The 144,179-nt window shown below is 45.1% G+C and overlaps 4 protein-coding genes across 5 annotated transcripts in view; all 4 read left to right on the top strand.

Moving 5' to 3' along the window:
- The window catches only part of LOC133346480 (semaphorin-4A-like), a 74,595-nt gene extending 51,780 nt beyond the window's left edge, over positions 1–22,815 (top strand). Inside the window, 14 exon segments of the mRNA XM_061558091.1 lie at positions 5,990–6,150; positions 8,352–8,411; positions 10,329–10,427; positions 11,022–11,133; positions 12,402–12,518; positions 12,942–13,087; positions 14,013–14,185; positions 14,504–14,648; positions 15,318–15,519; positions 16,503–16,618; positions 17,574–17,737; positions 18,611–18,669; positions 19,389–19,675; positions 19,677–22,815. Of these exon segments, the coding sequence (XP_061414075.1) occupies positions 5,990–6,150; positions 8,352–8,411; positions 10,329–10,427; positions 11,022–11,133; positions 12,402–12,518; positions 12,942–13,087; positions 14,013–14,185; positions 14,504–14,648; positions 15,318–15,519; positions 16,503–16,618; positions 17,574–17,737; positions 18,611–18,669; positions 19,389–19,675; positions 19,677–20,249 (2,414 nt within the window). The 3' untranslated portion in view covers positions 20,250–22,815.
- A 251-nt stretch (positions 22,816–23,066) lies between these two features.
- Positions 23,067–30,423, top strand: LOC133346301 (uncharacterized). The gene is made up of 4 exons (XM_061557796.1): positions 23,067–23,536; positions 26,605–26,814; positions 28,065–28,168; positions 29,840–30,423. The coding sequence occupies exons 1-4, from the start codon at positions 23,116–23,118 to the stop codon at positions 29,873–29,875; spliced, it is 771 nt and encodes a 256-aa protein (XP_061413780.1). The 5' UTR covers positions 23,067–23,115; the 3' UTR covers positions 29,876–30,423.
- Positions 30,424–48,692: 18,269 nt separating this feature from the next.
- Positions 48,693–77,942, top strand: CTDSPL2 (CTD small phosphatase like 2). Of its 2 annotated transcripts, XM_061558089.1 has the most exons (14): positions 48,693–48,823; positions 59,852–59,993; positions 61,172–61,383; positions 63,670–63,799; positions 65,994–66,134; positions 67,193–67,444; positions 69,624–69,750; positions 70,364–70,475; positions 71,091–71,177; positions 71,746–71,808; positions 71,917–71,996; positions 73,161–73,287; positions 73,880–73,975; positions 74,679–77,942. In XM_061558089.1, the coding sequence occupies exons 2-14, from the start codon at positions 59,963–59,965 to the stop codon at positions 74,742–74,744; spliced, it is 1,524 nt and encodes a 507-aa protein (XP_061414073.1). In that variant the 5' UTR covers positions 48,693–48,823; positions 59,852–59,962; the 3' UTR covers positions 74,745–77,942. The 2 variants fall into 2 exon arrangements, with proteins under 2 accessions (XP_061414073.1, XP_061414074.1); XM_061558090.1 differs by lacking the exon at positions 59,852–59,993.
- A 5,023-nt stretch (positions 77,943–82,965) lies between these two features.
- LOC133346477 (ceramide synthase 1-like) lies at positions 82,966–142,284 on the top strand. The gene is made up of 7 exons (XM_061558088.1): positions 82,966–83,572; positions 121,656–121,815; positions 127,211–127,391; positions 128,438–128,599; positions 133,060–133,207; positions 136,792–136,934; positions 139,606–142,284. Exons 1-7 carry the CDS (start codon positions 83,285–83,287, stop codon positions 139,649–139,651), a joined length of 1,128 nt encoding a protein of 375 aa, XP_061414072.1. The 5' UTR covers positions 82,966–83,284; the 3' UTR covers positions 139,652–142,284.
- The last annotated feature ends 1,895 nt before the right edge of the window (positions 142,285–144,179 follow it).

Genomic DNA, 144,179 nt, shown 5'->3' with positions numbered 1-144,179 from the left:
AATTACAGCCAGCTTCATTTGCAATGCCTATGCTGACGAACGCCACTATCCAGTATAATTAGACTTCTTAAGAGATAAATGTGATTCCGTGATTCCAGTGCCCCCAAACAAAATTCCACACCAAGAATCGCAGAGCTAAAAGTGCAATAAAGCCGTGGCACTGCATTCACAGAGACTGAGTTCACGATACAGGCCTTCACATTTCACTGTTTAGTAAAATAATGACACTCCATAATTATATTCGTCGAGTTGGTGAAAGACTAATTTAATTCTGAAACTACAGCCATGATAGCAATTTCTGTATTGAAAAAAATAATTATGTAATGCCAGGCACGTGTTCATAAACTTGAATGGAAAATGTGTTTGTTAATTTATTTCACAAAATATGTTCTGAAAGGCAACAATCGGTGTTCCCATCACCTCACGGGTGGTGTGTTCTTTGGTGCCGCGATAATTAGTTTTTGGTATTTTTTTGCTTCTATCGCTCTTTATATTTTATTTTTAAGCAACAAATTGTCGTGTTGCCAGCGGTAGCTGGACGCGTACGGAATAAACAACCGTCCATCTCGGCCAAATAACGTCTCCTCCCCCCGCCCTGCCCCCACCTCGTGTACTTCGTGTTCACGGTGAGGCGGGGGCATCTGAAACCCCCATTGATGGGAACGCACACTACGACAGTCCCTCACCACCACCACCACCACGTTACGACGCTTGGGAAGCGCGCGCGCGTGCGGCCGCCCCACAAAGCCATGAATGGTCTCCCAGACGATAATGACCCTGGAACAAAAATGGAATTAAATGCATTTTACTTTGCCTCAGGACACGTAAAGAAACGCCAAATAAACTGCTTATGCACGGAGCGCTAAACTGGACCGCGCGCATGCATTAACGCACGCGTTGACAGGGGCGTTCGACGAGTGGCTTGTGTGAGCGTTTGCGATGTTATGGCCTCGTGAGTGACGTTTCTGCCGCTGTTATCACAAGGCTTCACAACACGAAGAATTGTTCCTCGGGTTTTCAGCAAGTCTCCCACCGTGTCTGAATTAAATAGTTTTTGTTCGCGGAGGTTTCTGCTCGAGAAATGGATAGGTCCTCACTGGGTGCTTTGGCGTTTGTAAGGTGACTGTAAATGTGAGGACAAAAAACCACGCGCACTTGGGGATAACGCTCGGAATGCAGCCTCCTGCGTTGTCATTTGCCGGTCGTAGTGAATGACTTCTTCTGAAGTGCGTTGTCTCAAGCACACTGATCTGTGTGAGATCGACCCGAGCCTAACTAACCCTCCAATAGACGTGTGCCCAACACACCCAGATTCACGCGCTGACGTAGACTCGGAGTGGTTTGATGGACACTTGACACGTCGTGACTAACACGGGGTTCGTGATGTTGTGCTTTATTACAAAAGCGGCCGATGGATAATTCTCAGTGAGGACTTTTGCCTTGCGCGCAGCAGAAGGGAAATTTGGACGATTGCTTTTGGTGTGACCCTCAGTCTGAGTAGTTCTTCCACCGCTTTGTTTAATTAATTATTATTCTTTTGCCGAGCTTGCAGGAGGGCTGGAGCGGCTTGTACTTTGACAATAAGTAGCACTTGCATCACGCCTTCAAGTGATGGGAATTTGCATACAAATCGATACGAGCGTGTTGCGACATGCCAAATGAAGAGCCCGCCGTGTCAATGGAGCGAGATATTGTCCCCAGAGTTAGCACAGTGGCAAGGAGACGGCAGGCAGCGGGGCTTCACAAATGCTTGCGATGCGCTTCCCTGCGCGCGGTGTTTGTTCAGAGTTGCTGCAATGTTCGACGGTACGTGTCCATCGGCGAGCCAGTCTGTCAGTCGCAGCACTTTACCTGGGTTTCGATGTAAAGCTTTCGTGACTGCAGGGATTCATCTTCTTGGTTCTTTCGGTAAAGTCGCGTAGAAGGGAAATAATAAAATAATAAAAATAAAACATTATAAAAGAATAAAATAATTATTTTATTGTTATTTCCATTATTTTATTATTTCCCTTCTACGTGACTTTACCGAAAGAACCAAGAAGATTTATCTGGGTTGTTTTTGTTGTACGGAGTCGAGTCGGGGCTCGTTTTGACCAGACTAAACCGATGACCTTTGACCGAGGTAAAAAAAAATGTTGGTAAACATTTTTCCCCATGTGAACCTGCAGTCTAGGTGGAGGACTTAGTTCAGGTCACTCATGCCATGCGTTTTTATGATGCGTAGTTAGAAGAGGATTCATCTCATTAATAGGACTGCCTGGTTAACAGGCTCGTTTTTGAAGCCATCAAGTTTAAGGTAGATGTCAAAAATATCAGTGTCCCCTTGCTCAAATGAGCAATGGGTCAGCACTCCTCTCTGTGGGAAGCGCTAAGGCAGTGGCAGGAATTCCACATCCCCATGGTGGCGGCCTTTCTCTCCATAGAATGACAACTTTCGACTTGCCATTGGAATGGTACTGACTCTATCGACCCTTGGCAGCACGATTGGCTGAATCAACCCATGACCGTAATTTGTAGTCGCAACTTTCCTATTGTGAGTCAAGCCACCCTCACTGCTGCACCGCCAGCCATCCAGGTGTGTAACTCACGTGAAACTAAATCTCAAACCCACAGTACTGGGAAGTCTAAATAATGGGTTTTAGATTTCAATGCAGTTCTGTTGTGTAACCCTGAACCCTGTTTACGTTTGATTTATTTACATTTGTTTTGCAGTGTTGTTGAGCAGGAGTGCCAGAGCTTGCATTGTCACGTGTTACACCAGTCCACCGCCACGCTTTATCTAAATAAAGCCTTGCCGATGGTATGCATGACAAATCTCGTGGTGGGAACCTTTGTCAGGTGTAATCAGGGTGTTGGTTGATTCTTTGGGGGGTAATAATAGATTGCATTTCCATTTTAGCATCTTTTACGATGGCCTGTTGGCCGGCGCTGTCCTTCCGTGAAGAGGCTGCGCTCCGTATCTGGTGCGTTGACCTCCACGATGCCTTCACTCGGGGCCCACCGGAGCAAGAATAATTTCTGCCGGTAAAAAGAACATTTCCTCGATGGACCACACACTTCCCTTTGCTTGGTCGCAGAAAGGGCTTGTGATTATTAACAGCGCGCGACTCGAAGGTGCCCCTCGTCACGCAGCGGTCGATAAAATGTAGAACGTCAACAACAGTGGTTGTCCGATGTCAAATAAAAAAAAACTTGACTTACGTAAGTTGAACTTTCTTTCGCAGCGCAGGTAGCCAAGCGTGCTAATCGGAGGTGCGGGGGAAAGACAACAAACTAAACACAAAAAACTGTTCTCAAGAAATTAGTTTTAATCTCGATTTTAAAGTGCATAGCTCCCAGTGACTTCCTAATATCGGAAGGAAGAGTGTTCCAGATGGCCACAGAAGTGCATCTGACTTCCCACCACCCAACACAACATAGGAACGTGGAATTTCCACCACTGGTTTTTTTGGCTACCAATTCAGATGGCCACTGCCACTATTTATTCTGAGTTCGTGCGACTCTTAGAATTGTGGCTGTAATTATAAAAGCTCATCACATTGTTAAACGTGTTAGAGCCGGGGATGGGATGTTTCCCCGTGAGGGCTGTGGATTTGCAAGCCCAGGCAGAAACGATCACGAGACTTTCAGCTACGTGCAGTGGGGGGAAGTCCCCTTGTTATTCCTCCGTAATGCTTCTCTGACTCTCGCACCTTCTGTGAGTGAACGAAAAATAAAACCTACAACTCACTTCATGATGAATTACTACCGCGCACACACAAGTGAACACAGAGCGGAACACGATTGTCTGCCTTGCTTAATGCGACACGGGCACATCGTGTGTGTTGGTGATGTTGTACCGGTTGCTTGGGCACAGTGTGTGCCGTATGGACGTCGTTTTCAAAAGCAACAAAAGGGGGGAGAGGACGAGTCGTTTTGGAGAGTGAAAGAGCCATTCAGATCGTCCTCGGTGATCGTTGACAAAAGCGGGGACTTCCCTTCTCGGTGTCCCCTTCAAAGGCAGTGGCACAACACAAGTGGATTTATCCTATTTTTTCCAGGAAGGCCAAGTGGGCTCTGGTTTATGTGACGATCAACAAACTCCTCCAGGTATCAGGAAACCTGATCACGTCTTGGGAAGCTTAACTTGTTTTTTTGTTACCATACATTTTCCGGTCGCGTTGACTGTTAAGACAAGTTGAGTGGATTTGGGAAAGACACGTCACTAAAGTGGATGATCTCTTGGTAGGCGAGATTGGTGACGGAATGAAATCCAAAGGGAAAGAAGGGAATGCGCCCAATCGCACGACCGCAGCAGAGATGGAGCGATAGTTTTGTTTCTGTTCATGCGCCGGAGTGAGATGGATTGTGGCACCGTGGGACTGTGAGGTGATGGTGACGGACCTGGCAAGGGCTGAATCCACCAGCAGACCGATCGCGGTTGATGATTGCGATGCTGCGAGCAGTTACATGGCAGTGTTGGTTAATGACAAGGGTGACAGGTTAAGAAGATGCGGCCTTCTTTGTCCGCCTTCACAGCCATCGAGACACCCACAGCCTCCTCCGCTGAGGACTTCTCGGATTGCTCTTAGTCTGGAACATCCCCTTTGACCTTGACGCCCATGGGTGGCCGACGCCGTCGCTCTCGGGATCGTTGGAACACGCAAACTTCACCACCACTATACGGCGGCGGATCCTCGGGAGAGGGATAGGAGAATTGCCACCGAGTCTGGATTGGGTGCCACCGCCAAGGAAGTGCTTTGCACAATGTCGAGCTGGTGGCATTAGTCTGCCACCTTGTGGATTCTTTTTTTGATGCGGTCACACCAGCAACGTAAAATCTACCTTTCCTTATTTTCTGTGCCGGAGCAGTAGGATCAGTCGTGTGCTTGAACGCGTGTTGTGATGTTGACGGCTTGTTATGTGCAGTCTTAAATCCTGCGAGAATTAATTAATGATGTTGCTATCGCTCGTCACTTGCTCTGCAAAGAAGCACATTATATGACGCTCCACGGGATTTCATTAGCAATACATCCATTTATCGTAAATGTAGTGAATTTACTTGAACTACTTTCTAAGCAACGATAAAGGAAATGTCACAAACCTGCTTTTAATTTACAATTTAGTTTATTCGTACAGCGGTAACTGACACGCTCCGAACATTGACATGAGAACACCATTACATTGCCCAGCACTCGGAACTCGGCCAATGCATTTTTTTGCATTTGCATTCATTTAATATATAGTTACACATTGCAGGTGTGTGGGGCCTTCAATCCCCCTCGCCCCCTCCCCCACAGGGAGGGTACCGGGGATCGAGCACCCACCCACGTGACCTTCCCCGAGGGATAAAGGAAATGTCACAAAGCGGCGTTTTAATTTACAATTCATTTTATTTCGTACCACTGGCTGATTCAGGCTGAGTGAACTTTGCGGACACGTTGCACAGCTCGGTTATACCTGTGGTTAAATCAACCTTATGCTCATTTGGAATAAATAATCACGAACGTGATCGAGCAATAAGATTACACTACTTTGAAAATGCCAAATTCATGAGTTCTAAGACCTCGAGTAGCGCAATACCCTTCTTATCCGTGGCTGTGTAGGGGCTGCCATGGGGTGAAATCTACTCTCCGTGGAAATTACCACTATCGCTTGCGCAGCTTTTCTTAGATGAACACGAACAAGAGGAATAATTGGGTGTCATTTCCATCCTGCTGTCTCTTGAAGAGTCACGAATCCGGTGCTCCCGAGAAACCGCCAGTGGCGACGGATAAACGCGGATAATCAGTAAAAATATTTCCAGCACTGTCGAGTGACTGCTATTATCCTGGGATAATTATCAGAAGAGCCGATGGATGGATGGATAGGCGGAGTTGTCAGCATAATCGATGGCAAGAAACGGGTGTTGTCTCAACATTGCCCCTCCGAAACGCTGCCTCCCGTGCCGACCCGCTTCTCATCTCTCCGCCTCAACCCCTGTCCCCCTCGCCCCTATTTCCCGTGGCAGCCATGGAGAGCCGAGGGCGGCTGCGAGCGTTCTCGCGGCCCAGCGTCGGCAACTACTCGACGCTGCTGCTGTCGGAGCAGGGGGACGTGTTGTACGTCGGGGCACGCGACGCCATCTTCTCGCTCAACCCCAGCAACATCTCCGAGGAGATGCACAGTCGGGTGAGCTTCTTGTCTTCCATGGCGTCTAAAATGCAACCGCATCTCCAGACGCGCTGTTCAAGAACAGTGGGCAGCTCCGGTTAGCACGGTCGGCTATGCACGGTGCGAAAGAAGTTGAACAAACGTGCATGTTTGTTGACTTCATAGAGAGAATAGAAGAGGCAGTCGCTCATAAGCAGAGAGGAGCTTTGACTTGGATCAGCGACAGGGAGTCGACAGCAAGGGCGGCTGGGCAAAGCCTCCCTGTACCATCAACTGCAGCCGATTGAAAGTGTGCAGTTATGGCCCTGGCACCCTTGTGTGTCTCCAACGAGAAAAGAGAGAAACACTTGAATTGTTAGAATCAAAATGTCTACTATTCGTTGAGCAACTTATTGTTTCCAAATGTAATTGTTTCTTGACCAGCCACCGTTGCTTTCGTGTGTTGTGATTTACACGTTGTTTTCTGTTTACAGTAGCAGCTTGATTTCAATTGAACATAAATAATTGCGCGTAGCTTATTTCGACGTAATACGAATTCACAAACGCATGCGTTCCTGGCGATGTTGTCCAACATCAGTAGCAGTTGGCACCACGGCCTGGCCTGGTGCCTCCTTGAGGCCACTTCAACTTCAAGTGAGTGCATAGGCCTGTGTGGTCAACATCGTCACGAGGGAAATTAAGGTGGCACGAGGCTTATTAGGTGCTCGCCAACAGCAGGACCCGTCACAACAAATGTTATGACTAAAGGTGTATTAGGCATTCGGTGATTCACCCCTCAAACAATGTGATGAATTGTGAATATTCCGCCTCGTGATGTGATTAAAAAAGCATCGTTTGTCGTCTCGTTTTTTCTCATCTCGTTTGTATTGTTCGTAAGGTGGTTTTGGTCTCGCTACAATGTGTTTTGTTCCATTAGACTAAATCTTAATGGAAGTGTATCATTTTTATTCAATTTCCGTAAATGTTAAATACAGCAATCGATGAATAAACGCAAGATGCATGGTGAGCAAAGGAGTCGATTTTATTCAATGAATCGATGAATTTCTACATGCGTAATTCGTACAGACGCAGTCTACTCGGTTCAGTTTTGACATCTCGAATTGAGTGCGTAGCTGACGATGTGCGTGCATGGGGCAAAGACAGCCGGGGCCACGTTTCCCAATGTGCACCTCGCACACACAATCATGACATCAGCTATTTCGCAACAGAGTTTTCATTTGAAGTCAATATTTTCGCGCTAGATATAACTTGCACATTGTTTTTCCACCCTTTTTCAGTCGCTGGCATTTTTGCACTTGGTACGATTCAAACACGACGAAGCTGCTCCAGCTCAGTGTGTTCAGTGATTTCATTCAAAACAATTAGGCCCTAGTTAGGGCGCCATGGCAAATATTTACCCATGTCACATTAATCATCACATGTTCTTGCAGTTGCTTAAAGTTTGACAGAATTCCTTTAAAGAATAAATGTTTGAAAAAGGTTTTGTTTATTGGCTCTTAACTTGCGTAAATGTTAATGCACAATAGTGGAAATGCAGCAGGTGTGGAAGCAATTATTTAGAATTTTATTTATTTAGTAAAATTGTGGTACGGTTTTATGACATACCAGTCTGTGTAGTTTAATTATGGATTAATATTGTGTAACCTCATAAGTATGCATGCACTGCATGTTCTCTATGCTCACGTGAGCATAACTTATATTAATATTATTATAATAACACATTTAATATTTACTGTGCGGTGTGTACATATGCATTCCTACGTGTATACACATACACACCGCACAATGTGCATACCAGGATGATACTGCAGTGTATTGGTTACACTTTAATAAATACAATAGACTGTACAAATTTTGATGATGAGCTATTTATAAAAGGCACACCAATGTAACAATGCAAGTCCCAATTGCATTGTATACACTATCATAGACCACTTGGATTGCCTTTGGGAATACATGTTGTACGTCAAAAATTAAGAACTGTAGCTTCTCAAATACCAAAAAATCTCTATATTGAATCAGATTCTTTATTTATCTTGGAGGAATCTGATGAGCTATGAAGCTCTCACAGATGTCGAGTACTGAAACCTTCTTACAGTCTCACGTGAGCAGAAAGATCGTGCAGCGCGTGCACAATTATGAGGTCACACTTTGTGTGTGCGGCAATGTTATAGCTGCGAGAGACGTGAATGAGTGACCGTTGCTTTGTCGTTGGCCAGGTCGACTGGGATGCGTCATCCAAGCAGCAAGAGTGTGTGATGAAGGGCAGAAGTGAAACGGTGAGATCGCATGATGCAACCCTCATAGCCACACACGTGACTAAAGGGGAAACACACTTTGGATTGTTGCGGCCACTGAAAAGCAAACCAGCTCAGTTCATGAACTGGGCTACCCCGGGCCCAGCTGCCTGTCTTCCCACAGCAGCCTAATCGTGTCCACCCGGCACGAGGTGGCCTCAGTAGGTTATGGGCCATGTGGGCTGGCCCCCTTTCATAATTTCATGCAGGCTGACTTCCGAACCGGTCGTTGCATTGGCCAGCTCACTGTGGAAATGAGACACACGGTCAACGGCGTCACTCACATTTCAGGGTCTCGTTTGTTTAAACACACGTGTTGGGAAATGTAAACAATAATAGGTGTTTCCTTGGTATAGAATTGGCTGAAGGCCTTTTTTATTTTATGATCTCTCAATAAGGCCACGGGGGGCCGGGGGTACTGAACAGAATGGGCCAAGTACTCAGAGCCGCAGTTCACAAAGTTTTGGACAAGATCCAGTTCGTGCCAGCACAGCCCATGGCCATTCCTGGGACACCAAACTTGCTCGGCTGTGGTCTCAAAAATGTAGTTACGATCTAGCCCCATCACACTGACAGTGCGTTCTACTGTGGCAGTCGTCATAAGTTCAAATTCTTAAAAAGGGGTTACATCCGGCCTAATCATCCATTCAGGTGCGATAAAATGAGTACATCATTAGATCTCCTTTGCCAGTACCAAGATATGATAATAGGGTTTCTCCCCTTTTTTCTGGCAACAAAACTGAAACCTTTTTTTAACCACAATACTTGCAGTCAAATGCAAACAAAAAACACACTGATAATATATGCATTGTCCTTGATTGAAGGCCGTTGGTGTGGACCAATCAGTTTCAAGGACAATGCAAATATCATCAGTGTTTTTTGTTTGCATTTGGCTGCAAGTATTGTGGTTAATGCAGACATGAATCCTTGTAAAAAGGGTTTAGTTTTGTTGCCAGAAAAAACGGGACAACCCCTATTGTCAAAATGAGTACAATTTGTGAGTCAAAGTGTTTGTCCTTTAGAGAGACTGGCCTCAGCGGTCAGAATATGGAATTTCCATCACTGGCTTAAGGGCTGCCAATAAAGGAAAAAAATGGTCATTGCCCATTGGAGTGGGGGAGGGATTTTGACCAAAGTATTGATTAATTTGGTTAACAATATTATTCCATTCTCACTGCACATACCAACTTATTTGTGTGTGTGTTCACACATTTTTAAACCAGGTGAATAGATGTAATGACTTCTGCTGGTGATGAATGATGTTGACGCACGTGGAGTTGCTGATGAGCCTCACGAATATTTTGCTGAAATAAAGATATTTTCTGCCTCGACTAATTCCTATAATTAGTACATAAAATGAGGGGCGTTTAAATCTGTGAGGTGAAAGAAAGCTCAATCCTGTGGTGTATTATGGGCTTGGTAGATTAATGTTTTACAGCGACATTGGCTTTAAATGCCGTGCAACGATTATTTTCTAGCCTTGCCATCATTGGTTTGGCTGCAGGCGACCCTCCACCCAATTTGGCACTGGGTTAACAGGCGAAAATATTGCGGTAAAAAAATATACAAATTGGAAAAATGAAGTCTGTAAGACCAGTAGGCCATAAATTTAACATTTATTTTCCTGAATGCATTTTACACAAATCAGATTTCCACTCACGGTCACCAACACCAGTGACGATTATCAGAATCGGTTCTGGTCTGGCCCTAGGTCGACTTGGCCTCAAATGAGTACCTATTATGGTGTTCTGAGATAATGGCGGTGATCGGTCGTGGTGCTGGCCACCACCCCGTGCGCCATGCTGGCCTTAATAGGTGCTCGCGAACAGCACTTGCCCTAACAGTTTGTTAATAGGCTATACGGGGGATCTTTGTCTTTGTGTGTGTGTGCGTCTACAGATGGAGTGCTTCAACTTCATCCGGGTGCTTGTCGAGCTTAACGAGACGCACCTCTTTGTTTGTGGGACGTACGCCTTCCATCCAATGTGTGCCTACATTGTAAGGCTTCTGCACACGCATAGCATTCACAATTACATCAGAATCTTTATTTAGACTGCAGGAGGAATCTGATGAGTTATGAAGCTCTTTTTTCACCGATGTCCAGTAGGGGGCGGATCAGAAAGTTAAATAAACTTCAATCTAGATCTTAAGTTTTCGTGAGTGCAATGATCCATACTCTTTAGTTCGTTCGGTAAAGTCACGTAGGTATAAAATGAAAATAAATTTAAAATAAATAAATTAAAATTAAAAACAGAATCAAAATAAATCCAATCACGACGTTTCGGAAGCAACACAAGCTTCCGTCATCAGGTGGGACAGCCATTAAATAAACTTGTTTTTTATTATCAGGTAAAGGGCACTGAGCTATTTAGCTTCTTGATCAGACGTGACCTAGTGTCGGTCACGTGGGCGTTGTTTGACCATACTTCACCACGCTGGTCGGCACGGGTTGAATGAAGTGGTCAAAAGGTCCGTGACCGCTTCAGATATTGCTCACCGCTTGGCACGCTCACACCTGCACGATGCCATCCATCGCAAACCAGAAATGGCATTTAAATTCGAGACGATAACCAGAAGCCTCTTCACTCGCAGGAGAAGGAGAACTTCACCCTGGTGACGACGACTCAAGGCGAGGTCCTGACGGAGGATGGGCGGGGACGCTCCCCGTACAACCCCACGCAGGCATACACGGCCACGCTCGCTGGTACCAGCCGCCCCCCCACCTCCTCAACCCTCTCCACCCGCCCCCCCACCCTCCACCTCCCACCCCACCAGCCTCCCGCCCCCCCACCCCCCACCCTTCCCCTCTCCACCCGCCCCCCCACCCTCCACCTACCACCCCACCAGCCCCCCCACCCTCCCCCTCTCCACCCCCCTCACCTCCTCCCCCTCTCCACCCGCCCCCCCACCCTCCACCTATCAGCCCCCCGCCCCCCCGCCCCCTACCCTCCCCCTCTCCACCCGCCCCCCCACCCTCCACCCTCCCCCTCTCCACCCGCCCCGACACCCTCCACCTCCCACCCCACCAGCCCCCCGCCCCCCGCGCTGCTACCCCGCAGCCACAACCACGGCAGCCACTCCGTCGTGTCGCGGTCCTGCCCTGAACCTCATCGGCTTGGTTCGCTGAGCCGTCGCACACTCTAATGCCACTGAGAGTGCTTGCCAAAGACAACTGATGTGTTTTTAACGACTTTTTATTAACTCTGTTATTTATTGTGGTCGGATGGATTAACACCTTCAGGGATCGGCATGTTTGCTGCCGAGGCAGCTTGAGTGGCAGCTGCAGAAAAGTCGATATTTCGACTTTTGATTCTGGCTGCTTACCAGTTTGAGTAGAGGATTAGCAAAGCGTAGCTTCTGCTGTAAAGTTGAATTTAATGGCCAGGTGCCCTGTGATTTCATTCATAGGACACAAAGTGTTTGTGTTTCAGTGTAAATCCACATCCAGAATTTTAAAATCACCGATAAATAAATAGTAATATTTTCAAAGATGCCTTATTCTCTATCACCAGAACGCTTCTGAGAAAGCAAGTTCACCTTTCTTCTCATAATCCAGTAACAATGCTGTTTAATAATAATTTACATCCATTTTCAATCCACTTCTGGATGAAGTCCTCACTACAATATATCATTCATCAGGTTCTTGAAAGTAGGGCGCCAAGGATTGGTTTACATATCACGTGCTGTTGATATTAGCCATAGCCAGGATTCGAACTCAGGCATTTTGGTTCATAGCACAGCGTGCAAACCACTGCGCCGCTACTCTATATAATTCACGTAATTAATACGAATATAATGTAACATAAAATTAATTGAAATGAGTCTATATTGTGCTCCACACCAAATATGAAGAATGACAGGAAATTACAAAGCGCGCCCTGTATTACTAGAATGAACGAAGGAGCGAACAAACGGCGCCCTCCTGTATGCTGTGCGGCACCGTGACCTCATTTTCTCTTCTCGTTGCATCAGATGGGGAGCTGTACTCGGCCATGATGAAGAACTTCCTGGGCACGGAGCCTGTGATTCAGCGCAGCCTGGGCAGCCGGCCCGCCATGAAGTCCGACCTACTGGTGTCCTGGCTCTACGGTGGGACAGCGCTCGCACTGCCACTCTCGCCAGGGCCTCTGAAATGTTTGTGGAGGCCCGAACAAAAAACGCCAGACGAAGCCCTCCTCCCTCCTTGCGGAACCCTCAGCCCTTTCCTGAGACACCCTTGGATCTGTGGCCCAGGGCAAACTGGACCCACCTGCCTGCTTCCCCCACCCCCTCTCTGTGGCCCTGACTCTTAGCTTAAAGCCACGGCGCCAAGAGTTTCTCGCAAAGACTTCTGGAATCTTCTACGATTTTATCCGCGTAACATTATATTACGTGGGTGGAATTGCACGGCGAGACCTCGCTGCTTATGGGGACTCGGAGGGTAGTTTTGGTCTCAGGATGGAGCGGATAATCCTCAGATGTGCCCTTGCTGACGCGTCGACATGAGCCGTTTTGTTTTTTGTGCGCCTGCAGAGCCGAGATTCGTGGGGTCGGAGTTCGTGCAGGAGGATCCCGAGGGCGACGAGGACGACAAGGTGTACCTCTTCTTCACGGAGACGGCGCGCGAGTTTGAGTTCTACAGCAAGGTGGTGGTGTCGCGCATCGCCCGCGTCTGCAAGGTACCTTGCTCCTCGTCGCCGTGCTCGGCGCTCGCACCTCAGAATCTGAATCCGAATCTTTAATGAGACTGCAGAAGGAATCCGATGAGCTATGGAGCTTTCTTTCACAGATGTCCAGTAGGGGTGGGTAAGAAAGTTACAATGGCAATACAAACAACGATGGGAGTGCAAAGTATAGGAAAGGTAAGCAAGTCATGAGAAAATAAACAATAAAGTATATAAGTAATATATATATATAAGTACCTCACCGCTGTATATGGGACTCCAGCCGCTAACCATTATGAGTACCAGGCTGTGCATCACCGGTGATCGAGCCTTGTATTGTGCGTGTAAATCCAGAGACTTGGTAACAATTCCCGACACGATGGGAGTAAGTGGCAATGGGGCGGGGGGGTGGTGTCAATGTTAAGCAGTCAATGAGGTTCCTGTTAATGGAGGGCAGAGCGTATTGCTTGGTGCGTGGGCCGTGGTCGTGATTAATGACAGAGTGGCAGCCAAAGGACGGAGAGCATTGCTCAACTGCACGTTGACAGAGAGAACTATAAACTATTTTTTTACTTTACCAGGTTAGGCCCGCTGAGCTATTATCTCTTTTTCAGAAGCGACCTGGCTACAAATGATAGCTCGATGAAGTGGTTTATCACGTGGATATTAATAGCTGCCAAATACTCTAGACAGCATGTTGATTTTAAATGTCGAGGGAAAAACCGGAGCACCCGAACGAAAATCCACGTGACCACGGGAAGAACATGAAAACTCCAAATAAACAGGCGTCAGGGTCGGGATCGAACCCATAACCTTCTGCATACAAGGGGAGGGAGTTAATGTCTCTCCACCACGGCACCCCAGAGAGTTGCATCGTGAGTTACCCGTGATTCGGGGGGGGGGGGGCGATGAGACGCTCACCGGCTTGCCGTATTTGCAGGGAGACGTGGGAGGCACGCGCATGCTACAGCGCATGTGGACATCGTTCCAGAAGGCGCAGCTCGAGTGCTCGCTCCCCGAGCGCAACATCCACTTCAACCTCATCCAGGACGTGTTCACGCTGCGCACGGCGCCCGGCCAGACGACCTTCTACGCCGTCTTCACCGTCGAAGTGTACGACCCTCACGTTCCCTGCTGGTTCACACTCTCACACTGAGCACGGCAGGGGTGTCCGTGTGGCTCGGGGGAGGGGAAGTGGGGAGGGGGTCGGAGGAGATTATTACGAGCGAGATGGATCATTGCGTTGCAAGACTGTGAGTGATAGGCGACAGCTGGGGGAGGCTTTCAGTGGATAATATGCGACTTTAGAATAAATGTGTTTCATCGATTGATTGAAATACTGCCACTGCAAGTCAACACCACTGACAGTAACCCGGAACTGTGTGTGTGCGCGCGTGTGTACACGGCGGCGTCGCCTGTTCTCTTCCTCAGTGGGGGCACGAACGTGTCGGCCGTGTGCGCCTACAGCATGGCCGACGTGCAGCAGACCTTCCAGGGCCGCTTCAAGGAGCAGAAGGGACCCGACCAGAGATGGGCCACATTCACGGGGGACATCCCGGAGCCTCGGCCTGGCAGCGTAGGTGCAGCACCACCACCACCCGCCGCCAATGACCAAATCCACCACCACCACCCGCCGCCAATGACCAGATCCACGCGGCAGTGTGGAGGAGTAGATGCTCATCTAGGCCAACCTGTGTTGTTGGTGAAATGTACGGACGGTAAATCATTAACGTCGTCCTTCATGAGGTGTTGAATTGTCAGGCTTCAGGGTCATGATTATATTCAGCACTGGCTTTGTTTTGCCCCATGGCGTATGTCGAACTAAGAGTTGTACAAATCGAGAGAGTGTAGCATGGAAGAGTAGGCAAAATACTCTGGAGCTCCCTCGAGTGGAGGTCCTTCTTCGGTCAGCAAGAAGTTGCAGGACTGCACTTTACCTTGCTAGAGTTTATTTACCACCCCCACCAAAACCATGTCGATAGATTTCCATGAATCATGCTGGTGATTTGAACCGGGAAATTATTATGTTCTGGCTGAATATGTCTGACTTGTCTGTACGGTCTCCAATAACTAATATATTGCATCAGCATGCCATTCATTTCTCTCCCGATTCTAGTAACATTTTGATTCTTACGCCAAACTCTATTACGGGGTTTCCTTATATACTTACCTCCTCTGTAACGACGACGTCACCCATATTTCCCCCACCCCACCGCCCCGCACCGCCCGCCCTTCCCACCCGCAGTGCCTCAGGGGCCAGTCGTCCCTGGACTTGCCGGACCGCACGGTCAGCTTCGCCAGGGACCACCCTCTCGTGGACCAAACGGTGGAGCCCGTGGGCCAGCGGCCCCTCCTGGTGGCGGCGAACGCGCGCTACACACAGCTCGCCGTGCAGACCGTGCGCTCGCTCGGCGGCGCTGACCACCGCGTCATGTACATGGCCACAGGTGAGCCGCCGCCACTGCCGGGGGTGAGGGGGTGAGGGTGGGGGGTGGGGGGTGGGGGTGGGGGGTGGGGGGTGGGGGCCACGGTGCTGTTGGCGCCTGCCGGTAGCCAGCGGGGGCCGATCGGACCTCCGTGGTCAAAGCGCCGGGCTACGTTGTAGAGGTTTGGTCAGGTGAGGTGCTGGCACCGGCGGTTGGGTGTAGGGGCCCTGGCAGTGGCGGGCTTTTAATACAAAAAATACGATGATATTGTCACGGTGAAATAGTTGCGAGCGTGCGTTTATGCCGTTGTCTCTTAAAAAAAAAGGTAAGATAATAAACGGCAGCGCAATTCAAAAGTAACGAGGGAATAAGTGAATATTAACAAGACTGAACTGTGAGATCTTGTTAATGCAATGCTATATTGTGAAATATAAATAGATATACGTCATTACGTATTTATATTTAACAAGGTCTATCTTTATTTTAATTGGACTTGTTACATACTCTTATAAAGTGTGTGATTATGCATCATACCCATACACACGTGTAATACAGTATATGTCTTGCTGGAGTTCTTCCCATGCAAATGGCTGTTAAGAAGAGTTAGCATATTCACCGTGATAGATGATAAATGTCACATTAAAGGTAGTCGTGACACAGAGTGTTGGGAGTCTGGTATTCTCTGGTGATGTTCACGATGAACAGTAGGCATATATCAATGATACGATTCTCCCATTAGCATCGATTCTTACTCTCACGATCTGTGCATTGAACGCATTTAATAACCAATTGTCAGAAAATGTCTCACAAATGCATTGTTAATATTGTGTTTGAGCTAATGGGACAAACACATTGGAACAGAAAATGCCAATGAGATTGGTAAATAAAACAGTCGATTCTTAAATTGAATCCTAACCCCGGAATCGGAGACAATTCATGGGATTTCCTGGGAGAATTGAATCATTATGTGTTCAATGATTAGGATGTTCTTGCTGTAATTTCAGATGCTGGGACTCTACACAAAGCCATAAATGTCAACGGAGACATGCATCTGATTGAGGAGATGCAGCTTTTCTCAGATCCCCAATCAATAAACAGCCTACTTCTTCTGGAAAAAAAGGTATACTGCACATGCACCTTTATCTGTGTGTGTGTGTATGTGTGTGTTTTGGGGGGAGCGGGAGTGTAGCGGTTAGCCCACTGCTCTACAAACCCGGCGACCCGAGTTCGATTCCCGCTCATGTCCAACACCGGTGACGATCATCTGAAACGATCCTGGGCCTCCCCTAGGTCAACTCGGCCTCAAAGGAGTACTTGGTTCATTGTGTAAACATCACCACTGGGGAGACAAAGGCGGCTGGGCATCGTGCGGACCACCCACCTCCTCGTGTGCTGCGCCGACCTTCATAGGTGCTCGCCTACAGAACTTCCTCCAAGAGTCCATTATGGCTACATGAGGGGGGTTGTGTGTGTGTGCGTTATTCTGTGTGTGTGTGTGTGTTATTGAGGCAAGTCCCATCAGTGTACTCATCTGTGGAGCAAAGCTGCATTTGCTTTGTCGTGTAGTCCCGCATGCCCAGCTACTTCCAAGGTGTGTGAGCTTTTGTTCAGCTGGATAGATGAGACAATACGGATGGGGGACAGGTTAGAGAATACACTGGCTGTTGTGGTTTAAGAGGAAGCGATGATGAATGAGTGGCCTTGCCTAAAGCTGGTTGCAGCTTTGTCAGCACAGACTTCTGTCGAGGAGTCTTGTGAAAAGGGTCACCAACAGCCACCCGCCAGCAATTCAGCAACAAAAAGATGTCGAGCAATGCTCATAACAATGTGCATAACATTGAGCAGCAAACACTGAATTTGACACAGTGGAGAGTGTCGGTGGGGCATCTGAGCGGGCTACACGGCCCGCTCAGCTTGCGCCGATAAGGCTTGCTGCTGTGATCATTCTGGCCGATTACCCCAACCCATTTTGCCCGGTCTAGCCAACCAATAAAACTTGCTTCCCAGTAGTTGTGGGAACGTGGTCTAACACTGCTCTGCCCCCTCTGCATCTATTGCTGCTGCTGCTGGCGCAGGGCCTGCTGTACGTCGGCTCGTCGTCGTCGGTGCTGCAGGTGCCCGTGGCGGACTGCGGCGCCTACGCCACGTGTGGTGACTGCGTGCTGGCGCGGGACCCGCACTGCGCGTGGGACGCGCAGTCGGAGCGCTGCCGCGACACGCAGGAGGCCGAGCCCGCATCGTGAGTGACAGGCCAAACGCGCTCGGCACATACTCTTAGTTTTTTCGGTAAAGTCACGTAGGTAAAAAAATGAAATTAAAATTAATAAAAAGTAAAATAATAAAAAATCACGACGTTTCGGAGGCAACATAAGTCTCCGTCGTCAGGTGGGACCGTCACAGCCAGATTTGCCGTATCAAGTGAGGCTCCGCACAGTCGCTCGCACGATCGGAGGCGGCGCATCGGAAAATATAACAACTGGTGAAGTTCAACCTCGTCGTTGATGCAAAACCCTGTGACCAAATCGGCCGGAATGGAACCCGCTCACGTCATATCTTGATAGGATTGATCCTGAATAGCGCTTGTATGGGTGACCGCCGTCATGCATGAAACAGATGTTATAGGCTGCTGTGTGTTTACATTGTCAGCAGGGGAGCAGTGATTAGCTCACTGCTTCATACCGCAGTGTGCTGGTGCGCCGCAGTGGTGAGATGTTAACTACCTCGCCTGGTATACAGGAGGTCATGGGTTCGATCCCAACCCTATTGCCTGCATATTTGGAGTTTGCATGTTCTCCCCGTGGATACATTTGCACATGAGTCATTTCTTTGGGCTTTCACTTATGGCCAGGTTGCTTCTGAAAAAGAGCTTTAGAGCTCAGTGGACCTTATTACCTGGTAAAATAAATTAAGTAATGTTGTGCTAATCACTGCGCCACCGCTCTCTCCTCGTTGAGATATCCGAACGTCACTGTGATTAGGCCTCTTGCACAAACTATTCGGGGAGACGAAGGCAAACGTTTGGAGAACGGTCTCTTCACTGGAGCGACGCGTCCCCCCCTCCCCCCTCACATGACTGCACGTGACTTATTGCTGCCTGTCGTGTGCCTCGCAGCGCGTGGATTCAGGACATTGAACGTGCGAACGCAAGCAGCCTTTGTCCCGCTGACCCAGGTGAGTCGAAAGCGCATGAGGTACGGGAGTCTTCGTGGTTTGGAAAGAGACATCTGGGAGCGTTGACACTTTAGCCACAACCACACAAGCGATGCAATGTTCGATGCTACAGATGTCTTGTTATTCCGACGTTTAATTGGTAATTTAAGCAGGCTATTGATCATCAATGCAGGTAGAATGTCTCGCAAGAAAGCCCTGGTTTTCATTTTAACCTTATTTATAACGGAACTATTCATTAGTACCGATGACCAAATCACCTGGAAAATGCACCCAATCTAATCACTAGACTTGTACTGAACTAAACCGTTACTGCGGATACATGTGAATTTAGTTCTAGTGATGATCATTACAGGAATTATATTTTGGAGGAACAACATCGCTTAATTCAACTGCTCTGTTTTCTTTGTCACCAAGCTGTGGTTGGGGCACTTGACTTACAACTTGAAAGTTCACAATTTTAAAATACGGTCATTTGGTTCAAAGTTAACTGAGCATTTGTCCAGGGTTGTTAAAGTAATACTGCTTCGTTAGAACTCACCGGTGGGTCCCTGTGGATAGACTAATCCATGCCATCAGAATGCAGAATTGCCACCACGAGCTCTGGGGCATTCAATGGAAATTGGCGCCATTACATCGCTCATTTGAGCAGCGAGACAAACTTCTTGACTTGAATTCTGCTTCAAATAGTGCTGCTCTATTTCCCCTGTGCTTGGCCGCAGTGGAGGAAAAGGAGGTGAGGATCCAGGCGGGCTTGCCGCTGCTCCTGCGCTGCACGCCACCCTCTAACCTCGCGACAGAGCAGTGGGAACGCGACAGCAGGCAGCTGACCTCGCAGGAGGTGGCCTACACTGTCTATCCCCGCGTTGGGCTGCTGCTGTCCTCGCCCGGGCCCCAATCCGTCGGCTCCTACATCTGCTACACGCTCGAGGGCGGCTTCAGGCGCGCTATGGCGAGCTTCAACGTTCGCATGCCGCCGACCACGACGACTACCACCACCACCACCACCAGTGCCCACCACAACCGTGCCTACCACCACCACCACCACCACCACCACGCCCGTCACCGAGATCACCCCCGCGGTGCACAAGAATTCCGACTTAGACGGTTCGGGGTTGGAGGAGATGACCAGGAACAACGCCTCCATCACGCCCACCGCTACGGCGCCCAGCACCACCGCGGGCTACGGCGACGAGAACGCAGGTAATGGCAAAAGATCAAAGTCGTTGTCACGTACTCGGGAGGAGACGCCGGAGGTTGTAATCAGACCGCAGACGCAAATGCAGGCGCAGTCGGGCAGCGAGGGCGTGGGCATGGTGGTGGCCCTGGCTGTCTCGTTGGCCGTCAACGTGCTGCTGCTGCTGTTCGTGGTGCACCGCGCGCGCGAGTGCAAGAAGCGCGTGGCACGGCTGGTGCACTGCGAGATGCCCGAGCGGCCTTGCACGCCGCACGGCACCAAGGCCGGGCAGAACCGGGCAGATGCGGTCACGCCGGTGCGGTCGCCCACCCACTGCATAAACATGGACCCCGACACGAAGTCGCCACTCATTGGAACGCCGGCTTTAAACGAATCGCAGGCGTAGCGGCGGCAGTGAGACGAAGAAACGCGCGGAGTCGCGGAACGGAACTGTGTGCTTGGTCGCATTTCAGGCAACTGCCAAGAAACTGACTAATCCTGTGTTGAACTTCGGCTGGGCTCACGTTGTGGGTCTTGTCGGCAATGAGGAGATGGATTAGAATTCTGGATTTGCAAAGGTTGATTAATACACTTTTCAACCGGCAGCTTTAAAACTTTCATTGTGCTACGCGAATGAGACTTTTATCCTTTTTTTAACAAAAGAAGCAAGAAGGGCACGAAGACGGACACACCTTGCAACTGATTTTCAAATCATTATTATTGAGAATCGCAAGCCATAAGGCTGTATGTACAACAATTACTCTGTGATGACCTTAAAGTGAAATCCTGTATTTTGAGGTTATTCGGAACTGAAAATTAAAGCAGCACAGAATCTATTTCATTTCAACAGATAGGTGATAACAAACAACGATTAATGAAACTTATTGAGTTGATCTTTTTTTTAGCAACTGCTCATTCATTTTGACACTTTGCCGAAACATAACTTTTTCCTTCTTAACTGTCATTGGTTTTCATAGGATGAGAATCGCTGTCTTCTGCACTCATTGTCAATCACGGAGCTCGCTTGGGTTGCATTTCGGCAAGTCGCCTTTCATTGAAGTGTACATTTTCACATTTAGGGCAGCTATGTGTGTGTTTTTTTAGGGCAAGCAAAGTGGTAAGTGTATAATTTAATTTTTATGACAAGATAAAAAAAAGATAAATCTTTTGGCCGAAAGCGTGTGTGTGCATTTTTTTGTAAGAGCCTCCTCCTGGCTTTGTTAAAGGCGTTCCATTGCGTGAACGTCTGTACAAGTAACACATCTGTGCACCTTAGTTTGGTTTTCTGAAGGACTTGCCATCTCTTTCGCCTGCGCCTTCACTTTTGAATTTTGCCACCATATGTATAAGAATGCTGCCCCCTAGTGCCTGTGTGTTTGCGTGTTTTTTTGGAGCTTCCAGAATTGAAGTATTGTTTTTGTGTCGTGGGCAATGTGGATAGGTGTTGGGGGGGGGGGGGGGACTGGAGATTTGATTGGCCAACTCCTAACACACATTGTGTTGTGGAGCTCGTGGCAAAATTAATAAATGTGGGTTCCTGCCAAGCAGGAAGCTGCCCCTCTCCTACAGTGGCACATACTTGCATAGCTCAGCATTGAGCAATGCCCATCAAGAACCAGGGACTCGCCAGCCAATGTGATGTTCACCACTGCTGCATGCCACACAGAGTCCTTGAACCATCCTTTAATCAACCGTCCAGGCATTACGGGGTTGTGTACATGTGCACGTGCTTTTTGACAGACGCTTAGTTGCACAATGCTTTTGGTGTCCGCTTGCCCACGCCGCAGTGTTGAACGCGGCCCATTCCCTTTGTTGTGTTTCACGTGCATGGTCACGCCGAGAGCGGTGTTCATGCACCGCGACGGGTGGGAAGGTGGCGCGATCTGAATTGCGCCGCCTCGCAGGAGCACTGCAATGGGCGTCGCGTCGCTGGGAACCTGCACCTTTGTTCACCTCGCTTGTTTTTCCACGTCAAATTATTTTTTTGCGCGCTTCATCGCAAAGGTTTAAAGCATGTGGGTTTGTCCGTCGTGTCGCTAATTCACGGGAAAAAAAACGTCGCGTGTTCAATCGAGTGAATATTTTAAGCGAATCGCCGTTTTTGTCAGTCGGTTGTGTTATCTTGGGACGGTACTCATCTCCGATGGTGGTCCTTGGCCAATGGTGAAAATTCCACGTTTCTATGGCAGGGGCCTGTCTCAACACAGGATGGCTGCTGTTGACTTCTCGCAAAGTGGCAGTCATTTTAATTACCACAGAGAGCTGTTGGCCTGGGTCGTCCACCCCAGCAAGGAATTTTACTTTCAACCTTCTGACTGCGAGTCGAGCACTCTTGCTGCAGTGTTAACTGGACTATAAGTAAAACATTTTTTTCGTGTTTTGATAGTTTTTAAACTTTAAACATGTTCAATAAAAAATGTGCACAGTTCCGAGTAAATCAAAAATTTGCGCAGGGTATAGTCCTGCATACACACGGGCTCGTGAAACACTGGGTACATCATGGTTGAAAGGGCCATTGTTTTTATGCCTTTATTTTGTTAAATTAATCAATCGTGGGAAAATAAAATTACCGTAACTGTACTTTACAAATTGGGACCGGGTGCTTTTTGCCAATATGTCTGAAAGTATTTTTTGTCGACCTTGTGGGTCTGTAAAACAGCAAGAATTAAGGGGAAGAGCAACATACGTTTTCGTAGTTATAATTAGCACTTAACAGGCTTGGAACAAACAAACAAAAAAAACTGCAAACTGTCATCACACAATTCTGCAATGGGAAAACATTTTTTGAGGAAAATTATTGGGTGGGTCTGAGGCAGGGGTTGGAGAAGGAGGTGGGGGTGCAGGTCATAATACAATTGCTATGTATCGTATTAAAATCAAATGGTAAGTGAGATGTGAATTGTGAGCGAGTTAAAGCTTGTCTGTACAGTTCCTTATTTTTAATTTTTAAAATAAAACCTTTTTTTCCAGAACTCTCCCATGTAATTTTTGTTTTGGGCTTATTTGTTCATATACTGAGGAATGTAAAACCACCGTCTTTTTTCAATTCAAAAACGGTCGCTACCCTTTTTTGGTTTTTTTTATAAAATAACTTTTTTTTAAAGCTGTAAACCAAAAGCGTCGTTATTTTCTGTTGCTCGAGTAACTCACCGTATGACCTCACCTCGAATATAACACGACGCTTTCTCAAGAGCACAAAGCACGCTGAGAATTCCTGTTATGTTTTCCTGTTTAAGACATCTTTTTGCCTGTTTATTATCACTTTACTTTGCATGCAACCAGTGGAACGCTGCATCGTTTTTCTGAGTGCCGTTCCCTGTTTCAGATTCTCACTGCGCACTTTTGTGTCTCTCCCTCTCTGTTTGCCATCCCCCTGTCCTCTTGCCTGCGGCCTTTTTCCAGCTCGCTCCTCCTCTTCTTCTTCATCCTCATCATCTTCTGTCTCCTTCGCACTCCCTCATGCCACCCTCGGCTCTAACGCGGCTCGACTGCGCCTCTCCTCCTCCGCCGCTCCGTCCGTGGACCCGGCGGCGGTGGCGGCGGCCGCCGTCATCTTCGCGTCTTCCGAAGGGCCCCTCGGGGCGGAGCGCCCGGCGCTGCCGCCGCCGGTGACGCTGCTGCCGCCGCTCCTCTCTGAGCAGAACCAGAGTTGGTGCGGCGTGCAGCCTGTGCACCTGTTCTGCCGCGCCAGCGGTAAGCGCCGCTTCACCTTGCCGCCTCGCCGTGCCGCCCCCTCCCTCCCCTGCTCTCGTGCCGCGTCTCGTGTAGTGGCGAGGCGTCGGGGGTGGGGGGGAGATGGGGTAAAGATTTGCTCACGAAATTGAAGTGCTTTCTCTAGCCCCCCCTTCTTGTGTGGTGGACATGGGGGGGAACAAAAGGACATTTTGCTCTGGACATCAATGCAAACTCCTTCCCCGTTGCCAACTGGGAAGCAGTGAATGTGTTTTCGAAAAACAACTGTTTATTTCTATTAAATATCACAACCACTTTCTACACGCCAGACAAATTGACAGTAATTTTTAGTGGCTTTCCATTAGAAATGAAATTAAAGATTCGACATCCCAGAAATGTGATGAATTGTCGCAATTCAGTTAAAGAGGCTTTTTTTTTACAGCATTCCCCCAAGTCGGTGCTGGCACTGCAACAGAGGGAGCTCGTGAGACGAGTCTCCAGCAACATGTGACCCAATTCCGCCACTCATGGTAGCATCTTCAGTAATTCAACCGCCAAAAAAAAATGCTTGCAGGCCAGAAACAAATGTCAAAATGTCATGCTGTGACATGCAAAGCATGCTGGGATTCCCGTTCTCCTTTTGCTGTTCAAGACACATTTTGGCTTGTATATGGTTACTCATGGCTTGGCTTGAAATACTAGATCGCTTCTTCGATTCAAATTGATTGTTATGCTCATGATACGTGCGTCAAACTGTGCGTGTGAGAATTGATTGTTCGTTTATTGTAGATTATATACAAATAATATGGTCATGTCACGTTTGGGCTGACTGAGAAAAGACATTTGTTAAAAAAAATGGAAAGAATATGCCACAAATAGAGACGGTAAAACAAGGAGCCAAAACAGGAGCTTAAATTATGATAACGAAGCTGAGCGATGACAATTCATCAAATTGTTGAGGGGTTGCGCCTTGTTTGGCGCCGTCCATAAATGACGCCACGCACCTAAGGTGGGGGGGTTAGACATTTGTGACGATGTGTGACGAAGGGGGGGGGGGTTTGAGAAATGTGACGTCACAAAATGTGCAACTTTAAATAAAAATAGACAACACGTTCTACTTACTCCTTGTTTTTTTTTCTGTAAAGTCGCATAGGTTAAAAAAAGAAAAAGAAAATAAATTAAATCACGACGTTTAGGAGGCAACACAAGCTTCCGTCTTCAGGTGGAACCGTCACAGCAAAACTACTGTATCAGCTTGTGTTGCCTCCGAAACGTCGTGATTTATTTCCTTTTTTAACCTACGTGACTTTACCGAAAATACCAAAGAGTATGGATCCTTGCAGTCACGAAAACTTCAAATCTGGAACGTTCTACTTAATTAAATAGACATTTTAACACATTCCTGCGGAGGGAACTGGTAGGAACGTTGGGTTGCTCGGTCAATGGCCAGGGTCAACGGCGGCGTGGTGTATTCCGCAAATATGGCCGACTGAGAGCGGGCACAAGCCGGCGTGAGTAGGTTAAACGTTGAGTTTTATAGGGGCTGGCACCACGGGGTCACCAGCCCCTCACCACCCAGCCCCACCCTCCCCACCCAGCCCCTCCCCTCCCTACCCTCCCCACCCAGCCCCTCCCCTCCCTACCCAGCCCCTCCCTCTCCACCCAGCCCCTCCCTGCACGATGGACGAACGGACACAATAATCCCCTGTGGGCTGGTGTAACCAGGAGGTTCCTACCAGTAATAAATGTTTTCTCCTACAACATCAGAGTGCAGCGCCACATTAAATACGCACTACAATGACAATAGTTTAAAGCGATTTGAAACATGTTTTATTTGGGGGGGGGGGGGGCAGAGCTTTGTGACGTCATATTTGAGGGGGGGGGGGTCTGACTTTTTGTGACGCCGTGTGACTAGGGGGGGGGGGGTCATAAATCGTCCAAAATCGCGTGACGTCATTTATGGACGGCCCCTTACATGTCGACTGTTTACCCAAACATTCAACCCTACGCTTGGCCCTCGCTATAGAACAATGGGACGCCCACCCCTGGGCCACGGTTCTATACAGGACATGAGCTCCCTCACTCATTTTAACTGGAAACCACTTTCACATTTGCAATATGTAACGCAGAGATCCACCGCCGTGGCGAATCAAAACATTTACACAGCTACACTCGGCAGATCAGCCCCCCCCCCCCAACCCCTTGGGCACTACAACAAGCGGTGCTCATGAGACGCGCGTCTGAAGGAACACGTGACCCGATTCCGTCTCTCCTTGCCGCATGAGCCGCACGTGGGAGTGCGGTGATGTCATCACTGGAGTGCTGGCATCATTGTTTTTGTTATTTAACCCACGTGCGGCAATCTCGCCACTATACACCCCACCTCGCTTTGCGTTTCTCTCCGCTCATTGATTCGTGTTTCCAGCTTGTCATACCGACAAACTGAAAGTGCGAACATTATTGCTTGCATCACCACATCAGCTCTGAGTTGTTTATTTTGGCCTGCGCATGACAGATTTAAAGAAAATTTGGTTCAAAAGTGCTCAAAGTGTGGGTTTAGTGTTGCGATGACTAAGTATTTCTGAATTCCCAATTAAGAAAATATTACGCTGCACTAATGTTATTCCCAGTTGTTAATCCGTAGACGTTAAATGGGCTGTGTCGAGTGGTGGCGGGTTTAACGACGCTTATGTTTATGCAATTTAACCCCCCAAAAACGTTTGCTATAGACGTTTCTTCATCAAACTTTGCCTCTGGCAACCCAGCAAAAAATGGGAACAAAAAATGGAAAGAATACTAAGCCAATTCAGTATTCAGCGGAGCCAGTGATACTGGGAAAAGAAAAAGAACCACGGCGTAAATTTGTTCAGTCCCATCATCACCACTGAGCTAACAGAAGGGACAGGTAATGATGATAACGATGTTGATTATCCTCCCCCCTCTCCTTCACTCCACCCCAACACTATGGGGGCATCCGAAAGCTCCGTTACTCTTCGTAGTCGCAGCTTAAGATGCACAACGGCCCAACACCGCCGCTCGCAGCGTGGAGTCCTCACGGGCCGCTCGGCCCTGCACACGCGTGCACACAGGTCCTCCGGAGCTCTCCGTCACGTGGGCGCGCGACGGCCAGCTGCTCAGCAGAGTGGACTACCACGTGGACGTTGTCCCCTCGCACGGAGGCTCCCTCGCCGTCGCCACGTCCTGGTTGAGGGACGCGGCGCCGGGGGACGTGACGTACACCTGCTCCGCTCGTTGGCGGGGGCAGGCCAAGTCCTCGAGTGCGCTCGTACGACGGGCAGGTGAGCCAGGCGCCCAGCAGGTGTCCTCCCGTGAACGTGCGCGCTCTGCAATTAGCCCGTGAGCCCCAAGTGGTTTGGTTGGTTGGCACCATCTGGGGTGGAAAATTATACCATTGTCCACCATGGGCAGTGTCCACACTGAGCAGAAAGTGTAGCCAACACGCTGTTTTTTTTATACACCTAATATTTATTGTCGTATTCCATAGATGATTCATATCACATGCGGGTTTTCCCCAAAATTATTTTCTCTATTAATATACTTTAGTACCCTCGTCTCATGATATTATTGCCATAAAAAGGCTATAATAGTGACCTTGCTATCATACATAGGTGTATTTTACAGATAAAATATGTCAAGAAAATCATTGGTAGCATTTGCCACCCTTAGTTATACCAAACAAGCCATTTTGGGGCAAGGACCAGGTGACAGCGTTTGCCATGAGCCAACCAAGCAAAAGTATTCGGGCCCCATGTAGTTCGATTCATGAAAAAAATGGGTAAATCAAATATCTCAAGTTCAATTGCGAATAAACATAAGTAAATGCATCTTGTGTTTCCTAACTCTGAAAAATACGTTTTGATCCCATAGCTGCTGAAGTGCTTTATCATAAAATTTGTGTAGGTTTGGATACTAAAGATAATATATAACACACCTTCTCTACCTGGAAATCAAATGCATTTTCACAATTTAACGTCACTATTCATGCAAGATTCAATTAAAGTATTTCCATTGTAATATATTTTATAATTATGTGGCTCTTAAATACTTCGCTAATTCAAAGCGCCTTACATCACATCTGAAATATTTCATGGGAACCCCGATTGGCAGCTGTCCCTGTGTGGCACAAGACGACTCAGCACTGGCCTGCAAGTGGGCGTTTGTCTGCCAGTAGGGGGTGACAATTGATATGTGTAATTGCAAATGAGTAATTTGCAGGTATTTTTTTGGAAGTTGGAAAGTGTGCACCATGACACCGACACACAAACGCCTATTCATTTTGAATTATGTCAAGATAACTTTAACGTCAGCTATTTTATGGTTACAACACCCGATTAATGTTAGTGGCTCCTAGTGGCTGGTGGGGTTACCTGAACCCATTACATACAACATTGATTTTTACACACGCAATTCTATAGAGGTATCATGGTCTTAAGAGTCAATTTTAAACTATGAACCAGTGCAGCATTACACCCCTATCGAATGCTGTACATTCACTAACTATGCCACTGCACTCTCCACTCTGGATCAGGCTCTGACGCAGATTATCAGGATGCATGGAATATGGAGTTTGTACGATGGAAAAGTGCAGCTCGTGACCACGCCAAGATGATGCACCTTTGGAAAAAAGCCTTGGTGAGGCTGCACGGGAAAGCCATGATGAATACTGAACTGTATTGCTGTCCTACCAGTGTAAGGGAGGGGAGAAAAAATGATACTCTGGCAAAGCATCAGCATGCTTACTTATATATTTATTTTACAATACTGTATATTTTTCCATTATTTCAGCCTAAATGCATTGTCTTGCTCGCAATTTGATTTTCATTTTAAAATTAATCAGATAACAAAATACAGATTTATATATGGAATATTGAATGTCTCTATTGGGAAGCAAATGCTGCCTTGAAAGTAAATGCACGTCCAAAATGCACTGCTCATATTCCCATTGTGGGATAGTTCAGTGCATAACGATGATTAAGTATTACACATGCAGGACATGATTACGTGTTTATTAAGGCACATGTGTTTCTAAAAACATGTTTTTATTTTTCTCGTATCATGTATGAGGTATATTGGAGTCACAGACCTCCCGCAGATATTTTTTTTTAAAACTCTCACCGTTCAGTACAATTCATACCTTTATGCGAGACAAATGCATGAATTAACATCGAACTTACTATTTGGTAATGCTGCTGCGTTGGCAGTGGTGCACGAGCACAGAATACTCAACACATTTATCAATATCACTGCCTTAAAAGGAAAAGTTTTTACTGTAATAGGTGATGTAGTTAAAACAATCCGGCTTATATAATTGAAAAACATGAATATATATAATACTCAAAGCATTACGTTTATATCATCAAGGTGCAACAAGGCTTATCTGGAAAAAGATTCGTCCTCGCACAAATGGCTACTAAACACTAAATTAGTGCTCAGTGTTTAAATCTATGAAAACAGCATTCCAACGCTATTCAGATTAATATACGTAAAGGATTGTCGCGGCTTTTCGTACAAATCAACAAAACATTTTGGAGGGGTTCATAAAAAGGATCTCTAAGCGTACTGAATGTTGTTGGCTTTAAGTAGATTGTGGGCTGATCTGAGAGCATCAGGTTTCTGTGAATTTTTGTATGGATGTGCCTCTTAAATGTTATCAATCTAAGTCAATATCTTTTTAGTTTTTACATTCACAAGTCATTTTTTTTGTATGACAGAGCACCAACTGTGTTAAAAAAATAATCGTATGTCAGAATGTTGTGGAACCGGGCTGAGGGTGATAACAGATTCAGTTCTGGGTGGATCGCTGCTGATTCAAAATCAAGCTCAAACCTTTTCATTAGCCAAACCAGTAATCGGCGGAATGACCCCACTCTGAGTGGTTATCTCAGAGCTTATCTTCACACACCCACCACGTCGCTCACCACCGAAAGGAAGATGTGAAACAAGTAAAGTAATTCCAGAAACAGACACTGTGTTCATCACATTCCATTGGAACCTTTCTGCATTAGGACTGCTACCTGTCCTGGTTTAACCAGGATCATCCGTTGTTGTGCTAACCCACCTAGGGAAATCTGTAAGTCTTCCCGGGACATTAAAAGTCCAGTTTTTTTTTGTATCCGTTGTGTGGCAATAATAAGAACACACTTCTCAAGACAATGAATTTAAATACCGTTTTCCCCTCTTCCAGGATTGTGACATTCTTCCCGTGCTATGTCCCAGTTCTTTTGTTTTGTACCTCAAGAGGTGGCGATCTTAGTTCCCGTAAGAAATTGCCTTCTTTCGATTTTTATTTTATTTTGCACGCAGACGGAGAGCTGCCTCGTGGATCGCGATGGAAACTAGCCCCATTATTCCGGGAGCTGCTGCGCTGGGCGGCTGCACACAAAACCTCCTCCTCCTCCTCTTCCTCCAGCCCGGCACCATGGCAACGCGGCTCCTCTCTCTCTCTCTACAGAGGAGCCAAACGTAGGAGCCGTCCCTTTAACTCAGGGCTGCGTGCTCCCACTCTCATTAACTGCTGCATTGGAGCGGCTGCAACGGTATATGTGAAACTATACACTGAGTAGTGTACGCTGCACACACGTTTACACACTCGCGCACATTCACATCTTGTACGTGTATATAAAAAGAAGTGTTGCTTATTGGGTTTTGTGTGTTTTTCAGCTGTGAGATATATTTGAAAATAATTTGGCAAAAAGATGGTTTTTTTCTTTATTTGTACATGACTGGGGGATGAAGTAATCTTTAAAGATGACGGTTGCTTATCTAGTTAGTCTCCAGCAAAGGCGCATTCACAAAATATGTTAACTTTATCTTCCATTTTATAAAAAAAAATTTATACTTACCAATTTCTATTTACACACACATATACCGTACGTGTACATGCAGACACACACACTCATGCTGCACCTACTAATGAAAAAACAATTGGTGGAAAGGAAGGGGGTGCATGATGTGGGGGGTGGGGGGGCACTATTGTTGGATCGCTGCAATCCTTTTAAAGGCGCCAAAAAACTAAACGCAGCACGTTTGGCATGGGCATTGTGAGCAGCCGGCCTGTGCTGCATTTAGATTGGGAAAAACCATCTGGCAAGGAGTATGGGGGGGGGGGATTGTGTAGCACAGCCGCATTTTTCTCCCCCCCCCTCCACCCCCGCAGCTCAAAGCTCGTTGATATCTTCTGAACGATCATCGGAGAGTTTTAGCCGTGCAAATGTTAGCAGAGAACGGTGCCTTCTTCAGGATGAACAACAACAAAAAAACCCGCTGTGAAGTTTACAATTGTATAGGGGCGCAAAATCGAGTTAATGTAGATGATGTGTAAATGTAGAGAGAGAGAGTCGCATGACGAAGTCGGACCGCGCGCGCGCGCGCGCACGTGGGAAGCATTTGGAGAGCGAACGCGTGCTCCTCCTCTAGACGCGAGACGATGTGTCACGCTATTCCGCAATACGCGCGTGGTAGCATCGCTGTGCAGTGCAACCATCCTTATGTAATCGTGCTATTATTGGCCACGCACCAACGCCATCGGTATTCTCTGCCACGGTTTTGTCTAATGCCATAAATACACTGCACCGACAACAAAACGCAAAAACACGAAAACAATGCTGTGAGTTTGTGCACCATCGAGGTTCCTTTATTTCTGAAGAGGTGGAAACGAAATCATCTCGAGTCAACAAAACGCCCATTTCAACGTCGGCCCAGTAGCACAGTTGAATAATTTTGGTATTTTTCCAGAGAATCAAGTCCACCGGGCAGCAAGCTGACGTCAGCTCTGCAAACCCCAGACTGGCTCATTTTACATCACACCACGGGGTTCAAACATGAACGCTGACCTCGTATTCATATCGTCGTAGCAGCTGCTTATAAGCACACCCGTTGGGAGCATGGCCAGGTGTGCTTCTATCTGAAGTTGTGTGCTTGTATAAGACAATTTCATTTGCCCTTCCCCTACGAAGTTCAACATACATACGAGTGCTTTGTAGGTATGTGTTGATTACATCAGACAGAACTGTGGTCATGTTTGATGTGCTTATATACAGTTTCCACTAGTGCTGGGTACAGTCGGGCATACACAATGTAGGTGCTGTGTACACTGTGCTCAGAGTGTGGAGTGGTGGCTCAGAGGTCACCGCACTGCACTATGAACCTGCCAGCCTGGAAGTGCAGCCATTGGCTCACATCAATGGAGGCTGATCGCTGAACCGGCCCTAGACTCGTCCGTCACCTATTCGCACTGATCAGCGTGGTAAAGAATAGTTAAATATCCCCCTTAAACTGTTAATATGCAAAGTCAAAATATATAGGCGTCAGGGTCGGGGTCCAACCCACGACATCCTGTATACCGGGCGAGGAGTTAACATCTCGTCACCGTGGCACCCCCTGATGCATGGGGAGGACTCCGTTCAGCAATGGATTGATCAAAGGCTGAAATATGTATTATGTTAACTCTGCTTGTTTATGACACACACATATATATATAGATATTCATATGATAGATGAAGAGACTGCCCCCGCCATGGAAATGCATCATTTCCATCACTGACGTCACGCTGCCAAAATGTGACTTTTTATAATATACAGCAGAATAAAATTATATAAAAATCTGAAATCTAAGCCCACTGTAATATACAATCTTGGTAAGTTATAGAATTTTTTTTAAATTAAAATTACACTATTCACTCATTAATCGCGAGGGACAGGTTATGTAGACCCTTTTGAATAGCAAATTTCGTAAATAATATTGGCCTACGAAAATCCTTAAATAAATACATCACTTTATCTCTCATCACTTTTTCTCGTCATTTTATCGTATCACTTTATCGCATAATATTCTCTCTCATCACTTTCTTTCTCTCTTTCTCGATGCAGTCGTGTAGTTTCAGATGCAATACGCAGATGGCCAAAATCGCGGATAGCAAGTTCGTGAATAACGAGGGAATACTATCGTTGTGTGGAATTATCTATCACATTAATCCATACACCTTTGTGTAGTTCTGAGTATAACATTACCTAACCCTCTGACAATGGTGGCTCGGTGGCTTTAGCCTTGGGGAGAGACAAACTCAGCCTCGGATTTTCCAGTTCCAGGAACATGTGCAGGTGGTTAATTAAGTGATTGGAATGTGATGCCAGAGCTAAAACACCAGCGCACAGGTGCATGAAAATGAGGATGCTTCGCAAACGAACCAGGCAGGTGCAGTGCCGGATTATCCGAGTAGCAAAAGGAGCACATGCTATGGGCCCCGCGTTTTCAAGGGCCCCGCGCTAAATGCTTTCAAGCTATCAATTCCGGTTCAGTGATTCTGCACTTGCACTATCACTAGAGTACTATACTGCCTTCAACTTCTATGAACGACTGGGTGTTTAACGTTAGCTATTTGTGGTATTATCTGGCTGTATAGCAAATAAAAAAAACACAATTACTTTACTGTGCAAATTAAACATTTATGTGTTTTAATGTTTTTTTTTTTATATGGCCCCTTTATAATACAGTATATGCTCCAGGCCCCGCACTAGCTTAATCCGGCACTGGGCATGTGTCTACCCAGAATTGGAACGCCATCATTATTATTACTACAACTCGACGACGTGATGCCTGTGCATTACATCCGGCCACGTGGTGTTAAGACAACAGTGCTTTACTGACAATAGGAATGGGTGCAAGTTCAAATGGTCGTTGCAGCCCATCAATCTTGTACTTCTTTCTCACTGTTGCCTGCATGCACTGTTCGTAGACAACCGTGCTCGTTGCAGTTAGTCACTATTATTTAAACTTGCGGCCGTCTGGAACGCTCGTCCTTCTGCTATTAGGAAGCCACCAGCGTTATGCACTTTTAAATTTAGATTGAAAACTAATTTCTTTAGAACAGTTTTTTTGTGTTTTAGTTCATTGTCCTCCCCCCGCACCTCCGATTAGCACAGTTGGCTATTGTACGGTGCGAAAGAAGTTCAACATACATGCATGCAAGTTAGGGGTGTGTGGGGTGTGTCAGGTAGGGGTGGCACCTCTAAAAGGGGAACAATCATACCTCTCTGAGTAGCGGTTGGCCATTGTTAGTCCCCACCAGCTCTCACCTGTGGCTCCTCGCAGTTACCTGCACGCGGCGGCAGCGGCCACATGCCGGAAAACCGCCTCGACTGGCGGACAAAACCAGGCGAGGGTAGCCAACGGGTTTGAAGCCCTTGGTGAGACGAGCCCATTACACTCCCCCCTCCCCGCATGCGAAGACTTTTCCCGCTGGAGGGAGCTGAACAGATAAATCTAGCGTCTTGACGGCCACGAAGGGCTCAGAGCAATGGCGAGGCACTGAGAAACCCATTGGTCATCCATTGCATCCGGTCTCATCTCCAGTTGTCTTGAAGGGCCTGGACAAGAGAGTATTAGGCAGACGTTGTGCAACTCTCCCTCGCTTTAATCTAATTCAGCTGCAAGTCGTGACATCACCCACCATCGATACCAAGTCCTGTGGCGATGGACGAGCGATGAAGCAGCCGGGAGCTGTAGCCGCAGACCCGCACACAGGTGGCTCGGGCCAGAAGGTCATCTTTCGCTGGATAGAAGCGGCGGTGGAACTCCCTGAGCGACCAAGCAATCCTCTTTCATGATCACACTGCTCACCTCCGGGGCATGAGGAAGGGGCTGGAAAAGGTGCCCTTAACGATGTCTGCTTCATCCACCCGAGCCAGCATATCATGGCTGGCGGGGATTCGACTTCTCTGTTCTCGTCAACAAACGTTTGAGTCTGCCAAAATGAGTGAACGATCGACTCATGACTTTTAAACTTCCCTTGAAGGAAAAACGGCATACCGCTATTGTCCTTGCGTATGCACCCACAATGACAAACCACCTCGGGTTGAAAGACATTTTATGAAGAGCTGAACACATGCATATCAAACACCATTATACTAAGCTTTTGTAGATTGAGAAGACATTTGATTCAGTGGAAAGTGATGCAGGGTCTTAATCATATTTAAATTATCTAAACATTGATAAAGATGGACCAAACATGCTGCAATTATATGAAGTAGAAAATCAGATAAACTATTCAACCCTAAACGGGAGCCAGGACCTCAGCGTTACAGCTACTCGAGACACAGGGATTGTGTGTCTGGGGTTCTTAAAGTGCTCATGTAAATGATTATGGCATTAGTTGTTTGAGGAAGATTGTGCAAAACTCTAAGCTTCTGGAAAAATGTACAATGTGGGTAAGAATATAACCCTTATGAAAATAAAACAAACACAATTTGGATTTAAATAACGTTTGAATTTAAGTACACCTCAATATAGTCATAGGAAGACCTGCCTGTAATCATGATGAAAGGTGACAATTGTAATTTAAATGGTGACAGTCTAAAACGTGTCTAGTTACTTGTAATTAAAAATGTGCTCCAAGTCTAAAAAAGTTGTGGTAATAAATGGGAAAGTACATCTAAAATAAGCTTCTTACATGTGTTAAAGTACAGCGTGTATATATGCACAGCGTCTTTGTTGTGACTCAATTTCATTGGTGAATGGCTGTTATTATTACGCACTGACTGTAGGCAGCAGCATGAACGTGAAGAGTATTGAGTTGCTTTAACATCCAAGATCTTATATATGTTGGACACAAATAACTCGCATTTCACTTCTTTCTTAAATAGCATAGCCAACTCTTAAAAAAATAAGCCTGTAGTTCTTGAAATAACATACATTGCTTCCTTCTACGAGTTTAAAATCACCATACAATTTATTTAGGATTCTATTGGGATTTGTACAGTTGTGTAATTTTGGAGTGTGAAATTGGAATTGTATTTCAAAGTGCATTGTCAGGTCTACGCACTAAATTTTAGGGCCTTTTTTGCACATCGTACATATTCTATTTGGTGTGAGACCTGATTGAGGTAACAGCTAATAGTTTACATGTGTATATAAATGACGCGCAAAAATCTTTATTAAAATATCGAATTAAATAGTTGAATTAATAAATTGGCATTGACTGTAATTATTACGAATGTGTCATTGCTATCGAAACCGGTATACTTACAACACTTACGACACTGGTAATAATGCAAAACAATGAATCCAATATAAAAAAATAACTACTTTAGAATTATACAGAGTTACAAATAAATGTTTTTACTATTAAATGTAACTGGCTTTGTAAATAGCAGCAGTTGGAAAGGGGACAAAGATAACAAATACGTTGCCCCTGTGCCACACTTGAATTTTGTCTGTGGATCTTTCTTAAAGTTCAAGTTACGATAGAGTTTGTACAGAACTGAATTGAAATTTGACATGACTATACCCTGTCTGTGAAATGTTATGGTTTAATTTCCTAAAAGACTCTATGCTTCTGTCCCTCATCCCTCCTACTTCTCGTCTCCACCCCTCACAATACAGTAATATGGGTTTCACACATGTCTAAAAAATTGTATACAATTTTTTATGGATGTTTCATGTATATCGCATTCCTTTGAGATTATAGGATATACAGTACTATTGTTTGTGATTGGCACAATGCCCTCCATAGCAGGTGTTGCCATGCTCAGGCACGGATGCACAAATAATGATGGTGATGAATTGTTAATTGAATTAGTGAGAAGTACACATATAATATAACCCTAAATGCACTGGCTCTGCCCTCCAACAGCTTTTGCGCCACACTCATGAATATGTATCAGACACGACATAATTACCGAGCCAAGTAATGCAATTAGTAAACTAAGCAATCGATTAATTAATAATGATTTTTTTTTAAAAACAATTCTGGAAAATTGCCTGATGAAGCTGGTTGTAATCACCAGCGAAACGTCGTACTCAAATTGTAAAAGTTTTGGGTTTACTCTCCAACACACCAGTGTGCTGAAGTAGTAACCAAGTGGTACGTTTTCTTTAAGTGACAAACATTACTAATTAGTTTCGTCGGGTGGTGTTGGGTTAACGGCACTTAAATTTGTGCGACCTAACCCAAATTTTTTTTATTATGAATAATATATAATCACCCAGGAATGTGACGTCACTCCACGTCGACCAGCCCCCTCTCATTAATAATCATGAACAGGTTACATCCTCCACATGGGACCCCCCCTCATTAATAATCATGAGCGGTGACGTCATTCCACATGGAGCACGCTCCCCTCATTAATAATCATGAGCAGGTGACGTAATTCCACATCGAACATCCCCTTTCATTAATAATCATTAACAGGTGACGTCCTCCAAATGGACACCCCCCCCCCAATTAATATTAATTAGCGGCTGACGTCACTCCATGGGGGCCCTCGGCGCCTCCTCCCCCCCTCCTCGGCGTTAACTCACAACCCTCACTACAAAGGCAGAACCCTCACGTCACGCGATCTCCGTAACGCTGTTGAGACATCAAAGTAAAAAGGATGTCATGATGAACAAGGGATTATAACCTTAAGATGAAATAGGTCTATGTCACCGTGCTCTTGCAAATTGCACACACATTGATGCAATGAATATCACGTCGCGGTCTGCTTTTCGCTTGCAAGTTTCTGATTTACTGCAATACACCCGTCCTTGGACGGGCAAAAGGCCAGTGAATAATATTGGTCGCGACAGCCTGCTACGTTATAAAATAATGAATTCATTTGTCTGTTTATATCCAGATGAGAGCCTTTTGGAGAGGAAAACTTTGGGCACATGAAAGAATTCACAGGGTACAAATTCAATGAAAAATTAAAAAAAATGTTTGAAAAACATAGATGCTTTAGGAATAATAAAGCAATGTGTGCCATACGTAAATAGTAGCCTTCTTGAAACACAAAATTGAAAAGTTGAACAGTGTACGGCCCGGTGTTATAAAAGTGATGAAAGATGGGATGTAAATAAAAGTTTCATTTTCAAACTGTTGCACAAGACGCACTTGTATGTTCTGTTTTCACCCTATTGGATTGTTTTTTTTATTGAAGAGGGTTATTCGAGAGAACATTTTAATGTATTAAATAAGGACTGCATCACACAAAGGGCACCCTCTCTAGGAAATGTTGTGAAATTCTGTATCAAATTTCACTCCAGTACAATACTCGCAACAATTCCATTGTGGAATGTTGTCTATTTCTCACGGAAAAGCAAAGCACACAGGATGGATTCTTTCTTATTGTCGCGGCTTAAACATAACACTTTTTCTCACAATTGCAACAAAATATAAAATAGCTTGAGGTGAGAGCTTAAATCCATGATCGTCAGGCTTGGTATTTGCTATATCGTTACATCAGTCATGTGATATGATTTTCATCTGTGAGTTCATTGTCATGATCTGTCGCTAAATGCTCAGACATCTCGGCAGGTGCAGCTTCGGGACGATAAACCAAGTGAGAACTGTTTGTACTGCAGCCATTGTCAATATCAGTGGAGTGTGTTTAATTGAGTAGTTTCAAAACTGGAGGCATGCAATAATTTGGAGAAGAGAGCGCTCAACTTTGGGGAGTTAGGGACATTGTCAACTTTTTGCGGAAACACAAGGGGACCAAAACAACTACAGTTGGCACTGCAAGGAAATTTCTATAATTAACAATGACCCGATGTTGAAAAATCTATTCTCTATGAAACTATGAACACCATTGTTTGTGAGTATTATTTAGGCACTGTCGTATTTTTGTTGGCAAACAGGCACGCCGTGCTCTTTTGTAATGATTATCGGGCTTTCTGAGCGTATTTAGTTCACAGAAAATATAATGTATTGTATAGTTCAGCTCAGCCAAATACTTTTGTGTTTTTCATTGTAATAAGGTACTGCATATGATGTTTATTAATAAATAATGTATTTTTTAAAGTATACATTGTCAAACTGCTGAGGCACTGTACTTGATGTTAACCCTTTTTGCTGATCAAGTGTGAAAAAAGATAATTTATATTTTGCATGCCAGAAAGGGGAGTTAAGCAATAAATGTTGAGCTATAAAATATCGATTTATGAATATTCACTGCTTTGAAGAAAATTAAGAGGTATGCATTGTCGTGTATTATCTATACAGAAACATAAATATTTGGCTTAATGCCATAAGTGTGTACCATCCCTTGTTTTGATAATTTTGATAACTTAAAATGTACAATAATCATAAATGATGGCTCTCAAATGTAACCAGCTAAATTCTTAGCTTGATCACTGCAGTGGAAATAATAGTTTTTCATTTAAATTGCCCTTCTACGGCTCTGGTGGCTCACTTATCAGTTGGATACAGTTGAAATTAAATTTGATTATTTTATACTTACCAAAGTTCGCGGATAATGAATGTGTTCATTGGTGATGAATACACTGTATACCAGTGCGATATAGACTTCATACTCATACACAGGATGTATGTCATAAAGCGTCACCTAATTTAGTTTCCTGATGAGAAGCTGCTCTCGTATGGAATATCAGAAAATAAATGTATTCTCCGAAAAATATTTCTAATTTTAAGATACCCTTCAGTGATAACATTATTAATTACTCAAATGATAGCAGTGCATCGACTGTAGTGTGGCAGAAAGTTCAGATATGCTCTTGTGGCTTCACAACTCTTTTAGTTGTAAGGCAGCAGCAGCAGCACCTAAATTGTGAGACAAAAATATGACTTCATGGAATTGTATTGACCATTCCCCATTCAGTGGAATAAGCACATCACCAATCCAAACTCTGAGCACCATCATCCTCACCCTTCCCATTCTGCTATGGGGAATAAAAAGTACTATCATACAAATTGTGGTTTCTTGACTCAAAGTTAATTTTGAACGTGATTGGGTGGTTTTCAGGGAGCTAATACCATGTCAAAGCACTGCGTCAACATCACTTGAGTTCGAATTCAGGCAGCCACCCATGACTACGCTGGTTCTTGTACTATGGGTTGATATAACTTTTTAAACATTGCTTAGTTTTTCTTTGATAAATTGCACGTCTTTTATATACCCTCAGTACAAAAAATAATTGAAGATCGATGGTCGTCTGTGTACAGGATTTGTCCAAGATTGCCTCGATGTACTATGTTTGCCATCTATCAGAAACATAGGAAGAAATATTACGAGTATCACAGTCATGTCACATTCATGATGCATTTTAAAAAATCATAATCTTCAATAATGGAAATGCCCTTTTACTATAATATTTTAGCGATTTTTAGTTGCAATGCAATTTGCTATGCTCCAGCATGAAAGCTGTTACCCATGAAAACATATGATACCAACGATAATTGTAGTGAATGGGTGTAAATAAACCCACAAATGACGGTACCGTAAAATGTAATTGTCCAAGTGTGCGCCCGACAGATTAGCCTCCCATTGTGTTAATTGTGAATTATATTACTTTACTTAAATGATAATTACAAATAAAAAAATATTATATTTGCCCAAACATTTTAACTGACAAAATATCCTGAAGAGGTGCCTTTCAAACGTGGTTAGAGAGCCCAAGTGGTGCTTCTTCAGCCCAACGGTGTAAACAAGGACTATAGTAAGCACTGACGCATTCTCCATGCACTAGAAATGTAATTGGTCTTCGACTCTAACAGGGAATCTCCTAAAAAGTCTTAAATATTTTAATCACTTCTGTATTACCGGACTCGGTTATGCTGTCTTTACATATTCCATATTCTAAATCACACTTCACTCTCGACGATGTATTTTCAGTGTAGTTGTACCGTACATTAATTCCTCGATTTCCTTTTAAGTTATTTAGCAAATATGTCACGATATTATGATTTGCGTCACCCAACCCAGACTTAGGTCACTGACAGCATCGTCCGTCCTTTCTCGTATCCGTCGCATCAGCCTTCCCCTCCACATACTCTGTAAATTGCTTTGATTCACGTTGTTCCGATATTTGTCGTCGCACCTTTCAGGAATGCAACCCCGATGTAAACCGGGGCATTACTGTATGTTTAATTTGTTAGAATTCAGGACACTTCAGAAACTTGTGAACTGAAATACAGTATGTAGTCATTCGTGACTGATATTTGTCATGGGTGACTTACACATTAAGAGTACAGTAATTGATATATTTACTGAAATGGGCAATTAACACGTGGCAATGGTGACTGAGACTCGCCGTTAGGAGGCTGAACTAGCCGCGATCGGCCGAGGATTTGGTCTTCGAACCGATCCTCAGGAACCCGCAGACAAAGCTGCCATCCACCACCACCACCCCCGGCATGGAGAGGCGCCTCACCAGCGCGCGTCTCACCAGGATGGGAGATTTGGTGGAGCCCGAAACACGGGGCCGGTGGCTCAGACCGGCCGAGATGGCCGCAAAGACGCTCCGGGTGGCTGCCCGGATCCTGGCCGAAGCCAAGGGGGCCTTCTCAGCGGGAGCGGGGAGAACGCCCCCCATCGGCATCGGGGATGACGAGGCTCCTCTCGGTCCCCCTCCACAGGAGCTCTCCGTCATGCCACTGCGTTGCCACTGCCGGCAAACGAAGGCAGATCATGATCTGTGCCGGCTGGAAGACCTACCGGAGGTGGCCTTTGCAAACGTAAAGAGGAAGGTGCTCTACTCCTACATGGTCTGGTTTAACCAACAGGACACTCTGAAGAGCCACAAGGACCATGCCTGGAGGAAAAACCTGCCCTGCATCTCTCCGGAGAGGCCTCTCTGGAGGCAATTCTACTCCAGCCCGATGTACAACCGCATCGGCGACCTCAGCTGGAGCATCGCCCACTGCACTGTCACCACCAACGCCTCCCTGGCGCACTTCACCGACACGTCCCCGGAGTGGCAGTTCTGCGGTAAAGTGGAGACGATGGCGCACCAATACGTGGAGTGCAAGAGCCTGGACTTGCTGTTCAAGGTCCATAGAAACATCCTCCTCAGGTTCAGCCTCCATTTCTCCCCGACGGTCCTCATCTTTGGACACCTGAAGGACGATGGATCCCAACATCTTCAGGGGCTGGTCAACGTACTCATCGGCTATGCCAAGCTTGTCATATACAGGGCAAGGAAGGTGGCCATGGAGGGGAAACGTCCGGCCAGCAGCCTGGGCATCTTCCGCGCTCTGGTCGGTGCCAGGGTGTGGCTGGAGTTCCGGCATGCGCAGCTAACCCACGCCGTGCCGGCCTTCATGGAGCAGTGGGCGCTGGAGGAGGTCGTGTGCTCGGTGGCAGAAGACGGAGAGCTCTGCATTGAGATATGAGCGACCGTTTGAGGCCATAGGACTGCGAGGAGTGCTGGGTGCAGATGCAGCACTTGTCGTAGTTTAATTTTTTTTACATAGAGACCAGGGGGAACAGAGAGAGAAAGTAGGGAAAGGGTGGGTAGAGAGAGAGGGGGTAGACCGAGTGGGTAGATAGAGGGGGTAGAGAGTAGAGGTTGAAAGAGAGGGGATAGAGAGAGGGGGTAAGAGATAGGGAAGGGTTTAGGACAGGGGTCCTCAAACTTTTCAAACAGGGGGCCAGTTCACTGTCCCTCAGACCGTTGGAGGGCCGGACTATAGTTAAAAAAAAACTATGAACAAATTCCTATGCACACTGCATATATCTTATTTTGAAGTGAAGAAACAAAACGGGAACAAATACAATATTTAAAATGAAGAACAGTAAAGTTAAATCAACAAACTTGCCAGTATTTCAATGGGAACTATGGGCCTGCTTTTGGCTAATGAGATGGTCAATGTCCGGTTCCATATTTGTCATTGCTAGTCGTAACAAGTGATGCAAGTGTGTATCCATTAGTCTAGATCTGGTTGGAGATTTCAAATGTTTCATTCTGGAAAAAGTCTGTTCACAGACATAAGTGCTGCTAAAGATGGTTACCATTTTGAGTGCATGGTTGCTGAGATGAGGATATGTCTCAGAGGGGAGAGATGCATATCAAGAGGAATTTAGCATATTTATGGGAAATGCAGGAATGTTATTAGTACTACATATGCAGCACGGGCATATGTAGTACTAATCACATTCCTGCATTTCCCATAAATATGCTAAATTCCTCTTGATATGCAAATTATTTTGTCAAGGCGCTCTTTCCCCCGCTTCCAACCCAGCTTATATATGCTCCAAGCTCGTGTGCTGTTTCATTCAGACGCTGTCTCCCCAACAGACCTGGTTTTCACCTGAGGACGGCTGCTTGCGTTGTGGCCAAAACGTCGTGAGAATTATTTTATTACTTCCCTTCTATGTGACTTTACCGAAAGAACCAAGAAGATGAATCCCTGCAGTCACGAAAGCTTTAAATCGAAAGATATCCTCTCCTGTAGTTGTTCCTTTGATGCTTTGCAGTGCAGCAAGCTTTTCTGTGACTTCGAAATAGTCATTCGTCCCACGAATAAAAATTTGAAGTTGTGCAGAATCACGAACATCATTGCTTTCGTCGAGTGCCAAGGAAAAATAGTAAAGTTTTTTTGTGGAGTTTTGCAAATGCTGATGCAAATTGTCTCCCATTTCTTCAATCCTCCGTGTAATTGTAGGTCCTAAAAGACTCACTGTACTAAATAAATCGGCCTTCTCTGGACACATCTCTTTGGCAACAGAAAGAAGGCATTCTTTGACAAATTCTCCCTCCACGAATGGTATGCCAGTGCACGCTATTAGCTTGGCAACTTGAAAACTTGCTCGCAGTGATGAAATATTTAGCTGTTTCTGCTTCACAAAAGTATTTTTCTGAGTTGTTAATGTATTTTTCAGTTGGTGGCGGTGGTTATCTTTATGTTGAGTTTCATAGTGTCGACGTAAATTGTATTATTTGAACACAGACACTATATTCTGGCATATCAGACACACAGCTCTTTCCTTGTACTGCATGAAAAAGTAATCATAAGTCCACTGTTCTTTGAATATCCTACACTCCGAGTCAATTTTTCTCTTTCTTGACATCATTGTTTCCTAGGGAGTCAAAATTGCTATTAGTAAAATACCAATATATATACAGCGCTACAAAAACAATATACCAGCAATAACTTTGCCCACACAGAGACATACAGACTGTACTGCCCATCAATGCAGTCTGATTGGGGGGAACTCCGCCCCCTCTCCCTCTTCCACCAATGACCGTCCTTGTCATCTAGAAAAAAAGTAACAGACAGGCAGCGGCGGCAAAAACACCCGGCGGGCCGGATAAATGTCCTCGGCGGGCTGCATGTGGCCCGCGGGCCGTAGTTTGAGGACCCCTGGTTTAGGAGGAGGAGCAGAGTGTGCTTCTTCATGTTGATGTTTGTGTCGACGAAGAAAGTAGCACAGATTGATTTTGTTTCACAATAGGAAAATACGTATGATCTTTCATTTAAAAAAGGGGTGAGGGGGAGCACATGAAGCAAAGCAATGGAAAAAAAACCGAAATTATGAACGAAGCAAAGTGCCGACTAAACCAAGCATCTTCTTGTTTCCTCTGATCGTAAAAAAAATATACTTGCAATTATAAATTAATGTGATTTGTCTCAGGTAACATGACTCTTATAATTATTACAGTATTTGTGATTGCAACTTGTTTTGTAATGGGTGATTGTCATTTGTTTTTGGTGATTGATGATATAGGATTGTTTACTGACAGTGGTATTGGGTAAATGACAAGTGTTATTGATACTGGGTAACTGATAGGGTTGCCAGCTGCGGTACAGGTACAAAAAACCGGGAAATATCATGCTTAGAATATTAACTCATTATACCTGAAGAACTACACGTAACTGCATTGTCGTGAGTCGTGTATTACCATATTATGCAATTGAAAAAAAGCACCGAGGATTTTTAAATGTCCCTGGTAGATTAAACGTAGGCTTCCGAAGACAGCTCAAAACAAGGACAGATGGCAACACGAGTAACATACTTTGCCATCGTTGATTGATGCGTCTAATGTGTAAACTGAATTCGTTGTCGTGTTGTATGCGAGTTGTTGACGCTTCTAATGGGGAAATGCCAAAATCGATGTTGCGGTTGGACAAAAGGGCTACACAGTACATGTAATTGAAATGTACACATATCTTAATTAAGATGTCAGAAGTTATTACATTTGCGCTATAATGCGTGACGGACATTAGTCGTGTTGACATTTGTGATGCCTGATTTGTTTATGGTTGACTGCATTTTGTCAGGTGTGATTGACAACTGTTTTATTTTAATTAACACCGATTTACAAATGGTTACGGTCAACATCTCCACCGGGTGCTTGACAAGTTGTGATCGACGCCGCATGGCCATTGCCATTATTATTATCATTGACAACAAAAGTTTCAAAGACAATGCATATATTTATCAGTGTTTTTTTTTGCATTCTGACCACAAGTATTGTGGTTAATGCAGACATGATTCCTTGTAAAAGGTTTCAATTTGGTGTTTTAACATCTTAACACCTATTTTTGGTTCTTTCGGTAAAGTCACGTAGAAAGGAAACAATAAAATAATAAAAACATAAAGCAATTATTTTATTGTTTCTCTTCTACGTGGCTTTACCGAAAGAACCAAGAAAATGAATCCCTGCAGTCACGAAAGCTTTAAATCAAACATTTTTCTGGCAACAAACATGTTTGTTGCAAATAGGTTTGTTGCCAGAAAAAAGGGGAAAATCTATTCTCAACAAATGTATGTTTTGAGACACTTTCATTGACCGACGATTGACGATGGCCATTTGGCAATTGATGCTTTTGCTTATTGTTGACGTGAATCCCTTTATAAGAATAGGGTTTTCCCCTTTTTTCTGGCAACAAAACTGAAACCTTTTTACGAGGAATCATGTCTGCATTAACCACAATACTTGTGGCCAGAATGCAAAAAAAAACCACTCTGATAATATATGCATTGTTTGAAACTGCTTGGTCTACACCAGAGACGGCTTTCTTTTGAGCCATGTCTCAAACGGTGTTCGATCAGAGGACGCCAAAAGGCGTACAACTGTGGTGAAGACCAATCAGTTTCAAGGACAATGCATCTCTTATCAGAGTATATTTTTTGTTTGCATTCTGGCCACAAGTATTGTGGTTAATGCAGACACGATTCCTTGTAAAAAGGTTTCAGTTTTGTTGCCAGAAAAAAGGTGAAAAACCTATTCTTATATTTTGGTACTGGCAAAAGAGTCCTCATTATGTGAATCCCTTTGATGGGTGATTGACACTTGGCACAGTGGCGGCTCCGTCAGCTGCCGCCTCCGCCGCAGTCGTCGTCGCTGTCACTGCGGGCCACTGAACAGAGCCCCCCAGTCATGGCCATCGAAGGGGAGGGGGGGCAGTTGTTGGTCAATGTGCAGCTGCTGCCACCCCCCCCCCCCCCCCTCAATGTTAATAGTCCACGTGCCAACCTCGTGCGCCAATTTCAAATGTGCCGCCTTTTTATTTCTGCAACACCCCCACAGCCCCTGCACGCTGTCCTCTGTTTCGCATGGAACGGAAACATCCGGGGACTCTGCGATGAAACGTCACGCGCGCGCCACCCCCAACCCCCCCAGGCATGGCCTCGCGCGCACGCGGTTTGCCCCCCCCACCTAACTCCCCCACCGCGCGCGCGCGCGCCCCTCCCCCCCAACATAACCCACCCCGCCCCTCATCGAGCGTACGCACGTGACCGTGCCCGAGGCATTTGCGCGATTGGTCTATTTACGGGGAAGGTTTGGCCAATGACGGTGAGCGACTGGGAGGGAAGGTGGGGGGGGGTGGAGCTGGGAAGAGGGGGGGGCTCGGGGGAGACGGAGGAGGGAGGGGTGAGGGGGAAATAGGCAGGAGAAGGGGAGGGGCTGGGAGAGAGTCGGAAGAAGGGGGAGGAGCGGAGGAAGGGAGGGGCGAGAGAGGAAAGAGGCGGAGGAAGGGGAGGGGCTGGGAGAGAGATGGGGGAGGAGGGGTGAGAAAGGGAGGGGCGAGTGGGGAAAGGAAAGATGCGGGGGTAGGGGAGGGGCTGGGAGAGATTCGGCGGGGGAAGGTAGGGGAGGGGCGAGGGGGGGAGGGAGGGGCGAGGGGGGAGGGAGGGGCGAGGGGGGGAGGGAGGGCGAGGGGGGAAAGGGAGGACGAGGGGGGGCAGGGAAGGGGGGAAAGAGGGCTCGGGGTTGGTGGGTAGGGGGGGGCGAGAGAAGAGGATCGGGATAGGGGAGGAAGACAGAGGGATGAGGATTCATAATAGATGGTGAGGAGGTAGAGCTCGGTGATGATGTGGATGAAGAGAAATGGGAGGCCGGGGTGAGGAGGGAATTGGTTTAGGTGTTGGGTGAGGAGTTGGAGAGGCCAGGGTGAGAGGTAGGTGGTGAGTTGTGAGGAGCTGACGAGGGAGGTCGGGGTGAGATGCAAGGGTTAGGATGAGGATGGGAGAAGGGTGGGTTGGCTGATGAGGGAACGGGTGAGGATGTGGATGAGAAGGAAAGGAATGGTGGGGAGGAGGGGATGAAGGGTAAGGCGTCAGAGGAGCGGGTCGCAACGAAAAATTCATGGAATGGTGGGGGGATTTTAAGGGTTTGTAAGATTGGGGTTTGAAATCAGCGATTTTCAACGGGGAAACACGCCTTATCCCTATCTCCACAAGGGGAATGTTGCAAGTCACCCCCTCCACACGACTACTTATTGTTATAATTGATGGTCATAAATAAATGTATTTTTTACCATCGAGATGCATTCAGAATGTAGCGTATAACCAATCGATTTTACACGCAATTGTATGCATATATAAAATATTGACTTAAAGCTTTCGTGACTGCAGGAATTCATACTCTTTGGGTCTTTCGGTAAGACCCAAAGAGTATGCATATATTGTCAGCCTATGAATCGATGAACCATGCCTCTTGCGTGCGCTGCTCTATTAGCTGTCACTGCCCACCTGACCGCCAAAATGCCAGCTCCCAAGCCGATTAAGCAATGCAAACTGCATTCTACGTCTTCTCCCTCATTATACGTAAACAGGACATATTTCCATAGATTAAATTACATATAGTTTACACTCTCCGCCTCCCCACTACGTTTCCATTTCTCATGGCCCAGTGCTGCGACCATGAATTTCACTTCTACAAATATAAACCGGTCACATCGCTCCATCTGCAAGGTAGTTGTCCATTACGGATGGGTGCTTTGCTTTGCCTGCCATGAGCCCAGACCAGACATTTCACTTTTCTTTGGGTCTTTCGGTAAAGTCACGTAGATAGGTTCATTAACAAATCTTTGTTGATAGCCAGTGGGTTTGCAAAGTACCTTCGTCTTGGAGAAATACATTTTGTGTGAGCCCACCGCATTAAAACAGCGATCAGTTATTGGTCCTACCGTGTTTCAGTTGTTTATTTTTGGCTCTCTGATTTTACATTAACAGGTTAAATATCCCACACTAACACAGCCACCTCGCTCGCCGAGCTCGACGTTGCCGCTCTGCGATCTCCCATCAACATGCTAATCTCTCACATTAACATAGCCACCTCCGCGCCCTCGTGGAGGCCGCTCTGCGATCTCCCATCAACATGCTAATCTCTCACATTAACATAGCCACCTCTGTGCCCTCGTGGAGGCCGCTCTCCGATCCGACATTAACATGCTAATCTCTCACATTAACATCACTAGCCCTGCCCACTTCGTTGATGACCCTTGGACTACACCCTATAAAAAGTCTGCATTCAGCAGCTTTCCTCCCGATGGCGATCGCTTGTGTTGTGATAGAAACGTCGCGTTTTTTTGTTATTTTCTTTGAACCTATCTACGTGACTTTACCGAAAGAATATGAATTCCTGCAATCACGAATGCTTTAAGTCAAGACATTTCACAATAAATCAGTCCTACTAACGTCTTGCTACCTTCGGTGGTTCCAGTTCTCTTCTTACCCATGGACTAATTCCATCCCTCTCCTGTGAACCCAGATATCAACAAGCCAGTGTCGTGCGACTGTAGCTATTGCAACCCCAAACTGTGGACTTTAATTGACGTCCTGAGGAATGGCACAACTACACGAAGACTATCTCTTCTTGGTTCTTTCGGTAAAGTCACGTAGAAGAGAAATAATAAAATACTAAAAATAAAACATAATAAAATACAATTATCACGACGTTTCGGCCACAACGCAAGCAGCCGTCCTCAGGTGAAGACTATCTCTCTCTCTCCTGAAGCCCTCTCGTTGTGGTGACCAGACCTGAACATTTAGCTCCTGAACCTATTGGTGCCATGCGCAGCAAGCAGCAGCAGCTGCTGGAGTTGAGAGCGAGAGAGCGAGGGGGGGGGGGCATGGGGAGGCTTAGCCATGCGGGGCGAAGGGGCGGGGTTCCGGTCCCCGCTGCCCCCCCCACCCCCCGCACCCCCCACAGCCCCGCCCCGTCTACCACCCCCCCTCCCCGCACGTCGTTCGTGCGCGGGAAATGGCGTCTTGAGCGGAGACTGTAAACATCATCCCCGGCCGCGCTCGCTGAGCTTCGCCCGCCGCCAGCGCCGCAGCTCGGTAAGCGCCGCCACGGCGACTCGCACCAGCTCCGCGTCCCTCGCCGCCGATTGCGGGCTGTCTTTGTTCTTAGTTTGCCGGGGTTTTTTTTTTTAGCGGCTGAGGAAGCGAGCGAACGAGGGGAGTGAGTGAAGGCGTCCGCCTCCCTCAGCTGGCGCCAAACGCTGAGGCGGCGCCGGGCGGGGCTTCGGTTTAAATACAAATACAAACGCGCATGTACAAAAGGCGTATCAAACTAATAATATATCGTTAGCGCGGCCGAGCTGGACAACGATTTCCCAGCCTCTGTGAAACGCACGCTCGTTTTAATCTCGTTACCCACCGTTTGTGCGGGGATCTTTTCTTAATTTAAAAAAGAAAGAAAAAAATGCAATTTGCGTTCTAATATTAAAGCGCGCGCGAGTCTCTTGTGGACGGGGCTCGTGTATGTGTGTGTGTAGATAGATATGCGCGCGTGTGTGTGGTGGTTGTAATTTTTTTTATTTAAAGCGGTGCTCGCCTGGACGAGGCCGAGGCTGCGTACGGTACCGCGCGCGGGAGACGCGAGTCGGAGGAGCGCACGCGGGGGGGGGCGGGGGGGTCTTCGTAGGGGGGGGCGGAGGGGGGGTCTTGGTAGGGAGGCGGGGCGGTCTTCGTAGGTGGGGGCGGGGGGGGTCTTGGTAGGGGGGGGGCGATGGGGCTCGTGCACGAAACTCTGGCGCGTGACACTCCGAGCGCACGGGGGGGGGGGGGGCTCGTGGAGGGAGGGGGGCCGTTGGGGCTCGTGCATAAAACTCTGGCGCGTGACACTCCGAGCGCACGGGGGGGGCTTGTGGAGGGAGGGGGGCCGTTGGGGCTCGTGCATAAAACACTGGCGCGTGACACTCCGAGCGCACGGGGGGGGGGGCTCGTGGAGGGAGGGGGGCCGTAGGGGCTCGTGCATAAAACTCTGGCGCGTGACACTCCGAGCGCATGGGGGGGGGGGGCCGTTGGGGCTCGTGCATTAAACTCTGGCGCGTGACACTCCGAGCGCACGGGGGGGGGGGGCTCGTGGAGAGAGGGGGGCCGTTGGGGCTCGTGCATAAAACTCTGGCGCGTGACACTCCGAGCGCATTGGGGGTGGGGGAAGGTGTCGGGGGGCCCGAGTGGTCGGAGACCCCTGTTGGGGAGACTCAAAACCACAAGGGGGGTATTCGGTGTTGGGGGGTACTCCAGGAATGGGGGGGGGGGCATGTTGCACGCGACTGTCCAGCCCTCTTTATCTATGCTCTCCACCTTCCTGAGCCATCGCGTATAGGGTTTGTGGCGACAGTTGTTAGTGCGGTATATCTCGGTTACACGCTATTTCTGACGCAAAATTTCAGAGCGATCACATGGAGGGTGAGGAGGAGGATAGCCCCCTGCGCACGCGACTTGCAGGAGGGATCGCATGGGCTGGGGTGGGGGGCTGTGCACGCGACTTAACTCAGGAGGGATGATGGACATGCCCTGTGGGGGAGGGGGGTCGCTTGAGGAAGGCACACGAGACTGAGTGGGTGGCCGAGGGACTCCCGCGTGCGACGAAACGATCACATTGACGCGGGGAGGAGGTGGGTGAGAGGGAGACCCCCGGTACCGTTTGCGCCTAGACTTATTTCCACATTTTTGGCACTGTGTCTGTTCTGGGTGTACAGTATTTGGGGTTAGAGTATGGGGTTAGGCTTAATGTCTGGGGTTAAGGTCTGTTTGGGGGGGGGGGTTAAACTGGTGTAGGGTCTGTGATTGGGTCGATTAAGCATCGGGGGTGCGGTGGGAGTGCTTTGTGGTTTTGGGTATAGTCCGTTTCTAATGATTATACAGTAGTCAGTTTGCGCTTGGTTTTCTTTGGGGGTTGCATTGGGCTGATTCGGGTTCTGATCAGTTTAACTGACGGAGTCTATTTGGGGTGAGGATTATGACCTGTTTCAAACAAATGTTTGCAGAGGCGAGCCCACCTGAAGTATTCAGTTTCACCCCCCCCCCTCCTCACCCGTCCTGGCTGTGGAGTGTGCAAGCCTCGTGTTTTTCGTTGTGTTTACTCGGTGCGCACGCGGCGCGGCGATGTTCGTTGACACCGGCCGCTTCACGCTCGCCCAGTCGCGCACGTGCTCGTGTTTACAGAGCGGTAGGGGGACCCGCTTGCTCCACTGCATGGCAACCAAGATTTATTTCGCAGAGGCAAAGCCCAAGCCATTTATAGAAACCCCTCAAAGTAGTACCCATTTACCAATCCTCAAAGGATGATGAGCCTAGTTTTCCCCTACGTGGGATTTGATTTCACAATCTCAGTGTGAGAAGCACGCTCTGTCGCATAGTGCTCAGGGTAGTGATACAGGGTGATCCATTTATAAAAACCCAACTAACAATGATACATTATAGAGTAAAAATGTTATTTCATATCTTCTACATGTCTCCCACTTCATTGAACCTCCTTTGCCAGTACCAAAATATGATGATAGGTTTTTCCCCTTTTATCTGGCAACAAAACAGGTAGTTAAGTTGTTAAAACACCGAACTGAAACCTTTTTACAAGGAATCATTTCTGCATTAACCACAATACTCTGGTCTAACGCCGTTTGAGACGAGGCTCAAAAGAAAGCTGTCTCTGGTGTGGACCAATCAGTTTCAAAGACAATGCATATATTATCAGAGTATGTTTTTTGTTTGAATTTTGCCCACAAGTATTGTGGTTAATACAGACATGATTCCTTGTAAAAGGTTTCCGTTTGGTGTTTTAACAACTTAACACCTGTTTTGCTGCCAGATAAAAGGGGAAAAACCTATCATGTCTCCCACTGTTTTTCAATGTACAAATTAAATATTTTAACACTCTTAAAATATGGAGCAATCGCTTTCACAATTTGATCACCTGTTGAAAGAGTAAGAGGATCATAAGAAATCCCTGGGGTATCCATATTTAGATCAATTTGTAGTGGCTGCTGTTGTGTAAAAAAAAAACTTGTTTTATCGGACTGCCCTTGAATGTACGTGGAGTGTATTTTGGCGAATGGCACTTGTGAAAGTGTAACTGCTGATTAAAATTATGGATGTCCGCTTACAGGATTAAGTGTATTAATACAAGTAATTGCACAATAAAGTTCAGTAATGACTTAATGTTAGTAGTGTTCATGTTGAAGTCTACATCACACAACACCATGGATCCAGTGTATACTGCACACAAACGAATGCCACTTATTTGTAATTACAGTTGTCCCAGATGAAATTTGCATCGCTTATTTTAATTCGAATCAGTAAATGTGAAATGTATTGCTTGCATTTGCAGTAGAATTGGAATATGTACAATTAAACGAGCACATCTGCCATGTTGCAAGTTTCCAAAAGACAAAGTACACTTCAATTAACTCTTCAGTCTAAATATAAAATATGAATATCCACATTTATGAAACTCCTAATTAATATATGCTCGTTATCTGAAGATCGCAGTCCAATTAGCACGGTTGGCTACATACGGTACAAACGAAGTTCAACATACAGTGTATACTAAGTCACTTATATAATTGTTGTTTGGACTCCAAACCTAGTTAAATAAGAAATAGCCACATGCAATGGTGTGTGTTGATCAACATATCCATTAACATTTAAATAATATCTGCGCTTGTATGGCCCGTTTGTCAGTCCACTGATAGTTGAGGGCGTGCCCATAATTCATCACGCTGGTCAGTGCGGGTTGGTGAAAGTGTGGAACATTTACCGGGAGGCATTCGATTTTGCTGAACTGCCCTCTTGCCCACCCTGTAGTTTTGCAAGTGTATAACAACCTGCACCGTCGTCGCCCATCCAAGTACTAGCCAGGGACAATGCTGCTTAGGCTTCTGTGATATGACAAGATCCGGTGGTTTTGGGATATTTTGATTCAGCGAGTCTTTCAAAAAGCTTGAGTAGACCATGACCAGTTTCGTCCAGACCAAATATTTCCAGGTATAATCAACTGGAACTAGCTTGAGATTTGTGTGGCTGTTATATAAAGCACAAGAAAGTGTTCATATTAATGGTTTCTGACTCAAACCTTAAACTACTGGCTAGAGATCGAGCCATTGAACGCTTAAACAGACAGCCGCAATATAATTTGATCATGTAGATACACATTTGTGTAAATGTGCATAAACATTAAGTATTGCATGCTGGCGAGAATAAATGCATCCACACAGGAATGTGTATGGTTGTGTAAGCATGGAGAACTGTATGTTTATTCAGCAGTTGAGTTAAGTATGATTGAAAAGCACTGGATATAATTTTTCTATAGCAAGTGCAAACAGCCTGTAAGATCTGTTCTCGAAAGTTAGCTTATTCAGAACAGATTCAGAATGAAAATGGGAATGCGACTGCTGCTATGCAATACAGCAATACAGTAAAACCGCAGCTAACCTGACCTTGGATTGGCAGATTTTGTATTTAGCCAGACCAGGTCGGCTGATAAAAATACATCTGTAATACATATTCAATGATAGGAATTAGAAATGAAATAGAAATAGAAATGAAATATAATTTATATAACATGTAGACTAATTTACTTAATATATAATGCATATAAAACTACCTAAAACATGTAACATTGTTTATAATTTGTCAAATGTAGTGAATGTTTATATGTGCTAATACTTTAAGGGATGACAGGAAGGGTGATAGCAGAGGGGGGGGGGGGATGGTGGGACCAGTGTTAGACTTGGACCTACTGACAATGACTCCGGGAGCACAATAAATACACAGCACACCTACTGTAAGTATTTGTATTTTTTTTGGTTTACACTAACATGTCACTTGTATATACTGTATTACATAACTGCACTATATACTGCAATAAATTTACGTAATATAGCGCCCTTCACGATACAATTGTCACAGTGCTTCACAAAGTAAACATAGCATAGATCAATAAAATAAAAGTTATACAAAACGTTAAAAAGTATCCACATTCGTTCAAATATGTTAAAGAGATAAAATACATCTTTAGCCTGATTTTAAAAACTGCAACACTATCAGATGGTATTCATGGTGCAACCCACATCAACAAAAGCCGACAAGCACGTCACACCATGAACACGCTATACGCAGAGACGTGTAACCCACAAAGCCGTACTTAGAATCCTCAAAATCCGACTACAAATCCACAAACCCTGGCAAAAAACCCATAAACCTCAACTACGAACCCACAAACGTGAACTCGCAACCCAACAAACCTAGACCACGAAATCATAAACTCAACACGCCGAAACCACAAACCCAGACTAGGAACTCACACCCTAACGAGGAATCACGAACCCGTATTATGAACCCACTCCCTGAGCGCAATAGCAAGCCTCATGACCGACCATAAAATAGTGGCATCAAGCTGACAGATCACCCAATAGGGAATTGTATTAGACCGAAGAGATGGGTATTAAGCAACCTTTTAAATGTGCATAAACTACCATCTTCTATGATGACAATGGGGAGATCATTCCAAAAGCTGTGAGCCAAATAATGGAACGAGTGCCGTCCTAAACTAATGCAACTTAATCGAGGATCTTACAAGGAGGCTCTGCATCCAGGATCTGAAACTCTGGTAGTAACATATCTCTCCAAAATTTCAGAGAGGTCAGTAAGACCGCTACCATCCAAGGCGTTATATGTTATTCGTAGAGGATTTTAGATGTGATCTGCGAGCAGACCGGAAGCCAATGCAGATCTTTCAGCACCGGAGAGACTTATACACATACAGAACTGTTATGTTTTCCTTCATCCGATTTTAATTGAAATGGCACGCTGGACTTTTCAGCTAGCTTGGACCATGGCTCCCTCCGGTTAGTCCCACTCGCCAAGGTTTTACTGTACACTCTGTGGTCTTCACTATGCCTAGTTCTTTTGGGTAGAATCTTACCTGCATAATTAGTATTTGGCTGCTTTCCAGATATTGTCTAATATTATATGGTTTAACTGGGTGTACTTATGGAGGCAGTAAAGTGGCATTTGTGGGTGGGTGGACATGTGGTGTGCAGTTTCAAGCTTTAGTGCTGTTCCTGTTTACATTTCTGCCATTATGTTATAGGGTTACCTCTGCAGTGCAGAGGAATTGTATATTAAAGAGGTGAATTTCAGAAAAAAAACTCTACTTTAACAGGTATGGCAGTGCTTTTATGTTCCTTTTCACAAGTTGATGTCAGGGCTTTTAAGCGATTGAAAAGAATAGCAGCACACTAAGTTTGAACTTGTAAGAATAATTTGTTGGAAATATGTTTGTAAAATACTTGAAAAAATCTCACATGGGAGCATTTAATAAAAACGCCTATCTGAATGGGCCTCATGTCTCTTTTCCAGACTGCTGAACATCTTAATGATAATAATTGTAAAATATGTAAAATTGTACCATACAATAGCACATTTTATTTGCAAATACAGTGAAACACCTCTTGCATTTGATGATCTGAATCGTTTTAATTTTGGGTGGCATGAATAAATATGCTAGCTTTTTTTACATTAGGACATGTACAGCCGTTTTCTTCCAACATGTGGCATCGTGCACATGCACGCAAAAAAAATCATTCAAAAACAGGTGAGGTGTGCAGGGAATGTCACTCAGGCTTGCTGTGGCTTTCGAGTCGGTAAGAAGGCGACCTTTAAAACTAGTGTTTTGTAATGCGTTTGCAGCGGTGCACAGGTACAAATTTTAAAGACTCAACGCGTTCGTCAATAATACTCTTAAATTTAAATAATATACTAGGTGACGTTTCAGCCACTGGCCATTTAATAGCCCATGTTGTGCTATGAAGAATGACCATCGCCTCAAACGTCACCTATTATATATGTTTCCTTTGACGGCAGTGTTATATTAAAACTAGTTTGTATCTTGTATAGTGTTGGATACAATTCTTGGACGTCGAGATTCGATGTGCCTCGTGTCACAAATGCAGTTGAATAGATGATGCTCTGTGCAGCGTGTATGTGGTTGTATGAGGATGCATGTACTGTATGCTGTAGAAAACATCTCTACTTTGCAAGCCGGCAGCACTGCTGGCCGTGGTGTCACATGGTATGTATGTTAAACATAGACCATGCAGTCCATCACATCTGGAAATGTGGGAACTTCTCTTGGTCCACAATATTTCAAACAAGAGGAATGTTTTTCATACATACCTTCACACGGATTTCACTCCCTTTTTGGAGACAATGCGAATAATTCCCTTGCATTTGGAATCTTTGTCGATGCACAGCAAAAGGCTTCCATGTCTGAACGAATTACTGTTGGTGTGGTGTGCCCATTTCTATGACATTCTTTCTGGTGCAATACTTAAAATGGCTTCAACCTAAACAGAAGTTTTTACTAAAGTGGAGAAAGTTAATCACACATTTCATAATGCAGATGTGGTTAAGTTTTGCTCTTCTGAGCTTATTTGTGAATTTTCATTGGCCACAGTTAACATATTCATAGATGCACAGACTCCTACAGATTACCACGGATAAAGTAGTTCTGTAAAAAAAACTAGAGTTAATGTTACATGGCAGGTGTGCATCCAAACCATCTTTAGGTCACAACGTTATGGGAGGAGTTGGAAATTAGTGCTTTATGGTGCATTGTACAGTACATGTGTATGAGGAATTTTTCCCATTTTTTTGTGTAAACTGTACAAGCCCTGCTGTACTGTACAGTGTTTCCTTTTTGAGCGGAAGGTCTCAAGGGAAAGAACCAAAGGAATGTCTTGCAGGTTAGCACATTTTGGCATGGCTCCACATGTGTACTGGAGCTAATGGAAAGTATTGGATATCTGCCTGCTATGAATACAGTTTTACTTTCACAGTGTTTTTGGAGTCATAGATTAGATAGTAAATTCATAGAGCAGCACTGCAACACATAAAATGCATATACACTACATAATTTGGACAAGGAACAGCTTACAGTCGTACTAGTTTAAACAGAGCAGATATACAGGTTATTAATAATACAAATAATGTGAAGAAATTGTGTATTTTGATTGTGACATGCCCCTAACAGTAGATATCACTTTTAATTGACCATGGCCTATCAAGTAGTGGCATTACTTGGTTGAAAAACTTTTTTTAAACCAAAATTTACAATTCACAAGGAGCCTGATTAGGATGCACCTCATGCAAGCGCACTGCACATTCTTGTGTTAACGAGACCTTTTCATAGCCTTTGCAAATCATATTGTACCTGGAATGCATTTTTTTGCGCTTCATACCTTTTGGATTGTCAATATACATATAAAGGACAATGGGTTAATTATTAGCAAATATGCACAATGTTTTATATTACAAACAAATTGTTAATACAAATTAAAGGAACTTATGACATGTGAAAAAATTTACTGAATGAAATTCAGTTGGACACTTCGCCTTTTGCGACCAATATTAATAATAATAGTTTTTGGGTTAGATCACGTAAATTTAAATTTGTTGTTAACCCATCACCACCCGACACAGCCAATTAGTAAGGTTTGTCATGTGACCAAAACATGACAACTAGTCACTACTTCACACACAAGGCACACAGTGATGACGTAATCTTACTCGGTTTAAGACCGAAAACAGGAAGACGTCTTCACATTCTGGCAGATCGCCTGATGACGCTGGTTATAATCACCAGCAAAACGTCGTGCTCAAATTGTAAATGTTGTGGGTTTACTCTCCAACACCGGTGTGCAGACATAGTAACTAATTGGCACGTTTCTTTTCACATGACGATCCTTATAAATTGGCTGTGTCGGGTGGTAGTGGGTTAACGATCCAAAAACCTTTATTATCAATGAATTCCCATCGCTTTTGCGAGTGTAAAAATTACAGTTACCCGTGTAAACCTTTGTGTTTGTATGCAGAATTGGTGTTGAGTGAGTTTTTTTGTTGTATTTGAATACTTTGCTCAAAACTAGACCTCTTCTAGCAGCATAAGCCCTCATGCATCTAACTGGCAAAATGGCATACAGGTGTGGATGAAATATGAATTCAAATTAGTTCAGTGTGTGCACCGTACTGTTCCACCCCACCAAAATTCCTGGGCAAGTACATTTCACATCTCAAATCATTGTCAGCCCTACGTACCTTACTGGGCACACAAACACTGATACATTTATTACTTGGATGCTGATTTTTACTGCAAGTCACTGCAGCATAATAGGACTTCATTAATTTTTCTGAAATATATGTTGTCCTGAGTTTATACTGAAAGTGTATATCGTCAACAATATGCAGGATCATTAGAATGTAGTCTCTTCCTACTGTGAGATGTGTTATCTAAGATCTTGTATTATATACAAACTTCTATTCTGTACGGACATGTTTACATCTAGCGTTTTATTGGAATTTCAATGAAAGTGTGTTGCCTCTACGAAAATGAAACCTAAGGAAATTAAAGCTGTCTGCCAGGTGGATTTTTTTTATTTGCTCATGGATTATGTTTTTATCTTTAAAAGGTGTATCATCTGACAGCTGTGACTGTGCTAAATACAATGCCTGTTAAAAATTAACAGCTGTTGTGCATTCTTCTCCATTCAAAAGTGAGTCCTGCAAGCCAGTTTGCAACAGGATTTACATGTACCAGTATATACATGGTACTCTACCAGATTTACTGGTACATTTAAAACTATTTCCACCTTTAAATGTATTTTTCTGGTAAAGTGATTTTTACTGAATGTGTACGATAATGATTTAATATTTCCCAACTAATTTTTTGTATCCTGATAAATGTAGTACCATCATTATTTCATATTTCAAAATAATTTTGCCTTTTGTATATATGTTTTAAGACTGCAGGTTGGTATTGCTTTTTAATCTCGGGTTCTTATTGATTTTAGGTGGCTTAAGCTAAACTCTACTTTGATAATCTAATGTCAGTACTAGGTTTTCCCCAAATCCCACATCAAGTGCAACCAACAGTCTTATGTGAACAGCAGAGAAAACTGTCAATCATCCCAAAAAATACTATCAGTAATACAGTACCTGAAATTTATACTGGAAAACTATGACTTATTTGGTGACTCAGTTTGGATTTAAGCTCGCAAATGTGTTTATATATGAAATGACAACAGTTTTCAACATATTGCTTACAGCACTATACTTTTCAGAAGGATATTGCTTTATTGTTTCTTTATACTTATATACATGTGTGTGGAATACTGAATAGAGTGTACGTGCTGCAATTTAAAAGAATGTCCTTGAAAAATTATCTTGAAGACTACAATCAAAAATGGGAAGTTGCAACTCAGCTTTGCATTTCAGAGAAATATTTAAAATTAATAGCAGTACTATATGTAAATCAGACTATTTTGTGCTGCGAAATCACAGGTACACACATTACATTATCGGCTATTTAAAAAAGTTACCATTCAAAAAATACTAACCACAACCTATTCAACACCGATTGCACTCACTTCATGTATGCATATTCAAAATATTGCTGTTACACATTTTAAAGCTGTGCCTGCACACTCTTTACAAGAAACCATAGTTTTTGTCACTTGTGGGCAACCTGCAGCCCTTGTAACCACTCGTTGTGGCCTGGTTTAAGTGTATCTCGGGTAATGTGTGGGGTTATGATTAGTACACAAGCACGATTTTAAGCTTGCAGCCCATTGAGGTGGTAGAGGTCCGTTTACGTGGTCCACTGACCAGTCGAGGTTGCCTATCACTGGTCTGTGCTGTTGTCATACAGCTCCAACAAGGTTGTTGACATGAAGAACCAGGTGAGGCAGCAAAGAATACAAATTACTCATAGGCCTGTGCACTCATACTAACACGCAGCAATGTGTATTATATATAGACAATATACTTTTTAGTACATACATATAGATATGTTTTTTTACATAGATTGTATTGAAAATTTGGCCTTTCTGGACTTTTCAGAAATCCAAACCCAGGGTTCTCTCAAATTTGTGTGTGATTTTGGAGTATTCTTGCACACATAATTATTAATTGAGATGAAGATGTATTTAATGGCTGTTAAATTCATGTAGATTCTTTGAATATCACCACATATTGGCAGAATGTCTTATTTTATTTTCCCATCCTTGCTTTCATCCTCAGACTTCAGGAATTCACTGCCAGCCCAAGGCCACCGTGCTCTTATCTGTGTCTGGGTGGTGAGGCTATTTCTGGGGGCATGGTGCTTACATAGACTTCTTATATTTGATTGTGATGCAGTCGACCATGGATGATGTTTTTGCAGGTATATTTGCAGTTTTGCTGAATGCGTGTATGGTTAGTGTCGATTTTAATGTTTTTTGCATTTGCAGTGTGAATAAAAGATCTTCCAGTACAAACAACCAATCATTTTAGAACTTCGACTTACGTAAACCATCTCTCATTGTGATCCGCAAAGTGTGATAGATTCCAAATCCACAGTCCCGACAAACGATGTAACCAGTCATATTATTAAAATATTAAAATGCTAATATTTGAATCGTAATTGTGAATGTGCATTTGAAACCTCTGCTCAATGTGAGGTGACTCATCTGCTGTCCCTGCTGTATGGAAGTCCTACGGATTGTCTTCACTCCTGCCTCTCCGCCTGTTCACGTGCAAGATTAAGACTTTCCTCTTCTCTGCCTTTGACTGACATTCTATCCTCAACTTGTTTCTTGCACATTTAGTTATTTATACCTATCTCATTGCCAATTCTGCACGTACAATTCTCACCAATACATGATAAAGTTAGTTGGGTTAGAACACGTGAATGTGTCTTACACCCACCTCCACCCGACAGCCAATTAGTAAGGTAGTCGCATAAACAGAACTTTACAAATTGGCTCTGTCGGGTTGAGGTGGGCGTATAACACATTTAAATTTGCGTGATCTAACCGAAAACACTTTATAATGAATAATATTGGTCGCGAAAGCCTACGCGTTAAAGATCAGCAACATTCTATAATTCTTGATAATCCCCTTCTAACTCACCATCCACTTTGAACATTTGAAGCAGCGATGGCCATTACACCAAGCACTGATACATTTTGGTGGATCTCAACATGATACTCGATCCACCACAGCGTTATGATCAACAATAATTCCCACTATAAAGTATACACAAAGTACTAGTGCCATCTATTGGTAGAAGCTATAATATTTTTTATGTATGAATTCTTATGGATTTTTATTTGACATCAACCGTAAAGAAAATTGTCAGCGTACGTTAGCGTTTGTTCTGATCTGTCCTGAGTTCCACCAAAACGTTTGTGATCCACGTACACGTGTGTTTAGATGCGTAATAAATCTGAACAGTAAAATGGTAGTTTGTATTTCAGTATGTCAGTCTATATCCGCTTATATGTCTTGCAGCTAGTCTCCTTGCAGGAAACAGGCTTGGTGGTGATATGTTGTCCGCTTTTTCTCTTTTTGCCTCATAAGCTTGGAAGGCTCAGAGCTGCAGCATGAAGTTGAGATCACGGAGGGGCTGCTCGCCCATGGCCCCTCCGGCCGGGGCACGGCAAGCGTCCAACCTCAAGCGGCGGCACACGGAGTGCAAGGACAGTGAGAGCCCCAACAGCGACAGCGGCAACGAACCCACTGGGCTGCTTGCGTCCATCAAGCGGCTAATCCGAGGAAGTACACCCAAGACGGTGAGAGTCCATTCGCACTTTACGCTGATGGGAAGTCTCTCATTTGTGAATATGAGTGTTGGAAGTACAGCAACATTGTCTGATCATTTGGTATTTTCAGACTGTCTAGTGTGTACCGCTTTTTGTGAAGTCACTGCTGGACAAAGGCTTCACACGCAATGTCAGCCGTGTGGGTTGTAGGTCCATACCTTACCATGCTGGTCAGTGCAGATTGGTAAAGGTGGTGCTAAGGACTGGTTCAGATATCTCCCATCACTTGTTAACCATGGCTGGGAACCAAACTGAAGTTGCTTTGTTTAGAACAATGAACTTACTTTTTTGACAGTGATTATAACATATTTACCCCAAGATGTAACAACACTATCCATTGCTTCTGTTGCATGTAATCTATGCATTGGCCGTTGTTGTCTTTGCCTTAGCCCATCTATTCACATAATCGTTTCATAATTGGTTCTTTACCCTTCTATCTGGCACCCTTGTGCGCCTTTTGGCGTCATCTGGTCCAACCCATATGAGACTAGGCTCGAAGGAAAGCTGTCTCGGGTGTGGACCAATCAACTTCAAGGACAGTGCACATTATCAGAGTTATGTCTTTTGTTTGTATTTATGACTGCAGGTATTGCGGTCTATGCAAACATGACTCCTTGCAAAAAGGTGTCAGTTTTGTTGCCAGATAGAAGGGTAAAGAACCAATTATCATATTTTTACTGGCAAATGAGGTCCCCATAGTATAATCGTTTCACTTTTAATTGTTTGTGGACTCTACATTTAAAAATAAACAACAAGGTAATTAACACACATGATGGGTAATTGAAAACTGAATACAATGTCAAATAAAACGGCTCTAATGAGATTAAGGCAACCTCATGTTGGGGTTGTTAGGAGATTTGCCTGCGAAACTTAAAATCATGAAGAACAATTCAAGTGACTTGATGAGTTGTCTGGCAGTTTAGTGCATCGAGTCCAAAGTTCGCTTTATCTTCTCCCCTGGTAGCCTTCCCCCACTTTTTGTGGTCTTCTGCTGACAGAATATTAAATCAGGGGGCCCTCTGGTGGTGTGCGGGCTTTTTTTTATTTCAGCACTTCCTGGGGTCATCCTTTTGATATTTTGGAGCTCTGCCATGTCTAAAACAACACGCACAATGAAGTTTCGTTGCTTCCTGACATACAACTTTCTTTAAACAAACGATACACAGCCGACAACTATGGTTATCCTGCACAATCATAACACGCATGAAATACAGGGCAAAACATGTCGTATCCAACAAAAAAAATTGGTTTGAAATAAGTATAGACTAAAGGATATTTTTTGATAGTTTTTCAGTAAATGGTCTTAGTCAAGTTTTTTTTTATAATGCAAAATTTCTCCATATATTTTATACATCTCCAATTCATATATTAAACAAAATATGGAACAGGTGCATGTCTTAAATGTAATTCATTTAAGGAGCTATAATCATAATATATCATTATTTTTCCAAACCTCCTTTTACTCAAACAACTTATTTAAGCAAATAAGAAAATTGGAAAGAACTATTTGTTTAACAATGGTGCTGCTATAAATATTGTTTTGGGCTTTGATATTATTGCATTGGATAAACAGCAACAAAATATGATACACCAAATAAATAAATTCATATCATTTACACTGCTGGATAAAGGCCCATTTCACACTGTCAGTCATAGAGGCTGATGTGTGACCATACTTTACACTAGTCAGTGGTGGTTTGTGAAAGAGGCGGGGGCATGATCAGTTAAGATATCACGCACCAATTATATTAGCCATTGGCCATACGCAGGAATCGAACCTAGAGTGCTGGGTTTATAGTACAGCACTCTAACTACAATGTCACTGCTACGTCCCATATACACTACATATGTCCCCCATAACACTAAATCATATTTTCAGCCTATCTGTAAAGTTTCTTTATTAATACGCATTACTTGTATTGTAAACTCGTTCGTGTTGTATTAGGGATGCACTAATTTGTCGTTTTCCCTTTGAATTTGGCTGAACACTAGCTGGTGAGGGTGAGAAAGAGATGAAAAGTAACGTTATTTCAATAATTATCTGCCCCCTAGAAAAAAATGTGATGGAAAACATTCCAGAATCCATGCATATAAACGTTTTTCTTGTATTTTAAAAACGCTTGGTATTTTACAAATATGATATTGGCATTACTTTGTTTTTGAATACTGGCCACTTGTTTGAAAGCTTTTGCTCATTGGCATATGCAAAAGGCCCATTTTTCTTCGTTTAATGGAAAAAAGGATAATATTTTCCAGGATGAGACTCCAGCTAAGAAGCGCCGTCTACAGGTGGAGCAGGAGGACATTCTCATCTCGTCCACACCACAGTTAAACCCAGGCACCGGGCGTGCCGTGCGCACTCGTCGGAGGAGCCAGCTCAACGGAGGTGCATGCAAACAGCACGGCACTGTGAAAATAATGCCTCTCATTTTAGGCTTAACATTTTCATGGTCTTTAAACATTTTTATTTTGCGAATAGTGGTTAAAGAAATAAAGCATTGTTTTTAGTGACAGTGCGAAGTTTCAGGTGTTTGGTCACATGACAAGGGGGGGCATGCCTTGTTGCTTGAATGTGGTTACACTTAGTTTTTGTTAATGTCACTGTAAATGACGGCTGAGGTTTGGTATTCCTTTTATTTTAAAGCTAGCACAATGCCATACATTTTTTGAGTTTTGTAATACATTAGGCAGCTTTGATTAGGTATTGTTAATTGTATTATTCACAATCGATGGCAGTGTTTTGCAAATTGTTCATTGTTAATGAATGGCCAGGCACCACCAGGTCCAAGGTTTGAAGTCTAATCCTTGTCACTTGAACACTGCCAGAGGCTCCTTGGGGAAATGCAGTGAGTGGCATTTGCCAAAGAGAACCCTTCACAGTTTTATTGCAGACAGAAAATACAACGATATCCCATTGAGTTTAACACATAGGCTTTCGCGACCAATATCATCCATAATACAGGTTTTTTGGGTTAGATCACGTGAATATGAATGTGTCGTTAAACCCGCCACCACCCGACATAGCCAATTAGTAAGGTTTTTCACGTAAACAGAACGTGCCAATTCGTTTCTCGTATAGCACAGCCGTTGTGTGTTGGAGAGTAAATTCACACCATTTACAATCTGAGTACGACGTTTCACCAGTAATTAAAACTAGCATCAGGAGGCAGCCAGATTTGTGGAGAAATCATCCTGATTCGTTCCTTAAATATAGGGATAGATGTGATGGCGTCACTTGTGAGCCCTTCACATGCGAAGGGCAGAGTGGGTGGGGGGGATGAATGAATGCATATAAATTACAAAGGGTATTCATTACCGGTTGGGTTATTCATTTGGCAATCAACGTACATTATGCATATACATTATGCATGCATATTGTTCTTGTACCTCCTGTCGTTTGTGTGCACTAAAATAGCAGTACCCATTATTGTCTGCTCACAGGTAATCCACATTGATGTATGCTGACCTGTATAGGCATGCATTTAAACAATGTATTATTTGATTATTCGCTTCCAAGCAACACTAAGCCTGTAGCTATCTGAACAGGCAATTTTTTTCTCTCAATTTCGATAGATTCTATAATTACTCTTGGCCAGTAGTAACTAGTTTTCACACGTGAATGGCCTTCACACGTGAATGGCTTACAAGTGATGCCATCACATTTATCCCTCTTTTTAACGAACGAAACAGGATTTCTCCACAAATCTGGCTGCCGCCTGATGATGCTAGTTGTGATTACTGGCGAAACGTTGTACTCGTATTGGATTTACTCTCCAACACACCGGTGTGCTGTAGTAGTAACGAATTGGCATGTTCTGTTTATGTGACAAACCTTACTAATTGGCTGTGTTGGGTGGTGGCGGGTTTAACAACACATTTATATTTACGTGATCTAACCCAAAAAAAACTATTATGGAAGATATCCCATTGATTTTGCTGCCACAGCACATTATTTCGTATGTAATTAACGCAGTGTTAAAGGTAAGCAAGTGATGTTGACATGTATGTTTATATTATACGTTGGCTAAGGTGTGTGTACATATAAATGGTTGAGGAATATTCCTGGCTGATTTTCATGAAATGGAGCTAGTAACATGAATGTGTTTATATGAGTTTTCTGTTGTGTTTTTTTGTGTGGTATTGTATATATGAGTTTTCTCAAATATCCTCTCATTTGTGAAAATGCGTAGAAACTCCAAGGAGTATTTTCTGACTAAATTAATGTTTTTTAGTTCCCATTGATTGTGCAGCTTGAAGACATCAACCTATTGTTTGCCACTCTTACCATGCTGTGTTTGTCCTCTTATGCAGAGGGAGAAGAAAAAATATCTCTGCTTCAATTAAAATGAGCATGATGCATTAAGTACCTTCATTGGTAGTCCTGAGCCAGTAGTGGGAATTCCACATTGCTATCATGGGTACCCAGTCTTACTCGTACCACTACCAGTGGCGCGTGTAAGGGATTGTTCATGACACATTTTCTACCAACATCAGTATGCAACATAGCAGTATTTGTCCGATTCTGTATTGGGCATACATTATGCTAAAGAGACCCGCTGTGTGTTATCGTTCTACCGCAGGTGCCACCCCACCTGCAGGGAAGGTAGCCAAGGTGGCCGAGAAACCTACGGGCAACCCTGATGTCCTCAGCCCCCCTCGCAGCACTTTCTTGGGGACAATCTTCTCACCCGTCTTCCACTTCTTCTCATCGGGGAAAGATGGTGAGGATAACTAACCTCCTATCGGCACACCTAAGAGTAATTTATTCAGTTCATTGGAGACACACCCATTGGATTTTTTGCATGCTTTTGCGGATCTGTATGAAGCCACAATGTAGCCTTGATTGATGCATGCTATGTAAATGTCAACATATGTTGAGGTGCTGTGAGCAATGGTTTTTGTTGCCCTTTAAAAGGAGGCAATGTTTCACGTGTCTCAATTGATATATTTAACTTCCTGGTTAAGTAACAGGGTACAACAATTTGCTGATGAATGTGATGATTTTGAGCTCTTCTGATGAAACAATGAGGTGCTGTCCCCTTCACGTTATGGAGTAGAAATGACAATTTAAAGTCAACGTGCACAACGTGGCTAAAATGTACAAGCAGGCACGTATATGTTGGCTCTGGGTACAAACAGCACCGTGATCTTACTACATATGACACTTGCAGTCCATGTGAGGTTCTATGTGTGTGTATTTGATATTAATTGGATTTCAGATCTGCAGATTTTACCAAACTCAAATCCTCATAATGCACCATGGTCTGCCTACCACTTCTCAGTTAATATATAAATCAAATTGTTTCCTGCTGGTTATGCCATATGCTTGTTAAATAAACACCACATGATGTAGAAGGTGCTAAGTCAAATTTACAGTGCATTTTAATTTGAAAAAATGCAATCCACCATGTAGGACACACGCTCAAGTTATTTAATAAAATTTGAATCGGTACTCTGTCAAGTGAGATTTTTTTTAAAGCAATAATTTGGTATGTGCAGTGCGGAACCACTTCATTTATACTTGTATAAATTGAGAAGATTAGTGAAAATGGAAATATGGACTATGGTGGGTAACAAGCACTGGAGTTTTGGTAACTCTGTTCTCTTGTGAACTCTATTAGATGGGTTTCATTCTCATGGACACCAATATTAATGCGCAAAATTAATGTTAATTTGTGGTCACCTTGACCATTGTGCATCTTGATGAACCTTCATCGTACAGACAATTAAAGGTTGTCCTGCATCCCAGCGTCACGTTCTGTGTGTGCGCATGTATCAGGCAAGGCGAGCGAGCCAAGCTCGGATGAGACGCCGGACGACCAGGCCGTTGAGGCGGAAGAGGTGGTTCGGCAGCTTGACCTGGAGCAGCACCCCATCGAGATTCCTACCAGCACCAGCACCATCAGCAGCTGCGTGGCCCCGTGCGGCGGTGGGGCCACGGATGGTGCCACAACCGAAAATGTTGGCTGTGAAAGCAACGGCACACCTTCCTACCCATCCATCCCCATGCCACTGGGACCGGAAGTCACAGGTTCGTACAGTGTTGCACATTGGGTTTCTCAAACTGCAGTTCTAATGCCCCCCAGCCAACCCATGGTGCAGTTTCCAATGATTTTCAAGGGTGTGCAACTTGTATTGGGATTGATTTGCATACGAATGTTAAAAGTTGGCAATCGGAGAAAACTTCACTGTTGAGATCAAACAAGACTGCAGTATCTATATAAAGACCTTCATCTGCATGTATGTCTCAAAACCCTCTAGGGTACTTCCCGACAAGGTCGAAAGCTGAAACAGGAAAAATCTTGAGATTTTTTTTTATTTGAAGGCTCCCAAATCTCGATTTTAAGTGCTCCATATAAACATGTTTGTAGGTGTCATTCAGAAACCATTCAAAATATAAGATTGCAGGTGTATTGGTTTGATAGAACGTTATACAGCAAATAAAATTGAAGTGAGAACCATTATTCTATCTTTTATGGTTTTTGAGATATTTTGGATTAAAGTGGGTTTGAATGAAAAAATATGCATTTTATGATGTTCAAATCTGAATAATTCAAAAATGGTAAAATATAGGAGCTTCCCCTCAGAGTAAGTTAATACATTTGTGTTTTTTATCATAAAAAATTACGGAATCTTTACATTGAACGGTTTCCGATGGGTACATCTTTAAACATCAGTTGAATCAAATCATCAACAATTAATGGGTTTTTTTGGCGGAAAATTACACGTTTTTGGAGACGTTGTTAGTGTCTGATTGTAGATAAAAATTGTAAAAAATCATCAGGTTAATTATATTTATTGAAAACTTTTGCCTGGCGAAGACAGGCTTTATGAACTAGTGAGAAATAATTATTTGGGAAGACTGAGATGCCTTTGATGTTATTCTTTAAAATGGAGAACTGTCAATTCACTGCTACATCTGATCTCGTTTGGAATTTATAATAATCCTTTATTCTGAAAAGTCTCATTCAGCCTGCAGTCTCTTTCAGTTTGGTTCTTCAATGGGATGTCAATAAATATTTTCCAGTGAGTGTTTTTTATGTGGGAGGAAACATGAGAATTCAGTAATACTCGAGTCATGAACTAATATTCTTTGGTTCTTTTGGTAAAGTCACGTAGATAGAAAAAAAAAGTGAATAAAAAAACAATAATGTAGACTGTAGCCTGGTTATTAAGTTTGGTGAGTGTACTGGCAGTCTATAGCATAGACTGTAGTAATGGTTATTAAGCTGGGTGAGTGTACTGGCAGTCTATAATGTAGACTTCTTGGTTCTTTCAGTTAAAAATAAGAATACAAATAATAAAATGAAGATAAAAAATACAAATATATATGAACTAATGTTCTCTACTGCCATCTTCTGGGCACCTCGCAGCCTTACAAGTTGAGAGTTTTACAGCACATGATGACATCTGCATAGTCCAACACCAACCCCACCTCAAGCGCTTTACGATTGCATATCCTGCTTTGGAGAAGAATATCACAGCATCTTTAATTTTCACTTCTCAATAGCCACCTACTGAATTAAATACCCATGTGTAGTACATAGTCCCTGTTCACATATTGTAGTGAGATATATGAATGGTTACAAGAATAAAAAAATTACCCTACCATGAGGTAACCCATGGATCATCAGTTAACTGAGCTGACACTACTGAGAATGTGGGTTCATATCCAGGTCGCCTTCGGTGATTAAAGCATGTTCTTACATGTGACTAGTTGATAGTCTTCGCCTAGTCACCAATGATTGCACAAGTACATCTATAATTGAATTTGGCTTTTGGCCTAATCAAGCGAAAGTTCCAACCCTACGAATTTCTGGTTTGATTTGCATGCGGCAAGCATCTGTATAAGAAAGCGTGTGGGAAAGTGCAGCCCCCTAGTGTGGATAAGAGATCACTTGGTGGGATCTCACAAGTAGTTCTATGATATAACCTTCCATGGACTGTTTTTTTAACGCAGGCCGATGCGCAGCTTAATGTAGCGTCCTGATTCACACTTCATCTCATAACATGCCACTGGTAGCACAATTGGAATTTAATTTGGGAATGTATTTAATTATATTAAATTACCCTCCCCTTTCCAGTACTGTTTGAAAATGTCAATAACTTGTCAGCTTTTTGCCACAAAGTATTAAAATTAACAGTCATTGCCATCAACCACACATTAGATGCAGTGTATGTGCTCATAATTCATTGTGTGTAATGTGCAGTTGAGAGTGGCCTGGCTCCAGGTGCCACAAGTCGGGTGCTGATGCCCCCAGCAGAAAGTGTGTACTCTGATCCTTCCGCCGTGCAACCTGAAGCCAACTACGAGGAGGACTGGGATGTGTTTGACCCGTACGTATAATCATAATTGACAGCCTTAGAGTTGTTAATATTGTATTTCTTCTGCAGTGATAGTTTAAAAAAATGCACATTCTCTCATTGTTTTCTTACCTCCTTGTCTCTTTTCCACTAATATCATGGTTGTTGCTCTCAAGAACTGCATGTATTGATAATGCTTCGGATCTCTAAGAGGATGGGGTACAGGTTTAGCTGCTTGCTGTTGTCCATACTGGGTGCAGCAGTCGAACAAAATATGTTCTCTCTAGTTTTTTTTCTAATAGAGCTTCCTTTGAAACATCTTTTACCTATTTTTCCAGCCTCACACTTTTCACCTGGTCAAGAAGGCACTGTAGGCCTTTGTGCATTTGTGTAACAAATGTAATTTTAAGTTAAGGTTTGAAATGTTCTAGGATATTGCTTAACCTAACTTAATATTATTTTTCGAAATGTGAAATTACAAAAAATATTCTATTATTTTTACGAATTTGTAAAGTCACTCTTGAACTATCATATGTATCTAAAAGAAATATAAAAGTGTGTTTACACAATGTGCACGAAGCAGTTCTTTCCATTATGAAAGAGTATAATGGAAATGTGGTTTCTGCACATGTGTTTTTTACCACAGGTACTATTTTATTAAGCACCTGCCACCACTGAGTGAAGACCAGCTGACTCGGAAACCTGCGCTTCCGTTGAAAACGCGCAGCACTCCGGAGTACTCTCTGGTGCTGGACCTTGTGAGTGTTTAACAAAAAATTGGCCATACATTATTGGGTTTTTTCCCTCATTGATACATCTAGAATAATATAAATACTAATTTACAGAGATAACCAGCTGGCTCAGACGTTTGAGCGCTGGGCTGACACTGACAAGTTCCTAGGTTCAAATCTAGCAGCTGCTCATAGAGTTTTCATCTCCTGGATAACATTGGAGGAAAAAATAATTTAAGTTTGGAAGGCCAGTAAACTGAAAGTAAATATTTACTCCCCTTTGTCAATCTAATGCTGGATGAAGGCCTTAAACACAATGTCAGTGCATGGGGGGGTTTGTTTGACCATTCTTTACCACCCTGGTCAGTGTTGGTTGGTGAAGGTTGGAGAGGGCCCAGGATGGGTTAAATATAGTGAGCCACTCATGTTAGTCATGGCCAGGAATCAAACTGTGGTGGCCAGGGGTCATAGCATTGCATTGCATGAACTAGTAGGTCACCACTCCACCACATTTTACACATAAATGGCACCTGTCTGGACTTTGATACTTTGGCACCAAAATCAATTTGGAATGTTCACAATTGTCTGTGTATGCTGAGAACGGTTGTCTTTCTACACTATTCTAAAACACACAAAAAACAGGACGAGACGCTGGTTCACTGCAGCCTGAATGAACTGGAGGATGCTGCACTCACTTTCCCCGTCCTCTTCCAGGACGTCAGTTACCAGGTAACCCGAACTGCACCCACACACACATCGGCTTCAAAGCACACTGATCTCTAAATGTGATTGCTGTTTGGTCTATAGGTGTATTTTCATTAAAGCGCGAAAAACAGGCATTCATATTTCTGCCAGTCTGTGTCCATACAGAGTGAACCATTGCTCTGCATGTTACTGTGTTAAAGGAAGACACAACCCAAAAAGTATCTCTTGCAAATACTGTCCCGGAATCTGCATGTTGTGGCCTGTCAGTCATGAGTTTGAAGCTTTATTCATGAGACAAAATACTTAAAAAATCTCTGACCAGGTGCAGCCACCATAGTGCACTATCGTGATGTCATTGCATTTGCTTATTAAAATGTATGGACCCGACAATGGAAATAGCACTCGGGTGCTCTAAACACTCATGACCTTACCTCAAAGGTTTGTTTCTCATGAATGAGGCTTCAACCCACGCTGGGCAGCTGGGGACACAGACTAAATATACATGCAATATAAGGGTTGGAATGTATTTTGGGTTGGGTTTTTAAATATTTAATAAAATCTAATAGTAATTGACATTTTGCTTTCTTTGCAGGTATATGTAAGGTTAAGGCCACACTTTCGAGAGTTTCTGGAAAGAATGTCAAAAATCTATGAGGTAAGAACAAAGTTTGTATTCTATGGTAATCTTTTGACAGTACGTAAAGGCTTTATTTTTATAAGCTCTTCATTGTGCACATCTGATGAAAAATGTCTCTTTCTACAGGTGATCCTCTTTACTGCCTCCAAGAAGGTTTACGCGGATAAACTTTTGAACATTTTGGATCCAAAAAAGAAACTTGTAAAGTAAGCTGGTGTTTTCACTCTTGCTTCTATACTTTGATGTTTTGATACTTTGATTGCTTTTTGTCATGCCTCAATTACATTCCACCGCATGCTGGCAATACCTGTGAATTTTGGGCACCCCTCATAAATCCATACAAGTTGGAGTCATTTTTGGAAATATTTATTTTTAGGCTTACGTTGTTCCGTACTGTAAAAAGAAGGACTCACAAAAAGCATTTTATTGGAGCTAGTAATGTAACGCGTACGGAGTAGTCCCAGGTGAGCTGTATTCAAGTTCTTATATACCCATCCTTAGTCTTCTATAGCCTTCTGAACCAATTCTGACCCTTTACCTAATCATTCCCTTGACCCCCCAATGGGTCTCTAACCGACCCTCCCTTTGTGCTTAAATGTCTTGAGTTTTGAGCCTTTCAAACCATTCCACTAGTCAGCATATCCCGTTCACAGCCCGCCAATCCAGTGTACGTGAACGGGGCAGTCAATTGCGCGAGTCGAAGCTTGCGTTTTAACGGGTCATCCGCTACAGCTTGGACATCTGACCAATGAGAAACAAACGTACCCATTTGAACGGCAAAGTTGTAGGTTTATGCTATATGTCACAATGGCAGATATAGTTAATTAATAAGATACACTGGCAGCAGTCCTTACACCTGCAAAAGTAGGTACGCTTGCCGCATTTCTCAACATCCTTCATGCATTGCCAAGCTTTAATACTCTATATTTCGTAGTGTAATCAACCGTAAAACTGCATTCTTTTTTTAACATTTAATCAGCTAAACATTGTGTTTTTGCAATAGCTTTAGCTGGTTACCGTTGGCAAACAATGTCATTTTGAGCAAGACTGTTTTGATCCTAGAGTACACAGTACACTTTATTGGAAACATGTTTTTATATAGTAGTAGGTTTTTACCCTTTTAAACTGGTACAAAACTGACACCTTTTGTACCAGTTTAAAAGGGTAAAAACCTACTACTATATTTTGCCACTGGTAAAAGAGATCTCATAATGTTTTTATATATTTTCGATTATTTATTTATGTATGAATGAAGATCAATATTGACCGTTTTAATCATGGGCATGCTTTGATGCATAATGTATTGACTATCTGTGAGACATGTATATTTATGTGACATACATATGGTTAATGGTGGAATTACTCTGCAGACACAGGCTCTTTCGGGAGCACTGTGTATGTGTGCAAGGCAACTACGTGAAGGACCTCAACATCTTGGGCAGGGACCTCTCCAAGACCATCATTGTTGACAACTCCCCACAGGCCTTTGCATATCAGGCAAGTCACATCAATTTTAAATGAAAAAGTGTTTATTCCACAAATTATATTTACGTCACTTATTTTCTTGGTGAACTTTAAGGCATTATTAAGATTAAAAAATTGTATAGGGTTCCATCCAAGGTCGGCTTTCAACATAACTCAAATGTTTGTGTTGCACAATTAGCACGTGTGGATACGTACGGTGCAAAAGAAGTCCTACATACATATGTGATTATAAATAATAATAATAAGGTACAGTCTTTTGTCAATCCACTGCTGTATGAAGGCTCTTCCCACACTGTATCGGTCACTGGGGGTTGTTTGACTGTACACCACCATGCTAATCAAAGTGCGTTTGTGAAGGGGCATCCCGGAATGGCTCGCCCGTTGATGTTAGCTGTGGCTAGGAATCATCGCAGTGCGCTAATGACTGCCCTGCTGTATATGTGCTTGATACAAACATGACTTAATGTAAATGGTTAGCACGTGACGTTTTGGGAACCTTGTTCATATATAAATATAAATAAATGTCAGTCGTAACTGACTTGCAAAATATGCAAATGTAAGTTTGCCATAATGCGTTTGCTGTTCTTTTCTCTTATTTTGCCAGTTATCAAATGGGATCCCAATTGAGAGCTGGTTTGTCGATAAAAATGACAAGGAGCTCCTGAAGCTCATTCCCTTCCTGGAGACACTGGTGGAAATGGTGAGCCAAGCTTCAAGAAGATCTGATTCATATCATTAAGAAAAGTGTTGTCCTCAAATACTCTAAAAAATATAACCTAGTATGAATGAAATCAAATGCAAGTTGTCTCCCTGCTCAGTCGAGCAAGGAGTGGCGGCTCTCGTTTTTGTCGGTGGGTATGAACCATCAGTGTAAATTTGTACAGTCCCATAGAGGGGCCAATTTCTCCATAGGACATATGCTCTTGATAAGCCATCAATTGTTTACCGGCGTACATAGCCACCACCACCCTGATGTTTTCCCACGTCTGTTTTGTTTTAATTCGGTTGATACCTTAAAAAGGTTATATAGTGCTTTCACTATACTCAAAATAATAGGTTTTACCCTTTCTGGCAATAGAACAGGTGTTAAGATGTTAAAACACCAAACAGAAACCTTTTGCAAGGAATCATGTCTGCATTAACCACATATACTTGTGGTGAACATGCAAAAAGACACATGCTCTGGTAGTATATGCATTGTCTTTGAAACTGATTGGTCCACACCAATCAGTTTTGATACTGGCAAGGGAGGTCTCATGATCACTATACTCTCTATAGTGTCATTTTATATAGTACAAACGGCATACAGTGTGTGATGGTAAGAACTAGGTGAAATGAATTCTCCACTTGAGTGCATTTCTGTAATTGTAATGTGATTCTTTCCACCCCTAATATCCGTACAGAAGGAAGATGTGCGTCCACACATCCACGACCAGTTTCGCCTACATGACCTTCTGCCGCCGGACTGATGTGGATATGGTGCTGGCGCTGTCACCGTTTACTGGCCTTCCCAGCTCAATTTCCAGCATCACGTTCCACATCAGTGCCATCGCCTGCAACATTGTAGTATGACACCTGAATAACTCCGGACATCTTGGAACTTGTTTTTACAACGAGTGTACTACTTCAGACACCACCAGAAAGTTGTTTAATCTTCCAGTTAGGCCAAATCAGTTGGCATAATGAGGTTTGTTGTTTTTTATATGTAAACATAACAAATGCTAAAATGAAAAAAAAAGCTCAAATTAATGTAGAAACCTTATATTTTCTATGGTAGCTATGAAGAATTTTACATATTTAAGATCTGTTTATGTAAACGTTTTATCAAAATACACCGTTTGTTTTATTTTATGTGAATTATACAAACCAGCAAATCTTGTAAAATATCCCTTTTTAAAAATAGTTCAAGTACCTTTTTAAAACTTGGACTAAAATAGGAGGGTAAATGTGTAATGTGTAAATTGGAAGTTTTTACTTTTAAACAGCAGCGCAAATTTTAAACTTTGTATTTTTGTATTATTTTAACCTGTTGATCCCAGTGTATCTTTGCTGATGTTTATATGCATATCCATAACATTCGACTGTATTGCTGGACACGAATGAAGAAAAGCTAGTCCTATCTGAACCCATGTTCATGTAAATGGCCAACTTAGTGCAGATTTTGATAAGTCAATAACTTTGTAAATAGATGCATAATGGTGACCACCAGCCTGCTTTTACTCCAGGCTGTACAAAAAGCTGTGCAGCACCTTTCGTGATGACTTTTAGTCTTGGCCTAACCCAGGGTAATATGGACAGAACTGTGTAACTGCCTATAATAGTTTATAGATGTTCTTACTGGTGTACGAGTATATGTAATGTACGTCTAACCCCGCTTTCCTGGATATAAGCACCCTTACCCGCCCCTCGCTCTCTATCCTAAAGTCGGTGACATTCCTGTCTGATGCTTTGTAAAATAGCCAATGTGCATGCGTGGAACAAGTTGAAGCGTTCAAGGGTGTCCCGTCTTGTCTGCCCAACGTGGCACTTGGGCGATTTGTAGAGTGAGTGGTGTCTGATTGCAGAAAGAATTGTGGGTTAAATGGGATCCATCTCCTACCCCGTGTTGCACACAATAGGGTTGTGTTTTGGTTTTGAGTTTTAACATACAGTGGAACTCCAATTATCTGTAATCAAGTGAAGTGAATTAACAGCAAGCATAAACCAATGTCACATGATAATATATAATTTAATGTCAGTATTGTGATTAATCGGTTCACTTCATTGATAATCGATATAACTGTTCCTGGAACATGTTTCAGTAATTGTGGTACATTCGTTTATGCAGTCGGTAATCCATGACATCAGAATTCCCTTAAAAAAGCTTTAAAAGAACAATGTTTTCCCAAAAGTACTGTAATTGCTACATTTTGAATTAGAGGTTAATATAAACAATTGTAGTTGCCATATCTAAGTTATTACAGTACTATATTAACTAGCACTTTTAGAATATTCTAATCAGGACTTAATTTCTTCCTCAATATTTTACGGGACACCTTGTTGTTGGCTTCGAGATGGGATTATCAGCGTCGGGCACTATACCACCCAGAGTACAAGGTACGCATATCCACAGTACGATATTATTTTGCCATAAATTCTGATATGATCATGATTTAGGACAAAATAAGACGAGAGTTCTGGATGTTTGCATATGCAAATTAAGCACTGGGTTGAATTATCTGAGATGAAGGAATGTACAAAAAATTCTGGTGAAATTTATATAAAAAAGTGACTTATAAAGGTTCCATATTTTCACCTACTTGTAAACGGAATCTTTCTTCGATATGAAAGAATGTGTTGTGTTAAAGTAATGTATAGTCATTGGCACGCAGAGATCAAAATAATGTACAAGGCTTATATAGATATGGCACCATTGTACGTGCCAATAATTTAATTCCAGTAAGGGTCAGGTGCAGACTTAAGAGATTAATTTGATTAAAGGTGCTTGTTAGCCATTGTTTAGGACATTTGGTCATTTTGCATTCATGAATTGTGAACTTTGGTCATTTTTTCGTGCAGAATTTTGCCACTTTCATAATTCCAATTGAATTCAACCTGTGATATTGCCCAATTCACTGCGGATAATCTGAGTTCTACTGTAGTAGGTATGTCTGAAGTTTTATAGGTTTTAAAATTGAACAGAATGACGGGTCAGCTCGGCACATAATACATTTAATTAAAGAATGGTAAATGTTTTGAGAGATTAAAGAATGCCTAGTTTTTAAATACTGTAGTTCCTTTGTATTTCCATTTTATATGTACAGTAAATTTAATTCGCCCTCTAGAAAGGGTAACAGAAGAGAAGAAACAATATTGTGTCCTGCATTTACAGCAAAGTATTTGAAACTATTCTGCAAAAGGCATGGGCAGTACTTCACATCAGCATTCACATTTTCAAATTTAGCATTCTCTTACATACTGTACTGACCAGTAATTATGTTAAAAGCATTGGGGTCTGTTGCATATCACTGATTTGCTTGTTGCAACAGGCAAAACATTTTCCTTATTTGGCAGGTGCTCCTGTTGGCACGACAGATTTAGCAAGTAGAAGTAACGGACACATTGTTTTTGATCAGATACTGTAAAGTATATATTTCCAGCTTATGTCAAGAATAGGGTGGTTAAGTTTTGAATGAATAACCCAGAAGTGTTGCTAGTTATTGACATCGTTTGGTGTCACTGATTTCATATGCCAATTCGACTTGCGACACTTACAGACGCACACCACCTTTAGCCGACTATTAGCCGAGCTATAGGTTTTGCACTGTGTACTGTACAGATTTTTGCTTGTGCTATCTTGAAATGAAAAGGTCCATTTTATACACATGGCTTCCTGTCAAGTTGGAATTTTATGTAGTTCTCATTTGCTTTGCCCGATGCTTGCATGAATGGTTGTTGCTCTTGAAAACGCACTATTGGCTGGTGTACACAGTTTGTTTTGTTTGGCCACTGAAACAAGTGTTGAAACGAGGGCACCAGCCACGTTTTTAATTCCATGCGATGTATCAAGCCATGCGCGTTTACTCCATTGCCTTTGTTGTATCTTGCTGCATGTTTTGTGACTTTGATTTGTGCTTCGAGAATTTAAAGTGAAACGAAAATATATTTTTCGTACGATATGGTGTCCATATTCGCTCCAAATTTTATTGTATTTTATGCTTCTCTGCTTGCTACAGTATTACACTCAATTAAACCACTTGCCCACTCACTAGGTGGCAACTCTTCTCCATACTTTACATTTCCATAAGGGGTGCCCTGTCCAGCGACCTCTGTTTGGTTTTTGGAGATGGTCTTCTCACAGGAAACACGAATGGGCCATTTGTATAGCAATGACTGCCCGGTCTCTTGAAACCAATTAAAATTATATCTCCCAAAAAGCGCACCAGAATGTACAAAGTATTGGTACAGTGGTTCCCAATACACTGCCCAGAGTGTGTCATTGAGCTGACCTGAACAAAACACAAGACGCTACAATCCAAGCAGCTGCTGTCCGGTCGAGACAATTACGTGGTGAAGATCCCGGTAAGAGCCATCATACATTGTGATCACCTGGTCTGCATGAGAATCAAGCAGCCCTGTATACACGTGGCGATTGTCGCTATCGGCATGGTTGATCGAGCAGAATGAAACTATCATCAAGCCTGGGTTAAGGTAAGTTGCAAGGAATATTTTTTCTTACCATCTATATAAACTCTAGGTTGTGTGCAAAGTGGATTTTAAAATAGGGGTCATGCACAATGGACTGTTGAGGCAGATTTTTTTTAAAGTGCAAAAAGCGGTAAGTTCGTCATCAAAAACTTGTTTAATCCAAAACGTCATGCGAGATGCGTAACATCGCATGCAAAGTGAATCGGCATGGCAATTTCCTTAACGCATTTTGATCTCGTGTTCATTAAACTGGAAACTCGGTCGCCATTAAAGATTAAAAGATTTTGAGCATGTTAGGTAAAATACAATAACATCACCTAACATCACATTTACATGTATACCGTCCGTAAAGTTTACGTGTGTTTTGTTTACCGTTTTATTTCGTTCATAACCCACTTGGACTTTTTTGTCATCACGGATTTATTAAAAGCGTTTTATATGTGCTGTATAATAAGTGCAAGTAGCAACATCATTTGGTGTACCAAAATAAAGCAATATGTATTTTTATTTGCGTGCAAACAAGTCTTGTTTTTTAGATTTGAAGCTTTCGTGACTACAAGGATTCATATTCTTAGCTTTTTTCGGTAAAGTCACGTAGGTAAAACATTAAAATTAATAACAGTAAAATAAAATAAAAATCACGACGTTTCGGATGCAACACAAGCTTCCGTCTTCAGGTGGAACCGTCACAGCCATTTACTTGATGCAGCTGTCGTGGCTGTGACGGTTCCACCTGAAGACGGAAGCTTGTGTTGCCTCCGAAACGTCGTGATTTTTATTTTAGTTTACTTTTATTAATTTTAATGTTTTACCTACGTGACTTTACCGAAAAAAACCTAAGAATATGAAGTCTTGTTTTATATACACCGTTGCGTGTGTGTGACGTTAAGATGTCTGACGTTGAACCAAAACCGGCTTTGTCATTTGGGTCACTCTGCGACGAGATATTCGTCCCTTTAGTTCGATATTGTTTTAGGTGGTATAAGGGAGGAGACTTGGGGGCAAGTCACCCTTCAGCAACAACAGAGGGCAGAGGAGCGACCCTCACAACAACGAGCGATAAAAACACTGAAAGTTGGCACAAGTAGGGGGCACAGCTGGTGAACGTCAGCCAAGTCATCTCAGTCAATCCATAGCACCTGGGGTCTGTCCCGTGACTTGCCAGCGGGCGTTTTACGCTTCACGTGGCCTCAAAGTGCACCTAGCCTGGCACAAGTGTCGTGGTGATGTCACCGTCACGGTTTGTGTTTGTTTTTTACACCGATCCAACACGCAGCGAATTCCGTCTTCTTCAGTGTAAGCCGATTTGGGTCACCCGAATTAATAATCGCGTGGCTTGGGGGGATCTACACCAGCAGCAGCTGCTGATGCTGCTGCTGCTGCACACCCGTGGCTTGTTTGTGTTTCATGCCACGGTAAGCTAAAAATAGTTTAGTTTTATTTGCATATTTGTTTAAAAAAAAGTGATTTATTTACCTTTCCTATACTTTGCACTTGGTCGTGTTTAGGATTGTTGGTTGTAAGGTTCTGACCCTGTGCCCCCTACTGGACATCGGTGAAAAAGAGCTTTATAGTTAATCGGATTCCTCCTCCAGTAGAAATGAATATTCTGATTCTCTTTCCCCTCCCCCCCCACGTGGGTGATGTTGTCCAGAAATATCCCGGATAGGGCGGTCTGCTTTCCTGTGGTGGCTCCTTCCTCTCCGTGCAAGTTCTTCTTCATTCTCTTCGGTTTTTTCGGTAAAGTCACGTAGGTAAAAATAAATAAGAAAAATAAAAAATAAAAGGAATAAATATTTTTATAATAAAATAATGGAAATTAAATATTAAATCACGGCGTTTCGGAGGCAACACAAGTCTCCGTCATCAGGAGACTTGTGTTGCCTCCGAAACGTCGTGATTTATTATTTTATTTCAATTATTATTTCAATTATGTTATTATTTATTTATTTTCACCTACGTGACTTTACCGAAAAAAACCTAAGAGTATGAATCCTTGCAGTCACGAAAGCTTCAAATCTAGAATTATTCTTCATTGCCGGCGTCTTTGCGCACGTGTCCTCTGGTGACTGCAAACAGCTTGAACCGGGGCAGGCCGGAAAGCCACCATGTGTCCACGGGGGGATGTGATGTGTGCTGTTTTTGGACGCTACTGGGCAGTGGGAGGCAGTCGCCCTCCAACAACAACAGAGGGCGGAGGAGCGATGCTCACAACAACGGGCGGAGCGCCGGGTGGCTAAAGCACAGCAAGTTGGCACAGTAGGGGGCACAGGTGGTGCATCAGCCAGTCATCTCGGTCATCTCAATCAGTCGACCCGTTGCACCTGCTGGGTCTGCCCCGTGACCTCCTGCCAGCGGGCGTTTGACACTTCACGTGGCCTCAAGGTGCACCTAGCCTGGCACAAGCGTCGTGGTGACGTCACCGCCACTTAGTGGCGAATGCTGTTTTTGGAAAGGACACTTAAGAGAGGGGCAACTGCGTGTCTGTGTATGTCTGTATATGTCTGTGTGTGTGTGTCTGTGTGTATGTCTGTGTGTCGTGGGGAGCGGTGGTGTAGCGGTTAGCGCTACGCTGCGCTATGAACCTGGCGACCCGAGTTCGATTCTCGTAGACGGCCAACACCACAGTGGCGATTATCTGAACCGGTACTGGGCCTCCCCTAGGCCGACTCAGCCTCAACATGAGTACCTGGTGCGGTGTGTAAACATCGTCACTGGGAAGACAAAGGCGGTCGGGCGTGGTGCTGGCCACACCCATCCCCTCGTGTACCGTCCCGGCCTTCATCGGTGCCCGCTAACAGCACTTGCCCCCTAGTCTGTTAAGGCTAGACGGGGGATCTTTGTATGTATGTCCCTTCCACGTGTGACCCTATCTATGAGATGTCAACCAATTCGCCTGGTATGCAGGAGGGCATTGGTTCGAGCCCAGCCCCTGCTGTATATTTGGGAGTGTGCATGTTCTCCCTGTGGAAAGGACACTTAAGAGAGAGGATTTTTCTCCAGATCCTCCCGGTTTTTTCCCCTCCACCCTTAAGAGACATGCCTTTGGAGTATTTGGCTGCTAGAAATTTCTACATGATGGTCAGCCACTTCGTTGAACTATCATTTGTGCTCAGGTCGCTTTTGTAAAAGTGATGTATATCTTCAGTGCGCCTTGCTTGGTAAAATAAAGTTGTTTTAATCGTTTGAGCGCTGCCACGAAATTAGACCTTGGGAAACCGTAATTTTATATTTGAAGCTGCGGTGATGGTTTCCGGATAAATCTGCAGGCGATATAACAGCGAAATCCTGTCCACCACGAGTTAAACATGAACAAAAGCCAAATAAACTCGTTAAAAATGTTTTTTTTTAAAACGGGTTTATTAACAACTTGGTTAAAATTTCGATTTAAAGCTTTCGTGACTGCAGGGATTCATATTCTTGGTTCTTTCGGTAAAGTCACGTAGAAGGGAAACAATAAAATAATAAAAATATAAAACAAAATTCTCACGACGTTTCGACTGCAAACTTTGTTAAACTCACGGTCTTTGAGAAGTGCGTCAATGGCGCCTGGGACAAGCCACGTGGTGAGACACGCCACGTGTCTACGCCTGACACGCCACGTGGTGAGACACGACACGTGTCTACGCCTGACACGCCACGTGGTGGGACACGCCACGTGGCACCGATTTCACAGTTTAGGGACCGCGGCGTTTTTGACCTACACACAAAATATATAATTAATAAACCATGCGTCCATACAAAATGTGAATTGCTTTAAAGTAGCAGATTGATTTGTTCCGATTTTGATACAACCATGCATTGTCACTGGATCTGAGTAGGTGTGCAAAATGTGAAATTGATTGGACAACGGGAAGTGGACGGAATTTTGATTACAAGATTTGACCCAGACAGAGGAATCAAGTAAAACCGTGAAAAAAAATCAGGCTTTATGTATCTATTACTCAACGTCGTTAGCCTGCAGCGAACATATGGATATTTTTATAACTAATCTGATCAACGTATTCCTTTATGCATTCTAGACACGTTCCTTAGCAATGTGACCGAACCTTCAGTAATTGATAATGCACTGTCTTGTTTTGTTTGCCTGCGAGGTTGGGCTGTCGATGAATATTGAGCATGGTTTAACCACGGCATTAAATCGACTCATTTAAAATAAATATATCCACATAAGCCGCCGCAGCAACCTTGCAAATGAAAATTCCAGCATACATGAAGTGCAATAGCACGACAGACGATGAAAACCAATGGTAGAAATAACCAACTTTCCAGGAAACATTAAAATATTAAGCCGATGTTACAGCTCAAGCCGCAGATTTTTGCCACCAATCTTGCATAATACGTGGGGAGGTTCTTTTAAATTTCCACTGCGCTACTCACAACAGGAAACGTGGCCGCGTCTCAATAATCCCGGCCACGGCTGATCACTCTGGGGCAGGGGGGGGGGGAGCCCTTTGAGAAGGCGGCGATCACAACGCGAACAGGGGACCCAGCCACTCACTGCGCTCGCCAATCCCCTTAAATACTCCCCAATCCGTCTCACCCTGCGCCCAGATCCCCTCCCCGCAAGCCTCCCGCAGGCACGGACATCCCTCCCCATCCCTTTAGCCTCTCCCTTTCCACTCCGACACCTCCCCCCTTCCACTCCTCCGCCGAACCACCATTGCCCCTCTCCGCTTCGAACACAACGGGACCGGGTCACGGCCACAATCTTCTCTGCCCGCTGCCATCAACCACGTCACCTCCCCTCTCCATCTCCGCTACTCATCCTCCCACCACCACCACCCCCCGACTCTCTCGATTCATTTTCGCCAATCTCATCATGGCGGAGGAGGACGAGTGGCCGAGCAACCCCGGCACAAGCAGCGGCACGGGAATCTCACAATCCGCGGATGCTTCTGCGGAGATGCCGGGCTACGTGGAGCTCTTCTCGTTGGCCCTGAGCACGTGGCGTCGGGCGTGGCGCGACTGCGCCGGCTGCGGCTACGCGGGGGCTTGGGACGCCCTTGGGGAGAGCGCCTTCGTCAGCTGCTCCGACGCGGCCATTCTGCTCGGGCTCGCGTTGGGATGGACGCTGCTTCGCCACGCCGCCACGGAAAAGGTCTTCGGGGTAGGAGACGCACCGAGAGACGGGCGGGGTGGTGCAGAGGGGGGATGGGGGGGCGGGGTGGAACGGGCGCGCGCGCACGTGGTGGACACGCACGTGTGTGTGTACATGCGTGTGTGTGTACACACACGCATGGGGAGCGATAGTGCAGCGGTTAGCGCGCTGCGCTATGAACCCGGCGACACGAGTTCGATTCCCGCTCACGGCCAACACCAGTGACGATTATCTGAACCGGTCCCGGGCCTCCCCTAGGTCGACTCAGCCTCAAATGAGTACCTGGTGCGGTGTGTAAACATTGCCACTAGGGAGACAAAGGCGGTCGGGCGTGGTGCTGGCCACCCACCCCCTCGTGTACCGTTCCGGCCTTCATAGGTGCTCGCTAACAGCACTTGCCCCTACAGTCTGTTAAGGCTATACGGGGGATCTTTGTATCTTTGTTGTGTGTACATGCGTGTGTGTGTATATGTGTGGGCGCTTGTATGGTCACTTGGTCATACTATACACGTACTATACGGTACGTGCACATAGCATCCACACATGCGCGCACATTATGCGCGTGTGTTGGCGTAAAAAATGCGGAGGGAGTGGGTGACGCATTGCTGAGCACACTGCGCAATGAAGCCAGCGAGCCGAGCGGGTTACATTCCCAGCCAAAGACTCACTCCGGTGAAGAACATTGATGTCAGAACCGATCCTGCTCTGCCCCCCCTCCCTAATCCTCCACGCTTTCACCCACCCACGTTGACCAGCGTAGTGAAGTATGGTCATCCTATGCGCCATCTATTGTAAACCTATGACCCCCCCCCCTCCCCATCATGCAGCTGTCAGAATCTCTCTGGTTGCCCAGCCCAGACTGAAGTGTCTCGTCTTTCTCCCAATTTATCTTTTCATTTCTTCCCAATGTTTTAGCCTCTGGCTGCAATCGGGATTTTGCTCCCCCACCCTCTCACCCCAGAAGCCTTATTATTATGATTACGATTGTGTACCCAGGAGTCTCTCTATATTATTTGCAGGAGGATCCTGCTGGTTCCATACATTCCAATTGAGTAATTTGCCCGCTTGCAAACTATATCCCTGCCAACAGCTGTACTCGAATAACAACCACGTGTGTTGGCTTTTACACATACGAACGTTACAACAAAAAACACCCGGCAACATCAACAACATCAGTATTTGTGCTTGTGCACCACTGCCATCGCAGTATTCGCCAAATGATTCATGCAATAATGCGGCCAATATTTTTCATAAAATGGGCCGTTACACGATACGCATCTTTGTACACAAACACGCGTGTACACAAACACGCGTGTACACCAACACGCGTGTTCACCAACACGCGTGTTCACCAACACGCGTGTACACCAACACGCGTGTACACCAACACGCGTGTTCACCAACACGCGTGTACACCAACACGCGTGTTCACCAACACGCGTGTACACCAACACGCGTGTACACCAACACGAGTGTACACCAACACGCGTGTACACCAACACGCGTGTACACCAACACGCATGTACATTTCAATTGTATGCGTAGACACGTCATTGTTTTAAATACGTATGCATTAAATGGATATCGATTAGGGCTGAACGATTAATCGATTTCAAATGAAAATCGCGATTTGAAACAATGCGATTGGCGAATCGCAAAGGCCGCGATTTTTTTGCGATTTGAAAAGTCCTTTTACTTTCTTATTGGAATTGTTTTATTATTTTATTATTATACCTTTATTTATTTAACTTAGTAATTGTTATATGTTTGATTGTTCTATTTACATTTTTTTAAAATAAATACATGTTGAAAGCAATTTATATCTTTTAAGTTCTCATCCTTGCATTAGAATATATAGAGCAGTTAATATTTTGATGGTATGTGGTAATGCTTGTGAATATTGCACTGAAGCTTGACTTTAAAAAAAATTATCGCAAATCAAATCTCGATGTCAGAAAAATCGCAATTAGATATTTCCCCCCCAATCGTTCAGCCCTAATATATATGCATATGCAGAATATTTATTTCGACTGGAGGAATCCGATGAGCTACGATTCTCTTTTTCACAGATGTCCAGCAGTTTTCACAGATGTCCAGTAGTGTTGTGTAATTAAAATTGTCTTGGGGGATGCTATGGATAAGATTTCATCAATGAATCAAACGTTATTTAATTTAGCGCCCTTCACAATACAAATCGTCCCAGGGACATTAAAAACGTCTGCAATATGAATCAACAAGAATGTTAATTACACAACACTAATGTATTGTTTTTCACAGATGTTCAGTGTACGCACACGCGGAGAGTTTAAAGACAAAATTCCCCGGCGTAGCCTCGTGGAGCATTCGGCCAAGTGCTCTGAGAGAGCGTCCCAATAGAAGCCTGGAACGTCGTACAATGTGGGGGTGGCGAACAACACGCCCGGCCGTCTTTGTCTCCCAGCATAATGACGTTTATGCAACGCACGAGGTACTCATTTTAGGCCGAGTCAACATAGAGGGAGGCCCAGGGCAGGGTTCTGAAACCACTGGCCAACGATGTTAGTCTGGTTCGTAGCGCAGTGCGCTAACCACTGCGCCACACCAACACCCGCCACTCGCCACGGCGCCTGTGCCAGGCTAGGTGCACTTTGAGGCTGCCACGTGAAGTGTCGAAGTGCTCGCTGTTGGCAGGAGGTCTCGGGACAGACCCAGCAGGTGCCATGGGTTGGCTGACTGAGATGACCGGTAGATGCACACCAGCTGTACCCGCTACTGTGCCAGGCTAGGTGCAGGAGGTCTCGGGTTGGCTGACTGAGATAACCAGTAGATGCACCACCAGTTGTGCCCCCTACTGTGCCAGGCTAGGTGCAGGAGGTCTCAGGACAGACCCAGCAGGTGCCATGGGTTGGCTGATTGAGATGACCAGTAGATGCATCAGCTGTACCCCCTACTGTGCCAGGCTAGGTGCAGGAGGTCTCGGGTTGGCTGACTGAGATGACTGGAAGATGCACCAGCTGGACCCCCTACTGTGCCAGGCTAGGTGCAGGACGTCTCGGGTTGGCTGACTGAGATGACCGGTAGATGCACCAGCTGTACCCCCTACTGTGCCAGGCTAGGTGCAGGAGGTCTCGGGACAGACCCAGCAGATGCTATGGGTTGGCTGAATGAGATGACTGGTAGATGCATCAGCTGTGCCCCCTGCTGTGCCAGGCTAGGTGCAGGAGGTCTCGGGAACAGACCCAGCAGGTGCCATGGGTTGGCTGAGTGAGATGACTGGAAGATGCACCAGCTGTGCCCTCTACTGTGCCAGGCTAGGTGCAGGACGTCTCGGGTTGGCTGACTGAGATGACCGGTAGATGTACCAGCTGTGCCCCCTACTGTGCCAGGCTAGGTGCAGGAGGTCTCGGGACAGACCCAGCAGGTGCCATGGGTTGGCTAACTGAGATGACCGGTCGATGCACACCAGCTGTGCCCGCTACTGCGCCATACACACACACATTTATGCTCACACACACACACTTGTGCCCATACACGCAATAGTCTATGATCACACACATTTATTCACACACGTTAGACACAACAAGAGTTGCGACACAAGATATATTTGACATATCCTTGGCACGGCATAATAAACGCCATGTGTGTAGCAATTAAGGGTTACGAGTTTTGAAAGGCGCCGGTCTTGGGCAAATAACGGCACCAGGGGCACGCACTGCAAAAGACAAAGATCCCCCATATAGCCTTAACAGACTGTAGGGGCAAGTGCTGTTAGCGAGCACCTATGAAGGCTGCAACGGTACACGAGGGGGTGGGTGGCCAGCACCACGCCTGACCGCCTTTGTCTCATTTGAGGTTGAGTCGACCTAGGGGAGGCCCGGGACCGGTTCAGATAATCGTCACTGGCACAAACGCGCTAACCGCTGCACCACCGCTCTGCACACACAGCCACGCACGCATTCTCACGCCGCATGTTGTTTCATCATAATGATAAGTGCGCTGCCCTCTGTCGATCCACTGCTAGATGGATGCAATCTTCCCCCAAGCTGTTACCATCTCTGCGCGATCTTGCGATGTTAACAATCCGTCCCACTCGGAGGAGATGGTTTGCGATGAATGTTTATTGTGCTAATTACTACCGATCAATCTTTCCATATCGAGTTGTCCCGATTGTACAAAGCACCATCGTCATCATCGGACCCTGGTCTATCCACTGCTGGATGAAGGCCTCCTCCCCAGGGCTGCTGCCACCTCCTCCTCCTCCTCACGATCCTGCAATGTGACAATCCAGCCAACATCTTTGACGCTCCATCTCCCAGTAGAGCGATGTAATCGGCTCGTGTGACGGTGTTGATCTTGGCCATACAAACGATACGTGTCGAGTAGACGAACGAGTGAATCAAGTTTGTTTAACATGGTAAAAGACCCCTTGAGATGTGTACCCCTTTGAATGGAGATTATTTAATTCAGAATCTGTATTTATCCTGGAGAAATCCTATGAGCTTTCAAGCTCTTTCTCACAGATGTCCAGTAGGAGCGGGTTAGAAACTTGCATTAACAAACAATGCAAAAACGATAGGAGTGCAAAGTACAGGTAAACAAATCACTAAATTAGATAATATAATGAAAACTAAACTATTTTTAATTTTACCAGGTAAAGCCCACTGACCAATTAGTTCTTTTTCAGAAGCTACCTGGCCACAAATGATAAGAGTTCAACGAAGTGACGTATCTTGTGGAAATGTATAGCAGCCAAATACAGGTAGTCCTCGACTTACGATGGAGATGCGTTACGACGACCCCCATCGTAAGTCAAAAATATTGTAAGTCGAAGATGGTCTCGCCTACCCAGGAGTCTTAAAGAATGGTGATAATTTAGCAAAACAGAGCAGTCAAATGTTAAGTAAAAAAACAAGGTAAATTCTTAGCCTACCTATATAAAATGCAATTTATTCGAAGTTTTTTTCAGGAAACAATCCTATCTGCTATAAAAAAAACTTTTAACATGCATTGAACGTATCGTATCGTGGTAACCCTAAAATGAAATCGCTAAAGCTACATATCATACATGCATTGAACGTATCGTAACGCATCATATTGTACTGTACGCTGCTGCGTTTGCCTGCTGCGTGAAATTTAAAATATTTTCAAATTTTGTCGTATCGCCATCGTAAGATCGAAATATCGTAAGTCGGAGCATCGTAACTCGGGGACTATCTGTTATCTAAACAAAACTATACCAATACTATACAGGTCCTTTGTCAATTCACTGCTGGATAAACACCTCCCCACACTGTGGGGGGGTCATTGGGGTTATTTCAACAAACTGTACTTCACCACACCTGTCAATGGGGCTTGATTAATGGGTGGAGGCAGGACCGGTTCAGATATCACTCGCTATTGATGTTAACCATGGCAGGGCACAACACTTGGGTCGTCAGATTCATCAGGGGCAGTGCGCTAACCACTGCACCATCATTCCACATACAGTGGTAATAACGCCACCTCCTATGCCCGGGGCTTGGAAGCTGTGATATGGATTGAACTCGTGTGTTTGTTTTGATTATTTGAAAGGCTAAACCGCACAAGGTATCTGCACTGAGTTGTGCACCCGTCGACTCGAGGTGGATTGCTGGCCACGGCTAACATCAGCGGCGAGTCGTGTCTGAACTGGTCCTGCACCCCGGCCTTCCACTAACTCGCGCGGTGAAGTATGGTCAAACAATCCCTGCAACGAGAGCGGTGTGATGAGATCCTCACAGCAGCCGGTTAACAAACGGGAAGTAATTTACGATTCGTATCCGTATATAAATATTTACATTTTCTCTTTGGAAACGGGTACACATCTCAATGAGGTCTTGAGCCAGTCAAACAAATTCGATTTACTCATCCATCTACTCGACACTCATCGTTTGTACGACCAAGACCTGCAGGTGAGCCGATTCAATCGCTCCATCGCCCACCGGAGCGATGATATCAGCTCGCGTGTAAGGTGTTGGACGGATTGTTGCATCGCAGGGCCGTGAGCGGTTGCGGCAACGACGGCGGCTCTGGGAGGCCTTCATCCAGCAGTGGATTGACTAAAGGCCGACGATGACATTGATCGTTCGCATGATCGTAGCAAACCGCATAGCACGGGTGATCGGTGTGGTAGCACATTAACCCGGACGGTGACAGTGCCCAGAAAATCAACGAGTGTGGCTCAATCATTTATGTCGGGGACGCCGCGTTGGGACACGGGGGTGTGGGGAGGCGGCGTGTGCAGTCTTGTGCGCGCGCGTGATGGATGGCATGGAAGAGGATGGAGGAGAGAGGAAGGGGTGACGATGATTGGGGTGCGGTGGTCATTTATTTCACTCTGTTGGGATGGAGGGGGTAAGGTGGGTTGGTTGTTGGGAGGGGAGTTTTCCTACGTTTGGCTGCGTGTGGTGGGTGCAGATGAAGTCACACGCAGCATGAGACAGCGTTTGTTATTCTAATGAGCCCCCCGGCATCGTCGCCTTCAATACTAATTGCCCTCCCCTCCCCTCCCCCCGCATTAAAGGTGGCAACAGGCACCCTCGGGATATCGAGGGTATGCGTTTTCAACCCGGGACCCATCTCGTGTGACCAGGCAAAACATTAAGAGGCACGGACGGACTGACCTTCATGCAGGGACAATCCAGGCACTTTTGAAAACGATCATCGTCATCATTAGTCTCATCATTAGCATGACGCCAACTTTCGTGACTTCAGTTCAAATTAGCCTCAAAGGGGTTCACAAGAGTGCAGTGTTAAAGCCAGAGGATGTGAGCGCATTCATCATCATTATCACCAGCCATGGCCAATTCACCGCTGGATTAAGACCTCGGCAAGCCTCCACCACCTCCACATCTCACGATCCTGCGCGATGTAAAAATCCACCTAGCACCGGCACATGAACCAAATTTATTTCTCCACGTCCTCGGTGAACGTCCTTTCGAACGTCCCATTCCTTACCTGCCACTCCGTTATTATTCTTGATCATCAGCCATCGTCATCCCTTCGAGTGGCATGTCCTGCCCAAGTGGATGCGGTAACACAAATGATTATGGTAACTATTTACCCAGCAAAGTATGACGGAGTTTGACGACTCGTGTTCAAGAGGACCTTGCTTTGGGATGTTTGGTCAATATCATAAAGGAGTGTTTGACTTCGTGTCACCCACCAAGGTTACAACTAGGTTCAAAACCTGCTTGGCTTCTGAAACATGGCAATATGGGGAGGGGGGGGGGGGCATTTCAGGTGAATCGATTTTATGCGTTTTTTGGTACATTAGCTGATTGTGGGTATTGCTCCAACAATGTAATACTCTAAAGCACTAGCTGAGTGATACCGTGAGTGTCTCTATGCTCAAACAAGTACTGCGACAGCACACGTTTCTGATTAGGCAGTGGGGGAAATTCCAAATTTCGATGGCGGGGGACAGTCTCATAATGGGACACGGCATAAATAATGTACGATTATTATTAAATAATGTTGAGTGCGCCTGTGCATCGTGCATGACTAGGCTTCATTGTAGATTGAATCGTTCTTAAACCCTCCTTTGTGACAGAATATGCAATTGTACCTACTTTTTTGCGTTATAATTTACACGTGTTAAATGAATTTCAATACTGTAATGGCGTGGGCCATTTAACAGATCGGAACAGCATGCAAAATTACATTGGGGGTGAATACTGTGGCAATAATAGTACAGCGTCGCATATCAGACTTGCTGGGGGGGGATTTAGATGTAGGTGGATATTGAAATGGTCGGATATATATATACGAAGAATTATTGAAAACGACAGGTTACAAGACCCATGCACAAATAAGTGACTGGACAACAATGAAGGGCAAACTGCTTTAAACATGTGTGAATGCCGTACCGTGCTCTGGAAGTAAGCGAACGCACGTGAGATCGGGAATAGAGTTATAATAAATTATATATAATATAGAGTAAAGCACAGTCCGTGATAACAAGTGAGATGCGTGTGCAGGCTGAACAAAGACCGAGGTGCGTGGGTAGCATCTAGAAGCATCCAACAGCATCCCGTCTTGTGTGATGCTACGCCGAGGCAGCCGTACAACCGCTTATTCCTACTCGCGTTAGGTCCAATTCGCATCCACGTTCTAACAAAAACATGTTCCCTCGTACATTCATCGCGTTGTATTCAATTCGTGTTATGAAAAGATGTGTTATAGGAGCACAGCCTGTACTTGGTGCGTGCGAGGACGTTGGGATTTTGGAACATCTCTGGAAATTGATAGTTACAGCACGCGCAAACGCTGACTCGGCGGTGTGGGCGGCCAATTCGCCGGGGCGGATTTGTCACGGTCAAATACGCGACGCCGTACTCGCAGAACGCAATCGGGGGTGAAGCTGTGAACGCAGAGAATGCACGGTGGAATGGGCAAAGATGCGACATAGCGTGCGCAACGAGTGTGCCAGGTCCATAGCTGGCTGGTACCACCGTGCCCAGGTCTCCTGAGACTGTGGCACGACATTACCCCTTGTGGAGCCCACTCCCTGGCCTCTGTCTTTCCGCCGCCTTAGGGTTATGACAGCTGCCTCCACTTGGTCAAATACAAGCCCCCCCCCCTCTCCTTTGCCTCCAACAATTGGGAGTGTAATGTGGCGCTTGTGAAAGCCCCCGAACGTACATACGAATGCACGCACGCACTGCAGCTGCTGCTACACGAGGCTGGGGCAGCGGAGAACATGAAATGCTTAATGACACGCTCTGGATATGTATCGTGTTTGCTCAAACTCCAACATGCCTACTCTTGTACGGATGCTATAAAGGCCACAAGCTCGCAGAGTCTCACACTGTCGGCTGGCGGTCATAGAGCTCGAGATGCCTGCGTGGTGTTTAAACGATGCAGAATAAATATTCCATTAATAATTCGTTTGCACCACTGTATGTACAGGGTTATATTTCGTGTCAACATGTATTGCTTTTGAAACGTGCAATACTTATGTACGTGTAAATAGTTATACAATACACTGGGCAGTGATAGCACAGTGGTTAGCCTCCTGCACCTGGGTTAGATTGCTGATCACAGGCAACCACGAGTGGCTAGTCCTGTCTGGACTTGTCCTGGGTTTCTATTTGGTTGACTTGGCCTTAAATGGCCTACCTAGAGTGGGGTTGAAACATCAGTGCTGGGGAATCATGTTGCCGAGCATGCTCCTGGCTACACCACACCCCTTTGTGTTCCACACGGGCTTCCATATTCGCTCGCTGACAGCACTTGTCCCAAAATTTTGTACGGCTATACGGATGGTCTTTGGATCTCTAGGTGCTACAACACAAGGACAAGTCATAGCATTCTGAAAAGTAGATAGTAGGAATACACATGTTGCTTAAAACTAAAGTGAGACTCATATTTTTCATAATTCATCATAAGAACAACAGTTATGGTAATTCGCTTAGACGTTTGAGTTATATCCAGGATACAATTCCCAAATGTCAAATCTTCAAACTTTGAATGAGTAATTCCATATATTATGGTAACTGCAGTCTCCAACTACCCTATATTACTATCAGTACTGGACTGTAAATCTTCCAACCCTCTCTCAGCTCTGAATAACAGCCAGTCCCTGGAACCTTCACTGACTCCAGTATAAATGTTTTTTTTTTAATGTGACCTAATGGACTAATTTATTTGTTGTAATAACTTTGTTGTTTGTGCTTTTTATTTTGGTGCCATTTCTTCATTAGTTTATTCAAGTTTAAATTTTGCTTGGTAGCAGGGTTTTCATTTGCTTGGTAGTGGCTGTATATGGGATTTGGTCCTCATATATAATTCCTGTACAGTGTTATGGGATGCTGTTAGCATGAATGACGCTATGTAAAATGAAAGTATTATTATTACAATGCAGTGTTAATGATACGTTGCACTTCTGCTCTTCATTGCATTGTGGTAAGAAGACAAATAAATAAATCCTGTAATAAAAATGAGGCCATGCATAAATTTAACATCCTGAAGTTATTGAGTTGCATTCCAGGCCATGGATCGCATCAGTCACAAGTGATATCTAAACCGGTTGTAGTCCTTCCCACCTCATAAACCCACCATTGACCAATGTTGTGAAGTATGGTCAAACAACCCCCATGAGTGACACAACATGGGAGATCCTTCATCCAGCAGTAGGTGGAAAAAAATACTCGAGTAAAAGAAAAAGAATAATGTATCATAGGAACTCCAAATGTTTCATATCATGAGCTACATTTCTGAATAACGGTGTTGAGTTTACAATTTGCATATGTAAGTTACGTGACAGGTTATAAGAGATTGTTTTTTTATAGCAAGCTATGACTGGTATCGTCCTAAAAGTGCTGCTTTGGGCAGCACTGCTCCGCATTGGTGGCCCTGAGCAGGAGGTAGTAGAGCCACGTTACCATGACGAGATTTAGAATCTGTTTAGGTCTCGGCGGAATAAGGGTTTGAGAATTTAACCTGCGACCACTCATCAAAGTGATGCATAAAAAAGAATGTCAGTGATCGAAGTGATCTGATCCTAATGGTAAGTACAGCACCGTCTAGTGCAGTATGTTTGTGGACCGCGGTTGACCGAAATATTGGTGTGGTGACCCGCAACCTGCTGTGCCCTTCAGCAAAACATAAAACGAGCGTACAAACTTGTGTTTACGCTCACAAAGTCATATATATGTATACTTTATGTGACTCATTTGCATTTAAAAATGTTAATCCTGTGTGATGTTCAAAACTGGCTGTATTAAACGTGCTCTAGACGAGGAATAATTTGGCAGTACTTTATGTAAATGTGGCAATGTGCAATACGTCAAAATCAAAACATCATTACAAGAAATGGCTTCCAATAGTGCAAGCCTTTCAAAGCCCACCAAACACGCGAAGCAAATTTAAATACTAATTGAGAATTATGTAAATCAATACAAAAAACGCAGTACAGTATTTAATGAGCTTATAAAATAACTGATGCCCATAAAAAGGAGCCAACATGGAAGTCCTCTGCAGGATAATAAAACTAAAGAGACAGTGCCCTGAATGGTTCGCAATGCAGGTCCAGAACACCTCATCGGCGTCGCTGCTGACACTAACGCGACCCAGTAGCGCAGGTAGCAGAACACTAAAGCACTGTTGGTGACGTGGCCTCGTGGGAGCACGTTTGCCACTTTTTGCAAATGTTTACAGTTCGAATCCAGCAGCCTGCCCTGATTATTACTGCTGGTAGAATAACCATCATCATTTACATTGGACGTTAAAGATCACATGCTGTCATTCAATAGAGTAGACCACTGTGTGTGCTGACGTCAGGGTCCAAAGTAGTCAAATTCGAAAATGACCCATTAAAAAAATGTACTCAATTGGGATTATATACAAAAGCAATCATTGTCACCTACTGGCAGACTAATGCCCCAGGCCACTCTTGCAAATGAGACTTATCCTGGGCTCTTGAGTTGTCATCTGGTTACACAAAATAAACTAGAAACTTAACAGTATGCATATAATAGGAGGCTAATGTTTTTGGGAAATTACCCTTTTGCGGGGCAAATGCAGAATATACACAGGATAAAGACATTGTTATAATTGTTTATAAAAGTAAGTTGGTTTGTGCAGGACACGTCGGTAGAAGGGGGGGGGGGGGGAAGGGCGATGGTCGGTGGGTCAGGAATAGCGACAGCATGGAGGGGAAGGAACGTGTCCCAGGGTGATCCAGCGAGGAAATGGAATGATTAAATTGGCTGGTGTGCAGGTGTCTGGGTCGAATGTTGCATCGCAGAATCCTGAGAGATGGCATTGGATTAGGGTTGTCTTTATCCAGAGTTGATTGGTCATTGGTGATGATTATGATACAGAATTTTAAAACACAATATGATGTATTGAACTTGAAGAGACAAGAACATTTTGAGGCTGTTGGCATATACATAACTGTACTTTAAACTGTTTTCTATCATAAGATTTTGGGTCACTATCATTTATAAGAAATGGTCACCTGACACTGTAAGGTTTGTACAGTATTGTAATGTACTTGAATTTTATGGTAAAAGGCAGTATTAATGATGATAGTGGTACAATGTGTTTAGGTCATGCTTGTGGGCAGCAGCATTTATTAAAAGTAGGCATTGATCAATTACAATCCATTGTCATCATCATGGAACTGTGCGTGCCAAAATCAATAATTTACGATTTATGCAAATTATAGGCAAATGTGTTTTTTAAATATAATTTCGTCTTCAGGGAGCTGGCAAGTGTGTACAAATAAGACAGAAAAGAACGAAACAATACAAACAAGATGGTAAAAACAAGACAAAGAATCATGACCCCGACAATTAATGGAATCACTTGGGATGGTGAATTGTTGTTGCAATCCTGCTCATCATACAGTGAGTGCGTTCTCAAGGTCTTCACTGAGTGAATGAATCAACGTGGGTTCTACGTGGCTTTAATCTTGCTGACAGTTATTTAATACTGTGGGGCATTACCAAAGCATGATGCTGGCTGCAAAGAGGATGTCAAAGACTCTGTGTTATCGCTTGTAACATTTGTCGTTTTGTTTGTGGTGTCACGCCCCATATTTGCCACAAATTGCAAGCAGCAGACCGATTAATTTGAAGAAAAATAAAACAAAATCTCTTCCTCTTTTACGTCTGGCTATCCATGTAAAATGAGGTGTAATGTTACCACTGGAGCTATTTGAGCACAAATAATCTTTGAATGTAATTCTGCAATTCTTAATTGAGATTTACATTTCGGTGTATCATTAGATTACGGCGGTGTTGTATTCCAAAAGGGGTGGAGAGAATCTTGTTGGAAACGAACTCGTAATTTTAGTTGAAGCTGATTAAACAAACCAAAATAAAATGTGTGGAGAAAAGGGAGCTTTGTGCACACTCTCACGTTTGCACAAATCCTAATCCCATGGGTCACCGATTTGGAAATTGGCGTTGAAAGCACTGTGGGGGCCCGCAAGGACTGAATGGGGGGGGGGAGTGAATCACAAAATTGGCAATTTCTTTTGTAGAATTTCCCCCAACAGAAGCGGCGCAACCATTAGCGTCGTACAGAGTGCGATGACACCCAATATGTACATGTATTTTTGCAATGTCAATACAGTGCTGGTCCAGCGCCGTACAGCATAAACGTGAAATGTCTTCACCCGGCGGTGCAGTATTTATATACAGTCGCGTGCATCAAATATTCACGGCAGATTAAATAACAGCGCCTTAGAATCCCACGACTGTACATATAAAGTACCTCGTGGCAGTTCAAGAAATACTGCATATGGTACTATTGTACAGCATTGTATAGGAACTATATTGTTACTGTGCTACTGTGGTCACTGTCGCAGTCGAAAAACCAAAATACTGCATTCAGTTTTGTCTTGCATACAATGTTAGATTGGTTAACTTCCTCCATCTGGCCCGCATTAACACAGAGCCCACTCTCGGTAAAGTCTCCAGGGTCAGCGTGTACCTCCTAAGATCTGACATTAGACCGGTTGGGAGAGAGTGCGCAAAACCTTTGCAGGTGTCATTGATCCCAAGTCCTTGTTGTCGTAGCACATATCTCGATCCTACAGGGTCTCATATCTAAATCCTACAGGGTCTCATATCTCGATTCTAAAGGGTCTGATATCTCAAACCTACATGGTCTCGTGTCTCAATCCTTTGTTCAGCCTGCATTCGCAACTCACACGCTATCGCAGACTGTGCTTTACTCTATATTATTTATTATAACGCAATTTTTACACGCAGTCTGTTTCAGGAACGCAACTACCGCGTTATAGAACAGACTGTATCTCATTCGAGCTTCGAGACACTTTTCCTCCAGAGAATACACTGTAATAGCAGGATTATACCTCTGCTGGGCTCTTAGGTTCAAGGATTTGGGCTTATAAGCTCTTAGATGTGAGCTGATAAATTAAAATCTTGGCTTGAGTGAACCCGACCTATCATCCATCAGGGTTTGGTAAAAATGAGCATCATCTGAGGAAGCGCCTCCACTTGTTGGAAAATCAGCAGTGGCCTTGTTGGGCTTTGACTGCTTTTTCCACTGGTTCAGGACTCTTTTGACTTGAGCACTGGCCAACTGCAACGCTCACTTACAAATGAGCCTGCAGACACTGACTTCTATTATGCGTGTATATCAAAACGCTTGGGAAACGAGATGGGCCTTTTCTTTTGTGTTTGCAACTCAAGGGAAGGTAACGCTGTACAATATCCTGTTGGAGCCAAGCACGAGCCGCACCGAGGGTAAAGCCAGGATGATGACGCATGTCGCATACCCGCTTGGAGGATGCGGGACCCCCCTCTGCCCATTAGGGAACATAGCCATGGCCAATTAGCTCCTGTGTTTCTGGAGTGGAATGTGACCACCGTCTTTAATAGGGAGAGTGAATGCTTTTGCAAACTCTGAGGCAACCCTTTCCGATCTCCCAGCGCTACCACTGTTTCGCAGGATACTCCCTCCAAGCCCAACAAGGGCATCCATGCTCTGGACAAAAGTTAGCTATGAATCACGCCAGTGGGATTGTTTCAGGTTTGTTTTAGCCCCGTGCTCTTTGGCTAAAATCTTGCCGAGGAGGATGGGAAAAGTCACGCTTGAAATCGCTGGAAGCAGAACAAATTAAATGCACGGATTAAGAAAACAAAACTTGAATGCAATGCTTTCAGCAACTGTATTGTGTTATGATGAGAAATATATTTTGACAGGTCATACCATATTGTTATGGCAACATCGACGATCAAACCCATTGAGAGAGCAGCACTCAAGGAAGGGAACACACTCGAGGGGCTGACCAGAGTGGAAATATGAAATAAGAGTGCACATCAGAGTGCGGTTACATGTAGCTCACTAGCACTGGAGGCAATGGTGCCAAAATAGAGAGGCCTTCACTTACGGTTGACAGATAACTAGTCAGCGAATTCAGTGCCTCTGTATAAAAAAGATATCATTGTTCTTATGCTGAACGGAGCATTGCGAGTTGCACATTGCCATTGGATGTCCTCAGCCGCGAGTGTAAATGCCATTCCTATGGTGTGGATCCGTCTTCTTCAGGACAAATAACTCGTGAATGTTCTCTAAGTGGTACTACTCATTTGATAACCTTGAGTGGGGACGATTGGCTGAGGAAACCTGTGTCAATCACATGAACTAGTGACCTGTCAATTGTGGGTAATTTACATACAGTATACGGCACAGGCTGTTCACAATGTCCTGTTACCCCAATAACTGTAAGTGACATATGATTGAATGTGAATGACAGGTAACACATCACATGATTCGGCGTAACTGCATTGTGTTCATATGATGGGGGTCATTTACACAAATTTCACCCCATCGCAGCACTCGCTCTTAGCACGAGTGGTAGCGCGTGTCTTGCCATCATCTCACGCAAAGGGTAAAGTCACGCCATGCTCTGTGCGACATTTAACGCAACATGTTTTATTGATTGCATTGTTATTTTACCTATAACAAACATATCAAACACGCATTTGCTGCTAAGCCAACACAAACTCATGTAGCCTAGAGGTGACTGGACATTGTGTGCATAAGAGGTGTAACCATTCTTCCCTTCCCCCCCACCACCTCTGTTACAAGTCGATGAATCATCACAATTTAGGCCTGGCTATTCGATTTGACAATCAATTACATTTTTAAACGGCGTGTTGAATATAGTGGTCGCAGCGGTCACACGAATCCATTACATATTCAACGATTTTTCTTATTTTACCAGCTAAGGCCTACTGAGCTTTCTAGCTTTTTTTCTAGAAGCGACCTGGTTATCACAAATGATAGCTCAATGGAGTGGCTTATCGTGTGGACATTTACAGCAGCCGCTACTAAATGTGGAGTGAAAAACCTGGAGGACCCCGAGGAAAAATCCGCGCGACCACGGGAAGAGAACATGCCAACTCTAAATACACAGCAGCAGGCGTCAGGGTCGGGATTGAACCCACACCCTCCTGCATACCAGGCGAGGTCGTTGCAATCTCACCATCGTCATCATCTGCATCCACGGTCAGCCCATGGCTGGATGAAGACCTCCCCCAAGCTGCCACTGCCCATCTCTCACTCTCCTGCGATGTAATAATGATGCTGGCACCTGCACACGAGATTGAACCTTATACGGGATGAATTACGTCAATTCTGGGGAATGCATTGTGAGCTCACGAGTTCATACGTGTCAAATTAATAAATGCTTCGTCACATACGAGTGGACACCTAGAGTGTCGCAAGCATGAGTGTGCATGCAGCCAACACGCTACAGTTCTTTTTTATTGTACACAGCACACCGCTTTTTAAAATCATGTTCATGTTTATTCTTTGTACACACACGGTAGAATTTGTTCGGCCGCGCTTTAAATGTGTTCACTTTGAAGCTTGGGTTTTTACGCGAAGGGAAACGCTGGTGCTTTCGCTGCAGGTATTTAAATTGTCCGCTGGCTCTAGTCTGGCTTCATCGTAAATGTTCGCTTGCTCAGGGTGTCATGGGATTCATTTCTGGGGTCGAACAGATGGTGTCCTTTTTGATACTGTGCCTGAAATACATGGCCATTGAGCCGAGAGTGGGATGGGGGCCACGGACCTCTTGCAGCTTTTAAATTTGAGTGCCCTAAGCCGCCCTTAATGCACCCCTGCTTGCTGTCTTACTGAACTCAAATCAGAGAGTGTTGTGAACCATTTCTCCGGTTTTAGAAGAACAATGGGTCTCACAAATGCAGCCAATTATGACCGAGTTTAGCTTCGGATTTGTGTTGTATTTCAATGAAGGTTTGACCCTGTCAGTGTGAAATACCGACTGTGCTATTGGTATTCTATGCAATTACCGCATGTATGCATGTAGTTCTCGTACAGTGTACAAGGCATATATAGCAATACGGATATAATGAATCATCACTGTATCATCATCTGCCGTGTTCAATCCATTCCCGGAAGAAGGCCCCCTCCATGCCGTTGCCATCTCCCACGCGATTGTTTGCGACGTAATAATTCAACCTCGCGCCTGCACATGAGCTCTGCTGTATGCCAGCTGAATGAAAGTGATGTCTTGCGTGTGCAATGCACGTGTCATGAGCTCAAGATTGAATCTTCAATGAGGAATCGGTCGATCGGTGTAATGATGATAACACTGGTTAACAAAAAAATAAAAAAAAATTCTGGCCTGGACTTTTGCAGCTGTTTTAGACTAATTTCAGGGTGCTGATTCCAAATCTGATCTCAGATTTTCTCTATCAGATCATTTTTATGCTATCGGCATACCCCATTTTCATTGATTTTACCCGAAATTAACTCTGTCACTTATGATTGCAAGTTGTTGCGAGTCAGTGACTGCTTTTAGTGTTAAAATATGGTGCTGTATTTTTAGGATAGTGTGTTTATAATATCATTTTATGTAGATATCCACATTGATTTAATATTTTTCTTCTGCAGTTTTTATTGAAAATGCAAAATTTGATATCTCAAAAACCTGATGTGATAGACAAAAACTGATGCCAGATTTGGAATCAGTACCCCAAAATTACCTTAAAACCGTTGGAATACCTTATGCCAGAAAAAAGTGTGTTGACCAGTGTAAGGCATGCAGCCCACAAGGTACAGTGCACAATTCTAAAGCATTTTCAGGGTGTGTGGGTGGGGGGTTATCTTATGCAGAAAAGCTGCCCACAAAACATGCCATGGTTGGCCCAACGTTCCATGTTTACTGGGCCTGTGAATGTCACATAGACGCATAAAAATGAAAGTATTTTTACATTACACGCTTTTATTTAACTCACTCCGTCTGTTGTCGTATTCTCAAAAAATCTTGTAACTCAATTTTTACCAACTTCCCAATGTGCTATCGACTGCAAACTTGGTATACTTATGTCATACTGACGACACGACTATATTCTATCGTAAAAACTCCAAAACATGTTTTTTTTACATTACACGCTTTTATTTAACTCACTCTGTCTGTTGTCGTATCCTCAAATCTTGTAACTCAATTTCAACCGTCTTTACAATGTCGTATCGACTGCAAACTTGGTATAGGTATGTCATACTGATGACAAGACTATATTCTATCATTGAAATTATAAATATATTTTTAAACAATCTTTTTTACGGCTCTAATTGTCGACGCTCAACTCACGTTGCCTGTAAATCACCACGTGGTCCCTTACGTCACGGCAAGCCTCGGGCAGCCACGCCCAGGGGCGGGGAATGTGGAAGGAGGGGAGGGGCGATGGGGGAAGGGGGCAGGGGGAGGGGCAGCTCGGACAGTACATTTCATTAAAACGTGTTTAAAAAAAAAGTATTTTTAAATATTTTATTTTTCACAAACCCTAAACGCCACAGCCTTCTCGGGGGTGCATAAGTTAAATACAGATCATTTATGCGTGGATTTTTTGTGTTTAAAAGGAGTCGCGTGGTTCATTCACTCCGTTAACCGCAGGTCATCCGGGGGTATTGATAATCGATTTTTATCCGCATGCAATGCAGGGCTAATTAATTACAGTACTCCTCTGAGTTTACCGTTAAATTACTGCCAAATGTTTCCCATGGATCGGTGGAGTAAATTCACGGATAACAGCACGGATAATTGGATCCATGATGTCAGTCCCTCACATTTGTCACGGATAAGAGGAGTTCCAGACTTTTTCAGCGTGTGGAATATGTTGAGACATTGTACCAAATACTGTTGTACATGCTATACTTATTGTACATTTTACAAACGACAGTACTGTACAGTATAGAGTTGTGTTATCATCTACTATGGTGTAGTAGATTACTTACAGTATGGTAAACTAAGGTGAATTCTTTTATAACAGTTTTGAAAGAAACATTTATTTTGACGTAATTTTTGCTTTGGAAACTTGTTTTGCGGCCAAAGGGTTATTAAGTCGGAAGCCTGCTGATTAAATCGACAGGGCCGGCAGGTACTGTTATATTTCGTTATACAGGGACTCTTCTACTTACAAATGAGTTAGGTTCCAGAGGTCTGTTCCGAAGTCGATTTGTTCGTAAGTCCAATTTTACGTCGATTCCAAACATTGTACGGCATGGACACTAAACACGAGGAATGGCTTTAAAAGTTGTATAATCTCCTGTAGATGCCACTGGTTCTTCACGTTCTGTAGATGTAGATGTCACCACCGTCATCAATTGCGGGGCAGTTTAGCTTACAACTATTAGTCAGAACAGGCAACTGGACATACAGACAGGTTTGTTCGTATCTCTCTGAAAGTTCGTAAGTCGAATGTTTGTAAGTAGAGAGGTCCCTGTACTGCAATAGACTTCATTTTACTAGGTGAGAACCCATGAAGGCAAGTCTTTTTTGCAAGGGAGACCTGTGGGACAAAACCAGTGAGTGTACTCAAGTTACAGAGCTGGGACAGTGCAAAAGCCTAAAAAATGTTTTTAGAGACCAACCGGCTCTGACCAGCGTGGTGAAGTATGGTTAAACAACCTCCCACGGCCTACATAATGTTGAGGCTGGATATTGCTTGGATGGGTCTCCACTCGGCACAAACGTGTTGTTGTAGGCTGCTGGTATGCACTGAAGGCAGCAGAGATGAATGCATATAAATCTAGTACAGTACAGCAAAATTCATTGTTGTACTCTACCTCTATGCTCTCAGGTCCATGCTTCATACATTTATCCTGCTCTCAATTGTATGGTACAGTATGATTAAACAACCCCATGACCGATATATAAAAAATTCCATTTATTTAAATATTTCATCTGGATAATCCCTTGAGATGTAACCTCTCATATTCAAGGATGTCCAGGGTGTCAATTGACACATGCATAGCAAATACGGAATGACACCAATACAATACAAACATGACATGGCGCGGGGGCGGCAGAAGGTTGACACAGGGTTGTAAATTGTAAAAGAGTATAGTATAGGCACTTCGTATCCACCTTCTCGTCAAGAAGCATAAACCATCCCGCAAACTACTTTTTGTATTTAGTTTGATGACCTTTCCCGCACCTCCTATTCGCACGGTTGGCTACGTACGGTGCGAAAGAAGTTCAACACGCACATATATATACGTACGGACTCCGATCATCTTTACAGCGGCTTTTGGCTAGCGATTGAACAAAGACGGTCACTGCATCGCGCACTTTCAAATGCACTTCTGCTGCCATCTGGGCTGCTCTTCCTTCCGATATTAGGGAGCCACTGGTGCTATGCACTTTTAAATGTAGATCTAAAAACTCGTTTCTTTAGAGCTGCTTTTTGTGTTTAATTTGTTGTCCTTCTCTCGCACCTCCGATTAGCAAGGTTGGCTGCGTACAGTGCAAAAGAAGTTCAACGTGCATATGTACAAACATGGAATGCTGGGCCAAAGTTGGGCAAACGTTGGCATGGGTTGTGTTGTGGATAGAGCACTCCCTAGTTCACAGCCCGGTCATGGGTTGACTGTCCATCATCCCCCTGGGACAAAGGAAAACTTTAATCACGTACCACTTTGTGGGAAGTCAACAGTGGGTATCATTATGGATAGACTGATCCTGCATCACGTGGTTTTCCCTCCTGGCTCCGCATTGCAAACAAGCATTGAGTGCCATCCCAAGCTTGTGTTGGATACCAATTTGATATGTATACTATTGTGCTGTCTTCTGAAAGCACATTGCCCACAACCTTATATAGTAGTGCGTTTTCAGTATATTGTAATGAGAGCTGAAACGGTTAGTTAATGAAGCCAGTTAATCAATCACTTTTTTGTGGTCAATTACTCTGGACCTTCGCCTGGGTTGACTGTTCCCCCCTTAAATAGACTGAACGCGTTGGGTGCATAGGCCCCGCGTATACTCCCGTACGTCACCTAGCTCTTTGCCTATGTTCTTGTGTACAACAAAAGCCTAATAAAAAAAATGGTGGCCATCCCTACATCTTGCCCCGGGAAGGTGGGAAACCCCCCTACAAGCCATGCCCAGTGCGTCCAAGGTGACGGTACCGATGGCATCGAGGCCTTCCCATGTGTTGTTACACTCCCCACAGTAATGTGATGCCACACATCAGGCCATCTCATCGCTCCATATCTGTGGTGTTAATCCTCTTGGGCACGATCCCTCCCCTGGGAGCCATTCCATAACCAGCCTCGTCCATCGACCATGCTTCTAGTTACGTGTCCTGCTCAAGTCTACGTTTCTAAGACAGTCGATTCAATGTGTCAGATTTGTACGTATGTTGCTTTCGTGCTGTACGTAGCCATCCATGCTTATTGGAGATTTGCATAGGTTTTCTGAACTATGCACTCTTTCCGTCTCTCGGTGTCATTTTCAGCATGCATCTCTCCAAGCTTCTCTGTGTACTTTTCAGCTTTGGTTCCGTTGTTCTTTGTCAGTTTCCATGTTTCGAATCCATCTGATATGGCGTGCAGTGATTCAAAACTTTTCTGTTTCGGCACATTTATATTTTATGTTTTTTTTCCTTTTCAAATAACAGTTCCCAATAGTACGGAGTTCATAATTTAGATTCCACTATAATACTTGCTACAGATATACGTACTCTGGTGCATTGTCCACCAACAATTTACCTCTTTTCAGCAAACTCATTGCACATGGTTTGTGCGTTACTCGTATTTATCTTGAGCCCAACCTTGCAGTCTTCGGTCATTTCCTCGAGTTAATTTCCATTGCTCGTTATAATAACTGTTGTCCGCAAATCTGAGTTGGTTAATAACTGTCTCCATTGTTGAACTTATTTCACACGGTACGTAGCTAACCGTGCTCATCGGAGGTGCGGGGAAGGACAATGAAATGTTATGCCTCCAATTTTCCAAATTTACTTTTGTAAGATAGCTTCTGTTGTTATGATTAACTGCGGTGAGAGCGTATCTCCTTGCCCGACTCCTGTGATCATTTGTATTGTGTTACTTCGTACAATCTCGGTGTATCTGGTCCACCTTTATAAATGCATTAAAACATCTATATTTTCCTAGAGTGCTTATTTTGAGAACTTTAATTAAATCCCTCTTCTTATTCTCCATAATTCTGTTCTCTACGACATTTGTGTCAATTTACTGTATGTTCATGTGATTAGACACAAATGACTCCACAATTCTTCGAGTAAGTTTCGTCTCCCTTTTTGAGTAGACGAACAACACCCATAACTGAGGTAAGCCTATTATCGGTCAATAGTTGGCAATTGTAGCTAAACATCAGTAGTAAGCGCTTTTTTTATGTTGAAATCGGCTTGAATGGCCAATGAGGGGAGTATAAAATGTTTTTTTTTCCCAACAGAGTTGTTTTGGTGACTGATGAATGGCGTTTGTGCAATGCACAACAGTAACATTGTCAGTCTTGAGCAGGACATGCTTCTGAAATAGCTTTTTCTCTGCACAATTGAATGTTGAGACAGAAGCGCTTTCGGAACTGTGGAGTTCTGTACCCGCTGCCCTATTCCATCATGGGGTTCTCCTTTGCCACGGCGAACGAGCCCGGATAGGCGAGCCAACCCTGCCCAGTAGACGTTTTGTGCGTGCGCTCCTGGCAAACGAGCAACCGCGTTCATTTATTCACACGCTTGCGTACACTTGCTAGGCCTGTGATTCTCCTTGAAGATCGCGTCGTCTCTTGTGGTGTTTTAGTTAAGTCTACGTGAAGGTCCTGTATACGCACGGTAGCAGTACAGCACTGTGCTGTGTTTAGACCTGCGGTGGTATAGAGCGCCAGACTCACAATCACAAGGTCACGAGTTCAAACGCTCGTTGGGGATCGACTTGCCCCGATAAATTGAATGCTCCTCTACTTTTTGGAAACTCAGCAGTGGTGGACCTTGAGACTTACCTGTACCACGTGGAACGTGGAATTTCCATCACTGTCACCAATGAATGTGAGCATCCACTCCATCGCCACGTATACAATAGGCAGGGAGACACTTTGACTTTGCGCACTGAATACGGCCCATGATGTAGTGTGATAGAGTGCACAGGGGCCATGCCATATAGGAGGAGCAATATGAATAACCTGCCATCATCTGGCAGGACGTTGTGGAATGTTAAATAAACGTGGGAGATTTCCCCTGGGTTGTTTTGCAATCTCGGTCACAAGGTGGTCACACGAACCACACTGCACAAGGGCTGAGGCATAATGCACAAAGGCTCCCGGTGCTTCTTGTACGTGTTTCTGCGTGTTATTCGTGGGGAGCGGTGGTGTAGCGGTTAGCGAGCTGCGCTATGAACCCGGCGACACGGGTTCCATTCCCGCTCACGGCCAACATCAGTGACGATTATCTGAACCGGTCCTGGGCTTCCCCTAGGTCGACTCAGGCTCAAATGTGTACCTGGTGCAGTGTGTAAACATTGCCACTAGGGAGACAAAGGCGGTCGGGCGTGGTGCTGGCCACCCACCCCCTCGTGTACCGTTCCGGCCTTCATAGGTGCTCGCTTACAGCACTTGCTCCTACAGTCAGTTAAGGCTATATGGGGGATCTTTATCTTATTTGGAACTCATGGTTTTCCAGCCTCCACTGTCTTTCTTTCACGATGGAGTTTTCTCATCATTTACAGATTGGAGAACCACGCACGGCATAGTATTTAGGAGCTCCTACTGCCCGCCTTGTCAGCTGATTTAAGAATGCATCACAAATTTGCGGCACAAATTAGATTCTTATCCGCAGTCACGTTGATGTTGCCTCTATCATTATTGGTATTGCAATTTTTTTGTTTATGGTAATTTATGTTATTTACAGTGCAGCGTTTCGCTTGTTTCCAGCGGCATATATATGAGCAAAAAATAGACATTTTTAATGTGGCAGTGGGCAAGAACAATTAAACGTTGGAATAATGAGCTCGACAAATATTGAATTTAGAGCATGCAGTTAAGCTTGAGACAGACAATGCGGCACGCATGAAATATAACAATCATAAGGTGTCGTGTTCATAAAGTGCAGTAATGTAATACAGAAGTGTATTTAAATGAGCGTTAAGTTTCTGTGCGGGGACCTGACTGTCATTGAACCCTCAACACACTGGATACCGGAGGCAGCTACTCTTACTGGCAAGCCTTGAACCGAATCGACACGTGGCTATAAACATGGATATCATTGTGCGCTACTGCATAATTAAATTATATATGTGTACAGTACATAAGGCTGGATAACAGTGCAGTAAAAATGTGCCACCCTTTTGTCAATCCGCTGCTGGATGAAGCCTTCCCCCGCGGGTGATGTTGACAACCGCTGCACCACCGCTCTCCCAGGGATGGAGAAGGCGCTGATGCTAACCGCTGCACCACCGCTCTTCCAGGGCTGGTGAAGGCGCTGATGCTAACCGCTGCACCACCGCTCTCCCAGGACTGGAGAAGGCGCTGATGCTAACCACTGCACCACCGCTCTCCCAGGGCTGGTGAAGGCGCCGATGCTAACCGCTGCACCACCGCTCTCCCAGGGCTGGTGAAGGTGCTGATGCTAACCGCTGCACCACCACTCTACCAGGGCTGGTGAAGGCGCTGATGCTAACCGCTGCACCACCACTCTCCCAGGGCTGGAGAAGGCGCTGATGCTAACCGCTGCACCACCACTCTCCCAGGGATGGAGAAGGCACTGATGCTAACCGCTGCACCACCACTCTCTCAGGGCTGGTGAAGGTGCTGATGCTAACCGCTGCACCACCACTCTCCCAGGGCTAGAGAAGGCGCTGATGCTAACCGCTGCACCACCACTCTCCCAGGGATGGAGAAGGCGCTGATGCTAACCGCTGCACCACCACTCTCCCAGGGCTGGTGAAGGCGCTGATGCTAACCGCTGCACCACCGCTCTCCCAGGGCTGGAGAAGGCGCTGATGCTAACCGCTGCACCACCGCTCTCCCAGGGCTGGAGAAGGCGCTGATGCTAACCGCTGCACCACCGCTCTCCCAGGGCTGGAGAAGGCGCTGATGCTAACCGCTGCACCACCGCTCTCCCAGGGCTGGAGAAGGCGCTGATGCTAACCGCTGCACCACCGCTCTCCCAGGGCTGGAGAAGGCGCTGATGCTAACCGCTGCACCACCGCTCTCCCAGGGCTGGAGAAGGCGCTGATGCTAACCGCTGCACCACCACTCTCCCAGGGCTGGAGAAGGCGCTGATGCTAACCGCTGCACCACCACTCTCTCAGGGCTGGAGAAGGCGCTGATGCTAACCGCTGCACCACCACTCTCCCAGGGCTGGAGAAGGCGCTGATGCTAACCGCTGCACCACCACTCTCCCAGGGATGGAGAAGGCGCTGATACTAACCGCTGCACCACCACTCTCCCAGGGCTGGTGAAGGCGCTGATGCTAACCGCTGCACCACCACTCTCCCAGGGCTGGTGAAGGCGCTGATGCTAACCGCTGCACCACCACTCTCCCAGGGCTGGAGAAGGCACTGATGCTAACCGCTGCACCACCGCTCTCCCAGGGCTGGAGAAGGCGCTGATGCTAACCGCTGCACCACCGCTCTCCCAGGGCTGGAGAAGGCACTGATGCTAACCGCTGCACCACCGCTCTCCCAGGGCTGGTGAAGGCGCTGATGCTAACCGCTGCACCACCGCTCTCCCAGGGCTGGAGAAGGCGCTGATACTAACCGCTGCACCACCGCTCTCCCAGGGATGGAGAAGGCGCTGATGCTAACCGCTGCACCACCGCTCTCCCAGGGCTGGTGAAGGCGCTGATGCTAACCGCTGCACCACCACTCTCCCAGGGCTGGTGAAGGCGCTGATGCTAACCGCTGCACCACCGATCGTTGGCGTGTTGGGACACGCCTGTGATCCGGCACCGGTGGTGGATCGCAGTAATTATCGCGTGCGTGAGACGCGCGTGCCGCCACCCGCAGTGGTACGCGGTGTCCTGTGTGAAGGAAAGTCTTTGAGTGAGTGGGCTCAGCCGGTCCTCGTATCACGCAGCGGGAGTTTTTTTTGTTCTCTCTCTCTTGCCCTTGCCCGCTCCATTTCCGCCCAAATGTTAAAATACCCACTTGAGAATTCTCCTTAAATTTCAACCACACAGATAGACACGGATGGGCAGGATGCACGTGCTACGAGTTCCTCTTACCCTCGCCTCTTGTGTCTGAACAAAACAGAGATCGATCGGGGATGCAGATATTAGAGATTGGTGGGTTATGCAGCTGCGGGTAAGAGGCGGTGTTGCTGAACAGTAGTTGAAAATGCGTGTAGATTTAACGTGATAACACGTTCAAAATGGAACGCTTTAGCCGTCGAGGATCTGCAATAAAACGATGATTAAGAGACCTTGGGTCAATTCACAGCTAGATGAAGGTCTTCGGCCGCTGTCGTCGGTCATGGGCGTCGTTTGACCATACTTCCCCATGCCAGTGAGTGCGGGTGCTAGAAGGGGGTTGTGAGGCAGGGCTGGTTCAGACATCGCTGGCCACCGATATTCGCCGTGGTCAGGAGTCAGTGCGCCAACCACTATGCCACTGTTCCCCCACATCTGCCGTCTGCTGCTATGTAGATGAAATGTGTGAGGTGGAGATTGGAGTTTTTACTTGAACAGGAACTTGATAAACTACTATACAGTGCAGTATGCGATTCCTGCACTAACTTTAAAATAGAAATTGTCGTTTGAAAAGTGATTACAATTGTATATTTTTTTGACTTTCCCCAGCACAGTGCACAATAGTTTTGGTCATTAAAATGTGTTAAATTATCTTATCTTAATGTAATTAATGTAGCACCTTAATCAAGGCGCTTTACAGAGAGGATTAAGAACGGTACATATGAACGTTGTGGTGGAGATGAGGTTTAATAAAATAGATCAGAGGAAGCATTGGGACACATCTGTGATCCGTGAATGTGGCGAAAGAAAAATTGATGGCGAAATGATTGGTAGGCGTGCGAATAGTTTCTGTGCCTAACCTCACATTTCGGACGCTACGCAATAGTGCTTTGGATGGGCGATCACCATGTGCGAAAGTCCATGTGCAGTAGGCGACGTGGGCACTCGAGGGGCAGCGTAGAGAAAACTAAATCCATTCTGTAGTCCGCCACCATTCGCCGTACCACACCACATTGACCCATGTGGTGAAGTTTCAAGTTTATCGTCTTATTTTCAAGAGTGACTGGGAGTCATCATCCTGCCAGTAGTGGGTAATGATTGTCATGTACAAGCATAGTCCCAATTTAGATCATTTTCTAATTCGTCAAAATGTGCACCCTCGCGCTCGTACACGCTGGCCTACCACTGCAAATAATGTAAGGAGATCTGTAACATTCACTGTCAGACATACGGCGGCGCGTATTACCATGGTTAATACATCGGTGGTAATTATCAGGGCGGCCGCTTGATTCCAACCGTCAACCTCTGCAACAAGCGTCGAACGTGTTACCGCTGCGAGGCCATTACACGAGGTATGGCCAAATTACCCTCATCCTACGCATGGCATGGGGAGGCCCTCGTGTAGCAGTGCACTGACAAAAAAACAATGTGAACACGGCCACTACCATGTTCATGTACATGGTTGGTCGTGGCCATGGTTGCTAGTGGTCGTGTTCACTTTATTTTATTTCAAATGCTGACTCTAAAATGCAATTATAGAGCCCAGCATTGTAAGTTTATCTGGAAGGAGCCAGCAAGCTTTATGCTGCCTCGCGAATTTGCCATTTTACAAATTAACGCTGAAAATAGGCTTTGTCGTTATCGCCACAGCTGGTTTTCACGTTACGCAGTCCTCATTATACCTGAACTGTGGTAAATGACCCCGCTCGGTGGAATTAATTGCCAAATTAGATTTATCCGCGCGATAAAAATTGGCGCCTGGGCATTCAAGGAGACACGGTAACATGTCCTGCAGCCTGCGCTTGCGCGATTATGCCGCAGCGTGGCGAATTGACAACCGCTGACAGTTGTTGTGTGTCAGCACAAAGTGTGTTACCAAATTCGTTACATCCCTGGCATATCTGGCCTTTGCTCTGTGCTGATCGTTTTATCACAACCATCCCAACTGCAATCCATACTGGGTCAGTGAGTCATTGGAGAGAATCCCAAAATGACCAGCCCTGTTTGCTCTGTAAGTTGAGTCAGAATCCGGAATTCAAATTAATCCTCCTGTATATGCCTGCACACTCGGGGCACTCTGACCATGCCAGCATTCTTCAGAGTTATTGTTACGGCTCTCTCATCTCCAGGCTCAATTAAGCTACACCTGCCAAATAAATGTACTGCAGAAACATTTCTTCGGCATGAGCTCTGGGTAATTCAACACACTGGGCTAGGGTGACATCCCTGGATTGCTGCATCTGTCACCGGTCACACCCCTTTGGCAGCTTGTGTCCGATATAATAGGATTTCCCCTGGGATAATGCCAAGTCGGGCTGAGCTTTAGCTACATGTCATGGTCAGATTGAACCTGACGCTGTCCCACTTTAATGCTGAGACAACAACTCCACAGATGAGAGCCCGACTGCATCTTGGGGAGCAATTGCCGTAATTAAGGAGATCTCTTCGTTGGCGACTGTGTCACCGACATGTCCTCCAAATCGATGTCAAGTTTCTGCTGACCTGGACTAAGAGTTGTGCATTATCATGCACTGCACACGTATCGAATACTCTTTCCAGTTCAATTGGAGTACTGTATATATGTTTTTAAATCACAGTTGCTGGGCACAGGTCCAAAGAGTCAGCAGCAGTAAGAGCCATGTTTTGCCCTGCAGTGTGATGGTTGAACACAGAATGGATGTGACAGAACAGTCAGTCTGGTAGGCCGAGTCCTCAGCATGGCTGGAGGAATTAATAAGTTAAGTACCACTTTGTGTCGGAAGTCAACAGGGGTCATCCTATGGTTAGACTGAACTCTGTCAGAGTACTTTGGAATTCCTACCTCTGGCTCGGGTCTGCCTAAAGATAGGAGTGGCACCCCAATAATTTGTCGTGCTAGGAGACTTTCACATCGTCGATCCTGGAATTGAGTTGTGGGTATATACAGAGTGTCTCAAAAGGATGGACCCAATTTCAAAGCAGTATATTTCACGATGGCAACATGTTAGAATTACACGAAAAGTTACAAACGGTTTAATGAGTTAGCAAGTATTACTAACCATTTTATAAATGCTCTATGTGCCCTTCACCTGCTGTATGGACAACATCGAGACGATAGTTGAATTCGTCCCAAACGCCTCTCAAAGTGTCTTCTTCCACTGAAGTCACCGCTGCCGTGATTCTGTTTTTGAGGTCATCCAGATTAGTCGCTAACGGTGGCACAAATACACGGTCTTTGATATAACCCCACAAGAAAAAGTCGCAGGGTGTGATGTCTGGGGATCTTGGGGGCCAAGAGTGTAGCGCCAAATCTTGGGGTCCCATGCGACCTATTCAACACTGAGGCGGCGTGTGTCTTGCGAATGACTGAGGCTAGGGGCTGTTTGTGCGCTGGGAGAGGCATCTCATGGTAATCATTTGAAGCTCTATGCCCCGCCCTCTCAAGTGGTTTCATTCATGTGCGGTTCGTGGTTGCAGAGATATAGCGATTTCAAATCGGGTCCATCTGTTTAAAACACCCTGTAATACTGCTTGGTGGCTTTGGGAGAGGCCTTCGTCCAGCAGTAGGATAGATCATGGCTGATGATATTGCCGTGAGTGATTATCCGGCTGGAATGGTGGTGCGTGTCTGTGCTCCAGAAATGTTGAAGGAAGGGGCAGGTGGCCTGCGAATTTGTCAGGAGATGGCCGTACACCCGGAGCCCATCTGTGCTGAGCTTCGGTTATATTGTCCCCTCATATGTGTGGGTTTCCTCTGGGTACTCTGGTTTTCTCCCACACATAGAACAGCTCTTGAATGGAATTGACCAAACTTCCCATTTGTTAGACCTGTGTGGCCCAGTCTCTCAGAACAACAATTGCGCGCTCCACTAACGCATGAATACAGCAGCTCTCTTGCATGCACAGAAATAGAATAAGTCACACAATATGCCTCCTTCACATACCTGTCCTGCCACATAAAAACACAACGGTATTTTTTACACATACCATCAACCACACAGCCTTCTGGAAGTGCATAATTTCAGCAGCTTTGGTTTAATACAAGCAAACGTTGGACTGGTTTTGACACCCAGTGTCTCAACAGGCTTACTTGAACCAATGCTGGTGAATGCCACATGTTTATAGGGAAGATAGATATGGATCATCGCTCGACGCTGTGTATTTTAGAACATGCTGTATTATTTTAAATTCATGACTGGCTCTAAGGCTTCAGATGTCTCTTTACCTTCCCCTTGAGAAGAACATGATGTTTCAACCTTTGTCATACATGAAAGTAGATGCTGCTACAGGGTAATGTTACCACACGTCACTTGCAATCCACAGGACATAATTAAGTTAAAATGGTTCAGTTACTTAAATCCCCATACCTCTGTCCACCCAGCAATTTAACAAATGGGTAAACCACATTTGGTTGTGTGGTGGGGTAAAGTGTGGGTACACCCACCTCTGCCAAGACGTTTGACCAACATACTCCCGAGAGCGCCTTCTAGCGAAGGCTCTTCTGCCGGCAGTGGCGTGAGCGAGCAATTGCAGGGCTGGACCTTTCACCCTTTTTCAGTGCATGAAATAATTTGGTGGGTTCTGGCACACGGCTATGGAAAAAGAGAGTTCATTCTGGCCTTGGGATCACTATGGGTGACGTAGAAAAAAACACGAATGCAACAGAATCTTGGATAAAAAACCGGGAGGGTTGTTTCGGGCTCGTGGCTATTCAGCTGGAACGCACGCGACGTGAAAACCCAACGGCAAAACTTACACCACTGCCGCCGGTTTTTTTTAATTCACAGAATTTCAGACTCGGCGTAGGCTTCAAGCGGGACAATCCCCTCATTCCGGTGCACCATAAGGCCTTCAACACAGCGGGGGGGGGGGGGGGGGGGTGCTTTGATGTGTTTGAACATTTTTAAATAAATTAATTCGCCAACCAGTGGGTTGGGCAGCGGTGGCAAAAAATAAAACATTGGCAGAGCCAGCGTCTGAAATAAAGCAACCTCGCGTGGTGCTTCACACGCAGAGCGTGCGAGTCCTCGTTGTGTCGCGAAGAAATGAGGGATTTTTGTTTTTCATCGTCCGCACTCCTCCTGACACTCGGGCGTCACGTGAAGGGCACGGAGTCCACGGGGGTGGAAGGGGCACGGGTAGGGGGAGGGACAAACCCTCGGTGGCTTTTCACGCGCAATGCACACGGGTCCTGAGCCATCACTACGAGCGGACAACCTCGGCTCCTAATGTGGTCACTGCACCTGTCAGCTCTCTCCGCCTGCCCTGCGGCCACCCCCGTCGTCACATCAATTACCCTCCCTCACCCACCCACCCACCACCCCATGGCTGCTTGTTATGCCAGCAATAAGTTCCGCCATAATAGAGGTTTTTTTTGGGTTAGATCGCGTCAATATATTAATGTGTCGTTAAAACCCGCCACCACCCGACACAGCCAACTAGTAAGGGTTGTCGCGTTAACAGGACGCGCCAATTCGTCACTAGTACAGCACGCCGGTGTGTTGGAGAGCCAAGCCACAATCTTGAGTACGTTTTGCCAGTAATTACAAACTAGCTTCATCAGGCCTAAATTCCCCGGTTGTTTATGCTGATGTTAGAAGTGCAGCAGTGCCGTCCCGGAGATTAAACATCTTTCTCACTAGGCCCTGAGCACTTGGCAGATGCATTAACATCGTCACGCAAGGAAGTCGATGAAATTGATTGCAATGCACATATGGTGCCTTGCTGCATAACCACATGTGTTTGGGTGTGAGGCACAGGATTTGTGCGGGGAGTGAGGAATGAGGGTTGGGGAGAGAGGGGGGTGGGGGTGCAACCTCTGGATAATTTTCCTCTTAGAGTTTGGTATTTGCACTGGTCATGTGCTTTGGGGAAATCTTGCTATTTCAGATTTTATGAGAAGCACACCGTTTATGGGTCATGAATTTCTTCTGTCGCTCATCCTAAAGCAATCATTCTGGTATACTGCGTGCCGGTCACGCCCTCAGTCATTCCTCTTCTCTCCCAAGCCTCATTAGAATTCTGTCTCTTTGTCTTCTTGATGGCCTTCCTCTGTCCTGCGCCTCTCAGCTTATGCTCCTCGATGACTCAACGAGGCATATTTTGATCTGCTATTGTTAAACATTAGCCCAACTGCTTCGGTCTCCTTGTCACCTGTTATCTCACTGTTTAATTTGAGATCAAGTCATTCCCACGTTTGCTCCGGAAATACTCGTGCCGACTCGAGTTAGCAATGCCAAATCATGCGTTTCACACATCTTGCACGTGCAGGTTTTCCAAAATATTAATTCGAATTCCATCGTCGTGCCTCTGTCGTGAGAAGCATCGGATGCCCGTCCGGTTTAAATTGGTCTTTACCAGCAGCTTGCGGCCAGCATCATTCACGGGTGGTACAATGCACGGCTCGTTAAAAATCACAGGCCCTCTGATGAGGTCACCGCTGTGAAACACGACGCTCCGTGAGTGCCACAGATCCGCCCCTCGACCTCTCCCACCGTCCGCCGATTCCAACCTCTCGCCCTCCGCTGCGAGCAGCGTAGCGGAGCCAGCAGAAAACCTCGCCTCTCAATGTGGCTACCAAGGGTTCACGCACGCTGCGTTATATAACTCGGCTCAGGCTCTGCGTGACTTTATCGCAGTTCGACCATTGAGATACGTTGACACAGCTTAAGATTTGCTTTCTTTAATATGTTCAGACTCCGTATTTGCTTTTTTGACACAAAAAGCATAACACATTCGTCAGTAAGATTGCCTTAAGAGGATACATATATAATAGGCGACATCTGTGGGCAATGGTCCTTCTTTGTAGCATGTGGTGCTTGTTATTTGTGCTTCTGCACCACTGCCAATGCAGCGTCACCAAAATTTTTTTTTTTTTTTACATAGGTCACTCACCCATTTACGGTTCAAGCTTCAAAGTTAAACACAGAAGATTAGTGAAGCACCTGTATGCCCCAATGAGCAATGAGATGGAATTCGTCTCCGTCGGTGACCCCTGAGATGGTGGTGGAAATTCCACATTCCTATGGCCATGTCAAATGTGTGTCCGGTGTCATGTCACGTGATGAAGAGAATACATTTGTAAGTTTCACAGAGCAGTGCAACTCCCGCCTTGCTACGTAATATTGTTTTATTTTATTTTATACCTACGTGACTTTACCGAAAGAACCAAAGAGTATAATATTGTTTGTTGCAGAATGATATTTCATCATCTTTTTTTGTACAGCTGGCTAAGACCATCAACTTACTCCACTTGAGAATTTGGTATAGTCACAGGTGGCTGCTTAAATTCGAACCCAGGATTTGTGAGGTACCCCAGCACAGCGCCCTCACCTCTGAGCTAGAGTCGCAAATCGAGTTGGAACGAGGTCGTTTTCACGGCTTGCCATTCGGGTGCAGGTCAGGTCATGCCGTGAGCTATAACGCGATGAAGATGCCCCGATGCAGGACCCGACTCTGAGCCTCCCGATTACCTCAGAGTGGTACTCGTGGCCTGGCTTCATCCCTGATTTGAATTTAAATTTCTCACTTTCCCAGTGCGAATGAATTTGCTGTGACCACTGCTTCAGTGCAAATGTAGGAACCCAGAAACTCTCAAACCGCACATCTTTATGAAACAGCCAATAGACTTTGCCCCGACGATATCCCATGTTGTTGCTATTCTATCCCTGCGTATGATGGCAATATGTTCGGGAGACAGATGCTCATGTCGAGGTCTGCTCGCCACGAGATGACTTTAGATGAGGTCTTCAGGAGAGAGTTCGTGTAGTTTTTGCTATTCCTGCGCCGTTGAAGGAGTACAGACTACAGTTACTAGTGAAGACATTGGCACAATCTACCAACAAAAAACATAAAAGGAATGCTTGACGTCCAGTGTACTTATCCCATGGTGTTTATTGATGCAAATGGTGCTGCTCCAATACGGATAATGGTGTAAGGAATGCTTATACTAATACAGTTTATTATCCTGGAAAGACTCTATGGAGTCCAAAACATTTTTTAGCCTCAACATATTAATACAGTACTGGGCATGCCACAGACTGGTGACGTACAGCACACGTCTGAATAAACAACACGGTGAGCCGTTCATCGCCACCCCGCTGATTTCTAATGCACCTCGTATTTTTTTCCCCTCAACTGGTGATTGCATGTGGTAAAAGAGATGGGTTTTCATATCTTCAAGAGGAGAGCCTTTGAAATAAAGCATGTCTTCCCCATATTCTTGGTTCTTTCGGTAAAGTCACGTAGAAGGGAAATAATATTTTTTATTATTTTCCTTCTACGTGACTTTACCGAAAGAACCAAGAATATGAATCCCTGCAGTCACGAAAGCTTTAAATCGAAATGTCTTCCCCAATTATCCTCGTGGGGTTTTACCTCTGCACAGATTTTATGGAGGTATGAAGCAATAAGGCTGGTGTGCTCATGCGATTAAAAAAACACATTTCGTGATGGACACCAATGTGTACGCCAATCGTGAAAAATGCCCAATTGCGTGTAACGGACGGCAAACGTGCAGTGACACGACCGCGTTCCTTCACGCAGCGCGTGCGCGCAATTTACAACCCTTCCTTCCTTCCCAACGCCGATGTCAATCCACAGTCAAGGGAGAAGCCTTCACACTGTACAGGATGAATGCGAATATTCTCTGAATTACGAGCCAATACGGAAAGACTCACATCCCCCCACAACATGTCACAAATCTGGTCGGATGGGGGGGGGGGGGTGTGGATGGGGGGGGTATTTTGTGCCATCAAACACTCCACCCTCACAACTCCCAATTGGTGATGGGGCAGTTGTAGAGAGATTGGAGAGTTTTCCATACCTGGGCAGTGTGCTCATGACCATCTCCGGTTTGACAGCAGAGGTCTCACTCCGAATCAGTGGAGCGGCATTATCTTTTCAATGGCTGCGTAACGCTGTGTGGAAACTACCTGGTCGGTCGCTCTGCACGAAGCTTCAGGTCTTCTCGGCCACGGTCATGCCCTGCCTTCTCCACGCTTGCAAAACGTGGACCCCCCCCCCCCCTAATGGAACATCTTCGCCCGTTAGAAACATTTAGGCTGGCCTATCTACGATCCATCCTGGGTGTAACCAGGCTGGATTGTGTGAGGAGCTCACAAATCATTAAAAGATCTGGACAAAGTCCCATCGGTGAGCTCCGGCAGGCAAGGCTGCGTTGGCTGAGTCATGTAGCCTGCATGCCCAGTCACCGCATGCCCAGCCACCGCATGCCCAGCCACCGCATGCCCAGCCACCGCATGTCCAGCCACCGCATGCCCAGCCACCGCATGCCTAAACAGATTTTGTTAGGCCTGATAGAGTGGACTTGCCGATGACCGGTACCAGCGGTGTCAAGATCGGCCTCTGTGGAGGAGGCTCGTGAAGGACGCTGCTGGGCAGTTGGAGGAAATTTCCCTCCAGCAACAACTGAGGGCGGAGGAGCGACGCTCACAACAACGAGCGGAGCGCCAGGTGGCTAAAATACAGCAAGCTGGCACAGTAGAGGGCACAGGTGGTGCATCGGCCAGTCATCTCAGTTGACCCATGGCACCTGGGTCTGTCCCAGGACCTCCTGCCAGCGGACGTTCGACACTTCACGTGGCCTTAACATGCACGTAGCCTGGCACAAGCGCCATGGTGACGTTACTGCCACTTAGTGGCGAATAGTGGTTGTTGTTGTTGGTGTGTGGGTGGGTGTAGAGGTGTTTGGGTGCATGTGGGTGTTGAGTGGGGTGTGGCTGGTGAGTGGGGTATGTGTGTGGGTGGCGGGGTGCGTAATAACCCAGAGAGAGCGTTCTCGGTCTAGAAACCCTCCGCCACATTCCGGAATTCCGCGCTGCGATGCGAACACCGCGCACGGCAGTAGCAGCAGCAGCACGATGGAGCCCGAGGGAGCTCGAGGGAGCGTCATCACCCCCGGAGCGGAGTACAGTGCGGTGCAGACAGAACCCGACAGGAAAAGCCATCATTACCAACACAATTCTATAGATGCCGTTCGCTGCATTTGCACGCCTCAGCCATCCCTCCGAAAGGCGTGTTGGGGAAGGCCCTCCGTGTAGCGGTGCACTGACAAAACAAGCTGTTGCGTGTACGTTGGTCGGTGTAGTTGGCCGTGTTAACTTTTTTTGTTTATTATCAGATGCTGACTCTGCAAGTGCGGAGCAGGCAGGGCCCGGCAGGAAAAGCGAATCATTCCTGACACAATGCTTATCGCATTCCGTGGCCATTTCACTTCACTCGGTAGCAAACGCAGAGGGCCAAATCACACTAAACGTGTCGAATGCACACCCTTCGAAAATGGATTTGCCCCCGCCACTGTTTCTACGGTCAAATTAAAGTGCTTCACGTCTTGAATTTCACACGCGGCACGATGTTGGTGCCACGGAGCTCTCGGACGTGATTCTGGGTTGCACCTCCCGGCGTTGTGCTACCTGAGAACACATTCCTCGAGCCACGTCTTGTTAACGGACGTGTCTACACTCCTTCGGCACTGTAGCAGAGCAAACTTGATTTGAAGCTTTCGTGACTGCAGGAATTACTCTTTGGTTCTTTCGGTAAAGTCACGTAGAAAGAAGATAAATTTAATAATGGAGTACGACGTTTCGATTGCGACACGAGCAACCATCGTCAGGTACAGCTAAATTTGAGAGAGAGACAAAACACAGACACGGGGACACACAGACACACAAGCAGAGAGAGACAACACAGACACACAGAGAGAGACACACTGTGTGTCTATGTTATGCGTCTCTCTCTGTGTCTCTGTGTTGTCTCTCTCTGCTTGTGTGTGTCTGTGTGTGTCTGTGTTTTGTCTCTCTCTCAAATTTAGCTTTCCCTGATAAAAGTTGCTTCTGTTGCAATCGAAACGTCGTACTCTATTATTTAATTTATTTTCTTTCTACGTGACTTTACCGAAAGAACCAAAGAGTAGCAGAGTATTTGACTTGCAAGTTCAGAGCACGGGCATGGGTCGGCACGACCTGTCATTCCCTCTAGGGCAATGATTTGAGTTACAGTACCCACTTCATGGTGAGTCAGCGTTGCTTATCCTACAGGGAGAGAGGGAGGCTTATGCCAGCCATAGGAATTTAGAATTTCCACCACTGTTTCGATGCTTGGTGGCTCGGCAGGTCGCGCATGATGCGCTAGCAGTGCGGGTACTCCCACCTCTTCCGAGATATGTGGTCATTGTGGAAGAATAGGTCAGAAATCGTTCTCTAGAGCTCGTCGTAGCAGCGGAGGCAATGCCACCGGCAGTTCCGCGAGCAAGCAAGTGCAGGGCTGCACCTTTACTTTCAGGGCCCCATGAGATCATAGATGTTGTATGTATGTTGAACTTCTGTGTATGGATGTAGAGCCTTTTTCGCACCGCACATAACCAACCGTGCTTAGCGGAGTTGCTGGGGAAGGACAGCAAACTAAACTCAAAAGGCAGTTCTAAAGAAATTAGTTTTCAAGCTAGATGATGATTTTAAAGTGCGTAGCTCTAGTGGCTTCCTAATCTGGGAAGGAAGAGCGTTCCAGACGGCTGCAGAAGCGCATCTGAAAGCGTGTGATGCGGTGACCATATTTGTTCGATTGTTCACCAAAAGCCGCTGCGAGGATGACCGGATGGTTTTTTCTTTGAGACGAGGTCAGCATGTTATTGTGGTTAATTTGTGGCAAGCACTTTGTGTGTATAAGTGTGACCTTTAAGAGATAAGCACACCACATCGACACTCATTTGAACGTGGAAACACGCTGACCCTGGGTGCTTCGTATGAATTCGCTGACACATTTGTGCTGCTCTATGTCTACACAAAAACACATGTTGCACATAATACAAATTCATCATTCGCGTCGTTGTGGAGAAGAGAAGTATAAAAGTAAAAAAACCGACTCCTACAGTATGTGGCATCGAACTGGGACCCGTGTCTAACAGAGAGGGTCCTTGCCGATAAACATCTGGCATTCACCAGCATTACTTCAAGCAAGCCTGACTCTGCTGACGAGACACTAAATGTTGAAACCGGACCAGAGTTATGCTTGTATTGGACCAACGCGGCTAAAATTACGCACCCCCGCAAGGCCGTGTGGCCGATGTCACGTGTAAGCACACGCATCAGCTTATTTACTTTTGTTAACAACATCAATAAACAACTTGTGATCGGCACGGTTGTCATCCTTGTTTTCCACAGCCGATGGCCCAGTGGCTGAGGCTGCGTCCTGCCGACGCCGACAAGTTTCCCGAGAGCTGCTGGAAGCTGCTCTTCTACCTGGCCATCTGGCTGTACGCGGCACACCTGCTCGTCAAGGAGGAGTACCCCTTCTACCACAACCCAGCGGCCGTCTTCTACGGTGAGTGACCGCGACGCAGGACGACGATGCGCCCACCACCACCACCACTCACGGCATCGTGCACTGGCGGAGCCAGTGGGGTGGGGTGGCACGTGCCCCCGCAATGATCCGATCAAAATCCCTAATTTCGCCCGGCCGCCTTTGTCTCCCAAGTGGCGATGTTCACACACCACACCAGTTACTCGTTTGAGGCTGAGTCGACCTAGGAGAGGCCCAGGACCAGTTCAAATAATCGTCACCGGTGGTAGCCGTGAGCGGGAATTGAACTCGGGTCGCCGGGTTCGTAGTGCAGCGCGCGAATCGCTACACAGTCGTTGCCCCCCCCCCACACACACAGGATAAAGACAAAGATCCCCTGTGTAGTCTGTGAGACTGTAGGGGGCAAGTGCTGTTAGCAAGCATCTATGAAGGCCGGCACGGCACACGAGGGGGTGGGTGGCCAGCACCACGCCCGGCCGCCTTTGTCTCCCCAGTGGCGATGTTCACAGCACCACACCACTTACTCGACCCGAACTCGGGTCGCCGGGTTCGTAGCGCAGTGCGCTAACCACTACACTACCGCTCCCCCCACACACACGCGCACGTCCATAGGTACACATACACGCGCTTGCTGCAGACATACAAATTTCAGGGTGCGTACGGCAGTAAACGACTCAAATAATAAAGCAATGCTGCGCGTAGAACGCCTTAGACCTGCAACACATTTGTACTTCCGCACACGGGGTACATAACAGATGTGACGTCACAGCTCACTTGCCGTGCAAAATATATGCATTATTGCGCCCCCCCCCCCCCTCCAAAAAAAATACAAAAGTCTATTTTTATAATTTTTGCATGGTGTACAGTTTGGAAAGTACCCACATGGCAAATTTGTTGCATGTCAGGAAGTACGCTCTAAACATTTTGAACAGACACACATATTCACAAATTCCCCTTTTATGTATATAGATAAATCGGTATTTTGCGGCCCCCACTGCCACTGTAGCATATTATTGTGTGCCAGGGACTCTATGAATGATAGGACAATAGTCTGAGTCCATAATTGGCAATAAGTAACGGCAAAGCGGTTATAAGTGACTCACAGAATTGTGCGCAGTTGCAGTATACAGTACACGACTTCCCTGAAGGCATCAACACCTTCAGCGAGCGCGATGCCGATCACACAACGCGGTTCGAATCGGACCCTCGATCGATGACTGCGCCATCGCCGCACACGCGTCGAATAAAAAGCAAGGGACAAGTCCTTACCTACTAACCCAGCTCACGCTGGCAGGTGCGAGTTGGTGAAAGCTGGGGAGCGTAGATGTGGAACGCAGAGGTACAGTCCAACAATAGGTTCTTGTTGCTGCACTGCACTGTGGATTGTCGACACGTGGCCCTGCTACCTGTAGCACCTGTTATGCACGGCGGTCATCCGTGTAAGCGCTGTTGGGGCTAAAACCTTTTGGGATCTGATGCGATCAGAGATTCTGAAATTATTCTGAAATTATTGGTCATTGGGAATAATTATAGTGAAGTGCTTGATCCAGCTAAGACTCTCTGAGTGGAAATAATTTTTCCGAGGATAGTTCGCTCATGACGTATACGTTGAATGTGTCTCTTAGAGTTAATGATTTACAATTTATACAAATTATACTCTGATGTAACTTGAGGCTGATATAATAAACAAAACGGGACAAATCAGATGCCCGGCGCAAATGAGACGGTTCCAACGAGTAAAATAAGATAAAAAAAACAATGTATGTATGTAGAACTTCTTTCGCACCGTACATAGCCAACCGTGCTACTCTGAGGTGCGGGGGAAGGACAAGAAACTAAACACAAATCATGTAGCCGAATGGTGACAATTCATTAAATCTCTGGGAGTAGAGGGGTTAACCATCACATGCCTGTTGTCGCTTGTGGTGGTGGGGCAAAGCCACCACCCTCCACCCCTCCTGGGGAGTGGTGGTGTAGCGGTTAGCGCACTGCGCTAAAAACCCGGCAACCCGAAGTTCGATTGCCACTCTCGGTCGACACCAGTGACAAATATCTGCACCATGCCGGGGCTTCTCCTAGGTCGACTCGCCTCAAATAAGTACCTGGTGCGGTATTTAAACATCACTACCGGGGAGACAAAGGCAGTCGGGCGTGGATGCTGGCCATCCATTCCCTCGTGTGCCATGCCGGCCCGACACAGGTGCTTGCCAACAGCACTTGCCCCCATAGTCTGTGAAAGGCCACACGGGGGATCTTTGTCTTTGGCTCTGCACAGCGCCAACCCAGGGGCACAATAATATTCCTATCACATCATTCATCGTTGAGTGCATTCGATTAACAAAAAAAAATGCTCATACAAATTGACTTCTCTGGCCTGGCTCTGCTTGAGCGTGGAGCGTTGTGCTGTTCTGCAGAGATATGCTCGGCAATAACCGACGATCTAGAAATGAATTCGAGCGTGGAGCTTTGCCAAAAGGAAGGGAGGGAGATGTGGGAGGGGTTTGCGGTGGTGCGGTGGAGTGGGGTGAAGGCAGCGAGAGAGGAGAGGTGGGGGCTGGGTAGTGGCAACACCAACATTTCCATGGAGATGGAATGCTCTCCAGCTTATTGCTAACAGCTGTTTGTCCTCATAATGTCCTGCATTTTCTTTGCGTATCATGTCCGACCATGGAAGCAAGTCCTAACGCCATTTGTTGTATAAGTCCAGCTCTATATTATACTCCCTAGTTTTTAACAAGACGCAAAAGGTGTGTTCACAAACAGCAGTGTGGTGTGACTCCCATCATGCCTTGCTTAGATGTCACGTGACCAACACACTTAATGTGCCTTGTTAAGACCACCAACACAAAATAACTCCGAATTGTTCTGGAGTTTGGAAAGGGATTATTTTATGTTGTTCATTCAAAATTAAATGTATATGTCTCCCTGAGCAAATGGAAATTGGGGCATTACTCTTTTTCATTGGCAGCTCTTAGGAAGTGAAGGAAATTCCACGTTTTTCTCACTTGGACCACTCTCTGCAGGATGACAGCTGTTGAATTTTGCACACTGAGAGTGGTATCTATTTTATCGACCTCGGTGGGACGAGAGGCTGAGTGAATCTTCCAAACCCAGTTTGTGAACTCGCAGCTAGTTAAGAATCAAGCGATCTAGTGGAGGGGGGGGGGAAGTGCATATGGTGGTAATCACGTGTGTGCCTCTTGAGTGACAGATGAAACGCAAAGACATAATAATAACCATCCGTCCTGAAGTATGCACGGGTAGGTAGGCATTTATGCCCCTTTAAAACCCTCATGCGTTTCTTTGTTTCTGTGTACCGTGGCGCTGACGGGTTGTGCAATTTGCCCGTGGGCACTGACATGGCTCTCCGATGGGTTTTTGGGGGTTTATTTTTTATTACACTATTCCCTCGTTATTCACTAGGGATACGTTCCGGAGATGCTCGTGAACATCAAATTTCGCGGTTAATGATATTGGCCTACGAATATCGTATGCGGAAGGTCTGCAGATGCTTCTAAAGCTTACAGAAGTTATCTCTCTCTCTGTCTCTAATCTCTTCATCTCATCACTTTATCTCATCGCTTTCTCGCGTCATGTTGTCTCTCATCGCTTAATCTCATCAGTCTCATTTTCTCTCTTGATGCAATTCGCGGACAGCCCAAACCGTGGATAGCAAGTTCGTTAATAACTAGGGAATACTGTACACTTGTTTACCCACGAAAGCCTCGCCGAGTCTCATGACTCTCTTTCACGAGGGTCCTGCTAAGCTTTCACAGTAACGGGCGATGATTTCAAAGTATCATCCTCAGTTGAGTACGGTAATTTGCGGGTAATTTTTTCAGACTTGGACAATGACGTCGGCACACAATGGCCTACACTTGGGAACGACATCACACGATCTGTAACGTCCACTTTGAAGCAGACGGCACATGGTATTTTCATGGACAATACACCTGCAGTATTAACCAGGGCGGCCGCTGGAGGTGAACCATGAACCTCTGCGAACGTGCTCCCGCCCGGCTATGTCACTAGGTTGTGAGCCTTCGGTTGCAATCTCTGAGTAACGAAAACACGGAAATTTCCCAGGACTGCTATTTCAAAAAGAGGATGATACTGGGAAAACCAGGACAGGTTGCAACCTTAGTTGTATAGCTGTACTGTGTATCAGACTTCATGCCAAACAACGTACGGTACAAGGTGAAAACGCAGCCAAGAACTGTACATCACCAACCGCGTAAACCCAACAGTGCAAACGTGGCTGTACGCATTTGTCCCGTACATTTCTCTACGGCGCAGGGGTTCTGGTGGTGTTGTTGTTTTATTGGGCGCGCCTCCTGCAAGGAGGGAAGCTGTGGGGACTTGGAGAGCCACCAGTGAAGTGGAGGCTGAGAGCTGTCCTGTGTGGGCGGGCGGGCGGGTGGCACACGACGAACACGAGACGTGCCAAGCGGAGGGGCTCCGGCGCTGCCCTTGAGTTTGAGAGCAGCCGCCGATAATGGTTGTGTCCCTGGCATTTTATTCAAAAGTGGACTTGGACAACATAGCAACTGTTGAACTCGAATATGAATAACACCGATTATGTATTTGCTCAATAATTTCACTCCGGGCTGGTGGAGCTGGTAGAGTGAGCGGCTCACGGTAGGAAGGTTAGACGAGTTCAAAATCCAGTCGAGGGCTAGCGCGACCTTTCATTGTTTTTCGGTCAATAAAATGGATACCAGTGTGTGGAAAGTCAACAGTGGCTGCCTTTCATTGAAAAAGGCCCCCCTGCCCTTGAAATGTGGAATGGTGTACACATGTATGTTGAACTTCTTTCGCACCATACTTAGCCAACTGTGCTAATTATCACCACTGGCTCAGGACTGCCGATGGAAATGACGACGCTTCGTTTTTCCCTTGAGCGGGGTGGCGCTTTGTGACTCACCGAAGCCTCGCTGAGTCTCAAGTCTTTTTCAAGAGGGCCCTGCTTAGAGTTGTTTGGCGAGTTCCTTTCGGCTATTTCTGGATGTGGGAGGAAACTGGAGTGCCTCCAAACACTCCTGAATACGAGGGCAGAACACTAAAACACTCCACGCCAATATGTCAACAAGCTACTCGGTTTCCTGTTAATTACAGACACAACTGCTGCCGCTGGCAAAGTGGGTTTTTCTCTCACACACACGATCTCATCATAAAACGATCCACCATCCTCACCTCCAAGTTGCCGGATCATGTACATGCGCAGTTATTTTCATGCAGTCGCCAGCGACCGGTCCGCGGCTAATTCCTCTTATTAGAGCCGAGAAATACGGTTCAACCTTCGGGATTGAGACCCAGAGCCCTCGGCTGTGTTGGTCTGGGAGGATCCGGCGCCATTGTAGCATTCGGGTTCCCGAGACGCACACCTGTGCAACTTCACGAAATGTTCCTTCTGCAGGCTGGAAGCGCGGAATCGAGGTCCCGACGGACATCTACTTGGCGTACGTGGCGCAGGCCAGCTTCTACGCTCACTCCATATACGGCACGCTGTACATGGATGCGTGGCGCAAGGACTCGCCAGTAATGCTGCTGCACCACGTCATCACGCTCTCCCTGCTCATCTCCTCCTACGCCTTCCGGTCAGTCCCGCGCACGCACTTTGCACGATGATCTTGGAGAGCAGGAGCGCGGATTGATCGAAGGAAATGTACACTAAATAAAATGATAAACGCCGCGAGGGTTTTTCACATTGGGCTTTTGTTTTCGTCTTTCGCCCCCCGAATGTATTCCGATTGCGCTGTCATCGTTGTGTCGTGAGATGGAAGTTTCCGTTCGGAACTCTAGTGGTGCAAGTGCGTCAGTTGTGTATGTGTGTGTGTAAAGAGAAAGGCCTCCGTTCAGTCCCCAGCTCATGGATAACATCAGTATTGTCTTAACCTGCCCTGTGCCTTCCCTAGGTTTACTTAGCCATAAAATCATAAGTGAACACCTTGTCTGAAATGTAAACATCATCGGCCGGAGAGGCAGAGTTGTTTAGGCGTGGTGTTACCCACACCAGATGCTCATGCAATTTGCCTTAGTAGTAGGTTGCCCCCAATGGTCATGGCACTTATGCCAGTTGTACCACTACTACTTCTGTTGTGCTCAATCAGCAAATAGTTGTAGTTGCCTTCACCCCCGCCGCTCACTCGCAGCAATCCACGTCTCCGGAGCAGAGTGGCCGGTATTGATGTGACACGGTCGGGTGTGACGCGTCCAGGTTTGACGTGGCTGGGTGTGATGCTGTGGGCTGTGACGCTGTGGGTGTGAAGCAGCGGAGTGTGACACGGTCAGGTGTGACGAATGCTGGATGTGACATGGCACGGTGTGATGATGCCAACCGACTTGACCCTTCCGATCGACAATCGGTCTCACTCCACAAGTCGATAGTCTCAGCCCGACCACCAATGAATGCACGACAAATCATCATCATCATAAATTCGGCTCCCCGTTTAATTTGGCAAAATTGTCGGTGACGCGTAAGGCGGCATGAGCCAGGGGCGTCCTCTGGCATGTGTCTGACGTGGCCGAACGGCGATAATCACCTCTCGCCGATCACGGGGACAGATTTTTGTTACAATGGTTATCTCGGGCCAAATGGGAGATGGTCGTCTCTGGCTTTGTGTGCGTGCGCGGTCGTCTGCAGCTACCACAACGTGGGCATGCTGGCCCTCTTCCTGCACGACGTGACCGACATCCAGCTGGAGTTCACCAAGCTCAACGTCTATCTCAAGACTCGCAACAACACCTACCACAGGCTCAACAACATCCTCTCCAACATCGGCTGCATCACCTTCGCCGTGTCCTGGTCAGATGCTCGATGTCACCCACAGCCGCCATATTCACGACTGTCGCTCATGACCCGCTGCTGTTTTTACGATGTGTTTAGTTTGTTGTCCTTCTCCTGTACATCCGATTAGCACGGTTGGTGCGGAAGAAGTTCAACATACATGCATTGGCGACTATGATTTGACAACTGCGAATTTGCGAGTATAATGTATCCCTTTATGTGTACGGTTATTAACGATTGGTGCGATTTGTTTCGATATGTATATTTCTTCAAATTTACTTATGATTGTTTAATTAATATATCTATATGTAACTTCCTCTGTGATTTTCCACCATTGCTGACCCAGCATGGTCTGGGATACCTGTGAAACAGAGCTTCATAGCTCATTGGGTTCTTCCAGCTGAATTCAAATGTCTATAGAAGGTTCATGACGCCTTTATTTGTGGCCTATCCTGCACTACAATTTCAGAGGCACACACTCTCAGCACTATTTAAATCACTATCTTTTTTTTGTTGGTTTTCAATATAAAAGGAAAGCTAAATGTCTCTCAGCTCGAACGACGGTTGGGCAATGCTCATCTTCTTTGGCGGTCATGACTCTGTGGTGAATATTCCACATTCCTCTGACAAGGGGCTGGTCTATCCATAGGCATTGTGGCAAAATAGTGTTTGTCTCATAATCAGAAGGTTTTTGTAATCAGAAGGTTGTGAGTTCAAATTCCAGGCAGGACCGACTTCGCCCATTATCCCTCCAGGGCCAATAAATGAGTGCGGAGGCTTTCATCCAACAGTCGTATAACAAAGTGCTGAACGGTACTTACTATATAGATTGGTGAATAATAGCATATTTTATGTTAATTGCATCACAATTATGGTATCATTTATGTCACGAGGCAGAGTTAACCTCCTTCCGGAACTCATTCAGTCATAATAATGCCACATGATCTCACCGAATATGACCTTAAAAGATGCCACTGACAACTGCCCATACTTCTGTGGTCACCTCAGTATGCCTACCTTGTTTAACATGAGATGGCTTTCCTTCCTGGTGATGAAACGGAGTGGTTTTGCCGCATGTCATGAATCCAATGTTCTTTATAAATTGCAGCCCATGGAGTTAAGCTCAGCTGGGCCAAACTAATAGAAGAAACCCCACTCCAACTTTATTTGATTTTCATTTTCTGTCTTGATGGATGTTCAGGCTGGATACCTCGAACTGCCTGCACTTGATATATGGGTTTAGTAACACGTTTGCTGCCTGGATTCGAATCTGTAAAATCAGTGAAGCCAACTCTGTAGTTTTGACATGGTCACTTTGAATTTCCTGAGCCACTCTTAGCCTTAAAATTCTAATACAGTAAAACCTTGGTGGATTGCGAGTAACTTGGTCTGCTTGTGTTTTGCGAGACGAGCAAAATGTTTAAATCAATATCACTTTGATAAACGAGCGAGGTCTTGCAATACGAGTAGTACGTGTATACGCTTTGTCTGCCGAGCGTCACGTGATCACAACTGATGTACGAGTGCTTTGGATTACAAACACGTTTCTGGAACGAATTATGCTCGCAATCCAAGGTTTTACTGTATCGTGTGCATCAATGCTAAAAGCAAACACCACCAATATCGGTATAAACATTTCATTTGTTCAAGGTCTCTTTAGCTCTGTTTTCACTCCACATATTTAGCCCCGTGTCATTCCACTCAGTTGCAATGCAACTTGGTTGTTCACAGATATAATCCAAAGGAAGCTATTCTTTGACAAAGTGGCAGGGAGGTTTATGTGAACTCGTGGACACGTTCATTAAAAAACATTACTCTCCCTGTTGGCCAATGTTCCTGTTCCAAACTCTATCCTCTTGTGAAAACAACAGTGGAAATTGACATAGAGCCCGTGTTTTGCTATATTGCTAGGCATTGTGTACGTGTGTGTGTGTGTTTAAGAGGTTGCTAAGTCCATAATGAAGGCTATGGTGGGTGAATCACACACGATTGTGAAACTCACAAATCCATTAGGCTGTGGGGTGGGCAGGATATGGAAGTACAGCGAGTCCATAGAATCAATTTTTACGTGCGGGATTTATCCGAGTATGAGTACGATGCTTCCTGCCCACGTGCCAGAGGCTCATTCATGAACTTCAATCAATCAATGTTTATTTTTCGATTTAAAGCTTTCGTGACTGCAGGGATTCATCTTCTTGGTTCTTTCGGTAAAGTCACGTAGAATGGAAATAATAAAATAAAACATTATAAAATTATTCTCACGACGTTTCGGCCACAACGCAAGCAGACGTCCTCAGGTGAAGACCAGGTCTGTCGGGGAGACAGCGTCATTCATTCAGACGCTGTCATTCATTCAGACGCTGTCTCCCCGACAGACCTGGTCTTCACCTGAGGACGGCTGCTTGCGTTGTGGCCGAAACGTCGTGAGAATTATTTTATTATGTTTTATTTTATTATTTCCATTCTACGTGACTTTACCGAAAGAACCAAGAAGACAATGTTTATTTGTTACACATGTAAGTCCCATCCAGCCACAGTTACCCAGCTAGTTTGCAAGGGAGATCTGTGGTGCATTAACGTAGGACCCTCTCAACGAGAGTGTTGAAACTCAGCGAGGCTTTTGTAGATACACAAAGAGCATCAATATTGTAACAAGTGATTGTCCTGTGGAGATACTGCCCCCCCCCGCCCCCTCCATAGGAATGTGGAATTTACATGACCGATTCAGGGGCTGCCAACAAATACAATTACTTCCTCATTGGTCGTTGGAGCAGGCTTATATATTTTTCTTAAACACTGAAAAACAAAAGCGAAAGTCATTTCTCTTTTGTGCACAAAAGGGGTTGGAAGCTTCATTTTTTGCTTATTTAAACTGTGTTCAAAATTGTACACGGAAACTCACGAATAAACGGGCGCGTGCGCATGCAGACAGACGCTCGGAAACACAAAGACAATGCTGCTGCCAATTCGCTGCCAGAGAGATAAAAAAAATGTCCCTGGCACTCTCCCAAGGTGAACAAACGTGCTCTGATGCACAAATATGAATGCGGCTGCTTATTTACCCGAAGCCCACACTGGTTTCTTTGGTATTTTTTTCATTCCGTTAAGCCGCATGTTTGCAGTAAACTAACCTCGAGCAACCTTCGGTTACAGATGGGCGATCAGATTGCACCATATTTAATGTCGAAATCGGCTGCTGTAACTTTTCCAAGGTAGGGGGGTTGATTGCACATTGGTCGTGGGTGTTGCGACAGAGGGAAGGAAATGATAACGAGGTGAGGTGAAATTAACCACATCGGGAGTGGTGGATTTCATATTGATCCTTATCAATGCTTGCACAGCCAAATTAAAGGCAATTAGTGGGATGTTACTAATGTTTGCGTTTGTCCTGTGCAAGGATCAGACCCAGCCATGGCTCATGAGAGTGGCTTGGCACATCCACTTTTAAAATCTAACTGTCACTGTTAGCCTTTTTCCTTCACAAGGCAGCATCGGTGATGATGCTTGATCTGTGCATGGACACACCACAGGCCATGCAGATGCAGAACTTTCACTGCCTCAAACCTGCAGTGATCAGGATTATCTTTGCCTCTGGCGGTGTATCATGTCTTTGTTTATGTCCCCATCCAGACCTTCCAGTGTTGGTGTTCTAGCCCTCCCTGTATGTCTCTTTATTTGTTCTGCTGTGTCGTTGCCTTTTGGCTTCTTTGTCTCTCTCTATATATTTTATCTGTCTTTCCACCTGCCTCCTGTCTGTGTCGCTCAACGTCTATGTATCTCTGTCTGATTATTTGTATCTATTTTTCCAAACAACTTTCTCCCAATATCCCACTTTCCCTCTCTCTCTCTCTGTTGTTTATCTATGTCTGCCTGAGTATAGATCACCTGAAGTATCTCTTGGTGTCTCAGTTTCTATCGCTATGTGTGTCCACGTGCCTGTCTCCCTGTATATATGTTTATATGTGCACTGTCTTCTTCTTTTCTGTCTGTCTATATCTCTATGCTCATCTCCTTTTCCCCATCTTTCTCTCTGCATCGCTGTATCCCGACATACTGTATCCCTGTCTGCCTGACAGTTTTCCACCTCTCTAAACGAAACTATGCTTATCACGTGGAAATGTATCGCGGCCAAATACTCTAAACACATGTTGATTATAAATGTGGGGGAGAAATCGGAGGAGCTGGAGAAAAATCCATGAAACCACGGGGAGAACATGCAAACTCCAAATATGTAGACATCAGGGTCAAAATCGAACCCACGACCTCCTGTATACCAGGCGAGGTGCTTAACATCTCGCCACCGTGGCTCCCCTGTCGACATCTGTGTGCCTGTTTGTCTACCCGTTTGTCCGCCTCTTTGAATATGTCATGCTCTAGCGTTGCCCCCCGTCTTACATTCTGTCCGTGTGCCGCCTGCGTTTGTGTGTGTGTGTGTGTGTCTGCCCGCCTGTGCCCCATGCTCCGGTTCTTCATGCCAGGTTCGTGTTCCGGCTCTACTGGTTCCCGCTGAAAGTGCTGTACGCCACCTGCGTCTCCAGCATGCAGACCGTGCCCGACATCCCCTTCTACTTCTTCTTCAACTGCCTCCTCTTCACCATCGCTCTCATGAATCTCTACTGGTTCTCGGTGAGCGCTTCCTTCCCAGCCATGCAATAGGTGGCTCCTCTGTACGTGAGCAGGAGGGATGCGCTCCCAATTTACAGGTTGATCTGACGAAATAAATAAAACCAGAACATCCGCCATAAAAGTTATTCGATTTCGGATTGTCCGGATAAGGCATGATTTGGGATTTAATCCGAAAAAGACGTCACAGGAAGTGACATCACTTCCATGGCATTACTGCATTGCTTTTCAACGCAAAAATTTATATCACGTCATGTCACCGTTGCTTAAAGTGTTAACATACAAAAGTGTGTATATTAAAAACGATTGTTTCACTGATGCAACTTTATGGTGAATAATATTATGCAATGATTGACATATAACTTTATGAAATGGGTTACAATTTGTACATAAACAATACATGTAATTCAAATGTAATGCATTTAAATATGGAAATTGAACATAACATCTGAATTTGGGCCTAAATATCTGATGGTACAACATCTTAATTTTTTAATGCGAAAACTCATTTCCTATTATGTATGTTCGGAGAACTCCTCCAAACCTGCTCTCCCAATTTCAGTGAATGAGGTGTGAATCGAAAGCTTGTAATACATAGTTTTTGCAAAATTAGAACTGATCATCATCAGCCATGGGTTTTCCACTGTGGATAAAAGCTTCCCCAAGACAACCACCATTATGATGGTTATCAATCATTATCATGGTTATTAATGATTGTGATTATAATAAAGCCAGTTTTAAATGGAGAAAAAAACCCTAATTGATTCTCAAGACTATTTCAATGTGGTCCTGCATTTGGGTAATTAGTGGTTGCCATATGGGAGGAAACCGAAGAAACTCACGAATATGAAAGCTGATACTCAACACTACTATCACGTAAATAATTATGTATGCATTCATAAACGAGTGGAGGAATATATTAATTAACATTTTTAAGTCATATTTTTTAAGCTTTTGTTACAGTACAGATGGCGCAATAAATGTATTTATTTACAGACTATAATTACAGTTCGCTGAAAAATATATATTGTTTGTTGAAAAGAGGTTGTCCTATGGATATACTGGCGCCCACTACAGTAATGTGGAATTTCCACCACTGGTCCAGGGTCCCGGGCAGAGGTGATCACAAGCACATGCCCAATTCACCAGGGAGAATGGAGAGTGGGTGGAACATTCGAGTACCTCTGGATAAATTGGTAGAAATAAAAATGCAGCTAAAATTCTTTCCGCTGGAAGGCGTTAAACCCAGCGTGAAGAAACACTTGGAGTGCTGTGGCAAACGGCCACGATGACATAAGCAGCTGCTGTTTGTTGTGATAACAAGAACTTTCTTCAATTGTTTTGTTAAATGTATAAACAGGCTGAAGCCCTGTGGTATATGCTGTTTCCTTTAAAGGGAGATTATAATTCAGGATCTTCTGACTTCTTGCAACAATTCCATTTGGTGTTTTAAGTGTTTGTTTTAAACGTTCGATCCGAGAGCGAATTCGAGACAAGTGGAGGCATCTCTGTGTTCAAACGAGCATCGGGGGCGGTGTTCATTTCTGTTAAAAGCCCCAAGCCCGCAGTGGAAATTTATCTTTCTCATCGTCCGACACCCAACACATATGATGACCAATGTTGATTTATATCAGAATCACAGACTTTTCACTGCACGGGGATGAATCGTGGGCCGAGCCGTGTCCCAATTTGAACTCGCAGCCTTACAAATGTGAGTCGGGCACTCCAGCCGCTATGCCAAGATATGCGATATATTTGAACGCAATCCCATTAACACCGCCGCACAGCGGCTGTTATGGCGAGCGCTGCGCAGCGCTCTCAGATGTGCCCAGTTAGCAACTTCGAAAGGCTGTGAGCAATGATGAAGCACAGCGGCCCACATTCACACTAAATCGGCCATTGGTAAACACCAGAAACAAAGCGTCACATGGGAATGCACGGCGGCAGAGAGGATCTGCACTCGACCCGCTTACCAGTGCACTTTGGCCGGACTGCAACATGTACATGTCAATCGACTGCTGGACGAAGGCCTCTTAATTGCCGTGTGGTTTGTTTTGTACAAACTTTACCGTGCTGGTAGTCGGTGCAGGATGGTGAAGGCGGGGGGAGTATAGATGTGGGAGCATTGCCCCCTTCTGCCCACTAAGTATCCCTGCAGCCTATAACAGCATGCATGGCAGTCGTCCATTTGAGCCCTATCCAGGCCCAAACCTGCTTAGCTTCCAAGGTCTGATGAGATGTGAATTGGTTGTATTCCATGGCGCATTGGGATCTACAGATGAAATGCGCCCTACCAATGTAAATTATTATATTATTATTACCGTGTGATGCACTCCTGCACAAATAGGGTTCTAAGGGAATTACAGTAATACCCCGATTTACATCGTTTTGCAAATACGTCGTCACTTTCTTCATACCGCGACCCGATTTGCGTCGCCTCAACCCCCCCACACTCACGTCGCCTGACAGCATCGTCCATCCTCTCTCGTATCCGTCGCCTCGGCCTCCGCCTCCACCTTACCCTGTCAATCACTTTGATTGACGTCGTTTCGATATTCGCCGTCGCGCCTTTCAGGAGCGCATCCCCGACGTAGACCAGGATATTTCTGTACCAAGATTGGGTGCAAATAATAATCGTACGTGAAGTTCGCCTCTAGCATGCCCTCCAGTGGGACACTTGGGCAACTGTTGTTTCAGTTTGTACAAGTGTCCTACTTATTTTAATGTAGTCTTTTTTTATTATTCCCACAATATTTCTCTATTTGGTATCAAGAATGTATTATTCTGTTGTCCATTTAGGTGGCACCGTTGCTTAGAGCACTACTCGCAGTCTGAAGGTTTGTGAGTTACAATCGCTGTCGGGGAATGCACTCAGGTTGTCGTCATCGGATGGTCATTGTAGGCTATGACTGGTCCTTGCCACGGCAATGTAGAATCCAGTGGCTTGTGGCCACCAACATACATCAGCACTGCCTCACGTTCATATCAACAGGGAAATGCATCGACCCGACTTGACACTCAACATCTTTTAAATTCAGTTTAACACGTAGGCTTTTGTGACCAATATCATCCGTAATAGAGTTTTTTTTGGGTTAGATCGCCTAAATATATAAATGTGTCGTTAAAACCCGCCACCACCCGACAAAGCCAACTAGTAAGGTTGTCACGTAAACAGAACGTGGTCAATTCGTCAGTAGTACAGCACACCGGTGTAGTGTATAATGTAGTGTATAGTGTAGTATACTAGTACAGCACACCGGTGTGTTGGAGAGCCAAGCCACAACATTTACAATCTGAGTACGACGTTTCGCCAGTAATTACAACTAGCTTCATCAGGCGACAGCCAGATTTGTGGAGAAGTCTTACTCTTTCGTTCCTTATATAGAGGCGTAGATGTGGTGTAACCACGATTCTGCGCTCTTGTGCAAAGTGGGGGGGGGGAGGAGGAGGGGGATCAATGAGTCAACGTACATTATGCATGTTCTCTTTTCTCAACTCTTTCCTTGCCCTGTACCTCCCTCCCCTCCTCTTTACTGTTACCCAACCCTCTCTTCCCTGCATCCCCTCTCTCTGTCGCCAATGTCCAGCTCATCCTGATGTTTGTGATGAAAGTGGTGACCGGGCGGATCACTGAGGTGGACGACGTGCGCGAGTACGACATCGAGTTGAAGAAGGCCGAGATGAGACCTGCAGCCGGTGACGCATCCAACAAGAATCACTACGTCAAAGGGTGAGTCACCGCCGAGATATCCACCACAGACAAAGATTCCCTCGTGTAGCCTTAACAGACTAGTTGGAGAATGTGCTCTTTGGTTCTTTCGGTAAAGTCACGTATAAAGATAAAATAATAAATTAAATAATCCCGTTTCTATTTTATCTTTATACGGAACTTTACCGAAAGAACCAAAGAGTAATTCCTGCAGTCACGAAAGCTCCAAATTTAAGATCGGGGCAAGTGCTGTTAGTGACCACCTAATGAAGGCCGGCACGGCGCACGAGGGCGGTGGGTGGCCAGCAGCACGCCCGGCCGCCTTTGTCTCCCTCGTGGCCATGTTTACACATTGCACCAAGTACTCATTCCAGGCTGAGTCCACCTAGGGGAGGCCCAGGACTGGTTCAAATAATCAGCACTGGTATTGGCCGTGAGTGGGAATTGAACTCGGGTCGCTGGGTTCGTAGTGCAGCCCGCTAACTCCTACACTACTTCTCCCCACGAGATAACCACCATCACCACCAACAAGAGAAACAACAAAACATTCCTGATGACAAAAAAACCCAATCATTTACAGCCCTTCGTCAAGTCATTGCAGGATGAAGGGCACACCCTATACTCTGTCAGTCACGGGGGGGGGGGCTGTTTTGACCAAACTTTACCATACTGGTCGGAGCATGTTGGTGAAGAGGCTGTGGGGTTTCAGGACTGGTTTATTAACGGTGACGTGAGTCATGACTCGCATCCCATGGCGCACCGGTGCATAGGACATTGCACGAGCCACTGCAACCACCCCTTGAGCATATGTGCACTTTTTTATATATACAGTAAAACCTTGGATTGCGAGTAACTTGATCTGCGAGTGTTTTGCAAGATGAGCAAACATTTTAAATACATATTAATTTGATAAACAAGCGAGGTCTTGCAATACGAGTAACACGAGTATACACTTTGTCTGCTGAGCGTCACGTGATCACAACTGATATACGAGTGCTTTGATATACGAGTGCTTTGGATTACAAACACGTTTCCGGAACGAATTATGCTCGCAATCCAAGGTTTTACTGTACAGAATAATCACTGGTTTATTAAGAAATGAAAATAAATAAGCCATTGCTATCTTTTACAGTCCTGCAGTCCAACAACTCGAAAGAAGTTCACAATGCATTCATACACAAGCTCCATCTCCTAAGTGGATGTATGTTGTCCTTTGGCTCGAAGTCATAGAAGCGTGGAATTTCCACCACTGGCTAATGCTCATTTAGTGAGCAGAGGGGCTCTTTAGAAAGTATTTGCATGTATATTATACTTAATACTACTCGAATCAGATAATATTGAACATATTTAAAAGGCGGTGAGCCTATTGAAAAATAAATTCCTGGAATGTTTTTATATCAATTTCTCGGAGCAGATTGAGTTATGAAATAAAATGACATCTGCTCTGCATCTCCACATCGAAATAAAACATTACTTTAGTTGATCTGCTGACTGGTATTTTAGACTTAAATCCATGTATTGAAATATAATATAAAGGGTAACAGATGTGGAGCAATGGTGCAGCAGTTTAACACACTGCACTTTGAACATGGTAATTTGGGTTCGATTCCCTGCCACAGCTAGCATAAGTATCTAAACCAGTCCTGGGCCCCCCTATAACAACCGGCATTGACTGGTACGAAGCAGTACAGTCAAACAATCGCCATTGACTGACACAGAATGGGAAGGCCTTCATCCAGCAGTGGATAAACAAAGGCTTGAAGATGAAAGCAGACTATTATTATTATTTTTTGTTTTTATTATTTCCAATTCATAAAATGTATTTTTTATGTTATTTGTATTAGTTTAATGGGAAAGTTAGTTTATTATTTTATATATATTTTTTAGATGCGTTGGCAGTGGTGCATAAGCACAATTAACAACAACACTCAATGCACTTGCCAAAGATTTTCCCTTAAAATATATACATAATCATCGACTTTACGGATGTGCTATAAATAAGGGTCATTGCCCGAAGCGTTGCCGATTAAACGTCTCTCTTTTTAAAGCAGTGTTATTGGCGAGTGTGTTGAGTTTCATATCAAAGTTCAGCCCCATTGCATACGCCGCAGTTTATGAGGATTTAAAATTCAAAAAATGTGTCTGTAACAGTTTAATGCAATCCCAAACCAACTCTCAGCCTTGTGAAGAAAGTGGATGTATGTTGAACTTCTTTCGAACCGTATGTAGCCAACCGTGCTAATTGGAGGTGCGGGGGCCGGTACTGTGTATGTTTGGCCTTGGTAGGGTGGGATCGTATTATTCTATGGTTCTTTCGGTAAAGTCACGTATAAAGAAAAAATAATAAATTAAATAATAGCATACGACGTTTCGATTGCAACACAAGCAATCATCATCAGGTATAATGAAATAGCGACATAAAATCTAACCAGAAAAAATTATAGACAGACATATAAGCAGACAGATATCACCAAGATACACACAGCGGGCAACACAGGTACAGAGAGGGGTGATCGTCTCTGTGATGAATGATGGACTGAGTCTAACTTCAACTCGCACTTTCTAATACTGCAACACTATCCCTTTGTTAGGTCGTGCAAGCCTTAATAGGATGCTTGCTCACATGAAGTTGCCTGAACAATCACTGAAGATAAATGTTCGACCTGTTTGTGCTTTGCCTTTACCAATTCAGGAAAGTCGCACAGATGAACGGGTTGGTGAAGGACAAGCGACAGTGATGGACGAACAGTGTGTCCACCGTCATCGCAAGGGTGGCTCCTGTCTCCTGCTCGAGCTTATTATTTTTGACAAATTATCTTGCATCGGTCAGGCTCGTCGCAGCTCTGCGTGACTGTTGTGAGTGAACCGTGCCTAGTGGCGGTTGTTAATTTCCACGCGTGTTCCAGTGTCGGGCGAGTTGTGTTTAAGGAAAATTGCTCAAACGTTTTAAAGAGACGGACAACAAAAATTCAAAAGACTAAACAAACAAAGCTAACGAATACAATTTTAGATATGCATTGGTTGTATGTAATTGTGTTTTTTTTACACTTTCATGTGGCATGAGCATAATTTGGTTAGATGGTGGTATGGTCATTTTTTTAATCAGTTATGCTTCATATTAAGCCCAGTGCTTGTACTTACCTCATGTTGTATTTTTTTTTGTCATACAACTCCTCCTTTCAGACCATTCGGTGTTGCTTTTAAACGTCTTACTAAATCTCTACGATGAAATTCAAAGTCTTGTGATAGATATATGGCGATTATGCAATAGTTATGGGGAACATGTCAACCACTGCCATTCATTCCTAATTTTTTCACTCTTGGTTAACATTTTATCTTCAGAAAAAAAAGAATCAGCCATATGATAATACGTTCTTAATCTTATAATATTGTTTTAGACTCACCTAATCGAGTTGTGTGCTGCTGGCAGTTTTCGAATTGAGAGTGTAATTTGGAAGTCACATGTGTGCATCTTGCAAGAAGCAACACAAAATCTTAAACACAGGGCATTAAGGGGCACAAATTTGCTATCTCATAACACGATGCGATTACAGATATTTACAAATTTTAGACACAACGTTTTATTTCAGTCCTACCAACTGGGTTTGACACAATGCCCAGGCCTTATTAGATTATGGTGGAGCCTCTTTGAGCCTATGCTGTGGCAATTGGCACATGCACTGTGTGAGCACAAACCAGCGCAAATGACCTCACCGAACGTTGAGGTGCACTCGGGGTTGTGAAGCTGACGGGTGGTTCAGGGAGCTAAAGCCCAGGGTTACAGCACCGAGTCACCGCCGTCGAGAACTTGAGTTCGAATTCAAATCGGCCACTTGCGATTAAATCAGGTCCCCCAAGTGTAGCAAGTTTTGTGATCTTAGCCTGGTCACCAATAACTGTATAAAAAAACTTTTGTGTCATATTTGGTTGTTCACTTAATTTGGCACATCCAAGCACTGAGGGCTGAAATGTATAAATGTACCGAATGTTTGACATGTGGCAAAAAAAAAATACTCCTCGGAGAGCATGAAGGAGTGCCATTCAGTGTTGGGTAAGAGAGGCCTTTTGAGGTGACCTCAGAAGTAGTTCTGTAGTGTCATCTTGCGGGGCCGTTCCCTGGCACCATGTGAACCTATGCTGACCGCATGACATGGCTCTTATGAAAGTAAATGGTCATATAAGTAATGTATACAGTATATATATATGACATTTCTGTTGATGATAAATGAGGAACCGTTACCAGACTTTGTATCTGGTCTCCTCTAACGTAGCTGTGTTAACCGCTTTAAATTGAGCACCAATGGAATGTGTGCCCATGAAAACATTTTTTGTTATCCACTCTGTGGGTTTCCACATGGGTTCGTTTAGCGCTCGAGGATTTTTCTCGGGGCAGTCCGGCTTCCTCCTACATGCGAAACAATATTCAATAAGAAATTGTCCAAACATCTCAATGCTTAACCCTCCTATAAAATGTAACCTTCAGAGGCTCAGTGAGTCTTTCCTGGTAGAAGAAAACATTCGATAACATTACATTCTAATTAATTTCCCACAAAGTTAAAACATGCATTCACAATACTTATGGTATTTGTGCAGTTGTGCGGTGTACATTGATAGTTATCTTGTGCATGTCCCCTTCATTAATTCTTGTTGCATTCAACAGAAATGTGAACGAAGGGGGGGGGGGGTATTTTAGGTTAGAGGCTGTAACTGGAATAATATTTGCACGGGAATTGGCCATAAGCAGGCATGTGTGAGAACACAGACACGTGCTCATGTGTAGGAGCCGCGTTGACAACAGTAAATAAATGTCGCGCAGCGGTTGGACTGGAGCCAGGACAGCAATGCGCTCGTTTGGTGGAAGAGAATTTAAAAAATTATGTAGCAAGGAAGGGTCGCCCCGAGTCGCCGCCGCCGCAACACAAGAGACTGCTTTGCACAAACAGGATCCCAGATCTCCCAATCCCCGAACCGTCGAGCAAAAGGAAACATTCTCATGAGGCTTTTTTTTTGTAAACTTTACCGTCGTTGCACATGCCTGACGCGTCGGGAAAAATTGTAACTCGTGCGGTTTTTCATTAACGAGGCGAGTCATGCTGTCATCACTCGAGCTATATTCAAGCATTCTTATTAATCATTGTACAACTAAGAGAAATGCGCTCACCTGTTTTTGCATGTTATTAAGTAGCAACAAATGATAAATGACCTATTTTTTTTCCTTCTCGTTTTATTTGTACTACCATAAATGTCTAATTTATAAATGTGCAGCGGGTAGTAATTGTTTTTGAATTAAATTATTGTCAACGTAATTTTTTTTGAGACAATTGTAAGAAAATGCAATTCAAATGAATGTCGGGGTGTCGTTTTGTTTGTGTGTAGTTTGGAAAGCCCTTTTTTCTGAGCGATGAGAAGTGTTCCTTTTAGTTAAAAATATCCTTTCCTCACAGCGTGCTGCCTTCCTCACTCTTACATCCGTGGTCACAGGCAAACGAACACCTGGGGATACCGAAGTCCTGTTCCCTGAAATATCAGTGCTTCAGGCACTGATGCAAACAAGGACACCAACTCAGGACCTCGCTCAGTAACAGGGGGCACTGGCGGGTGTCGGAGGCGTCCGCACACACACAATGTCTGGACATGGCTATGGCGAGACACCCACAATCATTTCAACAAGTGGTATTTTTTGAGTCTGCGTTTTCTCTATTTCAGCAGTTGACATGCTGATGATGAAACATTTAAATACACAGTAGCGCACAAGCAGTTAGGCTCGGTTCCTAGCCAGCAGCCAGTTGGATTATAATTCAGGAGAACGCTTCCCGGTGGAGGACTCCGTGGATAATTTATGTAATGTAACCAATAACCACCTGTGCCCATGTGCTGGCTGGACACCACCGACTTCCAAAGTGTGGCTGTGCCCCAGCTCGGTAGCCACAGTGTGTGCCGGTGTGTGTGTGCGTACGAGTGTGTCGAATCGGCTTCATCTGGTGCACTAAGGAGACAAAGGTGGCCGGGCTTGGTGCTGACCACCCACCCCCCTCGTGTGCCGTGCTGACCCGTTCATAGGTGCTTGCAAACAGCACTTGCTCCAACAGTCAAGGCTATATGGGGGGGGGGGGGGGTCTTTGTATGGGTGTATGCGAGCATGTTTTTACCCCGTCAATGCCAGCTTCACTCTGGCAGCTTTGGAGCCATGTGTATGGCCATGATTGTGGCCTTATCACTTGAAACAGATTGCTGTAGCAAGAGCACAATTTTATTCAGCTTGTGCTTTTTTTGAAAAGTGTTCAACTGTATGAAGCCAGTTGCACTGTGGAGCGACTTGTCTTTATGTTTGCAATCAAGGCTGACATTAAATACACAACGTGCTTTCGAATGTGAACTTTATAATCCAGAACTTTAGCAATAACACCTGTAAGGTTATTTAAGAATTTAAAAAAAAATTTTGATTCACGTATATCTCCAATACACGTATTCCAAAATAATGCCGTCATATTTCAAGCATAAATTTCAGCATGTGGGCATTAGACATCAGTACATTGAGAACATAATAGACCTGATGATGGAAACTGTCTGATGATGGAAACTGTCAATTGAACAACCCTATCATCAGGGTTGTTCAATTGCGGTCATGCACGTCACATTACACAAAAAGTGCTTGCAACAAATGAACCACAATACCTTGCTCGTCTTGTCAAGAAACCATAAACCATCACAAACTCCGGTCATCCTCGCAGCGCCCTTTGGCTAGCCATCGGACAAAGATGGTCACTGCATCGCGCACTTTCAAATGCACTTCTGTGGCCGTCCGGAACACTCTTCCGATATTAGGAAGTCACTGGTGCTACACACTTTAGAACTGCTCTCTGTGTTTAGTTGTCCTTTCCGCACACCTCTGATCAGCACGGTTGCCTACATACGGTGCGAAAGAAGTTCAACATTCAACACCGCTTTCAGTGAGTATGCTTTAACTGATGACATTGCTCTTCTTGCCCGACTGCAAACCCTTACAACCCATTGACAGCACGCTGCGAGACATACCGTATGAAGCCAGTGCAAAAATACCAACAAAGAAATCGACCTGGGCGTCGTATAATTTGTGATGTGGACATGAAAAAATTTACTTTCAATTATACAATCGCAAGAGTCCAAGTGTTTTCCTCCTTAAATGAGCAATGATTGGTTGCATTCAGATTTTTGAGCCAGTGGTGCAAATCCCAATTGTTCTGGTGAGCGCCAGTTTTTTTCGTAGGATCACAATTGTCGCCTTGC

The sequence above is a fragment of the Lethenteron reissneri genome, chromosome 24, assembly GCF_015708825.2.
Source record: "Lethenteron reissneri isolate LAM-NWPU_2019-01 chromosome 24, ASM1570882v1, whole genome shotgun sequence".
Classification (NCBI taxonomy): Eukaryota; Metazoa; Chordata; class Hyperoartia; order Petromyzontiformes; family Petromyzontidae; genus Lethenteron; species Lethenteron reissneri.
Note: the sequence above shows the minus strand (reverse complement) of the source record. Positions and strands in the feature narration are given on the sequence as shown.

Bases quoted from the DNA above. Each gene is read 5' to 3' on its own strand.
- CTDSPL2 (XM_061558089.1), top strand. From the start codon at position 59,963: ATGCAGTCGACCATGGATGATGTTTTTGCAG. The intron at 71,809-71,916 runs GTAAGAACAAAG...CTCTTTCTACAG, and splicing joins GAATGTCAAAAATCTATGAG to GTGATCCTCTTTACTGCCTC. The intron at 73,976-74,678 runs GTGAGCCAAGCT...ATATCCGTACAG, and splicing joins TGGAGACACTGGTGGAAATG to AAGGAAGATGTGCGTCCACA.
- LOC133346477 (XM_061558088.1), top strand. From the start codon at position 83,285: ATGGCGGAGGAGGACGAGTGGCCGAGCAACCCCGGCACAAGCAGCGGC. The intron at 121,816-127,210 runs GTGAGTGACCGC...TTCCTTCTGCAG, and splicing joins CCCAGCGGCCGTCTTCTACG to GCTGGAAGCGCGGAATCGAG. The intron at 133,208-136,791 runs GTGAGCGCTTCC...GCCAATGTCCAG, and splicing joins TGAATCTCTACTGGTTCTCG to CTCATCCTGATGTTTGTGAT.
- LOC133346301 (XM_061557796.1), top strand. From the start codon at position 23,116: ATGCAACCAGTGGAACGCTGCATCGTTTTTCTGAGTGCCGTTCCCTGT. The intron at 26,815-28,064 runs GTGAGCCAGGCG...ACTCTGGATCAG, and splicing joins TGCGCTCGTACGACGGGCAG to GCTCTGACGCAGATTATCAG. The intron at 28,169-29,839 runs GTGAGGCTGCAC...TTTTGCACGCAG, and splicing joins ACCTTTGGAAAAAAGCCTTG to ACGGAGAGCTGCCTCGTGGA.